Source organism: Cnephaeus nilssonii (genome assembly GCF_951640355.1).
Source record: "Cnephaeus nilssonii genome assembly, chromosome: 10".
NCBI classification, from domain to species: Eukaryota; Metazoa; Chordata; class Mammalia; order Chiroptera; family Vespertilionidae; genus Cnephaeus; species Cnephaeus nilssonii.
Genome location: NC_137081.1, coordinates 24915244 through 25059422, shown reverse-complemented (window position 1 = coordinate 25059422; position 144179 = coordinate 24915244). Strand labels below are relative to the sequence as shown.

At 42.3% G+C, this 144179-nt stretch overlaps 3 protein-coding genes across 4 annotated transcripts; all 3 read right to left on the bottom strand.

Annotated features, from left to right (window-relative positions):
• Positions 1 to 635: 635 nt before the first annotated feature.
• Positions 636 to 4132, bottom strand: KCNE4 (potassium voltage-gated channel subfamily E regulatory subunit 4). Of its 2 annotated transcripts, XM_079782986.1 has the most exons (3): positions 4051 to 4068; positions 3688 to 3794; positions 636 to 3139 (listed from the first exon to the last, which is right to left on the bottom strand). In XM_079782986.1, the coding sequence occupies exon 3, from the start codon at positions 3111 to 3113 to the stop codon at positions 2601 to 2603; it is 513 nt and encodes a 170-aa protein (XP_079639112.1). In that variant the 5' UTR covers positions 3114 to 3139; positions 3688 to 3794; positions 4051 to 4068; the 3' UTR covers positions 636 to 2600. The 2 variants fall into 2 exon arrangements, with proteins under 2 accessions (XP_079639112.1, XP_079639113.1); XM_079782987.1 differs by having other exon boundaries at positions 636 to 3206; positions 3688 to 4132.
• A 24283-nt stretch (positions 4133 to 28415) lies between these two features.
• On the bottom strand, positions 28416 to 28552 carry LOC307106424 (large ribosomal subunit protein eL39-like; the record flags this gene model as incomplete). The annotated part of the gene is made up of 1 exon (XM_079782967.1): positions 28416 to 28552. The coding sequence occupies exon 1, from the start codon at positions 28545 to 28547 to the stop codon at positions 28416 to 28418; it is 132 nt and encodes a 43-aa protein (XP_079639093.1). The 5' UTR covers positions 28548 to 28552.
• A 35891-nt stretch (positions 28553 to 64443) lies between these two features.
• Positions 64444 to 121912, bottom strand: ACSL3 (acyl-CoA synthetase long chain family member 3). The gene is made up of 15 exons (XM_079782802.1): positions 121650 to 121912; positions 101056 to 101473; positions 93048 to 93225; positions 91469 to 91578; positions 90495 to 90633; positions 88221 to 88371; positions 87885 to 88008; positions 87577 to 87648; positions 86266 to 86405; positions 81877 to 82049; positions 79521 to 79595; positions 77613 to 77804; positions 76273 to 76387; positions 73118 to 73275; positions 64444 to 69129 (listed from the first exon to the last, which is right to left on the bottom strand). Exons 2-15 carry the CDS (start codon positions 101431 to 101433, stop codon positions 68972 to 68974), a joined length of 2163 nt encoding a protein of 720 aa, XP_079638928.1. The 5' UTR covers positions 101434 to 101473; positions 121650 to 121912; the 3' UTR covers positions 64444 to 68971.
• Between the last annotated feature and the right edge of the window lie 22267 nt (positions 121913 to 144179).

Below are 144179 nucleotides of genomic sequence, written 5' to 3'. Positions count from 1 at the left end.
ATCCTCTGCTTGATTCAAAATGGGTCCCTGGCTTGGGTCATTTTTCTTTAGCACCTCTGGCTGTGTGAATAAAGTAATAAAATCTGTGGGCCAGAGCTACAGCCGGACCAGGTGGGAAGAGCTTAGAACATCAGTCTTCGTGCAGAGGTGACTGGGAATAAAAAGAGGTGCCATATAAATACCAGAGACTTTTTACTCCAGTATTTTCCTAAGTGTGTGTTGCTGTACATACAGGAACTCCCTGCCCATCAGACTTGGCTGCTGCGGTCCTATGTGGATAATATCTGCCAAGCCAACAATCAAAGCAAACGTGTTCTTGCAACCAAATTTGGGGCAACATCTTTGTAGCCGTTGCACGTTCCAGTTCAAAGGCCCCCATGGCCATCAAATTTAAAGAGAAATTGATGTAAAACTATCTGCAACTTGTTTTTCATTCATTGCAAAGCATGTCACAAGATGGAAACGCCTAGCCCTGTTCAGCCCATGATTCAGACAGAAATAAAATATGTCTTCGTGGGAGTCTAACTTGGAAAATGACCCGGATCCAGAGACAGCTGGGAGAATGTGCCTGGGATGTCTTAGGAACTAGGAATTATGTTGCAGAATCAAAGAAAGAACTCAGAACTTCCTCAGGGAAATGTGTTTGTTTATTTTAAATTAAAAAATATAGTGAAAATGACAAACTGTTAAATACAGAAGATAATTTTATACAACTTAATAGAATAAGAAGGAAGTATATACATCACTATTTTAATAGGCGCAGCTAGATTTGCACCAAACTTCAGGATGAAGCAATGGAAAATGTGACCACGCACATGTCCGTCGCAGTAAAGTTTCAGAATTCAAGTGATTCCAGGCAAGGGGCCAACTTAACTTGGCTTCTTTCACCTTAAACAGCCCCCTTTGGAGTAAATCCACATTCTGAATTTTAAAGTGAACAGAGGCCCCCTTCCCCCCCTAAACATAAATTTCCTCTAGCACTGTGTTAAGGCGAGCTGATAAAACAGCTCCTACACTGTTAACCCTTCCATGGGAACAGTAGTTATTGCTGTCTCCAACCCAGGGAGAGTATGTTTCTTTTAATTTAAAAAAAAAAAAGTTTTTTTTTATTTTTACTAGAATTAAATTTGACCTTTTGGTGTGTTTCTCTTCCTTCTCATATTCAAGCGCCCAGAGGGTCTGCTTGCAAAGCTACGGACCACAGGAATACGCGGAGATGTCGGCAAGCATTCCCGAGTGTTTCCTTTTGGGTTTCTCGTTCCCTCCGCTGGAGGGTTAACATTCCAGCACCCAGAGAACTTTGCAGACAGAGGAAAATGTGGCGTCTGCCTCTTTGGTTCACTGCTGGGAAAAACGACAGCCTGGATGAGTGGGTGATTCTCCCTGAACTTCCCAGTTCCTTGTCTTCCTAGTCTCCAACTGCTCCTTTAAATAAGCAAATCCTTTTGCAGACAACTGTCCAAGGGGCTAATATCTAGTCCAAGCTTCCTCACACCAGGCCATGCAGGATTTATCACAGAGTCTTAAAATCTAAAGACATCCTCCCAGCCCCCTGGGGATGCAGACCATCAGGAGTCTCATGCAGGCGGTAAGCCTCTTGATGACGTGCCCAGGACCACACAGCAAACCAGTGTCAGGGCGCGGGGGTCAGGGAACGGAACGTGGGCCCCAGCTTTGTGTGACTTCTGCCTGAGTATGCCCTTCTTGGTCTCGGCTACGTGACAAAAGGCCATATCACTGAGGCCCACCTTATGTCCTCTCCCAGCTCAGAAAATTAGGCTGAGAGTTGAGCAGCAGTAGAGCTAAGGGTTGGCTTCATTCAACCCCATCAGTACCCTTTCTGGAAAGATCAAGAGGAGTCCCCTGCACAGCCATTAGGAGTGCAGGTTAGATTCTGGAGAGCTCTTCCAACCGAAAAAACTTCATGCCAGCTGGATGGTCCCAGGTCAGAGTTCAAGGTTGTGGGTTACAGAAAGCGTCATGCCTTATAATCCCAGCCACTGTTAACAATTTTAAAGGTTGCCCTCTTTTACCCTTACGATATGCAAATGGGCCGAGTCCAGATCTCCAGCTTTCTCCCATGGAAAGTCCTCCTTTAAATGTCACCCTCCCAACCCAAAGGGCCAGCAGCACTGTCACTGGTGAATGAATGCCACAGGCACACCACAGAGGTACTTACAGCCAATCAGATCGAGAACGACAAAGCTCTAGGCAAACCAATAAATCAAAACTAGTTGTCCCAGCATGTCCTGGGCATTTGGCAGCCCTGGTAGTGGGCAGAGGCTGCCGGAGTTAGCCAGGGCATCCAGTGAGAAAACACGAGCAAGCACGTGGACCTGCCAGATTCTGACCAGGAACCCGAGCCCCAGGCCCCAAGTAAATGTGCACACGGCACGTCCTCGGGGCTTTGGCTGTGGCGGTTCGCACCACAGGCACGGCACGGACTCCTGGCTCCGGCTGCGCGTGGGCCCCCACCATCCCCGCGCAGGGGCCTGCCGAGGGTCTCTTCAAAGAGGCAGCCTCACTGCGAAAGTGAAACCAGACACGAAAAGCGCCCTTCCTCTCTGCTGACGCGGCCACCTCCGGCAGCCCTGGGGGTGCTAGGAATTCTGGTGGATGTTCTCCGAGGACCCCTCGCTGCTTTCGTTCAGGGGCGTCTCCGAGTTCTCCCCCAGCTCATCGTCGGCCCCCTCCTCCTGGATGGTGAGGTGCACGTCGGGCGAGGAGGACTCGGAGCTCACGCTGTCCCCCTCCATGGAGCAGAGGGTGCAGGACAGCGCGGGCGCCACGCTCTCCTGCAGCATGTTCAGCATCACGGGCACCTGCACCGACCGCAGCCCCGACATCATGGGCAGGGGCTTCATGGCCTCGCCCCACAGCCGCTCCTCGTCTTTGTACAGCAGCAGGAGGCTGGCCTTCTTCTCCCGCCGCTTGGATTTCATGTAGCCCAGCATGATTCCAATCAAGAAAATACCGTAGAAGGACATGACCACCAGGATGTAGAAGTATTCGTTCCCGTTGCCGCTGCCGCTGCCGGGGTCCTGGGACTCGAGGGGGGTGCCGGGGAGCGCGGTGCTGGGGTGCGTGCTGTTCAGAGGCTCCATCCTCAGCATCGAAGCGCTGCTCGCTGGGCCAGGGTCTGGGGAGAAACCTGCAGGTTAGCACTCTCCCACGGCCCGCGGGGCAGAGAGGAGGGCAGCAGAGGTCTGTGGGATTGCAATATCGAAACGGCTTAGACAGGCACGAAGGCGCAGCGGAAAGTAAGCGGTTACAGGGGCTGGAGTGCGTGGGGGAGAAGGCAGGGCGGTGGGGGGACATAAGAAGGACGTCCATGACTTAGTCTCTACGTGTCCATCAGATTTGCAATTGGTAGAGTGAGCGTCTAAAAAGCATCACTTTTACCATTTTAAAAACCCAAGGGGGGGGCAATCAGTGTAAGACAAGGGAGCACAGACAACATAACTAACATTGTAACCACTGGGAACGTGTTTTTTTTTTTCTTTTTTAACTGACCGAGCAGAAAATAAAAAGTTTACATTTTGCTTCTCCAACTTAAAACTACTTTTAATTCAAAACAAAGTTTCCTTGGGAACAAAACAAAAATAAAAGGCAAGGGAAACTTCACCTACTAACTGGTAGGAATAGCCTTTCAAAGGTGTCTGAAGCCCAGGAGCATCACGAACTTACCAAAGGCTGGCAAATCCGGCCGAAGTCCTGAGTTGCTAAATGGCCAAGTCCAAGAGCGTCCTCCTCGCAGCGGGCTGAGCCTCTGACAGCTCAGCTCCGCCGCTGCCCTGGGGATATATAGTCAAGAAATGCATCGTCACGTGTTCCGGGAGGGAAATTTACAACAGAGGTTGGTCTGGCAGAGAGAACAGTGAACTCCAAGCCCTGCAGCTCAGCTCGCTGTCTGTGCAGCTGTGAGGAGAGCCTGGAGCCGGCGGATGGCTCCTTGCTCCCAGCCCGGAGCCGGCGCGTTCAGGTGGCCACGAACAGGAGTCCGAAGAGGAGGAAAGAGTGTCCCCAAAGTCCACTCTCACTGACAATTACCTCGCGTCTCCTCTCCCTCTTGGGGAAGAGCGCCCCGTTGCCATCTGCAGGCTTTCAGACACAAAGACCATCATCTGGATAAAAGGCGGTTGGAAGCAAGTGCAGGATTTCCTGTCAGGAAACTAGGGCTTAAGTCTCTGTTCTTCCAGTAACTATGCAAATGTTTTAAATCGTCACTGAACCTTCCCACACCTCCCCTTCCTGGTGTGTAAAATGGTTGGACCTGGGGGGCTTCAACACATAGAATTATGTGACCTGTCAGCTTACCCATGCTGAGGTTTAAAGCTGGCTGGTGCAGGTTAGCCCTTTAAAAACACAGAGAGCTTCTACCTGTCTTCCGAAGCAAGCTAGTTAATCTATTTTTTTATACATTTATATATATATATGATGAGATTCTTTTCAATAGTCTGCGTGAAGTGCAAGCGGGTTACTGTGAAGAGACTGTGTAGGATTCCCTCCAGCTCTGCGGGCACAGCTGCTCTTGGCTGCCTCACACTGAGACCATTCACACATCTCTCTGCCTCTCCCACAGGTCACAGGAGCAGCAGGCATCCTTCTGGTGAGGAACTGAGCACAGTTCGAGCTTGGAAAACCTGTGTAGACCTGTGTGGAAAGGACTGCTGAGATCAAAACTGGAAAAGGAATTGAAGACTTTGATGTCAGTCCATCTGCTTCCCGGGATGTTTATTCTGAGAGCCTCTCATGCAAGTTGAAGTAAACTGGGAGGATGGCTCTGCCCCAGTTGCCGGTGGCCCATAAACTGCAGTCAGACGGTCTTGGGGAATCAGTTCTAGAAAAAGCATCTCACGTGGTTCGGCTGCTGTTACATGAAACTGAGTGGAAGCCTGGTGACGTCCCTCTGCCCCAGCTAGAACACAGGACTTCCAGGGCTGCTATCTGAACCCACCTGGGTCAGCACCTGGCCCGATTTTTTTAGGGCACCTGTGCAAAGAGCGGGATGATGAGCACATGCTGATCCACTCGCCTACGGTTTGGGCTGTGCTCACCCTCAAATCCCCAGCTGACTCTGAGGTATCAACTGCTGACAACGCAACACTGAGACCATCCACACACTGCAACGTTGCTCACCAATAAAGACATCCTCAGAGTTATATTAATATTTTTAAAACGCCACAGCTACCTTGGCAAAGGTAGACATGACCTTTCCGATCTGTATTCATCTTAAGTGTCTGAGGACCTCCAGCTTCAGCTATGCATACAGTGGTTTGTCAAGGAGAGCAGAAAAGCGAGATCTATGAGCAGGATGCCCATTGATCCCAATATTGTTGATTGTGTACCCGGGGACATATGAGATTCTTAATCACCCAGGGATGATCAAACACTGCAAATGGAAGCCTAGGGGAAGCAGAGGGAGGAGGTGGGGGAAGGGGTTACCAGAATTAAGGAGCAAGGAAGTACAAAGCTTGATGCCAGGAAGCCAAACAGAGGCTGAATTTTCAAAGATAAATCCCTTAAATTGAGCCAACAGTCCCAAGACAGTAAAACCAAGACAAGACATGGATGAATCCAGAATGAATTCCTAAGGACAAAGCACTTCAGAGACATGGGAAGAACAAAATCCATTGCAGGTATCGGAAGGAATGGCCCAAATGAAACTCTGCTGGCTGCCTGGATGGTGACCCTGCTTCCTCCCGGACTCTATGCTGACTCACCAACAGTTAAATGCAATGATGCAAGCACAGCACTTAGGGCCATATCTTGCAGTATGTGTATGTTCATCTGCGCTTCTTGTTGTCACTGTTGAGAGTGTCTTATTGCTACCAAGGACTTCAAGTTGCTTCCTGTTGGACATGTGCCTGTCTCCAGATTTTTCATTGTTGTTCTTTTTTCTTTTGCCAAGAATGGAATTGAAGGTGTGGGGCTTGAAATGTCATAACGCATACCCCAATCTTCTCTCCAGCCCTCAATCATAACAGTATTATGAGAAGTATGGTAGGGAACAGTGGCCTACATAGTGAGGGAGGAGGATGGGGGCACACAAGAATTATTAATTACATCTCTGTGCCACAGTTTCAGGAGACAGCAATGTTAAAGAAATAGATGCATTTTACAAATACTTTCTCCTAGTCTGTGGCTTGCATTTTCATTTTCTTAACAGTGTCTTTTGAAGAGCAAATGTTTCTTTATGCTATTGAAGTCCAATTTATCAAAAATTGTTATGGTTTGTGCTTTTGGTATCCTAAGAAATTTTTGTCTAACCCACGGTCACAAAGATTTTTGTCCCATTATTCTCCTAGAAATTTTATAGCTTCAGCTCATACAATTAGGTTTTTAATACATTTCAAGTTACTTTTGTATATGATGCAAGGCATGGGGTCAAGGTTCATTTATTTGTTGCATGTGGACACCCAATTGTTCCAGCACCTTTTGTTGAAAAGACTGTCCTTGTCTCATTGAATAATCTTGGAATATTTGCAAAATCAATTAACCACATATGTGCAGTTCTATTTCTGAGATTCTTATTCTGTTCTGTGGACATATCTGTCTATCTTTGCATCAGGGTCAGGCTTTTGAAAAGTCCATTTTGAACTGGCATTTTAAGGAAGTTAAGATATGCTGCAGTTCAGACCTAACTGGGTGTCTATTATGTAGCAAGAGGCTTTGCTTAGTTCAGTATTGCGAGGTCAGTATTAGAACCATTCTATAGATAAAGAAACTGAAGGCCAAAGAGGCTAAGCAAATGGCTCAAAGCCATGCCATTTGTGGTAGAGTAAGGATTTGACCTCAGGTCTGTACAATTCCAGGCCTCATTCTCATTCCACCACCTTTTGTCCCACTCAGTAGGAACCAGCGAACTGGGAAGGAATAGGAAATAAAAGATGAGTATTTTTCCAACTTCCTTTGAGTCTTCACAAAACTGTTTTTTAAGTACATTCATAAATAGCCAGTTACTCAAACATAAATGCAAACATGCAATTACAAATTGTTTCTTCTGAATTCGTGCTATCTTAAATATTGGAGGCTGCACCGACCTTAGTATGTTCTAGAAGGTATCAGTGAAGTAGTAATACTTTTGTCCTATATTCATATTCTTCATAGTAAATCAATTTCCTTTTGTTTATATACACAGCTGATTTCTGGTCCTGTTTTGATTTTATTTTTTTTCCCCTACTTAATCCTGACGCACAACTTTCTCCAGAACTTGGAGTGTTTTAGTTTCCTGGTAATGTCATTTTCACCAGATGACCCGGATTCCCTGGCCACACATTTCTGAAATTATGTTAGCAGCTTCTGTGACTAAACAAAATCCATGCTGGGATAACAGCACACTGGCGAATCTCATCAGATTAAACATAAATCTGGAGTCTGCAGATCTGACCCAGCTCGGCCTCACCCGTGCTACGTGACTGGCTGAGTTGCATAATCTCTCTGTGTTTCAGGCATGTCAAGAGTAGGATAATTAATTGTCTCAAGATACTCAGAGTGTCCCCTAATCCACGAGGTTATCCCTTCCCTGCAGAGATAGCAAGGAACAGAGCAAAACAAGATGTGGGAGAGCCAGGCTGCAGGGCTGGCAGAGGGTGTGAAATGTGCCCTCGATGCCCACCCGTGGCTTTGTTTTTCCCAGATACCCTTTCTGAAAAGTCGTGTCTGGGAACTCTTGCTGTGCTCATCCCTTCTAATACCCTGAGTCACCCTTCCTTGACTCATGCTTGCTAGCATTCCTAGCACTTGGAATAAAACAGGACTGGGTGTTTTGTACTGTGTAACAAGATCCGCAGACCCTCCTATGACACCGGCCATGTGGCTCTAGGTAGGTTCTGCCTGGACATCATCCAAAATTGGCTGGACTGGAAGGACCCAGAACTCCTGAAATTTAAAGTGCCTGGTAAAGTTGCCATTAACTGATCTTTGTTATTTACTATTCAAACATTTTTTTTCACCTGATATTTATTTAACAAATACTTCCGTGATGCCTAAAGTGTCTCGGGAACTGTTCTAAGCATTTTATACATTTTATCTTATTTAATCTTTCTAAAAATCCTATGCGGTAGCCTCTATTATCATCCCTATTATGCAAATAAGGAAACTGAGGTACAGAATACTTGGAGTACCCTGCCCTAGATCACTCAGCTAGCTCGTGGCTGAGCTGGCATTATCTGGGATTTTGATCCCAGAGTGTTTGTATCTGAGTACTACACCATGTGGTCTCTTCTAAGTATGGAATGTTTCTAGAGACTAAGTGTCCCCTGAAGCCTGCAACCTGCTAGACACTGAGGACTGAGGTCATACCCACACCTAGAAAAATCTGAAGGGTGAGAGACTGGGTCCAGCCCCAGCTCTCGAGAGAGGTTGCTGAGTTAGGGAAGCCCAGGCTCCCAGAGTTTGTCAGAAGAAAGTTTATTAGTTATTACCCTACTCTTGACATTGAAGTGTTTGTTTCCAATAGGCCAGAAGTAGGCCACACAGGAGGGGAGGAGCACACAGCCCTGGGATACATGCTAGTTCTCTCCCAGGATGGCGTCTAGGGCTGAGGAAGGAGTGCCTTCCCCATATCCAAAGGAAGTCATGGCCCTGCCCACCAGTCTTCCAGTCTGCCCAAGGTCCAAGGGAGGTGGGGGCAAATGAAGGAGGAAGGGGGGGGGGGGGTGGCAGAAGGAGCTTCAACTCTAAATGAACTTGAGAAGCTTTGACTATCACGTTGGAATGGACACTTTAATTGCTGAAGTGGGGCTGTTTGGGGATACTAGAGTAGCCAGGGGATTTTTATCTCCTCAGAGTGACCAGAAAAGTCATGGGATCTGCCATAAGATATCCACCACAGAGCAGGGGAGGAACCGGCCCTAGAGAATGAGTGTGAAGAAGTAGTGGGACTCATTGTGAATGTTTGCTTTATGGTGACACCCTGCAAGTTCTGCGAATGTATTATAAGATTACATGTGCAAAGTGCTGGAACAGTACCTAGAATTAGCAAGTGTTCATTTATCTTAAATATTAAACAACAGCCAAAACCGGTTTGGCTCAGTGGATAGAGTGTCGGTCTGCGGACTGAAGGGTCCCAGGTTCGATTCCGGTCAGGGGCATGTGCATTGGTTGTGGGCACGTCCCCAGTGGGGGGTGTGCAGGAGGCAGCTGGTCGATGTTCCTCTCTCATCGATGTTTCTGGCTCTCTATCCCTCTCCCTTCCTCTCTGTAAAAAATCAGTAAAATATTTTAAAATATATATATATATTAAACAACAAACAAAATGCAAAAAGACAATATTTGGGGAGCTCCATGGCATTGCCTATCTAAAACTAGAGTTAAGGAACCGTAAGTGATGGTGCACTATTTGTTCCCAGTGCCTAGAATGGTTTCTGGCCCCCAGGAGACCTTTGAGAAATATTTGTTGAATGAATAACAGAAAGAATGCAAAATGTTCTTCACAGACATACTTATTTAATCTTTTCAACTGTCGAATGAGAGCTGTTATGAGCAGAATTTTATAAATGTTGAGATAAGGGACTGAGTGAATAACTCATCCTGCTCACACAGCAGGACAGAGCCGACCAGGATCGACAGTCCTGCCTCCTACTGAAACCCCGCCAGACACGTACTCCATTCATGGGATGCGCACTTCTCAACGCTGGTCCCTTCCTCTGCTCCCTGCTATTCAAGGGGTCAGGACCAGCTTTGGAACCCCATGGGGAAAGGGTGCTAATAAAGGACAAAGTTGACTCTCTTTTTAAAAAAAAAAAAAAAGTTTTGAAGCCCTTAAAAGGTTTTCTTAAACCTTCTAAGTACCAGATTACCAGATTAGAACACAGAACCCAATAAGAACAAGAAGTGGACAATAGTTAATAATATGGTTTTGTGTAGAGAGCACCTGGGAAGGCACATGGGCATTTCTTTAATTATTGTCAGCTGAATCCAGTGGCATGGGCAAAGCCACGCCCTGGAAACGCATTCTGCCAAAAGGCAGAAGTGTTGTTGGCTTGACCTTCAGCCCAGGTGCCAGGGAGTGGGTTTTGTTATTTAAATCCAGCCAAGCACCAGGAATGAATACAACCGGGGCCCACCCTAGAATGCGCATGGTCTCCTTTGTCTTGACTTTTAGTAAAACTTCCTGTTTTTCTCGCTGTATAAAATAAACACGCTGTATGGGCTCGGAGTCACTGTTTCTGTCCCTGTCCATGTCAGAGGACAGTGGTCCCACCCGGCCCCAGCTTTTTCCTTCTATCTCTGTGTCTATCTCTTTCTTTCATTTTCTCAATCCCCAGCCGCCCCTACTCAGGAACTGGACCGCTCTCTAGCCACACTAAACATGAAAAAGAGAGAAATATATACAGTTTACAGTATATTTGAAAGTTATTGAGAGTAGATCTTAAGCATTCTCAGCACAAAAAAAATGTTAGCTAGGTTAACTATGTGAGTTGGGATGTGTTTATTATTTTGCTCTTGACAATCACTCTACAATGTACATATATATCAAATCATCATGTTGTATGCTTTAAATATCCTATATAATAAAGAGGTAATATGCAAATTGACCATTCCGCCCTCACAAGATGGCTGCCTACGACCAGGCCAGCAGGGGGGTTAGTGAGAGATGACCAAATGACTGAACAGCAGGCTGCATGGGACAACCAGGCCAGCGGGGGGGCCATGAGGGGTGACCAGGCCAGCGGGGGGAGGGGGGCAGTTGGGGGCAACCAGGCCAGCAGGGGGGGCAGTTGAGGGCAATTAGGTTGGCAGGGGGGCAGTAAGGGGCAACTAGGCCAGCGGGGGGGGGGGGGGGGGCAGTTGGGAGTGACCAGGCCAGCAGGGGGGGGGCAGTAAGGGGTGACCAGGCTGGTGGGGGGGGACAGTTAGGAGCAACCAGGCCGGCAGGGAGGGGGCAGTTGGGGGTAACCAGGCAGGCAGGCAGGTGAGTAGTTAGAAGCCAGCAGTCCAGGATTCTGAGAGGGATGTCCGAGGGGTCCCAGATTGGAGAAGGTGCAGCCTGGGCTGAGGGGACCCTCCTCCCCATGCACGAGTTTCGTACACCGGGCCTCTAGTATACAATTCTATTGGTCAATTATTCCTCAATAAAGTATAAAAAACTAAGAGATAGAGATAGAGTCTAAAGTACAGAGCATACCAGGGTCAACAGGCCATGAAAAGTGTATTTTGCCACATTCAAGCATTCAGGGTCAGCCCAGCTGGGCAGGAAGATGGACAGCTCATGAGGATAGCTTGCCCATTGACATCATTCAGGCAGGATTGGCCTATAGCATCAGTCACAGCTGGAACCCAAAGATACCAAAGCCAGCTCTTCATGCAAAGAGTGGAATGCCTCATCCCACAAGAAGCCAAGGAAAAGAAAGCCCAGATCCTGGAAGGTTGAACCTAACTTATTCCAGAACCACAATGTTTTAAATTTTATACCTTCGTAGTAAATTTTGAAATCAGGAAGTGTGAATTCTTTTTTAAAATTGAGGGAAGGCAAGGGGTAGGGGGGGAGGGGGAGGGGACAAGATGAACCAAAGAATTTATATGCATAAACTCTGGACACAGACAAATAGTGTGGTGAAGGCCTGAGGTAGGGGGGAGTGTGGACTAGAAGGGTCAATGGGGTGGGGGAACATCTGTAATACTTTCAACAATAAGAATAAATTTTAAAAATAAATAGATAAATTTAAATTAAAAAAAATAAATAAAAATAAAATTGTTTTTGACTATTCTGGATTCCTTGTAATTTCATATAGGTTTAGGATCAGCTTGTCTATTTCTGGAAAAGAAAAGAGTTAAAATTGTGATAGGATTGTATTGAATCTGTCAATCAATTTGGGGAATGTTGCCAACTTAATAATATCAAGTCTTCCAATCCATAAACACAGGATGACTTTTCATTTATTTAGGTCTTCTTTGATTTCTTACAACAACGTTTTGTGGTTTTCAGTGTACAAACCTTGTACTTTATTTGGGAAATTTACTATTCAGTATTTTATTATTTTTGATGCCATGGTAAATGAAATTTTTTTCTCATTCTATTTTCAAATTGTTCATTGCTAATGTATAGAAATGCAATTGGTTTTATATATTGTTCTTGTATCTTGCAACCATGTTAAATTTATTAGTTCTAATGGTTTTTTGTGAATCCTTAAAATTTTCTATACACAAGATTAAGTCAAATAAAGATATATTTATTTATTTATTTTCAATCTGGGTGATTTTAATTTTCTTTGTCTAAATGTTTGTTTTATGACTTTTCTGCACTAATTCTGCACCACCGTATTCTTTGTCACATGTGGCCACTGAGGTCTCTTCTCAGTTTAGTAATTAGCTAGTGAATGGACAGAGATTTCTTTTACTTAAACTCATAGAACCAATAATTTTCCTAGTCTTTACCATGGGTTTCTGTGTGCATGTTAGGGGACATTTCCAACACTCAGACAGTTTACAGCTCTGCCTTAGCCTTCAGTTCCCACTTGCACCGAGCCTCAACCCAAAGGTGACAATATAGATCTATTCAGGTCTTTCCTGAGAAGACCCCTCCCCCACCCCTACCCCCATGTATGTGGGACTGTCTAGATTCCCAGAAATATGTCAGAGCTTTACAAAGCCCCTATGAATATCACATCCCTCATTTTTTTTTTCTTTTAAGTTTTTACTGTTGCTTTCCTTGTAAGTTTCTTGTTTGCCCAACTATTATCCACTGCCTTGGGCAATTGCAAAGTTAATCAATTGCTTCTAATTGTTTCAACAAGTGCTCCTGGGTAAAAGGCTTTTCTCTTTGGACAAGCTCTGAGTCAAGCAAAGAAAGCCAGTCTTGCCAACATGTCTCCCAGGGCATAAGCAGGAAGGTAAAATAATGACAATTCTCTGTTAATGAGGCTTTACAGCAGCTCCCACCCCACTCTGCTCCCTCTGGTGGCTGCCAGACTGCTAGATTTCAGTGTCATTTCATTTCAGGCTGTTAATTTTCAAGGCTACTGCTGAGCTGAAGGGAAGGATGGAAATAGAGCAACTTAAAACACCTTAAGCTTTAAGGTTTAAAGCTTGCTGTACTTGCTGAGATTTTGGACATTTTTCTTGCATAAACACTTCCCAGATTGCTGTACACCCTTGGTTAATTTCCTGAGTTCTGAAAAAGTTGATTCTGACCACTTTTGCCAGTTTTCTTGTTTTTTGTGGAGGAGAGAATTTTCAGAGGTTCTTATTCTGCAGTTTTCACTGACATCACTTCTGCCTAGCATTTCATATGCATTATAGCATTGTGTTCAGAGCTTGGGCTCTAGTAGCCACTGCCTGGGTTTCAATCCCAACTCTACCAGTTACTAGTTTGCCACCTTGATCTAGTGTCTCAACTTCCCTGCGCCTTAGCTGCCTTTTCTAAAAAGTAGAGACATAATGATAGTATCTTCTCCATGGGATTGTTATAAGGATTAAGAGTGAATAGCTGGTTTGGCTCAGTGGATAGAGCATTGGCCTGTGGACCAAAGGGTCCTGGGTTTAATTCCGGTCAACGGCACATACCTCGGTTGCAGGCTCCTCCCCAGGCCGGCCCCTGGTCAGGGCTCATGCAGGAGGCAACCAATTGATGTGTTCCTCTCACATTGTTGTTTTTCTGTCTTTCCCTCTCTTCCACTCTTCCTAAAAATCAATGGGAAAACATCCTCTGGTGAGAATTTAAAAAAAAAGAAAAAGAAGAAAAGTGAATACCTGAAGAAAACCTAGTGTGCTGCCTAGCATGTAGTAACTACTCAATAAACATTGGTATTCTTGGTACTGCTATTATTGTTATTGTTATTATCTCATTCCTCTAAACATTGCTGGAGAAAGTGCTATTAATTCTATCTATTTGACGAATGAAGAAAGGGAAGCAGAGAGAGGTTCAGGAACTTGCCAGGGGTCACATAGTTGTAGTCCTGATTGAGCTGCTACACACCAACATGCCAGATGATCCCCAAGTTTACATCTTCATATGCCCCTCACCAGCCGTAAGAAAAGTCAAGGCCTGAAGACAAATATAACAAAGACTAAGCTCGGAGTCTGTGAACACTGATCCCCTGAGCCTGGAGGCTCCCACTGCACCTCCCCATCTCAGTATACACAACAGAGAAGGAAGAGAGAGACAGACTATGCATACAGGTGGCACAAAGTAAGACTAAAAGGATCTAACAAAGCGAAAGGTACAAATGGAGAAACGGCTCGAGGGAGTAAAAATCAATGAGATGAAGCATGTCATTTTCTCCATTTCTTGATTTTTACCCCTACTTACCATTGAGATGAAGAAGATTCCTTCATCTGTTCTAATTTATATTTATAGTTTATATCACCTACTTTCTGGAATCTGGTGGCATCCAGAAGACACGGCCAGCAACTCCAAACTTCTCATCTTGCCTTAGTGAACACTTAACTAGTAGGTACAAAACCCTTGCAGGCCAACTCCCCGCTGTTGTCTCCTCTGCCACCTGCCTTAAGCAGTTCCATTTAACAAACAAATACTGAGCACCATCTTTGAGCAAAGGACACCTTGCCCCTCCCCACCCATCCCCCAGAGGGGTTTTTTGTTGGTGGAGGAGAGTCCAAAGGTAAGGATCCATTTCCAGCTCTAAGAAGCCAAGAGTTAAGTATGAAAATAAGTAAGGACTCAAGCAACAGAGAGCCATTAGCTCCAGGGGCCACCACCCCATCTTCTTCCCAAGTGCTTTGCTATGGCTGACTTATGGTTCTAAAGATGGGTATCTAAGTTCTGTATTTTATGAAGCAGAATGTGATACATGTCCACCAGGCTGTAGACTCCTGACTATGAGGATGACATCCTATTCATATTTGTTTCCCCCATAGAACCCAGCCCAGGTCTCAACTACTAGTATATTTATATTATATATTTATTGACCTAATCTATTATTTAGCATTTGACACCTTTCTGGACAAAGAGCTTCCTCCCAGAATGGCTGGAATTGCCAGAAAGTTCTTGTATCAGCCTTAAATTGCATCCCTGTATCCTCTGAGCCTCAGTCTTACCTTTCCTCTTATGACTATCACTAGAAGCCTGGTGCACGAAATTCGTGCACGGCGGGGGTTGTCCCTCAGCCCAGCCTGTACCCTCTCCAATCTGGGACTCCTGGAGGGATGTCCGACTGCCCGTTTAGGCCCGATCCTACCAGGATCGGGCCTAAACGGGCAGTCGGACATCCCTCTCACAATCCAGGACTGCTGGCTCCCAACTGCTCGCCTGCCTGCCTTCCTGATTGCCCCTAACCGCTTCTGCCTGCCAGCCTGATCACCCCCTAACCACTCCACTGCCAGCCTGGTTGATGCTTAACTGCTCCCCTGCCAGCCTGTTTGCCCCCAACTTCCCTCCTCTGCCAGCCTGGTCACCCCTAACTGCCCTCTCCTGCAGGGTTGATCACCTCCAACTGCCCTCCCTTGCAAGCCTGGTCCCTCTCAACTGCCCTCCCTTGCAGGGCTGGTCCCTCACAACTGCCCTCCCTTGCAGGCCGGGTGCCTCCCAACTGCCCTCCCTTGCAGGCTATCTTGTAGTGGCCATCTTGTGTCCACATGGGGGCAGGATCTTTGACCACATGGAGGCAGCTATATTGTGTGTTGCAGTGATGATCAATCTGCATATTACTCTTTTATTAGATAGGATAGAGGCCTGGTACAGGGGTGGGGGCCAGCTGGTTTGCCCTGAAGGGTGTCCCTGATCAGGGTGGGGTTCCCTTGGGGCGTGGGGCGGCCTGAGCGAGGGGCCTGTGGTGGTTTGCAGGCTGGCCACGCCCCCTGGCAACCTAAGTGGAGGCCCTGGTATCTGGAATTTATTTTCCTTCTACGATTGAAACTTTGTAGCCTGGAGCGGAGCCAAGCCTGCTGCTCCCTCTGGGGCGGCAGCCATTTCTGTGGCAGTTAATTCACCTTCTACAACTGAAACTTTGTAGCCTTAAGCGGGTGAGCCCGGCCAGAGTGTGCGGAAAGCTTTGCTTCCCCTGTTGCCGCCGGCAACCCTGGCCTGCTCTCTCAAGCTCCATTCTGCCGCCATTTGTTTGAATTTGTTTACCTTCTATAATTGACACTTTGTAGCTTGAGTGGAGGCTTAGGCCTGCAACAGCTATGGAAAGCTTGGCTTGCTCTGTTACCTGGGAAACCTTGCTCTCTGTGGCTGTAGCCATCTTGGATGGGGTTAATTTGCATACTCGCCCTGATTGGCCGGTGGGTGTGGCTTGGCTGGTGGGCGTGGCTTATGTAGCGGAGTGATGGTTAATTTGCATATTACCATTTTATTAGAGAGGATAATTATAGAATATTCTCCTCCATCTCCAACATGACAGCCACCAAATATTTGAAGTCTTCATTCATCTGCTGCCCTGCCCCCTCAAAACTCTTCTTCTTAAACATACTCATAGTCTGAAAGGGGCTATAATCTTGACTCAGTAACTAGACACTGGGGCGAGGGGGGAGAGGGGAGGAAATCTTGAGTTCAAAGACAATGAATGGCTTGGATTGGTTTGAGGTTTGGATGAGATCCAGTGGGATGATTCTATGATTCATTCTCAGGGAAGAAAGACACAAGTTCCTGGAATGCTCAGGGAAAAGAGTGGACTTTGGTCACTCCCTCAAGGGCAGCCAAGGAGGGACATTCTGTAACTGGACACAGCAGCTTGTGATGCTTTCATCTGCCAAGCAGTTGAATGTAGGTTTTCTGCAGACTATTACTACCTTACTGGAGAACTAACAGGAGCATGTGTTTTATTCAACCCACAGAAGAGATCTCAGAGATCATCTCATGCAGCCCTTCCCATTTATAGACAAGATATCTGAGGTTCAAAGAGAAGAAATGAAGTAAACAGTCACCTAAATGTATCTTCACAGATAAAAATTTCCAGGGCTCAGGTCTGGTCCTCTGCAATTACAATTTTAGGCAAAAACAGAAGGGCTCTCTCTTCACCTTGTCAACAGTTGTGCATCATGAATCTTTCTCCTGCCCTAACCCATTTGGCTCAGTGGATAGACCATCAGCCTGAGGACTGAAGGGTCCCAGGTTCGATTCCGGTCAAGGGCATGTACCTTGGTTGCCTTGTACATCCCCAGTAGGGGGTGTGCAGGAGGCAGCTGATTGATGCTTCTCTCTCATTGATGTTTCTAACTCTCTATCCCTCTCCCTTCCTCTCTATAAAAAATAAATAAATAAATAAAATCAATGAATCTCTCTCCTGTTTTAACACACACAAGTTGACATTTCGGCACCAAAGCCTAGATGTTTTTCTGCATTTACAAACCCAAAGTCCTCGGATGAAGCAAGGCGGGAAGGCCTTTTTTTGATGAAGGGCTACTTTTCTGGTGCCAGAAGGAATGACGAACTGCATTGGCCCAACAGCTCAGGATCAAATGCCATTCTGCACAGTGACTCAGGAGGGAACCTCACCATCAATATGTGCCTTTTTTTAAAAATATTTTTATTGATTTCAGAGAGGGAGAAAGAGAGAGAAACATCAATGATGAGAGAGAATCATTGATCGGCTGCCTCCTGCACACCCCCTACTGGGGATTGAGCCCGCAATCCAGGCATGTACCCTTGACTAGAATCAAACTCGGGACCCTTCAGTCCGCAGGCCGACACTCTAGCCACTGAGCCAAACCTACAATGGGCAATATGTGCCTTTTTAAAAGCCAACAATGACATGAAGTAGAGGGAGAGAAAATTCATTCTTAGAAAAATTAGATCTGAGACTGATCAAATAATAATTCTTAAAATTCATATTTGTGGAAACTTAGCAGGCTTATTCTTATTTGAAAATTGCCTGTGTAGATTGTTTAGGACTAAAACGTTAAGATGCATGTCATTTAACCATCTGCTTCGTGTTTGCTCTTAGTATTGAAATTGTGGTTAAATGATACATACTTTACATTTAAATGTTTGGAAACACGGCCAAGACTCATTTTTGTATAAAGCAAACATTTAGCTCACCATTTCCTCTGAGTAATTTTCAGAACACGTTTGTCTATGCCTGTCCTGAAGGACCATGATTAATTCAAAGATAGATATGCTCATTTCAATGCTTTCAATAACATAAGAAATGAAACTCATATTGCCCGAATACAGGTATTAGGGTTACCTAATCCAATAACTTCATTCTATAGAAAATCTCCGAGGTACAGTTAAAGGAATTCCTTGGATCTACGGAAGAAACTGACCTTTGCTTGGGCACATTCTCCTGCACTGCTCAAAAAGACGAGTTTTTGCCCAAAGTAGTACCAGGTAGGATGGATGCGACATTTCTACAAGCCTCAGAAGGTGCCATTTCCTTAGGCATTTTCTTTCTTGCTTTGATTAGGGTCGAAAATGCCATCAGCTTGACTATTTGAGACTGAAGTATCAAAATGTCATGCTTAGTTGGTAATCATCCAACATCCCTTAGCTTTTTGTTGCCAGTTGTGGCCAAGATAACTAGCTGTCCACCGGAACTTATGCCCTCTTTCCATTGTATAGATTTTGCTGGGAAAGGGCTGCCAACCAGGATGATATTCTCAGTCTGTTTTACTCTTGGGAGGGTCGGTTCTCATCATTGGAGCATGAACAAAAGTGGTGAATGTCACAGCTAGATAGATGGGGAAGAAGCCAGTGCGCCTATCCACACGGTGAAAGGGGGCTGGATCCTCGAAACACTGCATGGAAAGCAGGATGCCAAACCCACTTTAAACGTTATGGGAGTGAGCAATAACTTTTGTTGTGTTAAGTCACTGAGGTTTAGGGGTTCAGCTGTTACAGAAGCTTGCTCTATTACTAACACATAAATCAAATGGGAAGCATCTCAAACACATAAAAATATATCCCAACCCAGTAAATTACACAGAAACGCCATCTGCATGCTCTGCTGATGAAGTGATGAGACTGCAGATCCCAAGGCTATGACATCAGTGCCCTCGCCTAAGAAACAGCAATGATCCAACTCAGGTCAGTCCCAGGAAAATCCACAATAGCCACTAGGGAGGGTTCTGCTGAGTTGCCCAAGATACAGCAGCCCAATTGTGTCAACATAAAAACCCAAAATGATTTCTACCCTTTCTTAAGTGGCATTAAAAAATTGCAAAGAATATTAAGATACAAAAATCATTCTGTTTTAAATTTCTAGAAGTCCCTTAAGCCCTCTGTTCTACCCCACTCAATAATAAGAGGCTTAGCTAAAAATGCCCTTTACAAAAAGGTTCCCCAGTTTTTTATGACTGGACTTTTTATTTGGTTTCATCAACTTAGTCAAAAAGGTCACAATTAAAATCAGAAAGGAAAGGGTAAAAAAAGACATTGAATTCATTTGGCACGTGCCCCCCTGAGGAAATGGCTACTGTAAATACAGCCCTAGTTTAAAGCCCTCTGTTTGCTCAGCTGTGCTTATTTAAATTAAATATTGGCCTTAACACAGTCCAATATTTACTGTCCAACCCCCTCTGCTCACCTGAACTTGGGGTTCTTAGTTGCAGAGAAGCAGAACCAATGAATTAAATGTTTATGATGTTTTTATTTGCATTTAAATTCAGGTGAATCACCAAAAGTTTGTTCCAATGGTTCCACAGACACTAGCCAACTAGCCTTAGAGACTTGAAACTTCAGCTTGCCTTGAAGCAAAGCCCTGAGCTTTTCAAGCACTTGTTTAGCACTGGAGCCCATATTTCTAAAGAGAACCCAAATAAAGCAAGTAGGCAAATTCTGAGCTGCTGCAATTAAGGCAGAGCTGGTGGCACCAGAGCCCCTTTACCACTGCCCCCCTTTCTCTATGACACCCCGTAGGGCTCCTTTGCCAAACCTTGATCATATTCTGAAAACTATCCATCTAGTCAATCCTTTTTGTTGCCAAGAAAGAAACTGAGGCACAGTGACATGCCTACATCCACTGAGCAAGTTCGTGGCTGGGCCAGGACTGGAAACGCGCCAGACTCTCAGCCCCGTGCTCTTGCCAGACAGTGGGTTGCTGCTGCCAGTGTTTCCTCTCTAGATGTGTTCATTCATCATTTTTTTTTGAAAACTGTAACTCCCATGACCACCCAACCTCCTACTCAGCTTGGTTGAAACTGAACTCTGGGTGAGGAAGAGATCATTGCACAGGACTACCCTTTGGAAAGGAAATACATGGAAGTTGACACGGGAAAGTGCTCTCCTAAAAGACACGATGCATCATCCATCACTAGAGTATTGGTTCATTCTGCCTTCTAGGCTGACTGTTCAAGAGCAGGCCACGTTATGTATTTATGACCTTTGGCGCCTTGCAGGATTCAGTCTACTTGTGAGCCAGGACTGTCCTTCTGTGTCACTTTACTGTATTGAGGACAATGGTGACCTGCCCGTTACCCTTCGCTGTGTCAAACCTGAGCAGCTTGCAGCAAAATCACTGTAGGAGACTTGAAATTTCAGTGCTGATGTGCCTAGAATTGGACTACTTGGCCTTTATCCAAATGTGCCAGAAATGTGTGGGAGAAGGAAAATGTTTAAAGAGCCCTTGGAAATGCAGAGTGTACAATACAAACTAATCAGGCAGCAAAGCAAATACAGGCTTCTCTACTCCTGTGTCCTTTTAACCGATGTTATCCTCCAGTGTATCCCTTCACACTAGGGTTGGTCGGAATTTTTCTGTATTGGACTGGCAACTGCCTCTCCTCTGATTCACATAATAAATAAGTGAGGCCTGATAAACAGAACTCCAAGGGCAGACATCAGTCTAGCAGACTCGGGTAGTCTTGCCAGAGTGAAGAGCAGATGCCTCTCACCCTAATAAGAGCTGGAGAACAAGGTGAGGGCACGGAACAAGTCTAATTCCATCAAAGAAAGTGCTTTGCAAATTCCAACAAAACCTGTTGCAGTTTTCTATTGCTACACAACAAACGACCCCAAACTGTGGCCTAATGTAATAACCATCACCTATTAGGGTTCCAGGGTTGACTGGGCTCCACCAGGCAGTCCTCCTCTGCTCAAGGTCTCTCCACGGTGGCAATCAGAGATCACCTTGAAGGTTTGTCCACTCACACAACTGGTGCCGGGTCTGGGAAGAACCAAAGAGCTGGGGGTGAACAGCTGGTACTCCTTAGACATCCCTCTCTACCCTCCGGGTGGTCTCTCCACATGATCCCTCCTTCATAGTGGCCTCAGTGTAGTTCTTCTCACATGGCTGCTCAGGGCTCTAAGGGCATGGGGAGAGGGGGAGAGAGGCAAAGAGAACAGAGAGAGACCAAGAGCCAGGTGGACACTGTATCACCTTTAATGAGCCAGCCTTGGAAGTTGTGTGGAGATACTTCCAGTACATTCTATTGGTTAGAAGTCAGTCATGAATCTGGTTCACATACAAAGGCAATTCGATCCATGTTTTGATGGAAGGAGTGTCAAAGAATTTGCAGATGGATTTTAAACCTTTGTACGCCATAAGCGTCTATAGATCCTTTAAAAAATCATTTTTCATCAGAATTTTCAACTGAAAATATTCAAGAACACCTGAATTGTGAGTAATATATTTATTTTTGTAATATTCATTGCAAATTGATTTTCTTAATTAAATTCAAAATATCATGGCGTGTGGGGATGGTTTCCATTTTGGATGCATGGCCGTTAACTTTAAGCCCCCACAGTGGTTTTCAATCCTGCTTACACATCAGAATCACCTCGGGAGCTTAGCAACTCCCAGGCCACACTCCAACCAAAGTAGAATCTCTCAGAGTGGAGTCCAAGCAACACAAAATTTAAAATGTGCTTCAAACTTAACTCTAATGATGCTCACATCTTAACCTGAGCAAACTCAATGCCAATTTCTTGTCATAAATATGTTTGATTGATATATAATTGACATATAGCATTATATTCATTTGAGATTCTAGACTCAGCTCATTAAAAACAGGTCTACATCTGAACGAATGTCCCGTTGGGCATTTGATAATCGGGAAGGTGGAGAGACCAGTCATTTGTGCAGGGCTCTTGGGCTCTGAGACAGCCAGGCACCACCAGTTCCCTACTAAATGCCAGTAACACTACTTCAATTATTGTCACACTCAGAATGCTCCCTAGAGGGCAGAACCGGCTCCACTGAGAATGTCTGATTTAAAGGAACCCAAGGTTAAATCATAATCTAAATATTTCTCTTGTCCGAGAAAATGACTACCCCCTATTTCATTTGCTTAGTACATTTTAATTTTGTTATTAGCTTTTCTAAAATTGGGGGCAAACTATTATTGCGTTCCATACTTGACCTTCACCATGGGGGGATATTATGTACTGGAAGTTAGCCAAGTCAAAGAGAATCCAAATAAAAGTTGTTTTAGTTTTATGCTGTTCCAAATTAGCCACACCAACCATTCTGTTAGTTGGTCTAATAAATATCCCAATGTTGATAGCCTGCAATGAGGGAGTAGAATTTTTCTCCTTGTTAGGCTCTTGGGGAAAAAAAAACCAAAAACAACTAAATTTGCCATCCATCAAATTCCCTTAAAATGTTTAAAGTTTGAATGTGTACCATTAATTTGAGTTGGTATATGTATACTGAAAAGAATAAAGAACAATATAAAGAAAAGGTTTTTGGAAGTTGTGTGACAATACTTCCAGTGCATTCTATCAGTTACAAAGCAGTCACCAAGCTAACCCACACTCAAGGGGAATTAGACCCACCTCTTGATGGAGAAATGTCATAGAATTTGCAGGCATATTTTAAACAAATAATATTATTGTGTCCAGAATTCCAGCATCTTCAGCTGAGGAAGCCGAATAAACAGCCCAGGTCTGTCTGATACCAGAGTCTGATCTCCACCTCAGCTCAACACCACATGGGATGGGATGTCTGGGAAAAGGGCAAAAACAAGGCAGGGACACACTATGGAAGCTGCAGCATTTCTCCAGCAAACCATGAGAGCTGTCCTGGCTGGGACGTTAGGGGACCATGTGGACAGTCCCTTCAAGTGCGCTTTCACCTTTAGAAGTTGATTTATATTTGGACAAGTCCCAAATTTCATTCATATTATTAATGTCTAAGTCTAGAGAAAAAAAGACGTACTAAAGCAAACATGCTTCAATTCCAAATCTGGGTATTTATCCAAAGAAAATAAGAACACTAATTCAAAAAGATATATGCACCCTTATGTTCATTGCAGCAATGTTTACAGTAGCCAAGATATGGAAGCAACCTACGTGTCCATCGAAAGGTGAATGGATAAAGAAGATGTGGTACATATGCAATGGAATATTATACAGCAATTAAAAATGAAATATTGCCATTTGTGACAACATAGATGGATCTAGAGGGTATTATGCTAAATGAAATAAGTCAGGCAGAGACAGACAAATACCATATGGTTTCACTTATAACTGGAATCCGAAAACAAAATAAATAAACAAACAAAACAGACTCATAGAAACGGAGACCAAAAGGATGGTTACCAGAAGGGAGGGGGGCAGGATGGGTGAAAAGGGGAAGGGGAACGTGGTCAATAACATTGTGATAATTTTACATGCTCATGGATGATTGCTGGATTCGTGATCACACTGTAAGATATGGAAATGTCAGATCACTATGTTGTATACTTGAAACTAATATAACCAAGATAAGATTGTACACCAACTACACTTAAATTAAAAAAATTTTAAGTACATGCTTAAATAATTTGGCTGAACCTAAACTTTTAATTTTTTAAATATTATTTACATTATTGCTTTAATTATTAGATTCAAAATGGCCTGAAAATTGACACTATTATTCCATGTTTGGTTATTCCCTTCCTCAGCACATGAAAGAGTTTGCTCTGTTAGGTCTTGAGATGTGCCAAGGTAATTATACGTTTGCATACCTGGAGGCAAGACTGTCTCACATGACTAGATATTGTCCACCAAGACCTTGTCTGTTCCAACTCTCAGTGTCCAGTTTCTTTTCCAGGAGAGAAGAGAGAAGGAAGCCAAAGTTCTAATGTCGTTGCCTCTTTTTAACTTACTTTCTTTTGACCACAGCTATTGATTCTCTTACAGCACTATTAAAATTGTTGCCAGTCATATCTATATGTTGAAAAACAACAGACACCATCCAAAATGTTATCTAGAATAGTTTTCATCATTTCCAAAGCCCATGTGAATCATAGTGCAAGTGATAACATTTATAGTTTGACACAAAATGAATCAATGACTGGATAAACATATTAAAACATAAAATCACTAGGAAAGTCAAAGTGGAATGGTGAATATGGTGACAGAAATGACAAGAGTGTCATCTGAATGTTATCTTTCTAGTGGTTAGAAATGAGATTTTATTTTAGCTAAGGCATGCAAAACCTTGTGTTTTGGATAATTATTTTAGATGCAATCATTATTTGTGTTTTAAGTCATTAAATAATTCTTAAGAATTCTATTCTGGAAGAAGAGATTTTGTTTATAATACATTAGATGCATGTTATAGTACTTTGTGTTGTGTAATTTCATCCCAAAATCCCAAGAGTCTCCACCACAGACTCTATCCCTCTGATACTGGGGAGGCTGTAACAGTGTAGGATTAAAGAACAGGCTGTTTGCCAATGGTGTGCAACCACTGCTCTCAGAGATTCCACAGGCTTTCCTGTGACCCTGTACCCACTGGATCATGGAATATACATGTTGCCTGGGAAGGCATGGGAGACCCACATGGGAAGAATCTTGTTTGTCATATTTGAACACAGAAATCTGGTCTTTGGTCCTGTTGACTAAGGAGTGTCATCAAAGGTCTCCAAACAGGTGATTGACATGACTGTGTCTTACTTATTCTGGGAGGAGAGAGGAGAGATTGAGAAGGGGAGAAAGCAGAAGAAGTGAGACCATAGAAAATTATGCCAGAAATAATGAGAGCTCAAATAAGATCCATGATGGTAAGAGCAGACAGCAGGGAGTCTAGGTAGATAATTCTCAAAGCACCAAAGGATACAGTGCTTGCCTTGAAGTCAGAGGGCAGATTTCACTCCCCAAGTATATGCTTATTTTCTCCCTGCTAAAATGCACTTATTCTTATTATCAACCAATCAGAGAGAATCAGATTGTTGAGGATCATATTCCTTTTCAGACAGATTCTCTTGAATTTGTATCATTTTAACTTTCTTTAGGGCTTTATTGCCTTTCATCCTGAGTCCACTAGGTCTGTGATAATAGCTACTGGCTCAGCCATTTCACATGGAACACTTCAGAGACAGGCCCTCCTTCTTTCTCATGCCGTGCTATTGTTGAAAAAGACTAGTCCATATGGCCAGCCCTGTACTCCAATTGCTCTTCTCCCTTTTGCTTTCCTTTTGCACAAAGGCCACAGAAATCTGTTCTATGATTTCTCTGTTGTTTATATAATAGCTACTTCAGTCTTCTGTCGTGTTTTTATTTTCCCTTGGGAGGGAAAAAATCCTATTCTCCCCATGATTCATGAGAAAAAATGAAGAGTGTAGTTCAATTAGCACTCATCAGAAGCAAACACTGCCGTGTTCCAAGTAAGTAAAGTAAGTAGCAATAAATGAAGCTAGTGGAGAAATTAGTGAGGGCTAAGAAAGGATGGGGAAGGCAACACCACAGCAAGAAGTTAAACTATAGCATTAAGAATCTTTTTTTTTTTTTTATCAGACTGTGTCTTTGTTCTCAAGAGTCTACAGGATGATTGGTTTTATCTTCACATATTCTCAGCAGTATTCTGAGTGGAAACCTTACGGGGTCATGGGCAGCAAAACGTAAAACTGAATCATAAAAAGGAACATTCGATTTCCAGACATCTCAGTCTATGACTAAAGTAGTGGTCTGCTCGTAAGGAAAGTGTAGGGAAATCTATTCTCTAAAATAAACATTCAAAATTATTCTGTGATCAGCTACTGACCAGTCAAGACATCCTAAAAAATCTGATGGGGCTGGGAAACTGGAAACTGCTTAAATCAGGGTTTGTTGGTTGCAAGCAACAGAAATTGACACTGGTTACAGTAAGTAATATCTATAGATATAGATATAGATATAGATATAGATATAGATATAGATATAGATATAGATATAGATATAGATGATATAGATATAGATATAGATATAGATATAGATATAGATATAGATATAGATATAGATATAGATATAGATATAGATATAGATATAGATATAGATATAGATATAGATATAGATATAGGTATAGATAGATATGACACAGACATGGACATGGACATGGACAAGGGCTATGGAATAACTCACAGAAATGAAAGTAAAGCAGTAGAGAGTGGTCAAAATTTCAGAAAAGCAAATATTCAGGGATGCTTTGGAGATCTAGGTAAGAGGAACCAAGGAACAGTCTGTTCAGGGCACTGCCATCAGGATTCATCAGTTCAACCATAACTCTCTCTGATTATTCCATGTGATATCCACATCCTAGGAAGCGAGCTTCTCACTAATGTAGCTTGGATTACCCACCTATTTCTTGTTCAGGAAAGACAGCAGGTCAGGAAATTTCTTGATTGGCAGTTCCTCCAAACCTGAAAGCAACAGAGGAAGTATAGTTGACCCTCCAAAGGAAAGAAAGGATGCTGGGCAGGCAGGAGCATCAGGTGTCCTCTAGGGGTCCCATGCTAGACACTATTCCATCCACTCATCTAAAACCCACCCACCCTCATGGTCTACCTTCAGCCCATTTTCTCCAAGAAGTCTCCTCTGGGTACTCCAACCCCTACTTACCTCTTTCTCTTCTGAATACATACAATACCAGCAGTCATTCACATAATTATGCATTCACAAACTTTTTGAACCTTCACTATGTGCCAGGTACTCTATAAGATTCCCATTCTTCTCCCAATAATCCTGCTTCTCCTCTCCATGGTGGTCGAGTAGGCCTGACCATGCCTTTGGCTATGTTACTGCCCTCTTACCTGCTCTCAGAACACCTCATACTCTCTCTGCAGAACTTATTATACTTGCATTGAATCAATAAATTACTTGATTAGTATTTAAGTTTCTACTTCCCACCTTGAAGACGTGGTGGAATAAATAGCCCATCACATTAATAGAAGAAAATAAAGTCTTAGATGTAGCAGCCCCAGAGTTACCAGATCAGATCATCCAAACATTTACTGGACTGGTTCTTATGTTTTTTGGGTTTTTTCTGCATCCAAGTCTATTCAGATTCCATGAGGTGAAGTCATTTTCTTCTTTATCCCTTGTTAATTAACTCCTTGGGTCAACAAGTACTATATATATATTCAAATAATTCTAAGGGTAAGTGTTTTTTTACCTCAATAAAGATACTAAATTTTTAAGTAAGGAAATAAATGTGAAAGTACCTAGCACTATTTGAGGCACATATGGGTCCTCAATAAATGCTTAGTAATCAGGAATCTGCTGAAATTTCTTTCTGAGGATCTCTCAGCTTTTTACATCAGGCACCAAGATAAACTTTCTCCTTACCCTATTATGGTATAAATACAACCAGAAAACAGAGCCCTTTTGAAGCCCTATTCCCTTGCGTAAGGATTTCTGACACGTCAAAATACCATTAAGTAGTTTGAAAGTCAAAACACTTCTTACCACAAACCCTGGAGAAATAAAACTACAAACGACTCATTAGAAAAGCTGAGAAAAAAGCCATCTTGAGGGCTGTCCAAAATATTGTATCACTATTGGAAATTTTCTCTGGGATGTTTTCTCTCTAAATATTGCAAGGAAAAAAAAATAGTGGTTTCACCCATGGCTGTGTCTAAGGCCATAGGCTCAGATTTCACACACAGACGCATTGACAAGCTCCCTTCTTTTGAAAAGAGAAAGGAAGACCAGACTGATGCTTCCTCATTTGCATTTGCCTCCCTGAGCTGTCTCTCAGCGTGAATGCCATAATTTTAAAACCAAGTCTGTTTTTTTTCCACATCCAAAATGTCTTTATTTGCACCCTGGAAATGCTGATGCCAATTGCCTTACAAATCTGGGAGGTGGGGGGGATCTTAATTAATTGTTGTTGACAAGACTGTGGCATTTCTGATAATGGTAGGCACAGAGCTTGTCAGCACCGAGTCTGTTGCCATGGTTACCTGTAAGGTATGACAACAAGTGTAGCGCCTGAAATTAGTGTCTCAGAACACAGAATGACTGCATATCGCTTAGCTAAATGACCCCACATGGAACCTTAGCTGATTATTAGAGAGGAACACTATCTATGTTCCTTCAGGTGACAGGGTTGTCTCTTCTAGATCCAACAGACTATGGTAAAATGATCCCCTTGAAAACTCTTTTTTTTTAAAAGGTCTCACACATTTATTACTGAACCAACCTACTATTGCAGGGGGAAAAAATCAACAGAGCAAAATCACAAGTCCATTAATTTTCCAATTAAAATGCCCCAACTGTCCAGACCGTAGCATCTTTTTAATCATTTAAAGGTGTAGGCAATCTGGATACCGCATAAATATGTGAGTCATCTCTCATGTGTGATTTCTCATAGGCCCAGCTTGGTTCTTCTCTAATGTCTCCTCTTCGAATTGTACCTGATTTTATTACCAGTTTCCATCCGAATCCATTGGGGAATGGGCTGATTCTGCTTTTGTTTCTTGGCCAGGAACCTCTTGATCCTGAAAGTCTTGTGGGAAGACATGGTGAAGGAGAAGCAAACTCGCGCACCTCGATGGTGGAGAAAGAGCCCCTTGAAAACTCTTAAAAGCAATCTTATTTTGTTGTTTGAACAGTTTAGAAATGCTATGCCACCATGATAGACCAATTGAATGACTTTAGGCTATACAATGCCAGCTGTGGCCACTACCCTGAAATGGTTGGTTTCGTTCCAGCCACCATAGTCATGGTGGGAATCAATCTAAGTGTATATTTTATTATCTCAGTGTATATTTTACTAACTTAAATCAATGGAACAAATTGACGAATGTTTTTGAACTGTTTATACATGTAGATGTGTTCACAATTTAAAGATTCTTGGCAATGTTTACTGAGCCCCCTGCCCTCTGTCTCCTTCCATCAAAGGAGAAAGTTGAGAATCAGAAATAAATCTATTTAAGGTTGGCCCCACTGGTTTTAGAGGCTCACACAGAGCCCTTCTCAGCACCTGGGAGGTCCTTTAAGGTAAATAAACACAAGAATCAAATTTCTCCATAGAGAAATAACGTTAACTTTATTACAATATTTACCAAAGAGAGGAAGAATTAAAGTCTTAATAATGAGAGAAATAATGCTCTCCCTAATTAAGACTAGATTGTCCTGTTAAAAAGAAACACACACACACACACAGGGGCTAGTAAATGCTGCCACACACACACACACACACACACACACACACACACACACACACACACACACACTGTTGTGAAATATACTAGAAGATTGAGGGATAGTGCATCAACCCACCTGTGAAGTGCTAGACATCCTAAACCCACTGCATTTTTCTAAGAGGAAGCATCCCCATGATAATTGGAATATAGGAACCTACAAAAAAAAAAGAAAGAAAGAAAGAAAGAAAGATGGGATGCCCAGATTGCCCACAAAACCCTGCCCCAGAAATATACAGGAGAGAAACTCTTTCTGGCCAAGAGCTGAATGCTGTTTTTGCTTTGCATCCAGAAAAATAAAGATAATACAAAGAGAGTATTATTCTTTCCCATCTGCTACAAACGCTGGTTGGAAGGGGGAGGGGGCGCGTGCACATGCACAAACATACTTGCACATCTGCATGGGCATAACACCTTCATAATCGTGAGTATGCCGTCACGATTCGGGTTCCGGGATTTAGTGAGTCTAATCTCCCTGTTTCTGTGACCTTTCTGAGCTGCCTGGGATAGCCTGAAAGTTTTTAGCCTCATTTCCCTGGTGGTTCCATGTCAGAGAAGGGGAAACCAAAAGCCCTTATTTCATCAGCTGACACTGGCGGGGACAGCAGAGGGCTGGCAGGCTGAGGCTGGCAACCAGCCCCTTTTGTCACAGAGGAAAATTACCAGAACTCTCTGCAGAGTGAGCTAAGAGCAGCCGGCAGGGCTGCCCGGCACTCTCCTCTCATCTGAGACTGAGCAGACAGAGCTTTGTAAACAAGGGACAGAGCGAAGCCAGGATTCCACCCTGAAGCAGAGCAGGCCACCTCTGACCAGGTGGTCCTCCCGCCACATCCAGGGACATTGGACAGAAGCATGAAACACCAAAGGGAAAACATTGCCGATGCTTTCTAGAACAGCAGCAGCACTGGGAGTAAACAGAATGGCCCTCACGGCTAGAGTGGGTGTCGGCTTTTTCTAAATACAGCTGTGGAAAGGGAAGGCCCTGAGACACCATTGGCTTCTCCGGTCACCTGGCAGACATGAGCCGGTGTCAAGGTATATATTAGTTATATTAGTTTTGAGCCTCATGAGGGTAAAGACCCTCTCGCTTATTCCCTGCTACATTCCAGCTCCTCATAGAGAAACTGGCCCACAATGTGCTCAAAAAAGATTATGTGAATGGATGAATATTACCTACTTTTCCACCAGAACCAACTGTAATCATTAAAAAAGTGGATATGTGCATGTGTAGAGGGTGCATATGCACGTGTGTGTGTGTGTGTGTGTGTGTGTGTGTGTGTGTGTGTGTGTTTCAGTGTTTCCATTGAGTTCTGGTATGTGAAGTACTAAAGCCCTCAGGAAAATGTAATCTTTGTCTATGGGTAGCAAGTTAGGTCATGCAAGTAGAATATGGTCTGGTCAAAATGTCTAACTAATTGGAGATTTTGAGTCTAGCAACCCCTTAGATAAATCATACATTTGAATATTTTAATATTCCATTCTTATCTTCCCTTTGTGGGTAGGAGCCTAGGAAAGGGCAAACAGGGACAATTGCACCAAGATCAGCACTCTGGGGGAGTGGATAGAGAAGCAGGCAACTGGCAGCTGGCAGTTAAATAGAACTGCTGCCTGTTAGTCCCTGAAACGCAACTACAGATACCTTACCATTGTCTTCACCCAGGGCGAGGAGGGGCTTATGCTCTGTGGTGAGAGGTCTCCTTGTCAACCCTCAGGTACTCGTTATCTCTCCCTGGTACCTATGTTCAGAAACACTTCTTCCCACCAGCTGTACTTCCTATTGTTAATGCTTTTGTTCTACTGATCACATCTACTCTGCACATTCTCATTAACCAGTTCTGTCTATATGCCAGTTTCAGGAGCGGGATTAGTCTCTTTCCTCTCCTCTGGCCCTTCAGAGCTATGGCCCTGAATGGAGGACAATTGGTCTGGCTATTCCAGAACAGAAAAGAAGAACCACTCTAAGTCTTTGACCCCTTTCCAGCAGAATCTGCTGTGCGTGAGGTAGCTTCTGCTTTCAGAGCTAAACACGGTAGCACAACTTCCTGGAAAGATCGCTGCCAATGATATGGGCAGCCAGGCTCCAGGTGCTCTTATCTCTACCACAACTTCTCTTCTTTAAACTAGAAAAATGTTCTTAGAGTACCTTTTCCTGGCTGTATTCACACGTACAGGGTAAAAAGGCACAGCACTAAATATTATTCATCTAAACCTGCTTCCCCAGTTTAGGCCAGCCAATAGTGCCACCCACATGGATGCCCACCCAGTCATTCCATTGGAGGGGCCAACATATTTTCATATAGCTACTGAGCACAGCCAAGGCATTGGACACTGAGTTCTTAAGCAAAATGAGCCGTCAGTGGAAGACAATTGATATCTAGCTCTTGGATTGGAAATAAAGGAAGCCTGAATGGGCCCCATAGGCCCTTTGGGGTTGCAAAGGTCATGTTTTCCAGTGAACTGCAGCTAAATAGGCTGAAAGGGAAGGTCTCTAAGTGCTGGAAGAGAGTATAGAAAGGAAAACAAACAGAACAGAGAGACAGCTGGAGTGTGGAAGCCCGAGTTCCTTCTGAACTTTCTCCAGGGAGACCTCACATGTTCTCTTCTCTTCTCTCGGAAGCAGGAATAGACGGACACTGCTCTGCCACATGTTCAGACTGGGAACCCCAGCACACTTTCTGGAAATCCATGGGGGGTTGTTCTCTCTGGCCCTGAACTTGATATACTAACATAAAGAGCTACAGCCTTGTTTTTACTTCCCTCTTGTCTCTAATTCCCTCTCCACGTGTTAATCTCTTCTAATTTCCTCCCTCTCTGTATCCTACATAGCTCTGTCCTTAGTCTCCATCCCATTCTCACCAAAGTAAATGGGAAAAGAATTCTCAGGAGGGGGAAAAAAAAGTATAACTTTCTCATCACAAAAATAAACTTTTAGTGTTTATCCTTAGAGATTTTCTTAAATAACATGTGTTTTCACTCTGTGCACAGCTATTAAACACCAACTCTGTACACCCAGCTCTGTGAGGAAGATATCAAGGTGACTAGAGTACAAATCCTGCTACTCTAGGACTCTCGGTATTAGAATAATTTGTGTATGTGCCTTAAGGTTTTTATACAGAGAGGAGCAAGGCATTGTGGGAATTCAGTGAAATAAACTTTTTAATTGTCCCCAGAGATATTGAGGAAAGCTTTTTGGAAGGGACAACATTTGAGCTGACTCTTAAGAAATAAATACTAATTTTCTATGCAATCAAAAAAAAAAAGAAAGAGCTATCAGGATCAAGAAAAATCATCTTAAAACATGAGAAGATGAAAATAACTTTCGTATTCAGGAGATTGTATTCAACAGCAACATTAGAGATGAAATCTCACAAGTAGGTAGAAGCCAGGGCGAGGAGGGGCTTATGCTCTGTGGTTAGAGGTTTGGACATTGTCTCATGGGAATTAGAGAAATTTGAGTGTTTTAAGCTACAAAGCATCATGATCAAATTTGCATATTCAAAAGATCCCTCTGGCTATGGTGCTGGGGATAACCCATCCAGGGCTAGAGCAGAGGCAGGAAAGCTAGTCAGGAGGTACTGAGAAATCCAAGTCAGAGATGATGAGGGTCTGGAGTAAGGCGGTACCATGGGTTTGGAGAAGAGGGCTTCATGTTATTTGTCATTCAGTTCTCAAGGCAACATTTTTTTCCATATATTGTAATGTGGAATCAGACCAGAGACTATCTGCATCCTAAGGCAAGAATTGTGTGTTTTCTTTGCTTCTCTTTATTCAAAATTATCTTATCCTGAGCCTAAACTAAGCTCTTCCACACAAAATCAGTGTTGGTGGTGGCGGTGGATTGTCATCGATGATGACGATGATGATAACAACCCATGTAGAATGTGAAATTAAACTTCAAGCTATCCTGAATTAAGATTTCCACAAAAGGTTTGAGGCTGTATCTTCAAAGAGAAAGTAACCATTATTGGTTGAGGCCATTGTTGCCTTCAACCAGGGCACCCCCAGGCACTGAAGAATCAAAGAACAGAAATATCTACTGATTTAATGATTCTGGAACTTAAATATAGAATGAGAGGCCTTGTTATATGCCTTGTTGATATTGTAACCACACCCCCAAAATCTTCCACTACCCTACCTCTTCACGCCAAACTTTCACCAAATTTCCCATATCAATTGCCTTTGTACATGATGTTCTATATAACTAGGAGCTTTTTCCTCCACCCAGTCTGCCTGGGAAACAACTCCTCTCTGTTTTCAGCTCCAAGGTCATCGCTGCCTCTTCTCAACCTTCTCTTATCCTAGAGTGGACTTGGTTGTTTAGTACTGCATGTGCCCGTGACACTGTGCTCAAACTGTTATAGTCCTTAAATATCACATTGAAAAAAAGAAAAACTGGCTGAGAGAATGAACAAATTAATGAGAAACTGTAATCATTGGAAGATAGCAATACAATCAACAGTGAAATACAGATTAAAAATTAATATGATCCAGCCCTAAATGGTTTGGCTCAGTGAATAGAGCATCAGCCTATGGACCAAAGGGTCCCAGGTTTAAGTCAAGGGCATTAACTTGGTTTCAGGCTCCTCCCTGGTCCAGGCCCTGGTCAGGGCTTGTGCAGGAGGGCTACCCTCAATGTGTTCCTCTCACATTGATGTTTCTCTCTGTCTTTCCCTCTCCCTTCCACTCTCCCTAAAAATCAATGGAAAAATATCCTCAGGTGAGGATTAACAACAACAAAAAAAAAACTTTTTTTTACGTGATCCAGTAATAACCAATGATTAAGAACCAGGACAAAATGGCATGTATGTGTAGATTTTTCTAGAGAAAGGGTCAGCAGCATATCAGATTCTCAAAGAGGTCTGAGAAACAAAGTGTGTAGAAAGATACTTGTTATACACAACATGAGAAAAAATTAACATAAAACATTCTGAAAGAAGTAAAATACTCCAATGTCTTTCTGTTGAGTCTTAATTATGTTTATGTAATTGATTCAACAAAGAACAGAAATTGTAAATGTAAATACATCAGTTAAAAGGCAGTTTTTAACTCAAAGAGGGATAATAATAGAGTGATCCAAAGAGTTCTGGTCTCAAATCAGACAAAGCCTTAGAAAATATGCAAAGTCCAATAGAATATAACTTTAGGTATCTTTACCTAAAAATGGGATATATGTTGTATGATCCTAAAAATATAAAAAGATATAAGGGTTTTAAAGTGTATGAAGTTACATTTCTTAAGATCCTATCAAATTCAAAGATTTAGACTTAGAAGGGGAAAGTCATGTACATACCAAAAGAGCTTATCAGCTTAGTGGGAGCCATGAGCTTTTCCCAGAAAACAGAAAAATTAGGTAACATGTATAACTTGCATTCAGGGAAATTGACTAAGGGAACGTTCCCCTCATAAGTCAAGGAATCATTGACATTACAACATAAATAAGGTTAGCACATACCCTCAAGTTCTCAAACAAGAATCCAGATACCCTCCTGGCCTACGGCTCTTGTAGTAATAATATAAATTGCAATAAAGCTTCACATGCCAAGGTCTTTCCACTTGTCCTCACATGGTCTGCAGGGTCAGGGACTGAGGGTTCATCCAGAGTCAAAAGAACTTTTTATCATGTATTCCTAAAACTTAAAAATGGGGGCAGGGGAAACTGACCTTTTTTTTTTTTTTAATGCATATCTGAATCATTCTTCAGGAATATATTTTACTTGCACTTACTGAGACTGCCTTTGCTTTCAAAATGCATATTTGAGTCCCTTTTTAGATGTTTACTGTAACTCCCACATATATACATATGAATCTTTAAAATAAAATGAAAGGACTGAGGCAAAATAAGATGATCTTGGCCACAGGAAGTATGTAATAGCCATTTCAGGACCTCCCAGTAAGAGTCAATCTTCCTATCTCTGGAGAAGAAAGCGTGGGAGCCTGAAACACCACACCAAACCAGAACAGCTGACCCCCTGGCCTTCCTTTCCACCCAATATTCTGGATGGGTTCCCTCCTCCATGTCAGATCATCGTATAGGTTCTTGCTATTCAAAATGTGGTCCCCAGGCCAGAAGCAGCAGCAGCACCTACTTGTGAGAGAAATTCAGAGTCTCAGGCCCCACCCGAGACCTATGTGGTCATAATCTGTATTTTCCTAAGACTTGCAAAAGAATCCTGTGCACGTGAAGATTTGAGGAGTCCTGATGTTGCATATACTGCCTATCCTGCCATGGGCACCTGGAGGAAAGGAGAGGGAGAAGGCACTCACATGTCTACTTCACAGATAGAGGAAGGCAGGACAGAGCTCTGGGTTCTTACCTGGTGGGGTAAGAGTGAGATTTGGACGATGATGACAGCATGCCTCTCTAAGATGGACTGGGAGTTTGCAAACTTGAGTGATTTCTTTAATGTAATTAAGTCTCCTTCTACTTTTATTTTGACTACCAGCTAACAATTTTTGACCATTTACTATATGCCATGGACTGTTTTAGCTCTTCATGTGTACTATCTCGAATAAGCCTTTCAATGATCTATAAGGAGCTTCTACTGTTACTCCCATTTTGCAGAGGAGGAAGGTGAGGCGCAGAGCCACTAATTAACATGCTCCAAGTCACACAGCTAGTAATCCCCGATTCCTTCAGGCAGGCACCCCGGAGCTCTCACTCTTTCTCAACACCGTTATCGCTGCTCCTATGTGGGGTAAAGGTGGGCTGCAGGGCAATGAGCAGAACCTTTGTACACATCCATATTCAGCTGCTCAAGCTGCAGGCTGGCCAACAAGGGAAGTTCAAGGTTGCAGAGAGTCAGAGGCACACATTTGCTTCAAAGAGAAGGTCATCGCTCCATGGGGAGGGGCCTTCTTCTGGCCACTCAGAAAGAGCTCCCAAGCTGAGACACATGGTGGCCGGTGCCCTGTGGAAAGGCTGTTGGGTAAAGCATTTTGCTGAAAGAGGGAAAATTAAAACTGATGTCCTCCTTGAATGTAGCACTCAGAGCTACTGGGAGTCACCCCAAGATGCATGACTGAGATGAGTGTTTCTCCACCTCTGCTCTTCTCCCTAAAGAGGAGATTAGGCAAGGGGTCAAGTTATGAAGAGAGCAGGTGGAGAGAGAGGAAGTAGTGGGGACAGTGGCGGCTGGCGGGAGCACTATACAAGGGCGGCTGGGAAGACGGCAACTAGCAGGAGACAGGGGCAGACGTCCAGAGGAAGTGGTTTTCATTAAGGCTTGCTAAGAGCAACAAAGGTTCTGGGAAAACTCAGGACGCCGTGGGAAGGTGAGTGACCCAGAACTTACAATATGTGCTTCTGGAGATCAGAAGATGTCTACTGACTGTGACATTTTAAAATCCGAGTCCCAGTAGATACACAAGGCTTCAAAGCCTTAAAAATCTTCATGTTAGTCAAAATCCAGCCTGATTCCCTTGAAGGCCACCTGGTCATGTTCTCAAGGCTCCTTTGCTCTCCTGGATTTCCAAGTATAGATGCCAGGTTTCTAAACAGGGCAGTCTACCTTCAAGGATCAGAGGAAAAAGCAAGAGCGGGACGAAATGAAAAGCACAGCTGGTCTGTTGCAAAGGGAGTTGTTTGTGGAAGGCACTGGGGCTGCGTCAGTTCTGCCGGATCTTGTGCGAAAATCAAAGTGATTATACCCAGGGCAGGAGGCTGCCGTGCCCTCACTGCAGAAGCAGGACTTGAGAAGATGAGTTTTCAGAAGTTCCATCTAAGATCCTGAGGCGTGAAGATTTCGGTGGTGTGGCCAATGGGAGAAACCGAGCTGGTAATGTTACTTTCTTTAATCTGAGCCTTTTATTTTATTTTATATGGGAAATTCTCTCTTTCAAAAAAAAAATATGTCTTTATTGATTTCAGAGAGGAAGGGAAAAGGGAGAGAGAGAGAGAAACATCAATGATGAGAGAGAATCATGCATGTCCCCTACTGGGGATCAAGTCCACAATCTGGGCATGTGCCCTTGACCGAAATCAAACCTGGAACCCTTCAGTCCTCAGGTTGATGCTCTATCCACTGAGCCAAACCGGGTAGGGCAGGGAAATTCTCTTTACTCTTACAACAAAGAGATTCATTTTTTTAATCTCTAAAATTAATGTTTGAGCCATAGACCAGAAATAAAAACATGCTTCATTCAAGAAACAACCACAGATTTGTCTTGTCTTGTTTTCTGTTGTTTATTTTGTTTTGTGTGGTCCCCATTTCTGAATCTTTTTTTCAGCATCTTGTATTTGTAATCTGCTTAGGAAAAGGTGAAGGCAGCCCAGTTCTGCAGATGAAGCTGAGAGAAGGTTCTTTTCCTGCAGGGCGAGTGTGTTCCACTCTGTGAACAATGGCTTAGCAGACCTGAGTGACAAAGGAGAGGGTAATTGATGCCAAAATTTACAGCTTTTGATAATGTCTATCCACTAACCGATTTTTGAAGTTATAGGTGTTCTTAATTCATTTGTCTTTTAACTTTTATATTACATTAAGAGAGATTAACATGCAACCTTTACACTATCCAGTATTCTCTGTGTTTGTATTTACCTTTATAAAGCGAGTTTTAGACTTTTGTATGCATGTGTCCAAACTCATCAAATTGCATACATTAAATCTGTGCAATCTTTGTATGTCAATAAAGCTGTTAAAAATAGCTAGTATTTTTTTAAGAGGGATAGCAGGGTCTCAGGCTACTTCACCACAAAGGGAGGAAGGTGGGGAGAGTCTTAGTGCAGGAGAGACAGGGGACATTTTCCTCACTACTCCAGGTGGGACCCGGAACACTCTTCAGACTGCATTTGAGAAAGGGGTTAGACCTGGGTTGGGGTTTGTCCCAGAAGCCTTTGAGCACAGTAGAAGCTGAAACAGAGCCTCCCTAGTGAGAACGACATCTCCTGGGACTAGCTTCACAGATGGGGAGGAGCAGCCTCCAGCAGGATACAAACATTGCAGTGGCTGGGGAGCAGGTCAGTTGGGTCCGGCTGCCCACAGAGCCTTCACAGCATGACTGAGATGGAGACAAGGCTGCTAGGAGCTACAAATTAAGCTGTTTGTGCACAAATAACCTTCCAACCATCTCAAATCAAATCATTAAAAGCAATCATGCTATTCTACTTAAACATAGCACTTGCTCCTAAATTCTTCCTTCTGCACTATCACAAAATGGTGTATTGTTTTCCATTTTAGGCCTAAAATCCTCAGTGGTGTTTTTGGAGAATTCGATGGAATCCAAGGGATAGAGCCTAATTACAGAGACTTAGACACATAATGAGGTTGGGTTTGTTCACCAGGAACTACTACCAAGGAAGAACCTTAGGGGTAAAACTAAGATCTTCCTGGTGTCATAAGATGGGTGTCCACCATGGTTTTCTCACTCGTTGAAATGAGACCTTCCCCTAGTCACAAACTCTCCCAGGATCACCATCGCCTCTTCTGTTCAACATCCCACAAGCACATCTTGAGCCCTAAACATTCTCCATGTTCACCAAACCGAGATGGTTGTTATAAAGGACCAACCTTAGCACCAGAAATTTTCCAAAACCCTTCCACAAGAAAGTGGTTGTGCATTTCCTATTGCTTCATTCTAAAAACTATCTAAATGGTAGAAAGCAATGGATTCAGTGATACTCTTAATACATGTCTATTTACTAATTAGAAAAGCATCAAAAAAAAATAAAAGAACATCTATGCCCATCAGAAAAGTAGTGGTAAATACATTTGCAAGATGCAATATTCACAAGTCTGATGCTTGATGCACAAACTGATCATTGGTTCCTCACGGGAATTTATATTTCCCAGGACCACAAGGACCCCTCTCTGCTCAAAATGTGCCTTGTCAGTCTAGGTGTCCAAAGGTTAAACCACATCACACCAAATACCCGGGCTCTGGAAACAGTGCTGTGGACATGGTCCCCCTCCAGGGAAACCACCTCCCTCAACTTTAAGTACCATTGGACTCAAAAGAGCCATGTCTGGAAATAGTCCTGGCTATATTTTAACCCCCAAAGGTCCATCATTGCCTGAGATCATCTCAAAATCCTCAAAATATCTTTTTGAATTCCCAAGCCATTATAGTCAGCAAATTTGGTGTTATTTATACTTTTATCTCAGTGCAACTGCACATTCTGGAATTCCCCTCATGCCCTCTACTGTAGACCTCATGCTCTGCCATCAATGGAGAATAGCCGAAGTGGTTTCTGGGATTTTTTATTATAGCTTGGCTGGGCAATAAGAGAAGGACAGGCTGGTTGTTTAGAAAAAGTACCTAAATGTTTATCAGTAGTACAGTGGACCAGAGAGAACAACAAATGCAAACATCCCGAGGCAGGAAGTGCTGTAGAAAAAGGTCGGAGAGGATAGGGAGCCAAAAGGGAGAGAAAATGGTGCAAGACCTGGCTGAAGTCATAGGCAATACTTGAAGAACATTTTGGTGATTCTGGATTTTATTTAAAAAGCAATAGGACCCTCATATCCAAAATATGTATTAAAGAAAAATTCCTACAACTCAAATAGAAATAACTCAATTAAAAAGCAGGTAAAAGGTGTGAACAGGCATGCCACAAAGGATATCAAAATGGCCAACAAATATTATGAGTGTTCAACACCATTAGTCATCTGAAAGATACAGGTTAAAGCAAATGAAACATCACTACATAGCCACCAGAATGGCTAAAATTAAAATGTGACAATACTTAGTGTTGGCGAGAATAAGAGGTACCTGGAATACTCTTACACTCCTGGAGAGTGTGTAAATATTTGTACAATCACTTTGAGGAAATGTGTGGTGATACCTACAAAAGCTAGACATATGTGTGATCCATGACCCACCCCTGGTCACATGCCCAAGGATTCTTATGTCCACCAGAAGAAAGTTCATGGCAGCTCTATTTGGAACAGGCCCAAAATGAGACAAGCCTAAGTGTCCATCAACAGTAGAATCACTAAATGCATTTTGAAATATTATAACAGAATTCTGCACTTCAATGAAAAAGAACAAGCTACTAATGCAGACAACATGAATAAATCTCACAGCCATAATGTTGAGTGAAAGAAATTAAATATAAAAAAGAGTACATACTGTATGATTCCACTCACATGAAGTTTAAAACTAGACAAAGGTAATCTATGGTGATAGAGGTGAGCCGTTTGGATGAGAGGGTCGTGCAGGAGCTTTCCTGATGGCTGGAAAGTTCTTCCATTGGTCTAAGTGGCAGTTACATGAATGTACACACACATAAGTAAAATTCATCAAACTGCATGTTAAGAGTTGTGCACTTTACTGCAAGTAAGTTATGCCTTAGTTTTTACAAATGAGGGGGAGAGCAATGGAGGATGAATCCAGGGAAATTGCTGGAAGAGACGGGTGGGTTCAGGGACAGAGGCAGAGAGTCTAGGAGCAAGTCCTGAGGACCCAGCACTGAAGGCTGGGTGGAAGGGGAGGGGTGAGGCAACCAGCAAAGAATGGCGAGAAATCAGAGGAAAGCAGCATGGGGAGGGGCAGGAGGTGGCTGAGAGTAGTTCTTACTGATGAGATAAAGAAGGGTGGAAATAGGGTGATGGGTGAGAAAGACCCTCCAGCCTCATTTGTAGACATAACATACACAGAAAAGTCATAACTTTCTGTGAGATTTAGAAGTTATTTGGGTGACTCAGAGATACAGAGAACAGAGTGACAATTGTCAGAGGGTGGGGATTGGGCAGGGCGAAAAAGGTAAAGGTATTAAGTGGCACAAATTGGTAGTTACTAAAGGTCATGGAGATGTAGATTACAGCATAGGGAATATAGTCAATAATATCATGATAGTTGTATATGGGGCCAGGAGGGTGCTTGAAACATTGGGGACCACTCTGTAAAGTACATGATTTCCTAAACACTTTGCTGTACACCTGAAACTAATCAGAATAATATTGAATATAAACTGTAATTGAAAAAAATTTTAAATGCATTTTTAAAAAAAAGAAGTTACCTGAGTGATTTAAAAACTTACTGGAGACGCCTGTCTCCATTCAAGGTAAGTGAGAGTCACGTGCCATCGTCAGAATCCAGGCCCTGCAGAAATGGCCACGAGATGGCCTGGTTCCCCAGGAGAAGGCATGCTGCCACCCTGACCCGGACATCTGCGTGACCTTCAGGGACACCCAGACAAATGCAGGGAAGAAGGGACCTGGATGAAGAATAAGCTATACTGATAAACGGCTTCAGTTTTTCAACTTAGGGTCACTCACAGGAAAGCATTAGAATCAGGTAGGGTTTAGGGTTATGGGGTATCAACATGTACTGAAGCCAACTTTGCAAAATGAAGGATTTCTGTGATGCACCTGAAGGACACGCCTTGTGTGCAAATACCATTTCTAAAGAATTTTTGGTGAAAAGCTTTCTTAAGACACCATTCATATGCTTTCCTGTATTGTGTTTATTTATATATTTTTTTCTCTTCATATTAGACTGTTAACTCCCTGACGACAGAAACTGAGTCTTTTCACCTTGTATCTTCCCACTCCCCCAGGGCTGCCCCCTGGGCCTCGCTGACCTTGGATGCAGCAGATGTGGGACACATGAGCAGTCCAATGTGAAGACAGACCCTGGAGGGTGAGTCCGCCTTGCAGGCATCCAGTTATATTGAATCGCACCACCTTGAGCCTGAGTCATTGCTGTTTTTCTGAAAGAAGTAAAAATACATTGTTTAAAATTCAAGAAGGCATTTCAGAGAAACACAGATGGCCTTGTGGCAACATAAATAGCAGGCAGAAGAATGGAGACTACGTTCTGAAGGAAAAAGACAAGGTCACCTTGCCCTCCAGTCTCATTAGTGGAAATAACACTTACAGGAAAGTAACATGTTTTTAAAGATGCTTGGAAGTTTCCTAGGTGATCATGAAATTGCTGGTGGCACTATGAGTTTTTCAAAATACACAGAGCATGCCCTCTGAGATCAACTCAACTGGCAATTAGGACAAAACAGGGTCATGGAGCTTTTCTTCCCTTCTTTGGCTGCTAATTAGGAGATCTGTGACTTATTGGGGGTTTTTATGTTACCTAATGCGCTAAAACTCTTGATGGTGGTGACTATTAACATTGATGTATTCGACTTTAATCTTTAACTTGATTTCCTAGGGTGATTAGATGATTAGATGATGCTCAGAGAGACTGGTCATGTTATTCTTTGATAGATTCTTTATATGGTATGGTAAATGCAATAAAGCAAGAGGAATAAATAATTTTACCCTCATGCATTCTCCCTGTCCCCCACGTGCATCAGCAGGCCTGTTGAGGTCATCAGTCTTCACACACAAATGGGTGTTCCCAGTAGGATGTGCAGGAATCCACACTGGCCAGTCTGCCTGTGGACCCAATGCCTTACTGTACAGAGTTCATGTCAAAAGCTCATAAAGAGTAGTGTAGCCCAGCCAGCATGGCTCAGTGGTTAAGCATTGACCTAAGAACCAGGAGGTAAGCATTCGATTCCCGATCAGGGCACATGTCCGGGGTTGCAGGCTCAATCCCCAGTGTGGAGCATGCTGGAGGCAGCCGATCAACGATTCTCTATCATCATTGATGTTTCTAGGTATCTCTTTCTCCCTTTCCCTTCCTCTCTGAAATCAATAAAAATATTTTTTTTAAAAAAGAGTAGTGTATCAGAGAAACCAAGATGGAGGCATAGGTAAACACCTAAACTGCTGCCTCGCACAACAATTTCAAAACTACAACTAAAAGACAAAACGGACATCATCCAGAACCACAGGAAGGCTGGCTGAGTTGAAATTCTACAACTAGAAGGAAAGAGAAAAGCACACTGAGACTTACAGGAGCTGAGGAAGGTAGAGGCACGGAGAGGGCTGGCAACTGAGTACACTGCGGACTTTCTCAATCAGGAGGGATACAAAAGCTCCCGACTGCTCTGAACTCCAGTTTCGGGTGAGACTCTGGGGACCCAGACTCATACAGGGAGAAACTGGACTGTCTGGCAGTGGGCAAAACTCGAAGGTGGCTTTCTCTCAGAGGTGCTTACAGTGATTACCAAGGGACACTGAGACCCAGGGGCCTCTTAGGGCAGGGCTGACGGGAAGCCATTGCCGTTTGCCCCACCCTGTGATCCTGCCCCACGAAGCCATAGCTGTTTGCTCCGTGATGAGACTCTGCCCCATCCAAGCTGAGCGCAGAGGTTTTGCATATGAATGACCTGGTCATTTGAATTCTAAACTTACCTACAGCTGAGTCAGTGAGACCCAGAACATCCAAAAGAAGGCCCAAGGCTCCGCAGCAGCTTGCATTGCTTCACAGCTGGGCCTCATCTGGGCACCTCCAAACCCAAACAAAGAAGAGAAATCTGCAGATCTCTCTATAGCTCCTGCTGGGTGGCCTCAGGCAGAGGCTAAATTAGCACCTACTTGGAGATCCAAGAGCCAGTGTACCCAGGGATCAGAGTGGAACCATAGAGATTACAACTCCTCAGACCCATAAGGGACCCACTCAGGGGGCAGACTCAGTGAGCACCAAAGCCCCACTGAAGCAAGTCTTGCCTCATAAGGGTGTCAGAAGAAGAGAGAGAGCAAAATATTGAAAACTTATTAGAAGAAATAATGACAGAAAACTTTCCCTACCTGGTGAAAGAAATAGACTTACAAGTTCAGGAAGTGCAGAGAACCCCAAACAAGAGGAATCCAAAGAGGACCACACCAAGACACATCATAATTAAAATGCCAAGGGCAAAAGACAAAGAGAGAATCTTGAAAGCAGCAAGAGAAAAACAGTTAGTTACCTACAAGGGAGTACCCATACAACTGTCAGCTGATTTCTCAACAGAAACTATGCAGGCCAGAAGGGAGTGGCAAGAAATATTCAAAGTGATGAACAGCAAGAACCTACAACCAAGATTACTCTACCCAGCAAAGCTATCATTCAGAATTGAAGGTCAGATAAAGAGCTTCACAGGTAAGAAAAAGCTAAAGGAGTTCATCACCACCAAACCAGGATTACATGAAATGCTGAAGGGTATTCTTTAAGAAGAGGAAGAAGAAGAAAAAGGTAAAGATAAAAATTATGAACAACAAAATGACATCAAATACATACCTACCAACAAGTGAATCTAAAAATCAAGTGAATAAAAAATATGATGAACAGAATGGACTGATGAATATAATAGAATTAGGGACATAGAAAGAGAGTGGACTGACAATTCTCAGGGAGAAGGGGGTGTGAGGGGTGCGGGAAGAGATTGGACAAAAACCCTACACCTATGGATGAAGACAGTGGCGGGGGGTAAGGGCATGGGGTGGGGTGGGGAATCAGGTGGAGGGGAGCTATGGGGGGATAAAAAAAGAGGAACACCTGTAATAATCTGAACAATAAAGATTTATTTAAAAAAATTATGAACAACAAGTACATATCTATCAACAAGTGAATCTAAAAATCTAGTGAATAAAAAATCTGATGAACAGAATAAACTGGTGAATATAATAGAATCAGGGGCATAGAAAGGGAGTGGACTGACAATACTCAAGGGGAAAGGGGTGTGTGGGGTGCGGGAAGAGACTGGACAAAAATTGTACACCTATGGATGAGGACAGTGGGGGAGCGGTAAGGGCAGAGGGTGGGGTGGGAACTGGATGGAGGGGAGCTATGGGGGGAAAAAAGAGGAACAATTGTAATAATCTGAACAATAAAGATTTATTTAAAGAAAATAAATAATAAAAAATAAAAAAATAAAAAGAGTAGTGTATCAAAAATGTTTTAAAAACATGAACCCAGAATCAAGTCAAGTAGACCTGGTTTGCTCCTCGCTCTGTCCTTCACCCGCCTCAAGAAAGCTTCTTAACCCCTCTGAGCCTGTTTTACTCATCAGTAGAATGGCAATAATGATGGTACCCACCCCATGATTGTTTTTAGAATTAAATGAAATAGGACATGTAAAAAACTTAGTGGAGTGCCTAATTCCTGATAAATGCTTACAGAACTATTATCATTATTTTATTAATCTCTGAATGTCTTATAACTTAATCATTCTTTACAAGATCTGATCCACTTTGCAATCATTACTCCATCCAGGGAGAGAAGAAGTGATCCCTTCTGGTGGAGGAAAATCACAAGGCAGCTAATTATATGTATAGAATTCCACCTTCATGCTTAGAAGACAACTCTTTAATCAAGGTTAGTTAGGACCTCACAGGGAGCCTTTGGATTCTACAGAGGTGACACTGCTAAAATATTGCACATCCTTGTATGTTTATGGCTCCAATGTAAACCAAGATCTTTAAAGAGTGGTCCTCTATCATCTTGTTTTTTCTACTGCCGGTGGAGAAGGATATCTTGGATTGATGCTGAGATGTTGCCATAAAAATAGGGATGGCAAGCACAAGCTAGTCAAGGAATACCCTGCGAGCTGAGTGGAACTTACAGAGTTTGCATTATTGTTCATGAAAGGGGGATGGTTGGACAGTGACCATTCATTGGGAAACTCTTGGCTTTTCCCATGGCTGATAAATGGAGATTTTCAACTTTGTTTACCAAGGACACTCTGAAGAGGACACTATGAGAAATGGGCATTTCTTTGAGGCTGATTGACCTCAAAAGAGAGAAGGCATAAAGTCACTTCACTTCAGGTAGATGACAAATACACATCAATATATATAAACTAGAGCCCTGGTGCACAAAATTTGTGCACAGGTGGGGTCCCTAGGCCTGGCCAGCCGGCGATCAGGACTGATCAGGTTCCCACCTCCCTGCCTCCCTCCTTCCCTCCCTGCCTGTGCCCGCACACTGCCACCTCAAAATTCTCTGCCTCCCCACCTCCTCCTTCCCTTGCCACCTGCACACCGCCACTGCGAGGTTCCCTGCCTTCTCACCTTCCCCCCTCCTCCTTCTCTCGCCACTTATGTCTTCCGCCACCCATTCCCAGTTCCCTGTCCCAGCCCAGGGCCTGGCCCCGATTGGGCAATTGGGACCTGCCATCTGGGGGGAGGACCGGGAGATTGGCTGGCAGGCCTCAATTGGGTGATTGGGGCCTGTCAGGTGGGGGGAGGAACAGAGGAAGGGACCCGGGAGGTTGACCACTGGCCCCGAGGAGGGAGCTGGCCCTCAGCCCCCTGGGAAAGGGGCTGCGTCCACTGCCACCCACCCCCGGTTCCCCATCCCAGCCCGGGGCCCAACCCTGATTGGGGCCTGCCAGCCAGGGGGAGGAACTGAGAGATTGGCCTTCAGGCCCCATTGGTGATTGGGGCCTGCAGGCTGGGGGCAGTTTCTGCATTGAGTGTCTGCCCCCTGGTGGTCAGTGTGAATCATAGTGAATAGTCATTCTGGTCGTTCTAGCATAATGGTCGCTTAGGTTTTTATATATATAGACTGGTGGCCTGGTGCATGAAATTCGTGCACAGGGGAGGTGTCCCTCAGCCCAGCCTGCACCCTCTCCAATCTGGGACCCCTTGGGGGATGCCCGACTTCCTGTGGGATTGGGCCTAAACTGGCAGTCGGACATCCCTCTCACAATCCGGGACTGATGGCTTCTAACTGCTCACCTGCCTGCCTGCCTGATTGCCCCTAAACACTCTGCCTGCTGTCCTGATCACCCCCAAATGCCGCCCTTCCGGCCTGATCACCCCCAACTGCCCCCCTCACCAGCCAAATCGCCCCCAACTGCTCCCCACTGCCGGCCTGCTCACCCCCAACTGCCCCCCTGCCAGCCTGATCGCTCCCAACTGCCACCCCCTGCCGACCTGCTCACCCCCAACTCCCGCCCCTGCCGACCTGCTTGCCCCCAACTGCCCCCCCCTCCCTGTGCTGACCTGCTCGCCCCCAACTGCCCCCCATGCCGGCCTGCTTGTCCCCAACTGCCCCCTCCCCCTACTGCCAGCCTGCTCTCCCCTAACTGCCTCTACCTCAGCACTGCCACCATGGCTTTGTCTGGAAGGACGTCTGGAAGGTCTCCCAGAAGGTCTCCCGGGCTAATTAGCATATTACCCTTTTATTAGTATAGATACCTTTGGCTAGCAAGTCTCAGTGAGAGGTCTGACCTGGGCACCAAGGTCATTGAATCAAAGTGCAAACAGAGGGTAGTGTTCATGGCCAAGATGAAGTGGAAGAATTAAAAAGAGGAAGGAAAAAGTTTGCAATATGCTCAACAGAAGTATTCTTAAAATAAAAAATAAAAAATAAAATTTTTCTCAGCTGTATGTCCGCTCTGATCTTATCTCCATTTAAATACCAACTTGTTAACATTTTTGAAATGAGAAGTCAGCTTCATTAAGTTACAAAACCTCTTCCTGTCTAGACCTACAGCTCCTTAATTTCTAATAAAATTGAGTAAATAATACCCCAAATGCCAGTGTGAAGTCCAGGACTGCTCAGAATCATCTGGGGTATGTTTACACATGACAGATGTCATGAGCTTGCCCCACAGGGACTGACCTAGAATCTCTAGGGGTGGGCCCCATTAGTTAAGCACCTCTAATGACTGTGATGGTGACCAACTTTGGGAACCCCTGAAATAGACCATTTCCATGCCCAGCTTTATAAAGCCTTCACTTGAACATCACTAATGGTCCTAATTAATGACCCTCCTTAAACTACCCATCAGGAAGCTTACCCATTAAGTTCCAAGAAGATAACTTGATGCCAATAGCCGGTCTACTGGATAAGTCTACTTATCCAGGAGTTTTCTTTTCTCCTTCCAAAGTCCTAACACTTTCCACTTAAATTGGCCTTTTCCTTGAGCCATGTCAGAACTTCCCCTGTCTCAAAGTAGAATCCAATTACCTCTTCACACCCTGAGGATGTTTTCAGGTGAGTCTTGTAAATGCCACATCAGTTTGCCTTCTGAACATATTGGCTAAATGTCCAAAATAATAATTACTCCAGTAGGGACTGGGTAAAATTCCTAATGAGCCCATGAAGTGAGTATCTGCTTTAAAAAAAAAAAAAAGGCATTACATTTCAAGTGTGTGTGTGTGTGTGTGTGTGTGTGTGTGTGTGTGTGTGTGTGTTGCAGGGGAGGAATTAATCTTGTATTCCAATGGGAGGTAAACAATCTGACCTTGTATCTGGAAACTGGAAGACAAGTTTCTCCTTTATCATTTTGGAAAAAAATGCCAGGAGTGAGGAGGCAGGAAAGGTGATGAGGGTGAGAGAGTAGTGTTGTGGGTTTTTTTTATTAATAATAGTTTTTAAATGGTATAACATGTATTGTTGTGCCTAATCCACCATAAATCATATTTCAGAGAAAAAATCTTTTAACCTTCAGTCTTCCTTTGTGGGGAAGAAAGATGTCATGGAAACCATGTCTGTGCCTAAAGCAAGCGACAGTGAAAACAACTGTTTCCATGACTCCACAAGGAGATGTCAGCCTCTACACAGAGACATGTGTTGAGCATCAGGAATTCTCCCCTGGCTTAGATGCATTCCTTCACTCTGCCCAGTTACTCTCCGTCAATAGTCTATCCTCTCGCATTCTCCTTCCAGTTTGACTTGAATTTGTAAAGTCAAGTTCAAACCTGACAGCTTCTCCAGAAGCTTCCTCTCCCCTCAGTTAGAAGAGATTTCCTACCCCTGAATGTTAGCTCCCCAGACCTTTCATTAGAGCTGTAGCTCTCAATCGGGATGATTTTGTCCATCAGGGGACTTGTGGCCACTTCTGGAGAAGACACTGTGGATTGTTTGCACTGGGAGGGCACTACTGGCATCTAGTGGGCGGAGGCCAGGGGTGCTGGGAAACATGCTACAGTGCACAGGACAGTCCCCACAACAAGGGATTATCAGCCCCAAACGTCTGCAGTGCTAAGATTGGGAAATCTTACTTGGGAGTGATTTGTGTGCTGGCTCTGAGGCAGCCGGTGACACAGCTGAGCTCTCCCTCCTCTTGGCCTTTTCCCTCCTTGGCTTCCAGGACACCACACTCATTGAGCTTCCTCCGACCTCACTGGTCTAACCTCTTGTCGCCTCTGCTAAACTAAACCACCACCCCCCTCAATTTCCCACTTCTGAACACTTGAGTGTGCCTAAGTTCAGTCCTTGGACTTCATTTCTCTACCCATTCTCCTTCCCGTCTATCACTTTAAATATCTATAGACCCACTGGCCCCCTTCCCTGAATCTAGATCTCAGCCCAGACCTTGTCCCTAAATTCCAGGTTCATAGATGTTAAACATCTCTCCCTTGGACATCTCCAGAGCTTCTCAAACTCAGCATATCCAAAACTGAGCTCCTGGTCTTTCCTCAAAAACATGCTCCTTCAATTCATCTCAGTGAATGGTAATTCCATCTGCCCAGTTGTGCATGGAAATAACTTTGCAGGCATCCTTGAGGCCTCTCTTTCTCTCTAGCACTCATTCAATCTACCATCAAGTCCTATTGACTCAAAACATATCCAGCCCTAACCGGTTTGGCTCAGTGGATAGAGCGTCGGCCTGCGGACTCAAGGGTCCCAGGTTCGATTCTGGTCAAAGGCATGTACCTTGGTTGCGGGCACATCCCCAGTGGGGAGTGTGCAGGAGGCAGCTGATCGATGTTTGTCTCTCATCAATGTTTCTAGCTTTCTATCCTTCTCCCTTCCTCTCTGTAAAAAATCAATAAAATATATATTTTTAAAAAAACATATCCAAAATCTCACCACTTCTCTTCACTTCCACAATTGCCTCCTTGGCCAAGCCACCACCATCTCTTCACCTAGAACATTGCAATCGCCCCTGAGTGGTCTCCTTGCTTTACCTCTCTCCCCTTCACAATACAGGAGCCAGAGTGTTCCTTTTAAACTGTAAGTCACCATACTATTGTCTGGATCTATGAGTTTTTGTTTGTTTTTCTTGTTTGTTCATTTGTTGCTTTCAGTTTTATATCCCACACACATGAGTAAAATCATATTATTCTTAACTTATTTCTGACTTATTTTGCTTAGCATGATATTCTCAAGATCCATCCATGCTGTCACAAATGGCAGTATTTCATCTTTTCTTATGGCTGAGGAGTATTCCATTGTATATATGTACCACATCTTCTTTATCCAATCATCTATCAAAGGACATTTTGGCTGTTTCCATGTCTTAGCCACCATGAATAATGCTACAATGAGCATAGGGGTGCATATATCATAGGGATGGATATGAATAAATATTTTCTAATTTTGGGGTAAATACCCAGAAGACAATTTTCTGGGTCATATGGTAACTTTATCCTTAATTTTTTGAGGAGCCTCCATACTGTTTTTCATAGAGGCTAGGGAGCTGGAGGTAGCAAAGGGTAAAGGGGTCAAATATACGGTGAAAGAAGAAGATTTGACTTGGGGTGGTGGGCACACAATGCAATATGCAGATGGTGTATCATAGAATTGTACACTTGAAACCTATATAATCTTATTAACCCATGTTGCCCCAATAAATTTAATTTAAAATAATAATAAAATAAAATGTAGGTAAGTCAGACCATGTCCCTTCTCTATTCAGAATGTTCAATGGCTCCTATCATTCCAAAGTAAAAGCCAAAGTTCTGAGAGTATTTTATAGAATTTTATATGACCATCTGCTTCAAAATCCCCTGATCTACCCCGACAGCATCTCACCGACTCCTATCCCACACTCCCCTCCTTCACTCTGCATCCACACCGGCCTCCTCACTCCTCCTGGGTCTGCCTGACACATTTCTGTCTCAGAGCCTGTGCCTTTGCTGTGCCCTCTGCCTAGACTCATCTTCCCCAAAATCCCCAGGGCTTGCCCCATCAGTCCCTTAGGCCTTATTGAAGCTTCACCTTTCCAGGGAGCCTTCCATGGCCACACGATTTAAAAGTGTAGCCCTCCTCCTCCACTTGTCAGTTTTAATCTGTTTTCCATAGTGCACATCACATTCTTATCTGACTTGTTGTCTAATCATCTCAGTAGGCTGCAGCTCTCAGAAGGCTGGGAACTGTGTCCATTGCACCCAGACTAGCGCTGTCCACAGTAAATGCCCAGTGAGATGAATGAACGCAGCCTCAGTGAGACTTCAGATCCTCCAGGAACAGGAGCTGCTGCGCATCACCGCACACAGCATCTTGATCGCTGCTCATTTTTCTTCTCCCTGTCTGACACTGCGTTCTTGTATAGGCAGTCACTGTGCAGGGCGCTCTGGTACACATCAGCAAGTAATTTCATTTAATTTATTAGGAACTCAATCCATTTTTAATTGAATATTCTATCTGAATGCTTAAGATGTCAAAAGGTATCCTGGCCACAGTGAAGGCTTCATCACGCTGTCTTAACCAGCCCTACCAGGAGTAGGCAGAAGCTCCAGTCCCGTCTGCCTCAAAGGGCAGGTGTGGGCGGAGTTCCTACACCATCTGGTGGGCATTCTGGGAACTACACTTGCTGAAAGTGTGCCTCCTGGTATATGTGAAATGTTTGTCTCCTCCCCACCCCAAAAGCAAAGCCATTCCTCTTCTCCTCCCCAGTCCTTGACTTCCCAAACTTTCCTTGACTATGTGTGCTTTAGGTTGGTGACTCTCACTGTTTTTTAGGAAAAAATTAATTCCCTCCTAGGCCCAACAAGGAGAGAACCGAGGCTGCTTGAGGCTTTGAATTCTCTCAAGCGTATTCCTCTCTTAGTAGCTCCATCCAATCAATTCCCTAAGTCAGGAAACCCTGTAGGGAACATCACTCTTTAATCTTCTGATGGCTGTCCCATGAGACATGTTTTCAATGCATTGTGGGAGGCCGTCCCACTGTCCGTTCCCAAAACTTAATACCCACCAATCTGGTGGGAATTCTTCACTGTGCCTTTTATTCCACTATCAGAAATAGGTTTTAGATGTAAATACCCCAGGGAGAGGTAACAGCAAGATTTCAAATCTTACCAACCTAAATGACCCATAGCCAACCTACAGGCAAGTGTTAAAGAGTGAGGGCAGAGGAGAGCGGCTACTTGCCACTCAGAAGGAGGGTCTAAAGGTGGACACTAAAGGCCAGGGCCTGTGACAAAGAAAGGCCAACAGAGCCTCCAAATTCAACTTCACACACCTCATAGCCTCCCTCCTGCTCAGCCTGCCTAGCCAGGGTCATGCGGCGATCACTATCATGTATTGGGGATTGGGGAGAGAAAAAGGCAGATCAACCTTTTGGAAAATTCTACATTCAGACGTATAAAGCAATTCTTTGACTCTCGAGAACCCCAAACAATACCAACTACAGCCACCAGAGTGTGCCTTGGAAAAGATTGTAGACACCAATCCAGGATTTGTAATCAGCACATGAATTGTTTGAAAGGAATTTGCATTTCTGAGGTATAGAGGGTTCTTGAATCACTTTAGTCAAGATGAGGAGAGTTTGGTTTTGTGATATCTGTAAAGAAAATGAATGAGTGTGTAACCTTAACTAAACTTAAACTTCAGGCCAGTATATCTGAATTTCATCAGAAGCAGAAGGGAAGAAAATAAACATTTATTAAGTGCCTATTTATGGAAAGCACTAAGTAGGCTTATTCCACTTGTTTATCTAAATTTAATGACTCTCTTTGAGGCCAGCTATATGACCTGGAGTTAGTAGCTTAACATCTCTGAGCCTCATTTTCCTCATCTGTGAAATCATGCCAAACAGTTCCTCAAAAAGTTAAGCATAAAATTACCATATGATCCATCAACTCCACTTCTGGGGATAGACCCCAAAGAGGTAAAAACAGGAACTCAAACATAGTTGTACACCAATGTTCAAAGCAGCATTAGTCATTATAACCAAAAGGTAGAAACAACCCAAATATCCATCAATGGATGAATGAATAAACATGCAGTACATGCATACAATGGATTAAACCATGAAAACAAAATGAAATTCTGACATGTGCTACAACATGGATGAATCTTGGAAGCATTATGCTGAGTGAAATAAGGCTGACATGAAAGGACAAATATTGTATAATTCTACTTATATGTGGTACCAAGAATAGGCAAATTCAATTCATAGAGACAAAAAATAGAATAGAGGTTACTAGGAGCTGGCGGGGGGGGGGGGGGAGAGGAATGAGTAGTTGGTGTTAATGAGCAGATTTTCAATTGGGGATGATGAAAAGTTTTATAAATGGATAGTGGTAATGGTAGCACAACATTGTGAATTGATTAGTCCTACTGACTTGTATTCTTAAACATAGTCAAAATGGTAAATTTTATATTACATATACTTTACTGCAATAATAGATATGTATATAGATGGATAACAGTGCTTAGTTATTATTCAGAGTTATGTCTTTCTCAGTCCCCAAATCAATCATCCTACTATATTGTCTAATTCCAAATGTATTGAATTGTGGTTTTGATATATTTTACTACATGCAAAGAGTATGTTAATAGATGTTGTGAATTAATTGGGATAGTTTTAGTTACTGAAGCACAAAAAGGAAAAACGTTAATGAATTTTTCCAAGTACAAAATACAAAGTAGAGAGGGATCTCCCAGCTCCCCCCTGAGCAGATTCCTTCCTGGACTAGCTCTCTCCCCAGGGAGACCCCGGCAGGGCAGGCAGTTTCTCATCTTCTATAGTTTGATGAGAAAAGGCCCCACGGTGCACTTTTTTTCCATTTACAGTGCAGAAGAATGACTTTTCCTCCAAATTTAATTGAGATGGAGCATTCCAAGACCAGACAAATGTCATGCATCAGATGATGAGTAAGCCGGACATCATGGGAATGACAGTTACAGGACACAGCTATTTGCCAAAAATGTGGCCTATGGGATTTAAGGACCATGTCATGCTGCCCCGATTGATGGTTTTTATTTGGATGACATGAAACCACTAATTGAGTTTTCTTTTGAGGGGAAAAATGTCCAGAGAATGTCGGAGGGAGAGAGGGCTGCACATGCAGGTGCACACGTCCACGTGCTCACGGCCACAGGGAGGAGGGGAGGTGCCCCGAATTCGGGGAACTCTGGACCTTATAAAAGGAAGTAGTCTACTCTTCCCAGTGAACCAAAAGCAGCAAGGGATAAAGGATCATAAAATACCTGAGTGATGCTTTTACCTACAAGAAAAGTAAGCCAAGAGGACTATAAGACAAGTTATAGAGTATGAACCTGTCCACATACGGCATTTGCCATATTTTCTCATCTCTTTCAAATCCGGCAGAAGTGCATGGTCAAAACTGAAAACATAAAAGGCCGTAAAATGGGGATCTAAATGGCTCTCCAGGGGGTGCGGCCATGCTCAGAAATCATACTTGTGAAGGCAGGTAAACATGTGACACAGGAACAAAAGCAGTGAAGCTTAAATGTTAAAGCAACTCGGTGGACAGACATTAACTGAGCACCTGCCCCATAAAAGGTATTGGGCTAGGCTCCAAGAAATAAAGAATAAAACATGATCTCTTCCCCATTCTATAATCTAGTTGTGCATTTTTTAAAATATATTTTTATTGAGTTCAGAGAGGAAGAGAGAGGGAGAGAGAGATAGAAACATCAATGATGAGAGAGAATCACTGATCGGCTGCCTTCTGAATGCCCCACATTGGGGATCGAGCCCGCAACCCGGGCATGTGCCCTGACTGGGAATCGAACCATGACCTCCAGGTTCATAGGTCAGTGCTCAACCACTGAGCCACGCTGGCTGGCTGGTGGTGTGTTTTTTTCAAAATCTAGTTCCATAAACAGAAAACTATCCCAATTTGAATAGTTCATAAAATAAGTAGTATAGGGAGTAGGAATTCCAATCCTAGATAGAAGGGGGAATCTGTGGGTTTAACTCCTCCCTGTCCTGAGTTCTAAAGGATATAAACCCAACACAGTGAAAAAAATAGAAGGGGGCTATTGTTGATGAAAATTCAACCAATGTCTGGAAGAAGGAGGAGGATGAAGGCACGTTAAAGTCCAGAGGAAATCACAGCCTGCAATCTACATGGAAAGGAATATATTCCAGTAAAAAGGCTCCTCTATTCTGCCAGACCCTGGTGAAGTCTTGAACTCAGGCTCAGCAGGAATGATGGAGGCAGCGAGACGAAGGTGCATATGAGAAGGCTCTGCCCCACTGCCCTCACCCAAATCACCTAGAAGCCAGACATCATCCCCACCCACCCCAGCCCGTCTAATCCTCAGAGAGCTCTCCAGAAAACAAATCAAATGGCACTTACGGGAGGGGAGGGGAGGCTTACATTCTGATCTAGTGCAGTTAGATCATTGGACAAAGTCAGTCAAGGTGTGTGTCTCAGAAACATACTAGGTACTCTGACCCTGAGAAATACACATCTTTTACCCTGGAGGAAGTTAGTTGAGTGGTAGTTTTGGGGTTTCTTGCTCCATGGGAAATGATATTCTCATCCCTGGTGAGTTCAATTTCCAATCAGCCTCCTGAGTTTATCTCTGTTGAGAAGTCACCTCCCACCAGTGAAATTCCATTTGGCTCCTGGTGTGGTCTTTGGGAAGACTGCCATTTCACTGTTGATATTCATGTCATGTTTGTTTAGCTGGAACAGTGCTAACAATCATTGGGCTGATTCATATTGTTCTCATGACATAAAGATCAGAAAAGCCTTAGTCAACTAGGTTAGTGATTTTCAACCTTTTCATCTCATGGCACACATAAACTAATCACTAAAATTCTGCGGCACACCAAAAAATATATTTTGCCAATCTGACCAAAAAAATAATAATAAGTATAATTTTGAGTCATTCACACTGGATGGCTATTGTTGTGTTGGCTGTTGTCATTTTTCTATTTGACAATCTAATGGAAAAGAAGTCTATGCACCTGACTAAATGGTCAAGTATTACATGTATTAAAAATTCTTGTGGCACACAAGTTGAAAATCGCTGAACTAGATAATGCCATCATGAAGTTGGTGGGTGATGGCATTTCCAGTCATGTAGCAATTCACTGGACAAATACAAGCCAGGTGCTGTGTGGATGCTGCAGATATAGAGAAGGGACAGAAAATTTAAGTGGCCTAGGTTACAGAACCATTAGGAGAGAAGGACATTAGGTTAAAAACCCTAAACAAAATGTAAAATTGTGACAAGTGCTAAGAAGGAGGAATATATATGCGGTGCAATTACAGTGTGGGAAGGGGAGCCTCACCTCATCAGGGAGCTCAGAAAAGGCTTCCCTTGAGGAAATGCCTATTAACCTTTTGCACTCGGATGTCGAGTGTGACTCGACACGGTTAGCATTAGAATAAAGGAATCGAGAAAAAAGCAAGCGAGTGCAAAGGGTTAATTAAACTAGGATTTGAAGAAAAGGGGACTAAGTCAAGGAGGAATAAATGGACGTCCAGTGAGGTTTCCAGACCTACCGCTGAGTGAAGACCAGGGACCAAAGTACAGCCCACTGTGGCCAAGTCCTAGAGCACAGAGAGGCTGGCAAGGCAGGTGAGAACTGGGGCATCGGGAGAAGAGGGGCTACATTCACGTAAGGGCCCTGGAATGTCACGGAAAAGTTTGTAAAAGATGTATGATTGATTGTATGATCCAGTGTCATTGCTGGGTATATATCCAAGAGAACTGAAAACATAAATAAGCACAGATGGCCATACCAGCATCATTCACCGTTGCCAAAATGTGGAATCAGCCCACAGGTTCAAGTGATGAAGGGATTAACCAAATGGTATATCCATGCAATGGAATATTATTCAGCACCCCCAAAAAAGAAATGAGGTACTGCTATAAGCTACAAAATGGAAGATTCTTGAAAACATTATGCTAAGTAAAAGAAGCTTGTCCCAAAAGGCCACATACTGTATATTTATATTTATAGAAAATGTCCAGAATACACAAATGCATAGTCAAAAAGGAGATTAGTGATTGCCTAGGGCTAGGAAAATGGGTTAATGAGAGGTGACTGCTAATGGGAATGGGATTTCTTTAGGGGAATGATGGAAATATTCTTCAAATTAGATTGTGATGATGTTTGTACAACTCTGTAAATATATTTAAAATTACAAATTTTATACTTTAAATGGGTAAATTGTATGGTATGTGAATTATATGTCAATAATACTTTTAAGGTATGATTAGATTTCTGTTTTGGGAAAATCAGCCTGGTAGCAGTGTGGGAAAAATTAAAGGAGTGTACCAAATCAACACAGTGAAGGAGCTACTTTCACAATCCAGGAGGGTGCTGATTACAAGACTGGACTACAGTGGTCATGGTGGAGACGGAGGAAAGTGGACCATATAAGAGGGATTAGGCGGCATGATACACAGGGGATGGTACCCGGTTGGCTACTGGGAATAGGGTGAGGGAGGATTTCAGGTTGGCACCCAGGTCATGGCCAGATGGATAACCTTTTGCACTCGGATGTCGAGTGTGACTCGACACAGTTAGCATCGGTAGCAGCTCTTTTTATACTCTTTGAATGTATCAATAATTTGAAATTAAAAAATCCAAATAAATAAGTTTGTATGAAAAGAAACTCCAGTTTTTTATTCTACTGCCACGCTTTGTAAAATCTGGGGTATTTAAAAAATTAAATCCTGAGTAGAATAAAGGAATCGAGAAAAAAGCAAGCGAGTGCAAAGGGATAAGTGGTTGCATTCACTAAGCTAGAGCATGCTGAAGGAGGACCGAGCTTGCTTTATGGACAGGGTTATCGGTGGATTTAGTTTAGAGGGGCTTTTGAGACATTTCAGTAAAGATGTTCAGCAAAGAGATACTGGATTAGTACTCAGAGAAGACAGAGCTGAGGACAGTGATGTGTGGGTTACCAGCATGTTGTGGCAATGAAGCTGGGCTTAAGCAAGGTCACCTGGGAGAGAAGAGGCTCTTGTTTTAATGGCTTGCCAAGAGGAGGATACGCCCACACAAGGGAAGTCAAAGAAAGGTCTAGAAACATAAGGGGAAAGGCAGGGGAGTGGTGGCAGAGAGGAGTAGTGCTTTAAGATGAGTCCGTGACGTCAGGTGATGCTGTGAAGTCAACGAAGGTGAGAGCCAGTCTGTGTGCATTGGGGTGAGCAGCATAGTGTCATAGGGGCTGTAATGCATTGGAGTGATGAGGCAGAGCCAGACTGCCATGGGCTGAGAGTGAAGCAGCGAATGAGAGGGGAGGAAATGGAGGTCAGGTGCCTTGGTTAGGTCACCAGAAGCAGACTCTGGGACAAGAAGGCGAGTGCAAGGCATCGATTAAAATGCTCCAAGAAAATATTAGAGGTGGGTAGATGAATGCATGGATGGATGGGGGCAGGGAGAGAGCAATAAATGGGGGAAGGAAGGAAGGAAGGAAGGAAGGAAGGAAGGAAGGAAGGAAGGAAGGAAGGAAGGAAGGAAGGAAGGAAATAAGGAGATAGATGATTAGATAGATAGATAGATAGATAGATAGATAGATAGATAGATAGATAGATAGGTGATAGATAGGAATGTCTCTGTGTAGCTGCAGAACAGTCCATCATAGGACTATATCATCATTCAAATCTGACTAGTTCCCTGATGTTGGATACCAGCTTTCTTCCTTATACCTTGTTACTGCCCAGTCTAGGGTCAGACCTAGTTTATGTGTATCTATGCTGTGTGACCATGTCCAGTTTACTTAATGTCTCTGAGCCTCAATTTTCCTCACCATCAGGGTTGTACATGGACATGTATCACTGGTGTGTGAAGTACCCACACAAAAGGGGAAGGCTTCCTGTGGATGGAGTGCTCGGGAGCAAGGGCTCTGTCCTACACAGCTCAGTTCAAGGAGGCCAGTTCCTCGGGGGAGGAGCTCAGTCCACACTGCAGTTCATCTTCTGCAAACAAGCAAAGACATAAATCTAGACAGAGAGCAAGGCTCTGGAGCTTAGGAGCATGGCACGCTGTGGAGGTGAGGTACGGGGTGTGCTTACATCCCGTCAGCATCCCTGCTCAACAACGGGACTGGCAAGCCACTCCAGTGTCACCTGAAGAAGGACCTTGGGAAGATAACGGTGCGCCTGAGAGGCAGAAGCCATGAAGCAGCTCTACCCAACCCCCACTGTCTCCCCAAGCAGAGGGGGCATGCTGGGGAGACCTCGGCTAACCATGGCCCCGAGACACTGCCAGTGGCAACTAAGGACATGCCATCTCTCCATTCCTCCCCACAATCTCTCCATCAAGGTGAAAGGGCCCCATAGAAAGGTGAGGGGAATCCTGATGGGGCTACACAGGGTGTCCGTGTCCCCATAGAAGTCCCAAATAGGCTCTGGGTGAAGTTGCCAGGAGAGAGACTATAGGTGTCTGAGGTTCCCCTGAAGGAGCCAGCATTGGCCCTGGCAGGGTGACTCAGTCGGTTAGAGCGTCTTCTCAATACACCAAGGTTGCTGGTTCAATCCCCAATGAGGGCACATATAGGAATCAACCAATGAATGCCTAAATAAGTGGAACAACGAATCAATGTCTCTCTCTCTCTTCCTCTCTCTAAAATCAATAAATTGTTTAATTGATTTTTTAAAAAGCCACCCAGATGTACAGAACCAACAGCCAGGCTGTTAGCACTGGAGCTGGACACCACGGCTAGAAGAAAAGAGAAGGAAGGGAGGCCCAGAGAATCTACCGTGCCAATGCCCCACCACCCCCATCCCTGAGAAAGTATCGAACAGCCCAAGGCAGGGGCCGGAGGGAGCACAAGAAGCCCCCAGAGTGACTGTAAATGAGCAACTTTTTGAGGCCAGGAAAATGTTCTAAAATTGGATTGTGGTGATGGTTGCCCAACTCTATAAGTTTATTAAATCTCATTGAATTACACACTTAACAGGGGTGAATTTTATGGTATATAAATGATACCTCAATAATGCTGTTAATTTAAAAAAAGGAAACCAGTGGATGCAAAATTCAAATGGAAAATGTGGCTCACTGTCATATGCAAACCAAAATAGAAATTGCCAGGATGACTGATATGTCAGGAGCCGGACAGCTGGTATCCAACTGAGCTATGTAGAACAGAGCCCTTGCTGTCCCCTTGCCTACCCTAAGCTAAGGTTAACCAAACTCTGTTCTAAAGAATATAGCGATCTTCCTGCCCATACATAGCCATGCGTTCATTTATCCCTGCTCATATTTAAGGCACCTGGCACAGTGCTGGGCACACATAAGCCATCAGCTGAGTGGTGTTTCACTGACTGCTCAGGGCAGATGGTCGGTGCCAGGCTTGGACACCGGGCAGGGCCCGAGAAGCAGGAATGTGCCGAGAACCATGGGTCAGCCCGGCCGGGCAGCAGAGAGGAGAGGTTTGCAGATCTGACAGCCAGTCAACAAGTCAGGACCAGAGGACGGCTCTGCGGGGCCTGGCAGCATTGACCACAAGAGTCTGGAGTCTGAGATCCTAGCCCACCAAATCGGTCTGCAATGTGCTTCAATTGCCTGGGCTCCTCCCCAGCTCTGCCACGTGGTCATTTAACCTCCGCGTGCCTCAGTTTCCTTGTCTGTAAAGCAGTGCTATTTTTATGGCACCGACACTGGGATCTATGGAGGTAACACCCATCAAATACTTGGAAAATTCTCAGTGTTAACAATTATAATTATGATTATTCCATAACTCACAAGCCTGAGAAGTGTTAGTGTCTTAGAGAGCATGGCTGCTCACGAGGGTGTTTTTTTTTTCAATCAAACTGAAGCAAAAGAAAAAGCAGGAAGAACTTGGAGAAAAAGGGAGAGAGACCAATCATAAAATTCAAAAAGCAGTTCTTGTTACCAATACTCCAAGGCAAAACTGTCCTTTTTTCATGATCCAAAATCAGTTTCAGCATCAAGAGCATGCAGGTGATGGATGATCCTGGTGTCCTGCTACGGCGAGTCTGTGTTCGTCACCCTCTCTGCCTGCTCCCCAGACTGTCCTGATCCTGTAGGAGAGATTGTCTGTGCCACTCCAGGAAGACGCTGCTGGTGAGGCAGCAGCGCGGGGCTGGTGAGTCACACAGGGGAATGGGTGGCAGACAACATCAATTATCCTCACAGTCCCTGCTGCTTCCTGTAAGCGCTGTGGAGGAGGGCATCCATACACACACAGACACACAAAGGCCAGCTGTCTCCGATTCTACGTCAAATGCTCGCAAAGGCCCCCGTGTGATTAATGGCACTGTATTCCTTTTTATTTTACTCATATTTGTATATTCCTGGCAAAGGGTAGAACAAAACAATTCCACAAATGACTTAAAGGCATATGGCATTGTCATTTAGAATCAGAGAGAAAAGGAGGTAGGTGGGGAAATACAGAGGAAACAACCTAACCTGACACAGGATCCACGGAGCTCCCAGGACGGGTCTGTCTAGGTCACATGGCACACCATCCTTCCCTGGTTCCCTGTATTTTAGCCTGGGTCAAAGGCTGAAATGATTGATTGACAAGCGATGATTAACGAAAATGATACTATAGCAAACACTCTGGATCTTAAAATATTATACTAAACTAGGGGCCCAGTGCACGAATTCGTGCACCTTGAAAGGAGCTGTGGGCTGCGAGGCTGCGGTAGGCACAGGGACAGGTCTCAGGGCCGCCAGCTGCCGCTCGCACCCGCTGGCCCCTCCTGTCACAGCCCCCAGTCCCGTCTACCAGAAGCCCCACTCCCACTGCTGCTGCTCCCACGCGCTGATAGCGCCAGCCCCACTTGCACCACTGATGGCACAGAGCAATTGGGGCTGGTGTCATCAGTGGGTGCAAGCAGCAGCTGCTGCCCTGATCACCCCTCAGGAGCAGGAAGTGGTGGAGAAACCCTGAGGGGCAATTGGGGCTGACAGCTGCCGCTCGCACCCACTGATGGCGCCAAGAGATCGGGACCAGCGCCAGGTGCCGGCAGCAGGTGCGAGCAGCGGCTGTCGGCCCCAATTGCCCCTCAGGAGCAGGGGGAGGTAGAGAAGCCCACTGACAGCACCGAGCAATCGGGGCCAGCAGTGGGTGCAAGAGGTAGCTCCGGCACTGGCAGCAGATGCAAGCACCTGGTGGGACCGCAGCATGTGGGAGCAAAGAATTTTCAGTAACCACCAGAGGCTTGCCCCAATGACAGCGACTGGCGCCCCGCCTTGGTCTGGCACCCCCGCTACCTGCTCCACCATCCCGCCGCAGCCAGTGCCCGCCATGTTCCGTGCTCTGCCTCCTGCTGCTGACGCCCACCATGTTCCATGCACGCCCCCTGGTGGTCAGCATACGTCATAGTGACCGGTTGTTCAGTTGTTCCGCCATTTGGTCTATTTGCATATTAGGGTTTTATATATAGAGATTTGGGGGATACAAAGAATCACAAAAGCACCCACATCCTCGGGAATTTAAATATACCGAAGAGTCAAGTTATATGCATTCAAAACAAAATACCAATTGGCTAGCTTGACAATTGTTTAAGGTGTGATCTAGCCAGGCCACTATTAGGGAAATACCCCATAGATGTTTGAGTTTCCACTTATGTACAAGAATGTTACTAAGGGCTGTTTGTTGTCACCGATTCTAGTAGTAAAAATTGGAATAACCTAAATGCCCAGCAATAAAAGAATGATTATATACATTCTAATAAACCCTTGCTATGGAATAGTATGTAGCCGTTAAAAAGATCACTTTATTGCTTAATCAGATCAACTTATGCATACTGACACAGGAAATGCCCAATGTACACTCTTCGTGAAGAAGGCAAGTCACAGAACAATAGCCATAACCCAATTATGTTCTGCAATGGTTTACCGGGGCTGCTGTAACCAATACCACAGACTGGCAGGCTTAAACACGTCTATTTTCTCACAGATCTGGAGGCTGGAAGTCTGAGATCGAGGTGTCAGTCGGCCTCTCTCCTTGGCTTGTCTTCTCATTGTTGTACCTGAGTGTCTGTCTGTCCTACTCTCCTCTTCCTATCAGGACTCCAGTCATATTGTACTACAATGACCTCACTTGAATACCTCTGAAAGGTCCTATCTCCAAATGCAGTCACGTTCTGAGGTTAGAACTTCAATATATGAATTTGGGTGTATATAATTCAGCCCATAATATGCTCTCTAAATATTCTGTATGATTTTCATTGTTAGTTTATATTTCTGAATTGCTAGAAAATTTAAAATAAATTCATGTATTACATTAAATTAGCAATTCATAAAAAACTAATGTATTTTTCCTTTTGTCTAAAAATACTTTCAAATAAGGTTTTTTTTCTTTTTTAAGTGCATCACTGTAGGGAAAGCCACAGCAAGGGTGGGCAGCTGAGGGATCACGAGGCTCACCTCTCAGCACCAGACAGCACATTGCTGGGTGTTAGAACTGGGTATTTTACACATGAGCACCTTGGCACCCCACCCCTCCTTTCCAAGCCAGCCTCAGCCCCCTGCCCGGCCAGGCCTCTGGTTCAAGCCATTCTCTAATCTCAACCAGGCCTTTAATAGTCAACATTCTCCTGCTGTCAGGCACGGTGTTTCTGTGGGATGACAATGTCCAGAATACAGCCATGAGGACTGACAAGCACAATGGCAAGGAAGGGCTTTGGCACCACAGGTGTTTATAAATGAAATTTGGAAAGTTGGGCATCAACATATTTGGGCAACATAGGGGTAGGTTTTTCACTGTTTTGATGAATATGGAACTTACAGTAACACAGAACGTATCTTTCACAGCTGTTCTTCTAACAGCTACATTTTTTCTCAATGGGAAGAAAGTTGGGAGTCCATGGCAATACAGACCTGCCTCGTCCTAAAATTATATATTATGTGTTTGGTAGTCGAAATATTAACCTACCAATGTTTAAAAGAATAACCTGAGGAAAGTTAGAGAAAGGAGGCACAATTAAAAAAAAGAAAAACACATCAAAGCTGCTAGATGCTTAGTTTTGTTAGTTACATGATTACAAAGACCTACTTTTATTGGAAGTGTTAGTATACAGGGACATATGCCCAATTTTGTCAGAAACAAACATTAAATGACAGTTGAAGGCAGGGGGAGATTTGTTTCTGAGATATCACACCGAACTTTCTCCCACAATCAAAGGATTAAAGTTCGGCACACAATATGCCACATTGCCTCTAAACCCACACACATTTTAGTGCCAAATTTTAACTTTCCTATTATCTGTATTCACGACTTTATGCTGTGGGAAAGTGTAGGAAACACTTCATCAGCGCTGACTTTGAATGCAGAGCTTCTGTGCAGTCAGAACCAGAAAAAACGCAAAGGAGGAACTCCAGCCGGGTTGGGGCAACGTAAGAAGGAAAGACTGCGGAGAAGTGAAGATTAAGAACAGAACTTCTAGAATAAAAACTTCCCTTCAAATGGATTGCTAGGCCAAGAAAGAAAATTCCCCCAAACTCCCTTTTCAACAAGGATTTCAAGAATGGATGGAGCTTTTCCTTTTTTTAGGACCAAATTTTGAGTTTTAATATCAGAAATGTTTTTACACATCTTTATTCTTCAAAATTCATGTCAAATTACAAATAGTTTACACAATGTAGCTTCTTCATCATGTACACTTCTTCAGGGAGAAAACCGCAATCACCAAGAAAACACTGCAAATGAACTCATAGTAAGTCACCACTGGTAAGTACAGAGAAAGTGTTACATTTCACTGTGGTCCCACGTGACAGTTTAAAATGGAGGCCCCTTTAAAACATTACAGATGTACATAACTTTCTAACAAATGAACCCACACATCAGTGTTGTTGTTTTTTTATTTTAACATTGTATCACAGGGACTAATTGTTTAAAACTATAAAATCTTGTGAATTTTAGCAGCAAAGTTATGCCAAGTTCATCTATTTTTAAACATTGCTGAAAATAGTGCAAACTTTAGAGAACATCACAGATAGCAAATCCATTACTTAAAAACAAAGTACTTAGAAAGTAGATTCCACTTTGTTTTGTCCTATTGATTGGTAAAAACCTTTAAATGAAGTTTAAGCTAAAAGTTCCAGTGGGGGAGTGGAGCTGTAGGGAAGAGGAGGTAGCCAACAATCTATGTGCGATAAACTGCTACTTACTGTCACAGCAACAGTTATCTCCAGAAGTATAGAAAACAGGAGTTCTTAGGGAACCATTCTTTTAGGATCTACTCTATAGTCACATGTGTATTAGATTTAGCAATTGACTTTGGAATTCCAAGTTTTCCTCCTCAAGTACCTTGTGGTTAAAGCAGTATTTCTTATAACAGAATTATAGTAGTTAGAGTTTTTTTTACTAGGTGTACCGGACTGGTTAATAATGCGGATTTTTTTCAATAGATGGAGTTACACATATGTTGATATATATATGCGATTTGATATGTATGCTATTTTGTTGTATTGACAAGCTTCAAAGCTTCATATGTCAAATTTGCTGAAGGTGTTAACATATTTTTACACTTAATGTCGAATTTTGTGCCCCCCCCAAAAAAGCATTTGCAGGAAAGTTATAATTCATTACTTTATTTTGAAGAGAAGTGCTGCTGAATACTTCGGGAAGCTTATGATGAACATGCTCCATCTCAAGATACTTGTGAATGCTGGTTTAAACACTTTAAAAGTGATGATTTCGATGTGAAAGACAAAGAACGTCCAGGTCAACCGGAAAAGTTTGAAGACCAACAATTACAAGCATTATTGGATGAAGATGTGTGTCAAACTCAAAAACAACTCGATCCTTTACAAACAATGGGAACGATTTTAAAGAAAGGAAAATGGGTGCCACATCAACTGAACGAAAGACAAATGGGAAACCGAAAAGTCATCAGTAAAATGTTGCTTCAACTGCATGACAGACTTTTTTGCATCGAATTGTAACTGGCGATGAAAAGTAATTTGAGAATCCCAAACACACAAAATCATGCGTTGATCCAGGTCAACCATCAACATCGACTGCAAGGTCAAATCGCTTCAGAAAGAAGACAATGCTCTGCGTTTGGTGGGATCAGGGAGGTGTGGTGTATTATGAGCTTCTATAACCAGGTGAAACTGTTAATACTTATCGCTACCAACAACAAATAATCAATTTGAACCACGCTTTGATCGTGAAACAGAATGTTCCAGAAGACACAGCAAAGTAATGTTGCTTCATGATGACGCACCATCACACACTTCAAAACCAGTTAAAGACACATTAAAAGATCTTGCCTGGGAAGTATTAACCCACCTGCTGTATTCACCAGACCTTGCTCCTTCAGATTACCACTTGTTCCAATCGATGGCACACGCACTTTCTAAGCAGCACTTCAAAATGTACGAAGAAGTGGAAAATTGGATCTCTGAATGGTTTGCCTCAAAACAAGCAAAGTTTTATTGGGACGGTATGCACAAATTACCTGAAAGATGGGGAAATGTGTAGCTAGCGATGGACATTACTTTGAATAAAGCACTTCTGATGTTTCTCTTGAAATAACCGTGTTTTCTTTGATTATAAAATCTGTCATTATTAACCGGTACACCTAGTAAATCAACCAACTTTTTTTCTTTCTGAAAGTGTAGTATTAAAAGATACCGTTTTACAAGTCACTTAAGATGGTTTGGGTTAGAGCCCCAGCCAACATGACTCAGTGATTGAGCATTGACCTAGGAACCAGATCACAGTTCGAATCCCGGTCAGGACACACATGCCTGTGTTGCAGGCTCGATCCCCAGTGTGGGGCGTGCAGGAGGCTGCCGATCAATGTTTCTCTCTCCACACCCCCCTCTCTCTTCCTCTCTAAAATCAACAAAAATGTATTTAAAAACAAGTTTTTTAAAAAAAGATGGTTTGGGTTAGAGAGTAATTTGTCTGAAAAGAGATTTTACATACTTAATTTCATATTCTGCTGTGACATCTGACATTTTAGGACTGAAAGAAATTATTTAAAATTTATTAAAATGGAATCAGCCTTTAGATTTTTCTGAAAAGAAATGTTTATTCCAAATCAATGATAAGCTACATATTCATCTGACACTATTTCAAGTCACAATTATCAACATCTCTCCTTTGAAGAACTGAGCCTTCTTTTTCTAAGTACAACTTTTTAAAACCACTGAAAAGCAAACAATTATTCTGAAGCTAAAGCATCAGAAACAAATTCCACCCACTCTGTTTTAATTTTTGGATCACAACATCCGATAGAGAGGTTCCATTTAATGTCTTTCATAGTTTTATTTCTTGGCAGCTTTTCCTAACTATGATAAACTATAATGAAGACAGAAGCATTCAAAACATAATATAAATATAGAAGACCGCTAGTAAAAGTTCAAAACCAAACAAAATACCATATTGCAATATCTTCAAATGTAATGTTTGTGATATGACCAAAAACTGTGAGCCCATCCTCAACATGCCCACTGCCCACACAGACCCCTGTTCATGTTTTTTTTGTCTTTTGATGCTTACAGTGAGAAACCAAGAAAATAACTAATATGACATATAAAAAACATGGTACCTATGTTTTCTTAAAGTCTTGAGTTGAACATATCTTAATCGGTGCAATATTACTTTTAATAATGCTCAAATAACAAGAGACAAGCAATACATATGAAAAGACTGTATTACACAATCAATGTTTTTAGTATCACAAATAAGTTGCACACAAGCATAAAAACCTACAAGTGTTAACTCACCTCATTAAGTTCTCATGTAATTTGTTGAGAATACTATTATCTTAAGCATTCTAAGTTTTTTCATTTTTCTAATATAGACAACTTATGACAGGAAGGGTTAGTCCTTTTCAATAAGCTACACACACACACACACACACACACACACACACACCAGTGCAAGCCATCAAAACAAAGAATCCTAATTTGGAAGTGAAACAGATTAAACATGTAGATGAAAACTAGGGGAGTGGGACATAGTACATTTCCATTATTAATGTAGCATATATACTAGTATAGACAATTCAATGTACATATGATCGATGAAATAAAGAATAACTTTCCATCCTTTGTTTTTTAAGTTCTACCATCTTACTTTTAGAATTGCTTCCTCATTTCAACAGCTAACTAAAAGACGAAATACTTTGAGGGCTAGCTACCCAAGACGAGTTACCCACTGGTGCTGCACTTGCTGTGTTTTCTTCTTTACTATTAAATCAGAACCCTCTACTGCTATTTTGTTCCACGCAGCACCAACCAAACTTCATTTTTATCTAATAAAAAATAAATGAATAGCCCAGCCAGTGTGGCTCAGCGACTGAGCGTCAACCCATGAACCAGGAGATAAGGGTTCGATTCTGGGTCAGGGCACATACCTGGGTTGCAGGCTCAATCCCCAGTAGGGGGCGTGCAGAAGGCAGCTGATCAATGACTCTCTCCATCGTTGACCTCTCTTTCTCTCCCTCTCCCTTCCTCTCTCTGAAATCAATATATATATATGATATAAAAGAAGACACTGTCAGGCATATATTCACGAAGTCTTAATTTCTTAAAACGTAAGTATGAGTATATTTATTTCTCTCAAATGCATACAAGACAATAATTACACAGCAACAAAGCTTTTGTTCAACAATGATTTGATTCATAAGCATTTGAAATTTACATAATTTCACATTCATAACCTTACATTTTTTAAATACTGTAAGTAAAAAAGACCCCCAAAATAACCAATTCATATATTTCCTATTTATCCCTCTATACATCCAAACTTTATAAAGTTACAAACTGAACATTATACAGAACATATAAATCATGTTTAAAAACTTGAGGTTTTAAAATCACTGTTCCCCGTATGATTCAGGAGACTCCTCATGCCGACAAGTGCAGTCCTAGGGGTAAAGGAAACTGCAGGAGGGGAAGAAAGAAGAGACAGACACAGGTTTGCTGTCTTAATATTTTACTCGTCCTGTCAGTTAAAAATGGTGATGTCATGAGAAGTAACAGTTTAGGTTTAGTATGAGGAATGGAGTTTGCCTCACAGTTTGAGACGTGCATTTCAAGTATTTTCCTATTTGATCTGAGCTCCCTGCAGCAACCTGATGCCCAAGAGAATAATTATTTCCTTCCATACATTCGCTCAATGTCCGCCTGGTAATGTGTTTTAAGCTCTTTGCGTTTCAGCTTGAAGGCATCTGTCACCAGACCAGTTTCTGGGGTCCACGGTTCAGGGCTCAAACGAATTTTCATTGGAATTTCAAACTTTTCCAGACTTGCTGAGATGGTGTGGGAAAAAATACAAATGCAAAGTCATGAAAAATGTACCACTGAAATTCTTAGCAAAGAGTCATTGAGCACCCATCAAAATGCATAAGCAACCACCCACGAATCTCACTTCCAATCAAGTTATCCCTCAGAAATGCTAGCATAAGTAAAAAAAAAAAAAAAAGATATCTATTAGAATAGCAATAAGAAATTAAATACATGTCCATCAATATAATGAGATAAATTATGATTTAGGCATAAAAAATAATGCAATTCAGTCATCAAAAATGAGTTAGATCTATATGGTATGGGCGTATTGCTAGGCTTAAAAAGGCAAGGTTTTGTTTTTTAAATATTAGATAAACTTATATGCATCTAGATGCTAGGACAAAAAGGATACATAGTAAACTATAAACTGTATACACCTCTAGGGGAGGGATCCAGGATTAAGAATAAAGAAATGTCCCTTTTTACTTTACACCTATTTGTTTTCTCTGAATTTATTATAAAGAGCATAATCACATCAGAAATTAAAATGTAATAAAGTTAAAAGAGACTCCTGTCACTGAACCAGGATATTCACTGATAAGCTATAAAGGCAGAATGTTTGCTCACGATGGTGTTCCTAACACACTAATACCCAGTAGATTCTCAATAGCAGAGCCAGGGAAGGGGGGAGGGGAGATTTAGTTTTGAAGAAATGCACTTCCTTAGTAAGAATGACTTATTTTTCTAACATTCATTCAACAAATAGTTACTGAAAAATATTGTATAAAGTACTTCACTAAACACTCTCTAAAAAATACAAAACTAAGGTTTCTACCCTCTAGTAGTATATAATCTAATAAGGGTAAACACCTAGCAATAATAATTTACATATGGATAAAGTACTAAATAAAAGGTACAAGTGTCTTGGAAACAAGAGAGATATGTTAATTTTAACTTATAAAATAAATACAGAGATAACCAACAGGCTTTATTCTTCAATGATTAAAAGAATTTCAGGAATGGTGTCAAGAGGAAAACCTCCATGAGCAAAGAAATCAGTAAGGCTGGGACCACAGGATTTAAGGGACCAGGAGTCTGACACCTCGGAGACATGGGGGAGGTTGAAAAGCCAGTGCTGAGATTGCTCAGCTCAGCCTCGCACTCTATGGCCTTACTCAGTGACATGATTTAAACCAGTGTTTTAGAAAAATAAACAGAAATGAGGGCTCAAATAACTGAATATTTCTTCTTTATTTTGTTGTGAATATATATGTTAAGCAAATATTTTTTCTTCCCTTTTCTTATAATATGTATTAATAAGTTGATTTTATATCACAGTATTTAATACAGGATAGCAAAGGAGAAGGGTAAACATCACTCAGGGGTTTGCATCCTCTCTGGGGAAAGGTATTTTCAGTTGTAGGCAGGATAGTTGTATCATGCTAGGCATAAGTCTGACTCAATTACTGTCTTTACTTGGAAATTAACTGTTGTTTAAGGAGTTGTACAAGGGTGCCAAGGTGACAAGGGGTGGACTGTGACGGTCAGTTTTATGCATCACCTGGGCTAGGCTAGAGTCCCCAGTTATTAAATTAAACACTAACCTACATGCTGCTCTGAAGGTGTTTTGTGGGTGTGATTAAGTCTATAATCGTTTTATTTTACACTAGAGGCCTGGTGCATTAAATTCGTGCACGGGGGAGGGGGAGGTTCCCCTCAGCCCAGCCTGCACCCTCTCCAATCCAGGACCCCTCGGGGGATGTCAGACCGGCAGTCTGACATCCCTCTCACAATCCGGGACCACTGGCTCCTAACTACTCATCTGCCTGCCTGCCTGATCACATCTAAATGACACCCCTGCTGGCCTGGTCATCCCCAACTGCCCCCCCTGCAGACATAGTCACCCCCCAACTGCCCACCCCGCCAGCCTGGTTGCCCCCAACTGCCCCCCCCTGCCAGCCTTGTCGCCCTTAGTGCCCCGCCCCCACCAGCCTGGTCACTCCTTACTGCACCCCCTGCCGGCGTGGTTGCCCCCAACTGCCCCCCCCTCCGCCCACCAACCTGGTCGCCCCTCACTGCCTCCCTCTGCCGACCTGGTCGCCCCTGCCACCCCCTGCCGGTCTGGTCACCCCCAACTGCCCTCCCCTCCCCCCCGTGGGCCTGGTAGCCCCATGCAGCCTGCTGCTCAGTCATTTGGTCGCCCCTCACTAACCCCCCTGCCAGCCTGGTCGCCTCACACAGCCTGTTTGGTCGTCCGTTTGGTTGTTTCGGATGAGATGGATGCTTAGCCTTTTACATATATATATGAATGATATAAGTTATCCTAGATCATCTTAGTGGGTCTGGTCCGTCAGTTAAAGGCCTTAGAGCTGAGGCAGCCCCCACAGAAGTAATTCGTCGTGGACCCTTCAACAGTCTGCCCTCCAGAGTCCCAACCCTGCCCACCAGACCCAATAACCATGTACACCAACTCCTTACAGTAAGTCTCTTAATCTATATAACCCACTGGATCTGTGCTGTAAACTTGACCCCTGTGGATTTGGATTAGGAATGAAGTTGAATGCCTTTTTCACATCACATATAAAAATTAACTCCAAATGAATTAAGACCTGAATGTAAGAGTGAAAACTAGAAAACACTGGGGGTAGCTTTGTGACCTGGATTAGGCGATAGATTCTCAGACGTGATACCAAAAGTATAAGCAACAACAAAAAAAATTTAAATAAACTGTATCTTATCAAAATTTAGAACTGTTGTGCTTTAAAGGATGCCATCAAGAAAGTAAAAAACAATCAATAGAATAGGAGAAAATATTTATAAATCACACTAGAGGCCCGTTGCATGAAGAGATTCATGCAATAGGCCTTCCTTCCCTTGGCTTCCAGCACCGGTTTTCCTCTGGCACCCAGGACCCAGGCCTTCACTCCGGCCAGAGTCTGCCGCCTTTGCTGCAGACTCCGAAGTCTGCAGTTTTCATCTTCACTGTGGCCAGAGTGCCACTCCTATAGATCCCTTTGCACCCCGCCCTCCCTCTCATAGCAGGCATCCTGCCCTGCCCAGCCACTCCATGCCAGGAGCAGCTGGGCAGCTGCCATCTTTCTCCTTCTAATTTGCATATTCCCTTCTGATTGGCTGGTGGGCGTAGCGGAGTGATGGTTAATTTGCATGTTTCTCTTTTATTAGTGTAGATATCTGATAATGGACTTGTAACTACAATAGATAAATAACTGATAAGACTCAATAATAAAAAGACAAATAACTTCATTAAAAATGGGCAAAGGACCTGAATAGATATTTCCCCAGAGAAGCTATACAACGGCCAACAAATACATGAAAAGATGCTCCATATCATGAGCCATAAATCAAAACCACAATGAAATACCACTCCACACCCCTAGGATGGCTATCAAAAGGATGGACAATAACAAGTGTTGGCAAGGATGCAGGGAAACTGGAAGCCTCATACAACATTAGTGGGAATGTAAAACGGTGCTACCATTTTAGAAAATAATTTGGAAAAAATATTCTATAAAATAGTCTGATAGATCCTCAAAAGGTCCAACAAAGTTAACACAGGCTCAGCAATTCGACTCCTAGGTATTTACCCAAGAGAAATAAATGTATCCACACAAAAACTTGTATACAAATGTTCATAGCAGCATTATTCAGAACAGCCAAAAGTGGAAACAACCAACTCCCAGTACAGAAAGTGTAGAGAAGAATATCAGACAATTCCCTGGGGGCTGTGGTGGCCAGGACACTGAGCAGGGCCTTGGATACAGTGGAGAAAAACCGAGAAAATGAAGCTGCACGATGAGAAAATTCTGAGGCATGTGCATCATGGGATGGATGACCTTTGTGTTGCAGGGCCTGAAAGGGGAACTGAGAAGTCTATTCTACTAATGGTAGGAAACTATGATTGGTTTCCTAGGCCTTGTAATATAACAGGATAAATAATTTAAGTGCTCTCATCCCACCTCAGTTCGCAGATTCACGGTAAGAATCACTCACCTGAAATAGCAGCTTCAGACAGCACTCTGAGTACCTCATTTTCCATCTCACAGCTGTTGCACAGCTCTTCCCACGTCCCTTTAAGTCCTTTCTTTCGAGCAAGTTCTGTTAGTTCCTTTTGATTTGGCACAACAAATCCAATGACGTAAGAATGGTAACTGAAACAGACAAAGGATAACTTAGCAAGGTCATTGAATGGCACACCATTTAACTGATTATGATTATGCTGACATTTTAGTAGCCAATCCTTCACTGCTTTACAGAAGATGCATGAGGCATACCGGGCACTGGCATACTGAGTTCACACAACAGCCACCTTTTCTGTCTGACTCACAGCACGTTCCAATGCTTTGGCAGAGTTCATTGCTAAATAAACCTTATTATAACATTTCATGGTCATTTTCAAATATGCACAGGAATAGTGCCATGTATACATTTTAAAAAGAAAATAACAAGTATTAGAAAATTCATCTTTTAAAAAATCAGTAATTCACATCAACAGGTTAAACAAAAATAAAAGCTAATGTAAATAAGAAGTTTTATCTAAAGAAAGTTGGCAATAAATCAAAGTAATGTGATTATACTGATTTTCATTTGTTATCATGAGAATTTATGTTGAAAGAGGAACCAAGCCCAGCTGGCGTGGCTCAATGGTTAAGTGTCAACCTATAAACCAGGAGGTCATGGTTCGATCCCTGGTCAGGGCACATGCACAGGTTGCTGGCTCTGTCCCCGGTGGGGGCATGCTGATCAATGATTGTCTCTCGTCATTGATGTTTCTCTCTCTCTCTCCCTCTCCCTCTCCCTCTCCCTTCCTCTCTGAAATCAATAAAAATGTATTTTTTTTAAAAAAAAAGAAAAGAAAGAGGAGCCAAGTTGCCTGCTAAAGGCAGGAACGTCATAACATAGCAGCAACAGCAGGAAGAGAAGGGCAATTCTGGTTAATAACACACAAGTAGAACACAGAACCGTGGCTTCATTAACAAAAATACTTCATGAAAGGGCCAAATCATCATACCTAATAAAATGGTAATATGCAAATTACCATCACTCCGCTACACCCACGATTGGGCCAGCTGGAGGTGCGGGGGGCGGGACTCAGGGTGGCCGATTGGCTGGCGGTAGGAGTGGGCGGGCCAAATCATCATACCTAATAAAATGGTAATATGCAAATTACCATCACTCCGCTACGCCCACGATTGGGCCGGCTGGAGGCGCGGGGGGCGGGACTCAGGGTAGCCGATTGGCTGGCGGTAGGAGTGGGAGGCGGGGACTCGTGAGTCCCCGACCCCCACTCCTCCCACCGGCTTCAACGGCCAGCGCTGCTTAGGCCGGCGCTGTGGAAGACGCTGGTGGCAGAACTCGGGGTGGCCGATTGCGTGGCTGCTGGCACCAGTTTTCCGCCAGCAGCAGTTTTCCTCTGGCCACCCGCCCGATCGGAGCACCTCCCGATTGGAGTTCCTCTCAGGGTGGCCGATCGTGCTGGCGGGAGGCGCTCTGATCGGCGGGTGGCCAGAGGAAAACTGCTGCTGGCAGATAACTGGTGCCGACAGCCAGGTGAAGGAAAAGTCTATTGCACGAAACTTCGTGCAACGGGCTCCTAGTTTATATATAAATGTAATAAATCTAACTGGGGTTGTACCTCAAAAGTCTGTTTCAAAAATGGCTTTTCTGATACCAGAGCTTATTTTTTCATAATCCTATATAGTAAAAGCATAATATGCAAATCAACCAAACGGCGGAATGACCGGTCGCTATGATGCACACTGACCACTAGGAGGCAGACGCTCAATGCAGGAGCTACCCCCTGGTGGTCAGTGCCTCAGCCAGAAGCTGGGCTCACGGCTAACAAGTGCAGCAGCAGTGGCGGGAGCCTCTCCCACCTCTGCTGTAGGCGGACATCCCCCGAGGAGTCCCGGACTGTAAGAGGTGCAGGCTGGGCTGAGGGACAACCCCCCCATTCAGGGCATGAATCTTGTGCACCAGGCCTCTAGTCTTACCTAATAATAGAAAACATGTAAATTGACCATATCTCTGCTACGCCACCAGCCAATCAGGAGTGATATCCAAATTAACCCAACAAATATGGCGGTTAATTTGCATACACAGGCACCGAGTGACGGGGGTGGGACGTATGCGTCATCGCAGGCGTTCTGCCCCACCCCCCCGGTCTCTCAGGGCCTCTGGGCAGTGTGGGAAGGCGGGGCTGGAGCGGAAAGAGGTGGTTCCGGGGCCTGAGCGGAAAGGCGGTGCCGGCAGCCAGGGAAAGGAAAGCCCATTCTAGCACGAATCTTCGTGCATCAGGCTTCTAGTTATTATATAAACTGCTGTAGTCAGATTTCTAGGCTGGCCACACAACACTTGGTCATTACACTGGAGAATAATTACATCACATACTACTGCCAGGGAAAGTGTAATCAGAGCACCAATCTAAAATCCAACACATTTTCACCTTGGTTGCAGGCTCCTCCCTGGCCTGGGCCCTGGTCAGGCTCATGCAGGAGGCAACCAATCAATGTGTTTCTTTCACGTCAATGTTTCTCTCTGTCTTTCCCTCTCTATTCCACTATTCCACTCTTCCTAAAAATCAATGGAAAAAATATCCTTGGGTGAGGATTAAATAAATAAGTAAGTAAGTAAATAAAATCCAACACATTTTCCGAGAATGCACTTCTAGGATTTTAACTTTAAACTCCCCTTCCCAGCTGCCTCTAAGTCATCATGGGCTTTAATACAGCCTAAGAAAGAAGCCCTCAACCCTGATCAAGATCCCAAGCAGGCTCACACCTCCCAATTCCTTTCTTTACTCCCTTTCCTCTGGACTGGCTCTGGGAAGCCTCCCTGTGCAGAGGGACAGGTAGCTAGGGGTCCCAAGGCGGCAGGAAGGAGGACTTGCTCTTCTTCACTTCCCTACCACAGAAGACACTGCAGTGAGATATAAAGCAGAAAACAGACACAGAGGAAGATGAGGATGGAAGCATGAAAAGGGAAGAATCGGTGGGTGAATGGCTGTAATGAGAAGAGGCTGTTCCCAGAGACAACAGATCAGAAAACAGTTCTTGGTACAATTTTACAAAGAAGACCCATATACGAAGGAAATGCCAATAGCACACCAAATGTTCTAAGTAAACGTTGCATGAATTCTACTTTCTTACCTGTTTGCATATGCACAAATGTTATCTATTAGTGGAAGATTCTTCAAAGCTGCCTCTACTTTCCCAAGAGAAACATATTCTCCTGCCTGGAGTTTTACAAGGTCCTTTTTACGATCTGTGCAAGACAAGGCCGGGAGGGGGATACATGGCAGGATAACATTAATAACACCTTTAAGACACATAAATATTGGCCATTCTCTAAGCAGTTTGCTACCAATTAAGTTCATTATAATACTTATGCTAAAATTAAAAGTATGTAATAAAATTAAGTCCTAATTTTGACATTATTAAATATATTCTTTTTTTTAAATTAGCTTCTAAATAAGGGCCTCCCCTCATCAGGGCTTTAGTCATATTCCACTGAACAGGTATGTTCCTGGTATACATTAATAACAGGGAGGTAAAGAATATACTCAGTGCCACCTGAACAATCACTCTACCTGGAGAGATACATGTTGCAAAAACATCTCTCTCCAATGTGCTATGGTAGTGCTAAGTGTTAAGACTCTCCAACCTGCTGCTTTGGAAAAAATTCCTGCCAGCGAGACCTGAGCTGAGTCTTGTGGAAAGACTGAGCAACAGTCAAGTGGACCAGTGCTGGCAGAGAAAAGAGATGTGCCAGCTCAAAATTACCGCAGTAGAGAAGGAAGAAACCACCGGAAGTGGAGATGAAAGTGGAGAGGTGAACCAGGCCACACAACAGGAGAACCTTGAACTGAGCCTCTAGGAGCCACTAACAGGTTTCAGGAGGAAGTGGCCCAGTGGGGTCAGCATTTATATGATCACAGAAGGGGCAGCCTAACATACTACCAGGATAAGAGAGACAGAGAGAGAATGCTCTTGAGGCCTATGTCAATCAATGGGCTGTGGGTTAGATATGAGGAGCTGACTAAGCATCTTCTCCTGGGCCTCCAGTCATGACTGGGCGAGAAATGCCAGTGACTGAGGAAGAGAACCTCAGGGAAGAGCAGGGGAAGGTATCTGTCACCCCATCGAGCTTTCAGGCCTTCCTTTGTTCTCACAGGTGAGGCAAGGTCATGTCCCGACAGGAGAGAACATGTCCAATAACCTCTAGACATCAAAGAAGTCACAAAAAACAATGTTCCCTATTACAAATCTGACTCTTTAAGGGTTAACTAATAAGATACCACTGCTGCTGACAGATTCTGAGACCTCTTTATCTGTCTCACCTTATAATTCCACACACCCCTAACTGTAAACTTTTATATTCTATGGATGATGCAACAGGCCATACCAACATTTCTTAAAAATACATTCTTACATTATTAAGCAGCTTCTCTAAATACACCCACATTCACAAAAAAGTACGAGACACTCACCAATAATCTTTAAACAACCATCAGGATCGAACTCCCCAATGTCTCCAGTACAGAGCCACCTCTGCCCGTTTTCATCTTCAAAGAAATCAGCCTTTGTTTTTGCTTCATTTTTGTAGTATCCCATTGTCACATTCTGGCCACCAATAAGAATTTCACCCCTGGGATGTGGTTTATCGGTATTAAAGTATCCACCTAATAAGCAGAATAATTTAGAGTTAATTCGGTATTTTTATCCCTATATGCATCATGTGAAAATGTGAAACTGTTAGTTTCTAAACAGGGACATCTGATTTCAATGTAATTAGAATTTCCCAAAGGAAATAAGGCAGATACTATGAATTAACAAAATTCATCAATGTAAAACTGAGTTTTAGGTACAAAACTTCAGTTGCTTAAACATAAGCACTTATGCTTTTAAACTACTATTCTGAGGAGAAAATTATTCAAAAATCTAACATCTATTGTATAAAATAATTACATCACTACACAGGTAAACTTTAAAAATTCTGTAGAGATTCTTAAATATCATACTAATAGAAGTATTAAATCATGCATTTAATAAGAGAATAATAAATATCTGTATCAAATCAAATTCCTATATATTTAGAAGACGTTTTCTTACAGATAATTTCAGAATACTCCATGTTTAAATTTATTAAACATATTCACTAAAAAATTACATCTCAGCCTTAGAATCTTTATCTTTACTTTGTATAAAAGAAAAGAAAGCATTCAAACAAATCATAAATAATATTTACATGTTAACAGGATCAAATAAAAACTTTTTAAAGTAATTAGTATTTGCCCTGACCGGGTGGTTCAAATGATTGGAGCATCATCCCATACACCAAAAAAATGTTGCACATACCTAGGTTGTGGGTTCAATCCCTGATTGGGGTGCAACTAATCAATTTTTCTCTCTCTCCTCCGTCCTCTCTCTCAAAAATCAATTAAGAAACATGGCCTCAGGTGAGGATTTTTTAAAAAGTAATTAATATTTAAGTGCATATAACAACAGATTTTTATGAAATTACAGTAAAAATTTCCTTCTGATAATTCTGGGTTGAAGACCTCGTGGAAAAGATGACAAAAGAAAAAATATGTCAAATTTTCTTAATAAAAAATAAATTTTATTAATTTTTTTTTAAATATATTTTATTGACCTTCTACAGAGAGGAAGGGAGAGGGACAGAGAGCCAGAAACATCGATGAGAGAGAGACATCGATCAGCTGCCTCCTGCACACTCCCTATTGGGTATGTGCCCGCAACCAAGGTACATGCCCTTGACCAGAATCAAATCCAGGACCCTTGAGTCCGCAGGCTGACGCTCTATCCACTGAGCCAAACCAATTAGGGCTAAATTTTATTAATTTGCTTCTATAAAATAAAAGTTATGATTATGCCTAATAAACTGGCATATTTATTTAGTACATTTTTTGCCATAATTGTTACTTGTATTTACTAATAATAAGCAAAATAAAAAATTACAATTCTTCAGAATCATCTTTTAATCAAGCAAAGTAAATGCATCCATATAGCTGTAGATAATATCTACTAATAAGGGACAAAAATGAGCAGTTTGAGTACTTTTATATTCTAAATAAGGAAGAAAATGAAGCACAATACTAATTTTTTAAAATACATTTTCATTTATTTCAGAGAGGATGGGGAGGGAGAGATAGAAACACCAATGATGAGAATCACTGACTGGCTGCTTCCTGCACGCCCCACACTGGGAATCGAGCCCACAACCCAGGCATGTGCCCTGACCAGGAATCGAATCGTGACCTCCTGGTTCATAGGTCGACACTCAAACACTGAGCTACACTGGCTGCCAGGCAGCACAATACTAATTTTAAAGTTAATACTATACACATTAATGTTTTGTGGTTAAAATATGTTATTACCTTCCTCCCAGTTCTTTAATTTGATTTCACAGCAAACTAATGGTGCTCCCACTCTGCCGGTATTGTAGTCCCACACTAAAAGGCAAATGAAAAAAGTCTTTGGTTACAGTAGTTAATAAATGGCTTCATTTTTTTTAAATTACCAAAAACAATGATTTATCCCAAAGCTTAGATATCCCCAGAAAATCCTTAAAAGCAGGTCACAAATTGGTGAACCACAGGCTGGGTGGCCCACACTGAGTTTTTCTTTTGTTTTGCTTTGTTTTTAATCTAAATTGATTCTTGACACTTAAAAAATCAAGACATTTTACATGTAAGGGTGGAATCTCCAGGAACAATGGGCCCACCTTCCCAGCACATCAGTAATTATAATCCCCATTAGAGGGCACATAGCCTGCTCCAGGTCCCCAGATTCCTCACCTACCACGTTTTTTTACATCAGGGCCTGTTTCTCTCATTTAAGAAGCTGCCTGGTTCATGATTTTATAGCACCCCCTCTTAAGAAATGAAGACCTCGGAAGCCTCCCTCACATATCAGTTATGCCACCACACCCTATTTAAATTCACGCAGTGAGAGTTCATAGACCAGGTTGGAGATTAAGACGGCTAATTTTCAAGAATTTGAGAAAAGAACCTACCATTTATCAGAAATAAAATGCCAATATTTAATACTTTACAGAGTTTCATTTACAACAAACTGTAACTGATTAAACATACATTCAATGTGAATCTTAAAAAAAGAAATTAAGATCCTCAAGAAAAGAAACCATATATGCATGTACTTAAGAGTGCTTGTTGCCCTAACCGGTTTGGCTCAGTGGATAGAGCATCAGCCTGCGGACTCAAGGGTCCCAGGTTTGATTCCATCAAGGGCATGTACCTTGGTTGCGGGTACATCCCCAGTAGGGGGTGTGCAAGAGGCAGCTGATCGATGTTTCTCACTCATCGATGTTTCTAACTCTATCCCTCTCCCTTCCTCTTTGTAAAAAAATCAATAAAATATATTTTTTTAAAAAAAGAGTGCTTGTTTATTTCCCACAAAACAAAAAATATAAAATACAGAGAATATAATTGAAAACAGGAAAATACAGGAGTAATGCAAGATAAACCTGGCATATGAAGAGTACACAGAAGTACTCACGGTAAGAAAAAATCAGCCCTAGCTGGTTAGGCTCTGTGGATAGAGCGTCGGCCTGCAAACTGGAAGGTCCCAGGTTCGATTATGGTCAAGGGCACATGCCCAGGTTGTGGGCTCTGTCCCCAGTGGGAAGGCTTGCAGGAGGCAGCTGATCAATGATTCTCTCTCATCATTGATGTTTCTATCTCTCTCTCCCTCTCCCTTCGTCTCTGAAATCAATAAAAATATATATTTTTTTAAAAATCAGCAGTGAAGAGGTTCAATATCTATCAGTATCCAGAAAATACAAAGTAGAAACACAGCTTTCTCTAACAGGGGAAGCAAAGTAACTTCCTCCCATAAAAGGGATACATGAGGCCCTATGGGGTTCACCTGGGAACCACCTGGGGAGCAAGAGGATCTCCTCCTCAACCATGTCATCATGGGAAGGATGAAAACTATATTCTCTAGACCTTTCTCTCTATACTTACACACACACCCCCCGCAAGAAACATTTCTGAATTTGAGCCTTAATACACATACCTAAACAACTAGACAAAACACATTAATTTTCTACATAAACGAAACTTAAGAACTGATGTAATAAATGTACAGAATACAGCCAATGATTTTTACTAAAACTTCTTTTCCAGAATGCTAATGTTATATAATAAAAGGCTAATATGCAAATTGTCCCCTAGAGTGGGAGTTTGACCAGGGGGCGGGGCCAGCTGGCCAACGGCCTGTGGCCCCTCCCCTCGGCCGGCTCGGCCCCCCTACATCGATTGGGGGTGAAGCCGGCCCACCAACTGCCTGCGGCCCCTATCCCTGGCTGGCCCTGCCCCCAATCAGCCCCCCACCCCTATTGGGTGCGGGGCCAGCCTGCCAACCTCCTGCGTCCCCTCCCCCGAGCTGGCCTGGCCCGATTGGCCCCGATCAGGCCAGGCCGGCTGGACCCCACCAATGCACGAATTCGTGCACCAGGCCTCTAGTTAGTTTATAATATTCCCTAGTTTATAATTTAGCATGAGAAACTCCTCTAGCTGAATTGCTATTAGATATACCTATTACATTCTAAACCCTTATGTCAATAATCACAAAACATGGACTTTAACACTACAGTGCCAGAAAGATACCGTAAACCCTCTTCTACATATTTGTAGAAAACAACCCATATCCAAAAATGGGAGTCAGAGTACCCAGCCTCTGCTGGACACTCCACTCTGTGGTAGCACTAACCTTCTGTAATTGTTCCAGCCCCAGCAGACTCAGTGAGCCCATAGCCCTGACCAACGGAACAGCAAAAGCAGATATTCATGAATCGCTGCGTGGTTGCAGAAAGTGGAGCACCTCCACACAACAAAAGCTGAATATTTCCACCTAGCAAGCTCCGAACTTTCTGGAAAATAAACCTAGAAAAATTAATCAGAGAAATTACAGAATTTTAAAGCTGAATGGAATCTCCCAAATCATTTAGACTTATCTCCCAATTCTGATAGTAAATGCCTTATCCACGGCCACACACCCAATTCAAGAGATGCTCTTAACCCACTACTTAAATCTTAATTTTTAAAAGTTCAACTAAATAAAAAAGATATGATCTTTTCTTAAAATTTTTTCAACTAATATTTGAATTCAAAACTGTCAGGTTTAATTTTGTATAATAATGGAAAACCCTTGCTAATGGACAGAGCAATTTGTTTTATATTATTCTAGACTACACATTATACTAATACTGAATAATCCTATTTTATTTTTAAAATTTAGTATTAAAAGCAAATTATTTTTCTGCTTTAGCTTACTTCATTAGAAATGTCTACATATTTATATACAGCAATCTAACTTTTAAAAAAAATTCACTAATTCAAGTTCCAATAAGTTTATTGTTTAAAAATATCTGGTAAATTAAAAAAAGAAAATAATTCAAATATTTAATTGAAATGTTTCTGAAAATACACTAATAAATACAACCTTGGTCAAAAGAAGGGTTTATTGTTGTTTTTTAAGTAACTTTGAAAAAGGCAAAGACCAAGTGGCAATCATCTATACTAATAAAAGAGTAATAGGCAAATTGGTCAGGACGCCCTCATAGTAATGACCGAACATCAGGCTGCACAGGGCAATAAGGCTGGCAGGGGGGTTAGTGAGGGACGACCAAATGACTGAACAGCAGGCTTCATGGGGCAACCAGGCCGGCAGGGGGGTTAGTGAGGGACAACCTAACGACTGAACAGCAGGCTGTGTGGGGCGACCAGGCCAGCAGGGGCGGCAGTTGGGGGCAACCAGGCTGGCTGGGGGGGCCGTGAGGGGCAACTAGGCCGGTGGGGGGGGGGGAGGTTGGGGGCAACCAGGCCGGCAGGGAGGGGCTGTTGGGGGTGACCAGGCTGGCAGGGGCGGGAGGGCAGTTAGAGATGATCAGGCAGGCAGGCAGGCGAGTGGTTAGGAGCCAGCTATCCCGGATTGTGAGAGGGATGTCCGACTGCTGGTTTAGGTCCAATCCCCGGGATCAGGCCTAAACTGGCAGTTGGACATCCCCCAAGGAGTCCTGGATTGGAGAGGGTGCAGGCTGGGCTGAGGGGGACCCCTCCCCCCCCGTGCACGAATTTCGTGCACCAGGCCTCTAGTTTAATAATAATATTAATAGGCTTTACAAAGTAGGTTATATATCTCACTAAAGAGATAACTAAAAGTAAGGCAGGTAAAAGCTTATAAAGTTTTAAATAAAGTAAAACATTTGAAAAACATATTAACCCATATCTATCTATCTATCATATACATACATATATATATATATGGCTAATATGCAAAGTGTCCCCTTGGGAATTCGACCAGGAGACCGGGAGTTCAAGTGCTTGCTATGACATGCGCTGACCACCAGGGGTGGCGCAGAACAAAGGGAGGCCCTGGCCAGCGGCCGGCAGCCAGGGAAGGGAAGGGAGTTCCTAATTGCCGTCGAGGCCTAGGGACCCTACCTGTGCACATATTTCGTGCACCGGGCCTTTAGTATTCCCATAAAAAATAATCTTGAAAATAATTAGAAAATAATACTTTCATTTCTAAATTCTACAATATTGCATAATTAAATCTTACTCTATTAGCACTACAAAAACAAAAAATTAGTAGATCTGTGGTAAAACTGGTCAGTTAACACTTTAAGCACAAAAAAATTAGTCACATTTTATTGCCCTTTTATATTCATACTAGAGGCCCGGTGGATGAAATTCGTGCACGGAGGGGGGTTGTCCCTCAGCCCAGCCTGTACCCTCTCCAATCTGGGACCCCTCAAGGGATGTCCGACTGCCGGTTTAGGCCCGATCCCTGGGATCGGGCCTAAACGGGCAGTCAGACATCCCTCTCACAATCCAGGACTGCTGGCTCCCAACTGCTCGCCTGACTGCCTTCCTGATTGCCCCTAACCGCTTCTGCCTGCCAGCCTGATCACCCCCTAACCACTCTGCTGCCAGCCTGTTTGCCCCCAACTTCCCTCCTCTGCCGGCCTGGTTACCCCTAACTGCCCTCTCCTGCAGGGTTGATCACCTCCAAATGCACTCCCTTGCAGGCCAGGTGCCTCCCAACTGCCCTCTCCTGCTGGCCATCTTGTGGTGGCCATCTTGTGTCCACATGGGGGCAGGATCTTTGACCACATGGGGGCAGCTATATTGTGTGTTGCAGTGATGATCAATCTGCATAGTACTCTTTTATTAGATAGGATAGAGGCCTGGTACAGCGGTGGGGGCCAGCTGGTTTGCCCTGAAGGGTGTCCCGGATCAGGGTGGGGTTCCCTTGGGGCGTGTGGCGGCCTGAGTGAGGGGCCTGTGGTGGTTTGCAGGCGGGCAACGCCCCCTGGCAACGCAAGTGGAGGCCCTGGTATCTGGAATTTATTTTCCTTCTACAATTGAAACTTTGTAGCCTGGAGCAGAGCCAAGCCTGGGACTCCCTCCGAGGCTGGCAGCCATTTGTGTTGGGGTTATAATTGAAACTTTGTTGCCTTAAGCGGGTGGGCCCAGCCAGGGTGTGTGGAAAGCTTTGCTTCCCCTGTTGCCGGCAGCAACCCTGGCCTGCTCTCTCAAGCTCCATTCTGTCGCCATTTGTTTGAATTTGTTTACCTTCTATAATTGAAACTTTATAGCTTGAGTGGAGGCTTAGGCCTGCAATGGCTGGCAGAAAGCTTGGCTTCCTCTGTTACCTAGGAAACCTTGCTCTCTGTGGCTGTAGCCATCTTGGTTTGGGTTAATTTGCATACTCGCTCTGATTGGATGGTGGGCGTGGCTTGTGGGTGTGTCAGAGGTATGGTCAATTTGCATATTTGTCTATTATTAGATAAGACTAGAGGCCCGGTGCCCAAAATTCGTGCACGGGGGTTGGGGGATGTCCCTCAGCCCAGCCTGCATCCTCTCCAATCTGGGACCCCTTGAGGGATGTCCAACCGCCCGTTTAGGCCCGATCTCAATCAGGCCTAAACGGGCGGTTGGACATCCCTCTCACAATCCAGGACTGCTGGCTCCCAACTGCTCACCTGCCTCTGCCTGATTGCCCCTAACTGCTTCTACCTGCCAGCCTGATCACCCCTTAACCACTCCACTGCCAGCCTGATTGATGCCTAACTGCTCCCTGGCCGGCCCGATTGCCCCTAACTGCCCTCCCCTGCTGGCGTGGTCACCCCTAACTGCCCTCCCCTGCTAGCCTGGTCACCCCTAACTGCCTTCCCCTGCAGGCCTGGCCCCCCCCAACTTCTCTCCCCTGCAGGCCTGGTCCCCCCCAACTGCCCTCCCCTACAGGCCTGGGTCCCCCCCAACTATCCTCCCATGCAAGCCTGGTACTCCCACAACTGACCTCCGCTGCTGGCCTGGTCTCCCCCAACCTCCTCTGCTGGCCTGGTCAACTGCCCTCCCTGCTGGCCTGATCGCCAACAACTGCCCTCCCCTGCAGGCCTGGTCCCCCCCAACTGCTCTCCTCTGCCAGCCTGGTCACCCCCAACTGCCCCCAACTGCCCTCCCCTGCCAGCCATCTTGTGGTGGCCATCTTGTGTCCACATGGGGGCATCCATCTTTGACCACATGGGGGTGGCCATCTTGTGTCTTGGACTGATGGTCAATTTGCATATTACTCTTTTATTAGATAGGATTGAAATAAATTTAAAAGCAAAGAGAAATAATTAAAATAATTCAAATCACACAAGAGTCCATATAAAATATAAGCACATTATTAAATCGAGTAAGTGGAAATTTTTGTCAAATAAAATGGCAATTTTTTAATTGCTCATATTCGTATGCAAGATGGAATTTTTAAAGAGTCCCTCTTATTTTTTTAAATATGTTTTTATTTATTTAGGAAAGGAAGGGAGAGGGAGAAAGAGATAAGAAACATCAATGATAAGAGAGAATATCATTGATCAGCTGCCTCCTGCACGTCCCACACTTAGGATTCAGCCCGCAACCCGGGCATGTGCCCAGACCAGGAATTGAACCATGACCTCCTAGTTCATAGGTCAACACTCAACCACTGAGCCACGCCAGAAGTATCTCTTTACTTTTTAAAATAAGTTTATTTCTTACCACTACTTCAATTAACAGGGCTACTGATCTGAACAAAGCACCTCAATTATCCAGAGAGAGAACCTTTCCTTACCTGTCACACAAGGGAGTACTTCGCCCTTTGGAAATCTGTTCCATTTTATAATTATAGGCCAGAATAAACAGATTACGTTGAAAACTACTCATTTCATTTACTTTATTCATGACATTTTTGTAGATTCGATCCATGATTTCCTATACGTATAAAAATTAGTTAATACAGTTAATGATGTTATCGGGTGCCTTACATATTAAAATCTTCACATCAAATTAATAGTTCTATCAATATTGAGACATTTCAAAAGATATATCCCATCAGGAACATATTTTTAAGATACAGCCAAAATTAGTTTAAAAATGAGGTTTCTGTGAAAATAACTTTTAATAGCAAACATATAAGTAGATGTTCATTAGTAGTAAAAAGAGAAAAGCATTTGGGCAGTAATATATCATTACTGATTTTTTATATTGCTTTTTTTCATCTTATTTATTCTGAACTAAAAACTGAACTCATTAAGTAAATAAACAACTATATGAAATGATTTTAGTTATAGAGTACCACATTCTTCGCTATCAAGAGGACCTTGGGTTATTTTGGCTGGTTTTGTCTTTCAATGCTGCACCCAGAAAATTTTCCTTGTCTGCACTATATTTTGCTTGCTAGGCCTATTACTACTATGAAATATACTTTAATGACTTCAAATAGTTTTTCCTCTACAATTTCAAATTATATTGAATTTTTACATGAACTGAAAATTTAAAGCAAGATAGCACTAAGAAAACGATATACCTATAGAAATTCCAAAAGCGCCAGTCATTTATGTTTGATTTTGGAATAACTATGTAATTATACTTAGACATGAGCACTCAGATATCTGATAATTCCCAACACTTTCAAATAAAATCAGAAAGCCACATAAGACTTACATATGGAGAGAAAATCAATGTGTCTCAGTTCCATTAACCTTACTCTCAGGCCCCTCCCATTCAAAGTGGCACCAAGTTCTCGGCCACTTTTTTTGGTGTCTAGGCCAGACTTTCCTGAGGACTCAGGAGGTAATTACACTACTTGCTTAGAAGGAGGTGATCTTAACTCTTCTCTCCTATCTCCTGCTGAGTTTCAGGTTTCTACTAATAGCAAACAAACCTCATGAAAAGAATTTGAACAAGAAGCTATCTAGAAAAAGGCACTGATGATATGATAATAAAGACGGACTATATCCATAGAGCTTCAAGTAATACAGAAAATCAATGAGGATAAACCCTACATGACCTCCTCAACCACAGTATCTTTCCCACTAGCATGTATGTCTGTAGAAGATGACACTTCTTGAGAACTCAATATTAATTAGTGGCCAGTTCTTACCGGAACCGCTGCCATCAGTGTTGGCTTCAACATGGTGGTATCCCCTTTGCTTCCTTTTTTTATTTTTGAAGACTATAGAGAGAAAAAGTGATCTATATGTAGTGATTCTTATTTTAAAATTCAATGAAATTCTTAGATTAAAAAAATGTATTATAAATTCATCATTTTAACTTACTTATAATCTAAAAATCAAGTGCTTATTTTAAAATGAACTGTCATCTTCACAATATAGTGCCAAACTGTCAGGGAAAATGTGTTAAAAATGACTATGATTTTTTTGTATCTCATGTCATAGACACTTAATTTACCTGATCTGCTAACGTCTGTGGTGAAGAGTAACCAATGCGGCATCCGTGAGAAAGACAGACAAGCTCCGCACTCAATTCTAACACGTGGGCCAGAGGCAAATAGCCAATGTAAACATCTTCCTCTCTGAAAGAAAAGGGAGATGTGAGAAGAAATGGTCAGGTGCGCGCTCTCTGAAAGTGACTACAGTGGGAGCAAGCTTGAGAAGGCACATGGGAAGGCCCTCAGGGCATCAATTTGACTCCACGTGTGGTGTTGTGTGAGAGAAGAGCCAGGGAGGCTTACTATATAATAGATATAAACACTGGCCTCCCCCGCATTTACTCACTAAGACATACCCCAGGCGTGGAATCCTTTCCGCCATCCCCGTGATGCCAGCAATGATGTTGCTGTGGGAGATCATGACCCCCTTGGGAAGTCCTGTGGACCCGCTTGTGTACATGATTACTGCAATATCTGAGGGTGCCGGTGTGCTCTGAGGTTTGTTTTCTGTATTGGAGAAAAACACATACACAATACACTTCTAAGAAATCTAGCCAAAGCACTGATTTTTTTCATAATAATGTTTATTAACTCAATTCAAAAATTGTTCATTGTAATCACACAGATCAAGTCCCGGCACATAAAGAACATATAGTCTGTTGGGATAGACTAACATATAAATCTATCATATAATAAAAGCTATGAAGAAAAATAAAGTAAGACAAGTAAAGCCATTTAGATGAAAAAGTCAGGAGAGGCCTTTCTGGAATTGATATTGTAATAAAGACCTGAAGAAAGTGAGAAAGAGCCAGGAAAACGCTGAGAGTGGGAGATTGTGTCAAGTAGAAAATAAGCAGGTACAAAGGCCCCGAGATACGAATGTGCTTGGCATAAATACAGAGCAGCAGGAAGTGTGGTGGGGAGGAGCAAGCAAGAGAAAAGCAGCAGGAAGGAAGGGGAGGCAGCAGCCGGGCCCACACCATGTAGAGCCTTCGAGGCTATGCTAGGACTTAGGATTTCACTTGGGGGAAAGCAATGTTGCTTTGTCATCATCCTGGACAAGGATCGCTTTAGCTGCTGTGTGGCTACCTAATTTAGAAAGGCAAGGAAGGAGGTAGGAAGATAAAAGGCTATTCCAGATATGCAACTAAAAATTAGGGTGGATGAACAAGGGTACCTAGACATTTGCTAAAAATGTTCTCTGCTTCGCAATGGTAAGTTAACTTTGCTACACTCGGAATTCTGTATTAAGGACAACGTCCTCCATTTGACAAGCCTAAGGACAGCAGCCAACATCCTACAGAGGAGACAGGGTAGACAAAGAGAAGTGGATCGTGGGTGGCACTGATGATCTGCCTGAATTAATCCGGGAACTACCCTAAATGTGGACTTCCTAAGCAAGCAGGGGAAAATTTTCAACATGTTCCCAAGTGAACCCTTCCTCTCCTGCCTACAGACATATTTTTCAACAATTGTTCTCATTCAGGTCCTCACTCCCTAATCTACATCCACGCCTTCATCCCACTTCTTGGAACTTGTTCTCTGAGGTGACATCTGCTAAGTCAATGGTCCCCTTGCTCTCCTTGTGTCATCTGACTCACTCTGTGCACCTGGTCCTGCTGACTCCTGCCTCACTGAGACATGATTTCTCCCTTCCTCTCTGGCCAATCCTGGGTGGCATCTGAATGCACCAATCTCCATGGGTGACCTCACCTACTCCACAGCTAATTAAAACTTAACTGCCAGGCACCTAAGCTGTTTGTTATAGCAGCACTTTAAACAGGAGGTGCTGGCAGCAAGCAATCTCATCGCCTTTGGGGGCTAGGACTGTGCCCCTCAAAGTGAATTGGGAGGTTCTCCATCCATGGTAGAAGAAAACAAACAAAAAAACAAACTGCTTCTGGCTTCTAAATCTCCTAACTCCACACTTCACTGCAGAGTACGAGACTTGTACAGTCACTGCCCACTAGACAGCGACATCTGAATGCCCCACCAGCACCTAAAATTCAATCTGCCCAAAATTAATGGGGTTAATGTCAGCATAACCCCATTCCAGAGTTCAGCCAATGCTTACACTGAATTAGTCACGAAGTGTCCAACTAGAAAGGAAATATACCCCAGCATCTAAGCAGCTTTCTATGATATCCTTAAATACCAATATACTTGTTAACATTTTCTGACACCTATTTGAGAGAAGGAAATCCTGGAGTCACCGTGCCTAGGTGTGCTAGTTGGAGGATAAAAAGATGTCCCTTTTGGAAGAGGTACAGTTGGAACAGAGAGTAAAAGGAGGGATCTGGGTTTAGCTATCTTTTAATACTCACAAATAATTATTCCACAGAGGACAAGTTTAATGTCATTAGTTATAAAACTAACTTTAAACCATCTAAAATTACCAGAAAAAAAACGAAAAGTTATATAAAGTAAAACATGTTTAAAACTAAATTCAAATAAATACTATTTTTAGAACGTTCGTAGATTACTGCTTGAATTTTTCCTTATACCTTTCTTGAAAGGGTAGATGGAAGTATACCCAGAGTGATCTTACTCCCAGAGAGATGGTCTAGAAATTATTCTGGAAAGCAGGGTCCCTGCAGAGCACACAGAAGGGTCAGGGAGCTGCGACATACCCGTGCTCGCCTTGGCTCCCAGAGCCTGCACTGCGGCCATGGTGTGCACGATGACGCCCTTGGGGAACTCGGACCAGGTAGGTGGCTTACCATCGACAGTGATGATGTGCCGCAGGCGTGGAGCTAAAGAAACTATATCCTGGAAACACACAAGCATTCACCACATTCATTATTCTTCATGAAGTAGCTTAGCAAATGGTCTAGATCACAAGGAAAGCAGTTTACCATATTCAATGAATTATTAACTTCTTGCCTCAAAATAAAGGGGGGGTAGGAATACCCCTTTTTAGATGGAGAAATATTGGTCTGAAATTTAAATTACTATTCTTTAGCACCAGATTTACTGGTATCTCTCGCTCTTTGGTAAAACCTTGATCAACAAAGTTACTTCCTCACAAAACGGGCATGTAAACATAGGCTGCCTAAACTGCAGGAGAGCCAATCCCCTTATGTAATAAGAGGCTAATAGATGCAGAGGAAGGGGAAAGAATGGCACTCACTTATAAACTTGTGTATTTTTTTAATCAGAAATTATTTTTTAATGGGGAGTTATCTAGAAATTAAAGAAGCCCATTTTTCCTGTAGTTTCATAAAATCTCTCTTTTCTCTTTAAAAAATTCTCAAAACTCATGACTCAATGCTTCAGAAATAAAAGTATCAGCTTAAAAATAACCCTTCAAAATTAAAATTTAATTTAAAATAGACTAGAAAATAGATGAGCACAATAAAGAAAAGGTTTATAAACTCTACCTTAGATATGGGAATATTAATAATTTTTTAACTCTCTTGCACTAGTTATATGTATATATGAAATCCACTTTTTCTTTACTAAAGGAATAAAATTATATTCCTATAAGTTTATAAAGATAATAAGGATTTTAAAGATCATAAAAGAACTAAGCATCAACAATAAAGCTCATGACACTGAAAATTCAAAAGTATCGGACAGTTATTAAAACAACTCCAGTCCTCACCTTCAACTTTGTTTGCAAGAGTTCTTTACTAGTAATGATGTTGGTCACCTCTGTTTCATTTAGTCCATGAACAATTGCCGGACCTCCTAGTGTCGCATACAACGTAACAACTATAGGGAACAGAAGGGCAAGTCAATACTTGAACATTGCAAGGGCATACTAAACATAGGTAAAACCTTTGCAAGTGTATATGAATCAGAAGGGAGCATACTGAACCCTCCATCATTAGATCCATAGTTTATGATCTAACTGTACTGTTTTCCCAAATCCTTAATATGCTAATTAACATTTTGCCTACTTACCCTATCCTGGTTTCCCCCAAGGTTTTCAATACTTTAAAATTTAAAAATATTTAATTTTATTTTTTTTCACCTATAGATGTTACTATGGGACTGTCATATTGGAAGTAATCATATCTGACTTCTAAAATGTCAAATCTCAGATGTTAACTACTTGGTACTAAAATATGAAAAAAATATATATACCAATTAAAATAACACATTGTCAGATTTAAGTTATTACATGTTACAGTAATAGCATGAACAAGTGTCAGTACTGCTTATCCCAAAGCAGAAAAATCTACAGAAAAACATTCTTTAAAATGTTGAAATTAAATAATATGGTGGATTTTTAATTGCTTTCTGCTTAACTCAATAGAGTAAGACTTAACGTGACTTTAAGAAAAATGATTATTTTCAAGCTTCTCAAAAGAAACACTTTATAAACCTAAACCTGTGAAAATAAAAAGGTGTAACAATTTAAAGGGGAAAAAAAATAGTGAAGGCATTTACAGCAAGAAATCTGGTAAAAGGACCTTTTCTGTTTCATCTAGAACAGGGGTGGGGAATCTTTTTCCTGCCAAGGGCCATTTGGATAGTTTTAACATCATTCTCAGGGCCATACAAAATTATCAACTTAAAAATTAATCTGCTATATTTGTTCAGCCATTTAATTAACTCACCCCTAATACCTTGGCAGGACCAGACCAAAAGATTTCTCAGGCCTGATATGGCCAGCAGGCCGGACATTCCCCAATCCTGATCTCAAGGATAAGATAATGTCCATACTTAATATCACATTTTGGCACCAAGAACTCTCAACTAAGCTTCCAAGACTACCTCACAGACTGAGGCATCATGAATACTACTCAAATAAACACAACATAAAAATTCTCTATCGTTTAGCCTAGCACCTGGATTTGAGTATTGGAAGTATTTTAAAGGGCAACTGCTACCTCTGATAGAAGTGGCCTAACAAAATGATGCCACCTTCAAAGGGGAAATCCTGAGAGATGATAGCAGTGTATAGACATGGCTCCTTATACCCAGATAGTCCCCTATTAGTAGATTCAAGTCCACTTACTACAGTGACTGTACCAATTGCTCCACAACTAGTTTCTTTTCCCAAAAACAGATCAGTAATTTTAAGTAATAACAAATTCTCCACTGAATGCAAGGTGAAAAATAACATCAGAATTTTACTCGTAAGAGTGAAATATTTATAATAAAAGTCAGTATATCTCTCCCACAATAACATAGGTCCACTCTTCCAGAAGACAAGAAAAAGAAAGCCCACGTACGCTGAAAGTTATACATAAAGCACGCCTGTGCAGCAATCATCCACTCGGCCCTGGTTTCACAGAAGATAGCAATGTTGGTCTTTGGTTTCTGACCCAACACCTGTAAGCCATTTCCAAAATTCAAAGCTCTAACGTAGACATCTTCATAGGAGAGCCAATGATAGTGTCCAAGAATAACCTGGTAAAACAAACAAAAACCATACAAATAGCTTTCAATATAACCAAAATATTAGTTTCTAAAAAGCCAGGATGTGTTCCAAATTTTGACAAATAAGAAAGTTATGTTTGCATGTAATTAAGCTATTTTTTAACAAAAAGTGGGTTTAAAGTGAAAAATCTGTTTTGAAAATTAGCTGTTTTTGTGCTATCTTCTATGACAATTCAAATTTTATGCTAAATCTTTAACTTTTGTGTGGGGGAGGAGGTGTTTTTTTGTTGTTGTTTTTTTCAAAAATATTCAGGGTTTGACAGGATCTTAAAGGTCACATTTCTGGCGCAAGGGTCATATACTAATAATTCACTTATAGATTTTATTTACTTAAAGGATTTGGCTAATAATTGAAAATTTAGCCTAGTATTAAACATTACTGACACCAAAATTTTACTTTCTGTTTACTTATGAATTCCTGGATTCAATATCAGATGGTAAAATACAATGCACACACACACAAAAAAAAAAAACTGGCCAGACCCAGGCTAAGAAAAATGTTTATGACGGTTCAATTTGAATGGCTGTATCTGACACTGGATAAGCAAAGTGAACAAGTCTCTTTCCGTGACCAGGTTTGGACCAGAATACTCACTGGCACCGCCAGACATTCAATATTTCATCTGTGCTTTCCAGAAGTTCAGGTAACATTGAGTCTACATTAGTTACAATCTCCTTTTAAAGCTGGTTAACGTATTTTTATCTTTAGGTTAGATCAGACTATAAATCCCCAACTACATACAAGCTGATTTAAAAGCTCCTTTCACTACAAAAATATATAGTTCTCAAATATGGCTTTGTCATCAATATATGTCACACACCTTAGAACCATCAAATCATATTCATTTTTAAAAATGCATACAACATTTAAGAAATTTTCAGAAATAAGATGGAGATAAAAATTGAAAAAAGATAAATGCTGCCCTCTAGTGTACTATTCAATAATGAACTTAAGAAATACTTATTTTGATGGATAACACGACTGTATTTAAAATACTTATTTAATGTTAGTGGTCCCAAACTCTCACCTTGCTCTTCACCCCCACAACATGTTCAGCATGGGGAGCTCCAAAACTTCAAAAGGAGCTCTGTGGGGGTGAGAAGACAGATGAGAATTGGGCCAAAACATGCAGGAACTGGATTGCAATTAAGAATTTTATACTCTAAAGATAAGCATGAGCTACCTCCTAGCTACTCCCAGATTCAAGAATCTAAATGTCTAGCTTTTAAGTGTCAGAGAATATATGTATTCCGAAAAGGCATCCTATCTAATAAAAGAGTAATATGCAGATTGACCATCACTCCAACACACAATATGGCTGCCCCCATGTGGTCAAAGATCCTGCCCACATGTGGACACAAGATGGCCACCACAAGATGGCCAGCAGGGGAGGGCAGTTGGGAGGCACCAGGCCTGCAAGGGAGGGCAGTTGGAGGCGATCAACCCTGCAGGGGAGGGCAGTTAGGGGTGACCAGGCCAGCAGAGGAGGGAAGTTGGGGGCAAACAGGCTGGCAGAGGAGCAGTTAGGCATCAATCAGGCTGGCAGCGGAGTGGTTAAGGGGTGATCAGGCTGGCAGGCAGAAGCGGTTAGGAGCAATCAGGAAGGCAGGCAGGCGAGCAGTTGGGAGACAGCAGTCCTGGATTGTGAGAGGGATGTCCGACTGCCCGTTTAGGCCTGATCCCACTGGGGATCTCCAATCTTCGAGGGGTAACAGATTGGAGAGGGTGCAGGCTGGGCTGAGGGACAACCCCCCCTCTCCGTGCACAAATTTCGCGCACCGGGCCTCTAGTCCTATATAATAAAAGCCTAATATGCTAAGTGTCCAGTCAAATGCTCAACCAATCAAAGTATAACATGCTAATGATATGCTAAGGCTGCTCAACCGCTCGCTATGATGTGCACTGACCACCAGGGGGCTGTCAGTCAACTGGTAGAGCAGTCGCTATGATCACCAGGGGGCAGATACTCCAACTGGTAGGTTAGCTTGCTGCTGGGGTCCAGCCAATCAGGACTGAGCGAGACGGGCCAGACATGCCCTGGAGCCATCCCACGGTCCCGCCCTGGCTGACTAACCTCCCACGTCCCTCCCCGGCCCCAGTCATGCACTGGTGGGGTCCCTCAACCTGGCCTGTGCCCTCTCTCAATCCGGGACCCCGCAGGGGGTGTTGGAGAGCCAGTTTCAGCCCGATCCCGCAAGCCAGGCTGAGGGATCCCACCGGTGCACAAATTCGTGCACCAGGCCTCTAGTCACATATATAGTCCAAATATGTAAAGCCATATGATGGCGCCACGTTGTGGCAAAGAAATCAAATCATGAGTTTAACGCAAGTATAACCAAAATCTGACTTTCATTTAATTCTTTAACCTTTTGCACTCGGATGTCGAGTGTGACTCGACACGGTTAGCATTAGAATAAAGGAATCGAGAAAAAAGCAAGCAAGTGCAAAGGGTTAAAACACTGAATCTTCCAGTAGTCATCTTTCCCATAAATGTTACATTTAGAGGACCTCATAATTTTATCTGACTTGTGCTGGAACAGTTTCTAACCCTAATTTTGTCCCTATAGTGAGCCCAGCCTGAGATTAAATTTATTTATTCCCTGCCTATACTTCTGACAACTGCTAATCCAGAATCATAGATCTCACCACTTTCCTAGCATCTTCATTTTCTCACCCTCTGCCACCCTTCTCCACTTCCAGGTGATGATACTTCACTGAGAAATTAAAAATTAAACAGAAACTCCCTTAACTACCTACCACCAAGTTCAATAACCTTCACCCATCTGTACCAACACTCTTCGCAGCAGAGTCCCTCAGGTGTTACAATGGCTGAAGTGTCCCTGACAAAAGCCAAATTCACAACGACTGTGCTTCGAAGAGCTTCCCAAATTTCTATGTCCATTCCTGACCACCCCTAGTCCATCTCTCCCCCTGAACTAATGAATCCCAACTTGGCAACCCGCTTCCATTCTTATTCCTCTACAACCCATTCTTGCTATAGTAACTAGTGTTGTTGTTTTTTTAATACATAAGTCAGCTAATTGCTCTGTCAATACTCCAGTATTTCCCCTGTCTGGTAGAAATGTAGTCCAAAAACCTTACCTGGCCTAAAGGCCCTAAGGGACCTAGCAGTGCAGGTTTCCCTGTGCTCATTTCCAGCCCTCCTCCCAGACTCCCTTCCTGTAAATACAACTTTGTTCTTTCTGTCCTTCAAACTGGCTGGGCTGGGCCAGGGCAGGAACGAGGATAAGGCAAGGCGCCTGGGGCACAGAATTCAAGGAGCATGCACTCCCTGGGTCTGTCCCTCTTCTCTGTAAACCTAAGGGGAGGATTAAGATTATCCCTATAGTAACTTCCCTCCCTCACATTTAATTGGCTGGATTTTTATTCCATGACAGGTATGATATACACATGTGTAAATATCAATGTTATCATTCACACTAGCACTGCCTGGAACACGAGAACTTAATTTACTTTGTTCAGGAACATATGAGATTAGATGTTTGATAATGCTAATAATGAGCTTCCCTTATCTCAAAAGAAAACAATAAAAATAAATGAAGGTAACATACAGAACATTCTATAAAAGCACATAAATAACCATTCAGGACCCTGAAGAATGAGACAGTCTATTAAGATCAAGTTCCAGGTCACTGAGCCTAACCCCTATAGGCACCAGGACTTTTTTTTACTATAACCATTTACAAGAGAAATATTTCAAAATTATGTACTTTCCTGCCTCCTTAGCAAAGTACAGCTGGCTTCATTTAACCTTTCTCTCTGCAAATAAAGATCATTATAAACAAACTAGAGGCCTGGTGCACAATTTCATGCACATTAAAAGGAAATTAATTAGAAGAAATATTTTAATATCGCTATTCACCCTTTCTCTATAATAGAAGTGCCAACCAAATTCACGATCAACAATGACAGATTGAAACACACATGTGCAATTGGCGCCAGCAAGAGCTTTATATGTATTGCACATGTGCGAGTCAACTTAGCCTTTTATATATATAAAATAAACTTGCTTAATTAGACCTGCTTTCTGATTTAGCTAAACTTTTTCCAGTCTAGTGAAGCACCCCAACTTCTCTTTCAGGTAATTGTCAGCAACACAGCAGTAAATATCAACACGAAGCAAGTTATTATTGTAGATCACACAGAGAGAACAAAGGGTAAAATATTTAACTGCATGAGTGTTTGACTATATTCTGCGTGAGAAAACCTGAAATCATTTTCAAGGTCCACCATTTCTTACTTCTTTTCAGTCGGGTCCAGTTTCTAAACTTTTTAAATCTCCGTTTTCCGGCTAATGAAAATAGGATTCTACCGAGTCTCCTATCTACCTACTCCAGGGCTTCTGTGAGGATCAAATGTGATGAGGCACTGGAAAATGCTTCATAGACATTTGGTTAAAGTGTAAAATGTTTGCACCTGGCTATAAAGCAAATCATGTTCCTGGGCTGAAGAAATTGCAAGGAAGCTAGTTGGTAGGGGGAGGAAGCCAGGCGTTGCTACGTGATGTCATTACCCGGCGCCCAGAGCCACCGTTTCTGGGCTGGGCTGTGAGTCACATTTTGTGCCATGGGGTCTTGGCAATGTCGGCTGCGATTGGGTGAGCTGTCACTCCAAGGTGGTGGCGGGGCCTGTGTCTCACTTGGGGGAAGCCAAGTGTTGCTTTGTTGGTGCCAGGTCCACGGTGCCAATTCTTTGTAAATGGCCAGTGTGCATCACGGCAGCTCCTGCATTGAGTGTCTGCCCTCTGGTGGTCAGTGTGTGCCATAGCAACCAGTCGGACGGTCGGAGGGACACTTAGCCTATTAGCCTTTTATATATATAGATTGTGGGGAGGGAGGCAGAGAAAGTGCAAATATTCAAGCAATGTGGACGGTTGGTAATCATCACTGTGATGGTCATGAGGAAGGCAGCCAACTTTTACTACCGTTTGCTAGGTGCTAAGTGTGCTGCAAGAATTAGCTTACTCAACTCTTACAGTAACTCTAGACATAGTTACTATTATTATTGCTATTGTACATATGAGAACTGAGGCACAGAGATAATATAACTTCCTCAAACTCACACAGCTATTAGTAACAGGATGAGAATCTGACCCAGGCAGCCTCATCCCAGGACCCAAGTACTAAATCACACTGCTTTGCCTGCACTAGAGAAGGGAGCTGGGATGTGACTGGGTAGAGAAAAGGTGAGCTGCTCACAGAAGACTGCCTCAGCTGCTGTGTGAGTGGATCAGAATAGGGATTAGAATAATTTATTTTTGTTTTCTTTTGAGATAAGAGAGTCTCATTATTAGCATTATCAAATATCTAATCTCATGTGTTCCTGAACAAAGCACAAGGCCAGTTTTAAAGAGGGAGGAAGGCTATAAAGGGGGGAGGGGGGATCAGACTCCTGCTTTTTTCCCTTGGGCCATTTGGTTCGGGTGGTACCTTGTTAACAAAGGGGCTGACAGAGGGGAACAAGTATGAAAAGATGAGCCAAGAGTTCTGGTCTGGGAGAGTAATGTACTAGTAATAACCAAACCACAAACTCTGGCCAAGAGACAAACCACTGCATAAATTAATTACGATGTTAATGTCCTATAACTCAGAAAATGAGTATCATGCACTATGTAAACAGGGTAAAAAATGTGACTGCAGCAAGAAATGAGACAAAAGTAGGCATTGAGGATGAGGAAAGGAAAGCAAAGTCAACCCCCAAGAACAAAAATAAGGACTTCTATTATCTTTTTGGAAAATTTAGAGGGAATGTCATAGTGAAATCTCTCTGTAAGCACACTGATTATATAATTCCTTATTTTCTTCTCTCTAATGTGTATAAAATACTAGAAAAAAATGTAGTGTTGTTGGTGGTTAGATCACCATGTCTGAACCAGCCTTGTGCTCTTTTCTGTTATTCTTTGCGACTTTGTTCTATTTCAGGTACATGTACTTTAGAGATGTTCTGGAGATCCAACAGTTTCACTGTTCATTTCAAAAGATGCTGGAACAATGCACTTGGTGCTGGGGAGTCTGCGGTCAGGAGATGCTGACACATCCCAGATGCTTAGCTCTGTGACAGTCTCATAAAACCATACGACATTTAAAATGTAAGACAACAGTCCTGAAAGAGCTTGCCAAGCCTCTGCTTCTTTGCTTCTGTCTTTCTACTTGTGCCCCCTAGAAAGAGGCCTGTCTTGATGACGCTGATGCCCACCTTATTGTGGGCAAAGTTAGAGCAAAATCATCACACTGCCTATTTTCTTCCCTTACCTCCCCACTTGTAGCTCAAATACTTTTAGGATAAGATGGAAACAAAGCTTCAGATCATTAACTGAAAATAAAGGTTTGAGTATCTTTGCTTCAAACATATCAGATACACTCTAGGGTTAATTCCCAAAGCTCAACCCCTCAAAACAAGAGGAAACATTTAGATATTGCTACTTCATTAGCTCTCTTCTCCTAATTAAAGATTGTCTTCAAATATGGAAACTATGAAATGAAGACACACTTCGTCAAAAGATACGTCTGCACTCCCAGCTGGCAAACGCTCCGAGTAGAAGCCACATGGCCTGCACAACCCCACTCTTACATCAGCTGTGAACGGTCCCCTTTTCTCTGTTCCTGCTGCAATACAATGGGTGTATATAAGAGACCAAGAGGGAGAAAAAAGCCTACCTTGTTTAACGTGCAGTGGAAACACCCACTGTCCAGTCTGCAGACCTGCCCACAGCTGCCACTCAAACCAACAGAAAGCAGCCTTAGCACAGCACCCTTTCCCACTGAGGAAGGCTAACAGAAAATATCTGCCTCATCTTTATCCACAAAACCCAAAAATTAATGCACTTTCTAATGAGCCTAATTTCAAACAAGGAAATATAATAGGATTTCTGTACCAGAGTTTATTTCAAGACTTCTGAAAAAGTTTGATGAATCGCAAATAAAGCAAGACAGCCTGGGTTCCAGTTCTGGCTTCACCCCTTGCTAGCTGTAATGTCCTTGGGTAGGTTACTCAACCTATCTGTGCCTCCCTGTTGTCATCTAAAGTAAGTCTGATAACACTAACTCATAGAGCTATTGTTTTACCTAGGTTGATATATGTAAAGCTCTTACAACAGCCTTGCTTCAAAGAAATGCTAATAAATACCAGCCATGATCATTATCTCCATATTAAAAATAAAGAAACTGAGGCAAATTTGCTAAATAACTCTTTCAAAGTCATAAAGCTAGCTAGTAAGTGAAAAAGCTGAGATTTAAACCTGTACTCTGGATCTAGAGTCCAGATTCTTAACCCCTATGTTATACTGCCTCTAGGATGTCTTATCCCCTGCTTCAAGTCAATAATGGCAGGTTCTTCTGTATTTGTGAAAAGAAATTCTTAAAATCCATGCGACTGCCACAACCCAAGGACAAGACATGATACATTCAAATCACAGACAGCAGGTGCTACCCTAAAACCTAGAGCAATCTCAAGCACACAGAGGTGCTTCTGGAACTGCCAAGAGTTTGCGGTTTCATACCAAAAACTGCCCTAGACATTCTATCCTAAACCTTGGTAGACATGCAGGTGCAGAAGTGCCCCACACCAGCAAGAGTTCTTAATGTCTTTGTGAAAATTCAGGACAAATCGGTGCTGGCGACTACAAAGAGGTTAGAACACAGTCTAGCCCCCTTCCTACCCTATTTCTCCTGCCATGTCAGCAAATTCTGATAGAAGTAGGCCAGGCTTGTCCCTTGCCACCACTTCTAAAAGTTCATCTTATGCATAGAAAATTCAAAGGCAACGAAAGATCACCTTACCTTTTTAAAAATTTTTCCATTTGGTTGTATTTCATCTTCCTCATTTAAAACTTCACGTGTTCCCAAGAGTCTTTTGTCCTTAAATTTGTTTTTGGCGTACATAAAAACTTTATCTAGTGTATCACAGCCAGGGTATAATACTGAGGCCAAGCCATTCACACTGTTAACAGATCTGTATGCAGAATCGGGTTTTGAATTTACAGGCTTTGCTTTAATTTGGTTTGATTTTTCTTGTCTTGACTCAGACAAAAAATAATATGGAATGTATGTTAAAATAGTATAAAGTGATATGATAAAATGTATTAAACATAAAAGAATGGGGTGGATGGTCTGTTTTAGCTTCATGGTTGATGGTTTTGAAGATACGTGGTTATTCATAAGTGCTCAAAATGTAGAAGTAACAGATTTCCGTAAGAATCTAGAAGGAAGAGAAAGAAATTAGTTCAAATCATTTTAAATAACTTTAAAAAAAATTATTCATATTAGATAGGCAAATGAAGATTTTTTCCCCCCATCAAGCAGCAACTAGTGCACTGGCCGCAGTCAAGTTCTACCCATGTTTGATATCTGTATTGTATCTACTAACAATGGAGTTACCACAGAAAAGTTTTCACACCATCCTGTAAAAAGGCAGCTTTTCCAAACTAACCCCAAGTATCCACAAACACTTCCCAGTGGCCAGGAGGGAGCAAGCCAGAAGACGTACAAATGAATTGGAGACCAAAACTGTACCCATTTCCTGTTCTTCAGTGTCATTACATTAAGGATGGCAGCACTTTGCATATTCACCATAGCCTCCTCTCCTGGCCCAGAGGAACTCCTGCTAGTCTCTGCATTCTTTCCCAGCGAGCTCCCACTCTCTCACTCTAGACAGCAAAAAGCAACTGGAGTTAGCAAATATGAAATTCACTTCCCATAGTGGTTGGTTCTAGATACTTTTCAATTAGGACAGTTTAAACTGTGAAGCAAGAAGGCAGTAAACTTTGGTCATTTTATACACTGCATTCATCCGATTTATTGAGATACTACTCTAAGTACAAGAAATGCAACAGTGAACAAAAGTCTTAGTCCCTTTCCTCATGAATCCTACACAGTCATTAGGAGAGGTAGATAAATACACTGTATGTAGCACCCAGGATCGGCTGTGTCCTCTGCGGAGCAACAGGATGCACACTATCGAAAAGATCAACTTCTCTGAAATAGGCCAGCCAAGTTATTAAACAAATAAACAAGCAAACACCACCACAACAAGAAGCTGTAGAAAAGGAGAGGGAATCAGAATTCAGAATCAGAATTCAAAATTGCTATAAAGCACGTAATATAGCCAGTTTAAGTCAAGGCATGCAAATAAAATAAAGTGTGATCCATATACACATATGGGAAAAGCAGGCAACAAATCGTTCTTCAGAGGGCCCAAATGTCTGATTTTTGCAGACAAAACATCAGAACAGCTATTATAATAAATATGTTCAAAGAACGAAAGGACATGATGCTTAAAAAATTAAAAGTCTAACTCTGCAGTTTTACAAGACAAGGACACCTCCAAATCTGCCCACGCACAGCTGGTAAGAAGCCAAGACTCCCAACTGCCCAAAGCTCTGCTCACCATGCGGAGCTGTTTCCTGACAATGCACTGAGTAGTACTTTGGAGAATGAGTCCAGAGAACCTGGGGTTTTGCCATGGGCATGGGGAACCACTGAAGGTTTCTGTAAAGGAAAATGGCACAATGAAAACAAAGGTCCTGCCACTTCCAGGCATCAGAGCTGCAAAGAACAGATGCACTTTAGGAATCCAGGAGAATGATGTTATCTCATGAAATTTAATTTTGTATGTTTGCATTTTGAATTATAAAATAATCTTGTGATAAAAAACCCATTTTTATCTACAGATGACATGATTGTAATGTACAGAAAATTCTAGGGGACTTCTGGTCAAGATGGCAAAGTAGAGATGTATAATGAACTACCTTCAGGGTAAAACGCTTATGTCTGTAATTTTATATCACAACATTTCAGTTAAAAAACGTAAATCAAATATGGCAAAAGATTAATACTTATTTAACTTAAGTGGTGAGTATATGGAGACTCAATACATTATTCTCTCTACTTTCCTGTATGGTTTTCTTTATAATAAAAAAGGTTTTAAAATGCCCCCCCCCCAAAAAAAAAAAAGAAAATCCTAAGTAACCCACTAAAAAACTAATACAACAAAGATTTTAGCAAAGGTTGCAAGATATGAGTATACAAAAATCAATTGTATTTCTGTGCACTAGCAATGAACATTCAGAATATGAAGTTAAGAAAAGAATTACATTTGCGATATTTAGGATTAGATATAACAAAAAGCACAAAATTTGTGCTGTGAAAACCACAAAAATTGTTTAAAGATTCTAAAGACGTAAATAAATAGAAAAACATCCTGTTTAAGGATTGTAAGACAATATTGTTAAAAGGGCTACATTCCTCACATTGTTGTAGATTCAACACAATCCTTATCAAAATCTTTGCTTAGCCTTTATACAGAAATCTGTAAGCTAATCCTGAAATTCACATGGAAATTCAAAATAGCCTGAATAGCCAAAATTTAATCTTGAAAAAGAACAAAGCTGAATTCAAAACTTACTATAAAGCAGTAATAATCAAGACAGTCTGGCACCAGCAAAAGAACAGACAATATAGGTCAACGGAATAGAACTGAGGGTCCAAAATAAACCCTTATATCATGAACAACTGATTTGCAACAACATGACAAGATAATTCAATAGTGAAAGAACAGTCTTTTCAACATATGGTGCTGAAACAACTGGATAGCTGGATGTAAAACAACAAAGATAGACCCCTATCTTCTACCATACTGAAAATTAACTCAAAACAGATCATATAAGACCTATAACTATAACACTAAGTACTGATCACTAACTACTAAGGGTAAACATCTCAGGAAGAGTATAGTGAAAGGTAGAAGCTACTTCTGGAATTTTCTGGGTTTTCTTAAACCAAATAGCAACTTATGATCTTAAAGGCTGAGGGGGGAAGGAAGAGAGAAAATGGAGATTTTGAAGAGCTAACACTACAAAATTTGGAAGAGCACCCAAAGCAGGAGGTGCTCAAAAAACAATCAGCCACTCCAGTAGAGCAGGGTGGGGATGAGGAGGAAATGAGAGCAGGTGTTTAAGGCCCCGAATTGTAAAGTTCAAATTGTTATGGCCTCTGAGGCTGGGGAAGAAACTTAGTTTGTATTCCAGTGTACACAAACGCATAGTTTAGAAAGTAAGTGTATACAGAGGATAGCTAACCTGAAGGTAGCAGAAACTGGAGGCAAGAAAATTAGATTTTAAAATAGCTGAGATAATCCTTTACTCCTAGATCAGGAGGCTAGGGTGGTGTGACATGGAGCCAGCAGCTGTGATCGATGCCCACTGCCTGAAGGCCCAGAAGATGGCAATGGTGGCAAGCTGTTCCTCCAGCCCTTCCCAACAACTGAAATCTTTCTGCTTAATATAGTGAAGATCTTCTGTTCTGAACGAAATAGTCACGAATTAGCACAGCAGCAGTGAAAGACTGGAAAATCTGTTCATCTTTTCCTTCATGTTCCCAATCTAGTTAAGAAGGCCTCCTCCATCCCAGGCTAAACGTATGGTCACCTATATTTTTCATAGTATTTGCAAAATTTTTACATTTAGATATTCAATCAATATAGTTTACTTATCTACATTGTGTAAGGGAGAAAGCTAACCTTTTCTTTCAGATGAACTGCCTGAAGCCATTTATTCAATAAGCCACCCTTTTCTCAGTTAGCCAAAATGTCACCTTCAGTAAATTCCCACTTACACTTGGATCTGTTTCTGGACACTATTCCACTTCTTGGATCTCCGTCAACTGCTTTGCTAACACCATACTATTCCAAATGTAGCACATTTGCAGCTGTGTGTCAACCCATCGTATCAGAAGAGAATCTTTAAAATGATGATCCTCAGATATGTCTCTCTCCTTCCTCCCCTTACAAAACTCTAGTGGTGGCACATTTTTAAATGACATCTGTGTGGTTTTTATGTACACTAATGCTTGAGAACGTACTGCTTTAAATATCTGGTAAGACCCTCATTATCATTATTCTTCAAAATGTTCCTATTAATTCTTACAGACTTATTCTTCCACAAAAATTTTAAAGATTTAACATTTCTGCAATGAAACCATTTGAAAAATCGAAAGGAAAACAAGATTCAGAAAAAAATAACACATGATGAAATATGTGGAGCTCCTAAAAATTTAAAAAAAAAAAAAATCAAGCAACAAACAGAAAGGAAAACTGGGCAAAGAATTATGTACAGAGAAGCCAAAAAAGAAGAAATGCAGATGGCTAATACATATAGACAATATGTTCTCCTTAACTTGCAACTGAGATTAAAATGAAGCCATACCAATTTTCATCCACCAGTTTCACAAGTATGCAAAAGACTGCAGTATCCAGAGTCCACTGAAGCAACCTAGCAGTATTTAAAACACACACAGCCCTGGCAGGTGTAGCTCAGTTGGTTGAGCGTCAACTCATGCACCAAAAGGTCACCAGTTCGATTCTGGTCAGGGCACTTGCCCAGTTTGCATGCTAGATCCCTGGTAAGGGGTATGCAGGAGGCAGTCGATTGATGTTTCTCTCTCACATTGTATTTCTCTCTCTCTCTCTCTCTCTCTCTCTCTCTCTCTCTCTCTCTCTCCCTCTCTCTCTCTCTCTCTCTGACCCTCTCCCTTCCTCTCTTTCTTAAAAAAAGAAACACAATAAAAACATTTTAAGTGTATTCATAAACTTAACAATACAAAGAATGCTATTGCTTACTTTTTAGTTGTCATTAGAAATTAAAATTTCTAAGGGTTGAGAATTCTAATTAATACAGAATGTGTTTTCAGTCAAAGTTTTAATACAAACAAATGCATTTTTAAGAAAATTAAAATGGTTTGTCCTTAAAAAAAAAAAAGTACTTCTGAATAAGATGAAACAAACTAAAAGGAACAAGTTGTAGAAGGTTTGTGGAAAGGAAATCTTGGGGGGGAAATTTTATGGATGGTCAATAAGATTTAAATGAATTTAATTAAATAAGTGAATTTAAATATCAAAAATAGCTGATACATAATTGGAGTTTAGTTTTTTTTCTCTGTTAAAAGGACAAAGTTTTCCTGTACTATTGGTATGCTTTTAATAAGAGATCATAAAGAAAAAGCAAAGATTTTGTCTTATTAAAATCATTTCCTATGCTCTATTATCATCAGGTTTTTTATTGTTTATGTAAACCAAGTCTTAATATTAAAAGAACTAAATTTTACTTACAAATATTTAACTTTCCGTATTTGCCTGTGAAGTCTTTGTCACCATGATTAAGTAGATAACTAAATATTGTTTCACAGTGACCTGTGATCCTATTTGACCGAGTGTTTTAAAACACCTGGTGTGTTTGGTAAACTTCCTATACATACAAAATTAAACTGTCTTTTTCTTTTTGTTAATCCTAACTCGAAGATATCTTTCTTCCATTGATTTTTAGAGAAAGTGGAAGGGAGGGGGAGAGACAGAAACATCAATATGAGAGAGACACATCCCTTGGATGCCTCCCACATGCACCCTGACAAAGGCTGAAACCGAGGATTTGCCCTTGACCACTAGAATTGAACCAGTGACCCTTTAGTCTGTGGGACGATGCTCTAACCACTGAGCAACCGGGTAGGGCTAAAATGTCTTTTTTTCTTTAATTTAAGTTCTTTATTTTTTAATGTATTACATAAGTCTCCTTTCCCCCTATTGACCTCTCCCTGGCCGCCCCCAACCCACAACACATGCCCTCACCACCCCCACCCCATCTCCCCTCTGTGTCCACTGGTTATGCTCATATGCATGCATTCAAGTCCTTTGGTTGATCTCTTACCCCCCTCACCACGCCCCGCTCCCGCCTTCCCACATTAAACTGTCTTTTTCTTAACCTGAAAATAACTTTGAAAATTTTTCAGAAAGATCCCTGAGAAATTTCAAGGGACATCTCTCTCTTTATAAAAAAAAGAAATAAAATTAATTAGACCTATTTGATATGCTAAAATTACACAAAAACTTTACTCTAATAAGAAATAATTATATTGTACTTATATGCACATATTGTTAAAATGAATTTTCCAGAAATTATATAAAATTCTAAAGAATCTACAATATCCTGATATGTTTCCACTTGTAATTCTAGTTGTTATCTGAAAATACTGTGTTGTAGAAAAAAGCAAATTTCTTTGCCAACTGCAATGTAATCAGAGATCTTTAACCATGTCATCTTAAGCCTGTCATTTACAGAGTCATCATATTACTCATACTTTTTTGCAGAGATTCATGAAGAGGACTCTGATACTCTAAAATACAGGTTTCTGATAAGTTTTAAGATCATACCTTTGAACTGGGTGAAAATTTACAGAACTCAATGAAAAACTAGATTCATAAAGCTTCTAACAGAAAGATTAAAACCAATAAGGCTTAATAACAAGACAATGAATTTCTGAGGATTATAATTTTATGAGTTTTTATTTGAAATAGTACTGGTTCTTTAATCTTTCATTTTCCAGATATAAGGAAACCTTTTCTCTTAGGCTACCTATGACTTGGAGCAATCTGGTAAATTATATCTTTGTAAGCAGAACTGAAACATTTATCTTTTTCTCCCCCACTGATCCCTCCAGAATTTGGAAGCTCTGAGTGAGTATTATTTTCATTGCAATATTATTATTTGCCTAAGTTCAATAAGAACTCAGTACTACATAATACAGTGGGTCTCACTCTCCCTTTTACTAAAGGAAAAACAAAGGATTTTTTCCTTCCTAAAACCCTATTAACACAATCTTTAACAGCCTTGAAGATTTCAACTCTGACCACTCAACAGTCACTTCTCTAAGAATGAAATTAGACTCTACAGGTAAAAATCAAGATCATTAATGCATGTAATTACTTTCTCTACACAACAAATAACAAGGTCAAAAAATTCTGGACCAGAACGTCAGTTAAAGACATTATTAGAGGATTGAGTCATAGCACCATCTGGATTAGATAAATTTTCAGTTCACAACTAGAAAATTTGATGAAAAAGTAATAGTTTGGTCTTTTTCTTTTTAAGAAAGCTATTAAACTTGTATTTATTCTAACTTCAGAAAATAAAATTTGGCCCTAAGGAGATATACTGGGAGGGAGAAAGGGAAGAAAAGAAAACCAGAAAGTCTTTGCCATGGATATATTTAGATTAAGAATTGAAAAGCAGCTGAATAGAACCAACTATCTTTCCACAATCTTCAGTTATCTACTGTAAACTTTTTTAGTCCTTTTATTATAATAACAATAAGATGCTTGAAAAGTTTTCTTGAACCACAAATACAGACCTCAGGACTTCATAACCCTGATCCTTTTTCTTATTTTTTTTAAACCCCACCCGAAGATATGTCCATTGATTTTTAGAGAGAGAGAAAGAAACATAGATGTGAGAGAGCAACATCAATAGGCCACCGCTTATGAACGTCCCTACCCAAATGGAACCCACATCCTAGGTATGTGCCCTGACTGTGCATTGAACTTGCAATCTTTGGGTGCATGAGATGACACTCCGACCAACTGAGCCACCCGGCCAGGAGCAGACACTGTTGTTTTTTTAATCTACATTTATTCCATCTTCCTTTTCCAGATCAAGTCTAAGCCAGATGTTCTTAAAACAACAACAAAAAAACTCTAGGTCTTGGCATAGAATCAAATAGGAAACAGAAAATTGGTCAAGAAAACTTATACCATTTCAGGTTGACACAGAATAGGAATTACAACACATACAATGAGAAGCATACATGCATACACAGACCCTAGTCTCTGCTACTAATTACTGTGAGACCTTGTACAAGTAACTAAATCTTAATTTGCTCACCATTAAAGTTGATGGAATTCAACTAAATCTCTTTTTAAGACTATATTTTACTGATGCCTAGGACTCCCAAATCAATTTGTAGTAGTGGCAATCATCAACAATGAAGATTTAAATAACCCTAAGAACCCATTTCTTTCTTCTATAGAAGATATTTTTACACACACACACACATTTTGAGGGAGGTAAGTTCCCTGCTTTAAAAAAAAAAAAAAGCAAAAACCACTCTATGAGATTTCTAAGGTGCATTTCAAAAGTTCATTTTCCAACAGACCAGATAGGTGCAAGAGGTTGGGTGAAGCCTTGACTTCCTTTCCATTTTGAGTCATTGTCAATGTACTATCTCAACAACAACAAACATACTTTTTAACATACAATATAAAAACACTATGGGTGATCCATGATAATGTGCTACTCCTTCACAGACTTTTCCAACAAAGATGAAATGGGCTCAAATCTGGGTTGGGTTTCCTGACAAATAAAGAAGAACTGCTTCAAACACACGCACGCACATACATACACGCACAGACGTTTTAATGCAGTAGGCAAATCTAGTTTCATATCTTCATCCTGACCTCTGACATCTATCCTGCCCACACAACTGAAAGGACAAGAGTTGTACCCCAGAAAAAGAAACTGCCAGATGGTGCTTCCTCAAGTAGACAAATGTGTGGAGACTAAGGTCCATTAAAAAGCATCTAGGTCCACTTTTACACACCAAAATTTTCCTTCGCTCTTAGGACTACAAGACTTAACAAATAAAAATACAAGATGCCTAAATTTGAATTTCAGATAAACAATGAACAAATGTTAAAGTACATGTATCCCATGCAGTATTTGACATTTACTCATATACTGAAAAATTACTTCATGTTCACTGGAATTCAGATTTAAATGAATGCCTTGTATTTTATATATGGTAAACCTATCCCCATGTCCAGTCCACCTCCACATGTGACACGTAATTAGGATGACCAACCATTCCAATTTGCCTGGGACTGAGGAGTTTCCCCAGGACACAAAACTTTCAGCATTAAAACGAGAAAATTCCCAGGCAAACAGGGATGAGCTGGTCACCCTACAATCAATAATCTCATGGTGTAAGCCAACAAATTGTAGCCCGAGTCCCACCACTAGTTAAGTTTGATCTTTGTCTTTGAAAAAGCATTCCTGTACTTGATTTCCACATATGTCACCATTGATCTAATACACAAAATTTACAGTGAGGATAAAAATGAAATGCAGTAGATATAAAGGACTTTAGGAAAACACAAATTCATTGTGAATGCTAGTTATCAGTATAGCTGGATGGGTACAAAGTTCTGTTTCATGCAGTTTCAAAGCCGACAGGTACTTGTTTTATTTAAATGCTTTATATGATCTACTGAAGGTACTATTAGTTGCAACACTGGTTTAACTGCATATAAAAAAATGTTCAATAAACTTGCTCCTTTTAGAACTCTGGCAATAAGTTCTGGGTCTGCTGCTGCCCCACCTCCACTTACTCATCATGTAATAAGGAACAAAGTCCCTGAACACCCCAGCTTCAGGTTCACTGTAAAACTGGGGTTATAATAAATACCAAATAAAGCTCCCTTTAGGAGCAAACAAGGAAAGCAGGTGAAAGCACTCTACATAAACTATAATATACAATGTTATGTTTTAATAGTACCTAAAATTTTGTTGTTCATACAAAACGTATACTAATATTTTTCTTTTCTCTTACTTGTTACACCCGGCCAATAAATACCGAAGTCAATTCAACTGTACTCTGAGAGGTCAGGTTCTAGAGACAAACAGACTGGGTATCTGTTCAAATCAAGGGAAATTATGAGAAAGTTACCTGTGTCACTTTGCCATAATACCTGATTCCCATGTCAAAGGCTACTGGAGAAGTACATAGACTATATTAAGAAAAGATAGGCAAATGCAGTCCTCTGTCTGGGGGGGGGAGGAAAAAGTCACAAAAGGTTGACCATGGTGAGTTGACTGGATCCATATATTTCTGGCCAAGGAATCAAGGAGAGGGAACTATAGGCAGTAATAACAGTATCTCTAAAAATCAGAGATATTCAAGAAGAGGGCAATTCAAGACAACACTAAGTACTATAATAGGTTGATAAATGACCCCAACGGTATCATGACCCCAATCCTTAGAACCTAGAAATGTTGCCTTTTTTGGGAAAAGGATCTTTGCAGGTGTGATTCAATTAAGGATTTCGAGATGAGGAAGCAATTTTGGATTATCTGGTGGGCCCTAAATGTCATCACAAGTGTCCTTACAAGATGGAGGCAAAGGGAGATTTGACACACACAGAGGAGAAGGCGATATGAAGACCCAGCAGAGGGATTTGAAGATGCTGGCCTGGAAGGCTACAGTGTACCACCGATGCAGCAGTCACAGAAGCCAATGCAATGATGAGAAAAAAATATGAGGGGTATGAATATTGGAAAAAAAGACATAAAATCATCATTGTTTACAGATAATTGGCTGACAGGAAAAGAAAAATTCAAAAGAACCATCTGAAAACTATCCAACTAGAGGGAAAATTCACTAAGATATCTTGATATTAAGTACATGATAAAAATTTGTAATTGGAAAACGAAAAGGAAAAATTTCTTAGTCACAATAACAAAAGGAACTTTAAACATTCAATGTTTAAATTTACTGTTTAACATTTAACATTTACTGTTTAACATTTAATGTTTAAATTTACTGTTAAACATTTAATGTACACATCTTAAACATATGTGTATTATACACACACACATACAATCATACATGCATACATATATACATTGCTACAGAAAGAAACTAAAAGACCTGCAAATATGGAAAGACAGACTAGTTCCTGGGTAGAAAGGATAAATATAATTCCACCAAAATTAACCTCTAAACCAAATACAATCCCAATCACAAAATCTTACTAGGAATTGGTTACCTGTTTGTTTTATATGAGTAATTTGTTTTGTATGAATAACTGATACATGAACCCCAAAGTCTATCTGGAAGAAAACATCTTTAAGACTAGCTAATAAAATTTGGAACAAGAATTAGTGCATACTTGCCCAGCAGCAACACAGATTGTCAAAGTAACCTTGAACTTCAAGACTCAGCTGCAGCCTCTACAAGAAGTACTCCTTGGTCCCACAGACAGAGCTAAATGGATCCCCATGTGCTCTGATTCCTCCCTCCACTCCTGCCTCACACACCAAATACACAGAGCCATGAAAGAGCACAGAAGAAGAAATCGCAAGTACTTTGACATAGTTGAAAGACAGGAAATATGGGGGGATTTAGAAATGCAAATGGAATATAGAAACATGTTGTAGATAGAATGAGATAGGTTTTTAAGCAAGGCATTTGACCAAATTTATTTTTTCAGAATGATTACTTGGGTCACCACAGAAAAGAAACTAGAAAGGATTCCAGGTATGTCGTTATTACAAGAAACCAAGAGAAGAATTAAAAGGTCCAGAGTTTACGGCAGTAGTTACAGAAGCAGAAGGACCAACTGTAGACTTTTCTGAGGTAAGACAATAGGATATAGGAGGTGTGAATATTAATCTTTGAAGGTTAATGTCAACATTTCTGACAAGAGATATAAGAAATACAGGAGAAAGAACAGAAACCTATGAGAGTGCATGTGTAGAGGGGTTGGCTATTAAGTGTATAGCTCTGACAAGAATAGAGTTAGGATACTGTCAGAAATACAGGACTAAAGATGTAGACAGAGCTAAAGATCTAGATTTTAGAGTCATCACTGATTCTCTCCATAATAGAGTCAAAACCCGAAAAATCTCTCAAAATTAATAAGAGTATGAACTGTGTGGGTCCATTTACACATGGATTTTTCAATAAATACATGGGTTTTTCAAAGATACAGTATTGTAAATTTATTTTCTCTTCCTATGACTTTCTTAATAGCATTTTCTTTTCTCTAGCCTCCTTTTTGTAAAAATACATTATATAATACATATAACATACAAAACGTATGTTAATCAACTGTTTATATTACTGGTAAGACTTCTGGTTAATGGTAGGCTACCGGTAGTTGTTTTGGGGAAGTCAAAAGTTTTCTGAGGATTTTCAACTATACCCTTAACCCACCCCCTGCCAAGTTGTTCAAGAGTCAACTGCATATCCTATATAATAAAAGCCTAATATGCTAAGTGTCTGGTCATCTAGTTGGCCGTTCAACCAATCAAAGCATAATATGCTAATGATATGCTAAGGCCCTCAACTGCTCACAATGTCATGCACTGACCACCAGGGGGCAGACGCTCCGACCAGTAGGTTAGCTTGCTGTTGGGGTCCGGCCTATCACGACTGAGCGAGATGGGCTGGACACACCCTGGAGCCCTCCCGTGGTCCCTCCCGGGCTGGCCAACCTCCCACATCCCTCCCTGGCCTGCACCCTCGCAATCTGGGACCCCTCGGGGGATGTCGGAGAGCCGGTTGCGGCCTGACAGCAGAACAACCAGTCACTATGACACGCACTGACCACCAGGGAGCAAATGCTCAACCAGAGGAGCTTCCCCTTGGTGGTCAATGCACTGCCACAGGGGGAGCGCTGCTCAGCCAGAAGCCGGGCTCACAGCTGGCGAGCGACGCAGGAGCCTCTCCCACCTCCACAGCAGCGCTAAGGATATCCCCCGCTCCTGGACTGCAAGAGGGCGCAGGCCAGGCTGAGGGGCACCCTCCCCAACTGCATGAATTTCATGCACTGGGCCTCTGGTTCACTTATAAAATACTAGAGGCCCAGTGCACAGACTCGTGCACATTTAAAGGAAATTAATTAGAAGAAATATTTTAGAGACGAAGAGGGACCAAGGGAGATTTCCCAGCCAAAGAGGGACTGCGGGAGGGCTTCAGGGCGTGTCTGGCCTGTCTCACCCAGTCCCAATCGGCCGGACCCCAGCAGCAAGCTAACCCACCGGTGGGAGCGTCTGCCCCCTGGTGATCAGTGCACATCATAGCTACTGGTCAAATGAACGGTCGGACACTTAGTATATTAGGCTTTTCATATATAGATAAGGATTAAGGACAGACTACAAAAGCCAGCTAAGAAATGTAAAGAAGCCAAGAGAAGTGTCCTATAAGCCATGAGGACATTGTCAGGAGGCTACAGAGAAAGGAACAAGTAGTTATGATATTAAAGTACAACAAGCAGTTGTACTGAAATAATCCATCATATTTTTTTGCCTTCTTGATCACATAATTTTTAAATTATATCTGTACATATTGCTCAACCTGCTAGCTATTCAAATACATACTTTATCAACAGTGAGTCTGCTCTTAGAGAATTCCTGTGCTCCCACTAATAAGTGCATACTGGACATTTCAATGTCACGTTGTTGGCCTTCCAAACTTTTCTAGTATTGTGCTCACATCTTTCAACTCAATTTAACAAACATTTACTGAGTATCTCACATCTATTGTTGTGCTAGGTGACAGAGATGCACAGATTGAGTCATTTAGCAAACATAGTATCTTCTATGTGCTAGGCACTGGGTGACTAAAGCACAAATATCCTGTCCTCATAGAGCTGTCTTTGCCATGGAGGGATGCATTACACACAGCTACTCTCCCCCAAAAAAGCCCAAAAGGAACACATTATGTTTTAGACTTATCTAAAAAGAAAAGACAGCAAATACAATTATCACTTTATAAAGCAATTTGAAATTAATAAGAAATACAAAACTAATTAATTACCTATAGTTAACATGCCTGTCCTCTGGCTTCATACAATACAAATAAATATTATTAACTTAAACATGCATACAGTCAGCTCTCAGTTATCTGTGGGTAAACTATCCATGCACCAAGAGCAATTCTCTAACACTGACTCATGTTTCTGGGTTTTATCCCTTGCAAACTTCTACCATGTAATCTTCTAACACATGATATAGTGTAAGAACATACGGTTTAGGACTTTCACAAAGTAATTCAAATATTACACATGCCAGTTTTACTATGCCCACCATTTTTCAAATGAACTCCCAGAGACACATCCCTAAATCCAATACATTTCAATTAATTTCCCAGAGCCAAGTCACCAAAAGCTCTTCAACCCCATCCCAAAATTAATTCATCTCTAAAGCTGCCTCCAAGCATGAGCCTAGCTTTTATCTACTAACTTACCTTCTCAAAATTCTAAGGATCACAACAAGACACTTCGGTAAAAACTGTTGGCATTCCAAACATGTGTTCCTTCAATACTGTGTATATATACTATTGTCCTAGCATTTTGTAAATATCACATTTCATGCATAAAATATAGAGATTTCTTAAAATAAGAAGTAAAACTTCTAACATTTTCTCCCAGCACCCAGAGATGGGTTGCATGCACACCTAAGAGCACATGTACCCTATAAGACAGACATCATCCTTATCCTAAAGAAACTGAAACTCGGAGGTTAATTTGCCGTGGTCACAAAACTAGAATGAGAGAACCAGATTTTCGGATTCAAGCAATAATGTTGCACCAAGCTCAAGCCCGCAGTCACTCCTCTGGACCACACCAATTTCTCCTTATACTGCCTTCCCTGACCTCACTCCCAGCCAGCTACTGCTTCCCACAACTCCCCACCTCCCTCAAAATGCTGTTAGAAAGAACATATTCTTTTTATGCCTCAGAAAGTGATATACAGACTAAATATTTTTAATTTCTAAGGAAGGCACTATGTTGTCTAAACAGGCATCAACCTATATAAGTCAGACCGAGTTTCAGAATAAATGATGAATACAAATTCTTAGATTCTAGCACATAAGCAATATGGGAAGTTATATAATGCAAATGGAAAATGACTTAGGAAAACATTAATTGTGAATATGTAAAAAATGATTCCATGATTATGGTCCACATGATATAGTTTCAATTAATGTTAATTCTGTTTACATTAAAATTATGTCAAGTAAAGTGCTCAGATTAATTCATTCTCGTTTCCTTTGGAACTAAAATAAATTCCTCACCTCACCCTTCCCTAAAACAGGAGGTATAAGTCCAGAGATCAAGTCAGTCTCCAAGAGGAAGAGAAGGTTTCTGGCTGTTTTAGTCTTACAGTAAAAATAAAAGCCAAAGTAAAAGTCCAGAATGAGGATCACTGCAGTCCCAATAAAAGTAAAGTAAGTACAAATAAGAAACTTCTGTGGTTGAAGTAGGAACTTTTTACAAGTTTGACCAAAATGATAATGAATATATTAAAACTCAAAAATCAATGCAGAAAAATGAACAATTATATACCTACAAAATCAACTTAGAACTAAAATAATATTTAAAAGGTTAAGGCTATGCAGCAGGGTAGTTATTATTTAATAAAACCCATGCAAGTAATTCCAGTGAATTCCAAGTAGTAAACACATCAATGAACACACAGAGGGAAGTGCACAAAACTAACCAATAAAATTTCAAAGAAACCTAAAACAGAAATAAAGCATAGGTAACAAAAAGTCTGAGCCAAGTAAAATAAAGAGATGGAAGGGAGGTAAAAGAAAAATAACCCTGATGGAGAAGCAGATCATAACTCTGGTGAACAAGAAAGTATTACAGACAAGGAAACCGAGCTCCAGACAGGCTAAATGGCAGGGACAATGCCATTTGCAGTGCCACCAGCAGCAGGATTAGAAACAACCTGGGCCAGAACCCAAATGCCCTTCCTGTATCAACTCAGAGCCCACATGGCTCTCTTCACCTGCTGGCTGCTCAGTCTAGGGCCTTCCATTCCTAGGACCTTCAATCCATTCAGTAGTTACTTTCTAAGTTGAAGGAAGCAATAAATAAATGAATTTATGCCAGGACTTACCTGTGTCCTCCCAACCTTTTTTTTTTTTTTTGCTTCTCTCCTGGGATGATTTATCCTCACAGCTTCCCTGGTCCCTCAAAACATTGATGCCTCAATTTTACCTGTCAATCCTGCTTTTGGATATCCCCATTTGAGTACCTTCCTCAGATTCAACTCTTCCTTCAAATCCGGCCTATTTCCCCCTTTTGCTCAGCTGACCTTTCTCTGGATATTCTGCCCTCTGTATTGCTCACTCAACATTAACCACATGCTGTACCCACCTTCATACAGCTTGAATACTCTTGTCCTTAGGTGATTAATGTTTCCCAGTCCCCTCTAAATGATGTATGCTTTTATTTATATAACTAAAGGCCCGGTGCACAAAATTCGTGCATTGGGGGAGGGGGGGGGAATCCCTCAGCCCGGCCTGTGCTCTCTCACAGTCTGGGAGCTCTCAATGGATGTCCGACTGATGGCTTAGGCCCGCTCCCCACGGGAGAGGATCCTGCCACTCACTTGCCAGTAGTGAGCCTGGCTCAGGGCTTCTGGCTGAGCGATGTTCTCCCTATGGGAGTGCACTGACCACCATGGGGCAGCTCCTGCATTGAGCATCTGCCCCCTAGTGGTCAGTGCATGTCATAGCAACCAGTCGTTCTGCTGTTTGATCGATTTGCATATTAGCCTTTTATTATATAGGAAGGATGGCTTTGCTCACTCACCAGATTCAAAATACCAGAAAAACAAAACCAGAGGCACAGGGAAACTTAGAAGTGGTGATTGCTGCACAGATGTATGCTTGTCCAAATTCATCAAATTATATAAGTACAGACTTCATTATATCAATTAAAGGATAGAGAGAGGAGGAAGGAAGGGAGAGAAGAAATGCTTCTGTAGTATGGTATTCTAAAAAGACTATCACGAGTGAACTAAAACTGGGCTGATTTTTATAGGAATTGAACAGCTCTTGGCAATTTTTTGGAAATTGCTCAGTGCTCCAAGATAAGGTACTGATTTGTATCAGGTCAGTCACAGGCCTGTCTCCTCTATTACTACAGAAGAGGTGGCCCTCGGCCCTCCTGCTAGCCTGTGGAACTTTGTACTAACAAGTAACACTTTCCTCAACTGAATTCAACCTCTCCCTCTCAACTCACACTTTCCCAGTTACTAAATCCAATGGATGGTACTCAATTTTCCTCTCACATGCGCACTCCACAGTATTAACCGCTTCCTCACCACTTCCTCCCCGTGGCTGCAGGGACACCTGCTTCTGGCTGTCCTCACTTCCCTGGCCACTCATCAGGTCTCCTTTGCAAAGGCAGCCTCCTCTCGCCAGCTCCATCCCAGGCCTCCTCCTGTTATTAGTCTAGTCCAGGCGTCCTCAAACTACAGCCCGCGTGCCACATGCGGGTGTTTTTGCCGTTTTGTTTTTTTACTTCAAAATAAGCTATGTGCAGTGTGCATAGGAATTTGTTCATAGTTTTTTTAAACTATAGTCCGACCCTCCAACCGTCTGAGGGACAGTGAACTGGCCCCCTGTTTAAAAAGTTTGAGGACCCCTGGTAGTCTCTTGCAAAGGCAATCTCACTCATGCCAGGTTTCAGCCATCACCTCTACACTGATGGCTCCAAAATGATAAACTAGTAATCACAAGAAATCTCCATCTCCTTCTCCCTCCCCTATACCATTAATCGCTATGTCTGAGATTTTACCTCTCCATCTCCATTTTCTCAATATTTGTACTCATGATATAAGACTCTTAAGAATCAAATGGGCTAACATGATAGTACCTTGAAAAAGGGGAGAAAAACAACACTTAAATCTGAGTATTCGTATTCATTAAATTGAAACCTTGAAAGCAAGGACTTTCTCAAATTCATCTTCTTATTCCCCACGGCACACCTAGCACAATGCTTTGCATGCAGATGGCCTTTAGTAAATGTATTGCAATAAATTATTTGTATTGGCTTAATACATGTTCAATTGAAATATTCACATATTAAACAGCTTACATTTCCCAAATCATGTCATCATTTTTATCTCCTAAGAGGTGAGAATCACTCTGTAAAGTGTAAACTATACTGGATACTTTTGATGATAATGATGTAGCTTATCTAAAGTTAGAAAATCCTGTCACCTTTTTGGGCCTGGCTTCCCTGAAAACATCCAAATCCCATCCTCAAGTCCAAATCTCACATAAAGATTCTTGCTTCCCAACAGTTCACTTTAAGAGGGGAAAACTTAAGCATTACAGAAATATTTAAGCTTTAAGTACCCTGAAGGTAGGCAGAATGACTACTTGAAATAGTTCCCTATCTGATTTTCATATCTTTCAATGTGAGTGACATTCTGATTAGGAACAAATACTGCTCAAAGGTTCTCAAACTCATTAGGGACCTTTAATTATAGCCTCAGAATGCAAGATTATCATTCCAGTAAAATCTCACCACATCAGTTCAAATAACTGCCTAGATTTCCATCTAAGTCGCAATCCTCATTATAATCTTCATTCACACACTATTTTTCCTTCACTGCACATCATAACTTGTACTTATATATTTATTCATATGATGATTTGCTTCATGTCGGTTTTCTGGTTTCCTTCGTGATGTCAAGGAGCACACCAATCCTACTCACTACTGTATCCCAGCACCTTACATGGGGCCTGACACACAACAGGAGTCAAAAGGCTCTTACTGATTAATTGAATGAGGAATGAACTAATCATTTAAGCAGAACCAGACCGCAGGGAAGCACATAAACAATGAGAAAGAACTTGAGGCTTTGAGATCTGACTCCCCCAAACCAAACATGGCATGATTTTCCCCATAATTTGCCATCTTCATTTCTGCCATCTTTCTTTCCTTCAAGGACATTTTACTCACAGAATAGCTCAGCTTTAAATCATCCAGTCCAAATGTCTTACCAATCCAGTAACTGAGACCCAAAGACACTAGGTGACTTGTCACATCAACCCTTATATACAATGGACCTCTCTGCCCTACACCCAACAACACTGCCATCCCACAAAATGAACTCTTTTTGTACAAGAGAGAAACCAGGAAAAGCCTGACAGAAAAAGGCCAGAGTGACTACAGAAGCCTTACTAATCCACAGGATCAGAACTGCACAGGAAGATGCCAGAAAACAAAAGAATAAAGTCTGTGAAACACACTCCCATGTCACAACACCTCTTCCTAGTAATAACCCTCTGAAACACTTCAGGAGCAACTCAGCAGCACCCTTCAACTCTGGGGACTAATCTGGGGAGACGAAAAAGGTTGTCATGATCATGAAACCTAGTTCTCTTGACCACCCAAACAAAAATCCTGCTGTGGCAACTATTCAGGCAGCCCCAAGGAAGAGACAGGCTAGTCCTATCCTAGCCTATCCTATTCTATCCTATAGCTTATCCTGTATAATAAACCCTATATAATAAAACCCTAATATGCAAATGACCAAACGACAGAACCAGTCGCTATGCAGGAGCTGCCCCCTGGTGGTCAGTGCGCTTGGGGGGGGGGGGGGGGGGGGGGAACAGCTCTGCCAGAAGCTGGGTTCTCAGCTGGGGCTGTGGCAGGAGCCTCTCCCGCCTATGCGGCAGGTGCCAGTAAGGAGCGAGGGGTCCTGGACTGCCGGCTTAGGCCTGATTTCCCCCTCCCCGCCCCCTGGTGGGGAGGGGGGTGACATCCCCCATGGGTCCCGGACTGCGCAGCTGAGGGACCCCCCCTCTCTCCAGGGCACGAATCTCTAGTATAGTGATAAGAGGTGAGAGCTCTGGATGTTTAGACAGGATACTCTGAATCCTTACTTCTCTTCTCACTTGCTGTGATCTGGGGCAAGTTAACCTGTCCAGACTGCAGTTTCTCCAGCTGTAAAATGGGAATAACCACCATGCATAAAGCTCTTAGTACAGTGCCCGGCAGGTTACAAAGGCTCCATAAATGTCAGCTGCTTGACATTTTAATTCAGCTGCAATCACTTTCACAAGGCCTATTCCCTCTCTAGCTTCCATATAATTTTAAAGACGTTGTTCCGACCATGCTATTTTTGAGGGGTCGTAGATACAAGTAGAGTACTTTTTTTTTTTTAAGCCAAACTGGGCAAACCAGTTCAATGACTCACTGCCTGGGTTCCTCATCTATGAAACGGGCCTGATAATAACACCTACCCCGAGAATTTCTGGCAGTGAGCTCGCCCTCGGTACTACCCCTTCTATTGCTGGTATGGAATTAAAACGCACTTAGGGGATGGAAAGTAAACCAACTCTCTCTCTCGACCCCAAAACATCGATCCGTCTTCATTCCAGTCCCATCACACAGAGCGTGGCCAGAACAAATACTAAGGTCGATCCACCTCACACACCCAATTTCTCCTCACACCCCGCAGCAAGGCACCCCCACCCACCCCTCCAGCAAGGTTTTCCGAAATTGCGGACTCAGTTTCCTCCCAGGGACCGCGTCAGAGCCCATCAAATCCAAGTTAACAGCCCCCACCCCACCACGCCCCACCCCCAAAGCGCCGGGAGACCCCGTGCATCCTTCCGCCACCGGACAGCGCTGCGTCTCCGGCCGCGGTCCCCGCCCCCCAACCCGCTCACGTGGGCGCTTTGGCCGAGGCCCCACGTCACCCGCTGCCCGGATCCCACCGAGGTGCCTCCCACTCTGCCCCGCAGCGGGTCCCCACGCCGCGGGCCGGCTCGGGACCCGGCGGCCGCCTGCGCGCACTCCCCCCCGGAGCCGGGCTCGGCGGCCACGTCGGGGCCCCGGGGACCCCAGGCCGGCCGCGCTCCTCCTCCGCGCGGGGGCCGCCCTCGGGCGCAGCCCGACCGCACGCCGAGGCCGCACCGCCCACCGGCCCCGCCGCTCCCACAACGGGCGCCGCACTCACCGCGACGCCGGGCTCCGGTCCCTGCGGCCTCGGGCCCGCGCAGGCCTGGCTGCGCCCCAGAGCAGTCACGTCCCGCGCCGCCTCCTGGAGACCCGGGCGCAGCCGCCGCGGCCGCAATGCGAGGGGGCGACCGTCCGCTGCCCCGTCCGCCGTCGCCGCCTCGTCCCGGCCCGGCCGCGGCGACCACTGCAGCGCCGCTCCCGGCGCCGGCACACCAGCGTCTGTTGAGCCGAACCGCCCGGGACGCGCTCCCCAGGCCGGCGCTCGTTGCATATGCAGAAAGGCCGCCGCCCATTGGCCCGCGGGCGGTGGCGCGTGCGGGGCTGGGCCTATCGAATTCCGGCGGGGAGCGCGAGGCGGGCGGCCCGGGGCGGAGCGGGGTTACTACGGGTCAGTCGGCGGAGCCGTGGCGGACGGGACCCAGCCGCAGCCGCTGCCGCAGCCGCCGCGGGGCGGGAACGGGAACGGGGTCGACCGAGAAGGAAGGGGCCGCGGCGGCGGGAGGAGGGGCGCCAGGCTCTGCGGCCGCGACTAGAGCCGAGGAGAGGTGGGTCCCTCAGGATCTGCAGCAAGGGCCGTCCCTCCTGGGGGGAAAAGGCCACCCCCAAAAAGAGAACTGAAAACGCAGTTATTGCTGTCAAGTCTTCATCTTCTAGATCATGACAGAATATGCATATTATTTTCATTCTTAACTGGATTCGTTATCCTGTTCTTGCATAAATTTCTGTCACTTTTGTCAAAATGATTTTTGGAAACGCCAGCAGCGAGGGGGGCCTCAAAAATTCAAGGCATGTTCCTTTATTATTTCTTTTGTTTTGGCTTCAACCAACCCAGCAAATAGCCCATCTCCCCTCAATGCACTCACTGTTTATGCAAGATTGGCACTTGTTTTCAAAGGATAAAGTTTACTCCAGATGATTGTTTTTGGACATTCTTATTAATTTAAAAATGTTTCTGTATGGAGTTTGCCATTATATCTCATTTTAGACACTTCGGAAAGGAAAAAAAGACATTGAGGGCAGGTAGACTGCTTCCCCACAAGCAAACAAAAACCCCCACAAATGACAACTAAGTAGTAGTAGTTTGGGCTTTTTTTTTTTTTTATCTTTATTGTAGAAAGTATTACAGATGTCCCCTTTTTCCCCCCCATTGACTTCTTCTAGCCCGCCCTCCGCCCCAGGCCTTCATCACCCTATTGTCTGTGTCCAAGGGTTAGGTATATATGCATACAAGTTCTTTGGTTGATCTCTTCCCACCCACACAGGGGCTTTTTTGTTGTTGTTGTTAATCCAACATATTATTTAGTTATAACATTAAATCCTATTTGATAACACAGGAAATAAAACTGACTTGAAGAGTTTTGATTTTTTTAAGTAGTGATGGGGCTAGATATAGCCATTTGAATAGTGTATCTCACTGCTACGATGCAAAACATTTCGTTAAATAGGTGAAAGGTGGCCTTCCTGAGCCAGCCTCAGGCTAAAGCAAGGGCTCATTTCCCAGGAGAATCTCAAAATCTGGGAAGCCGCCTGAACTTGAACTAGGTGGAGTGATGATTCACAGAGCAAAGCAAGCTCGCTTACCTTGGGCCCAGGTCACTTTAGCTACAAACAATGGATACCTGACTCGGGCAACCTGTTCTTCCACTAGAAAATACTGTATGTTCCATTCTGTGGAAACGCTATCAAAGGATAGACCCTGACATAAATGGAATAGAGAATTTCTTACCTGAAAAGACTACCACCATTCTGCATGCAGAGGGAAGTATATTTTAGAAGTAGTAGCTCCAAGACCAGGAAAAGCCTCTAGAAAAATAATTTCCAAGGGAGGAAAAACAATATTGAACCTTAATTTTCTGTCAATAAATGTAAAGCAGACTAGTCAAATTCCAGTAACATCTTAGCATCTTTCTTCATTACCTTTGTGGGTTTTTTTATTATGTATTCCTATTACAAAATAAATATGTAAGTGCATGTATGTATTTATGTGTACACATACACCTATATATTATATGTACATGCACATATATGTATATATATGTGATATATTTTTAAAAGAAAATAGTTCTTGAAATTATAATTATAAATTCTCATCTTGATTGCTTAGGCTAAACAGAAATGCAGTATTTCTAATCTTTAGAGGTTTTGTTTTTTTAAATAAAATAATTATGAGCAGTTGCTTTTCTTTTAGAAAGGTTTCAGTATATTTTTATTTAGAGCTTTTGAGGATTATGGAATTTGGCTTCATTTTCCTTCTATTTAGAAAAAATTCAATTCAAAAACTATAATGGCAACTGAATGAAAACATCCAGCAGGTTCCTTGTATCATTTGGTTATTTCTCCAAATTATAGAAGCATTGAGGAGGAAATGATTTTTTACTTCTCATGAATACCTAATGATCTATTTCATTAAGGGTCCAAGAAATAGTCTGTGACTATATAGCAAACTACTACTAGCATTTCCCAGAATCATCCCAATGTAAAACCAGGAGAACCTCACGTTTGGAAGTTTAACAGAAACTCTTTGTTCTTTAATTTCTAGTGGATTAGGAAAGTCAGAAAAGATGACTCTGAGAAGTGACGTCTAACTCCTAATGAGCAACTGGCTATTTTTTTTTTTTTTTTTGGTGTGTGTGTGTGTGTGTGTGTGTGTGTGTGTTTTGTTTTCTGTTTTTGTTTGTTTTGTTTTGTTTTTGTGCGAGTTTTTTGTTTTTTGTTTTTGTAGGTAGAGCCTCTCCCAGAGACTAGGAACATATTCTTGTATTACCTGGCTTTGACCTGGCATCTTTAGTAATCCCGCCCAATTTCCAGAATCCATAAATATAACAAGGAACACAGCCCTACTATCTAAAGCTCCATTAGATCTCGCTTTATCATTTAAGGCATTTCACTCAAATGTCAAATGCTCTGAGAAGCTCCCATGAAAAAATCACTTGTCCCATTCTCTGTGTTTGTTCATGCTATTGGTTTACTGGTTAGACCTTTTAGGTTACAGAGAATAGAAAATGCAAATTACACTTGCTTGAGCAAATGGGAGTTTGAGAATTAAAGGGAGTTTATGCATTAGATCCAAAAGAGCTGTTTGACTCTCCATTGCACCACTTAGCTTTCTTAGTATCAGTGTTTGCTTCACTGAGTACTTCCATTCCATCCCCCTTGTCAGCAAGATAGCCAGGGGATCTGCAGACTCCTATCCCACTGGAAACTCAGATTCTCTTCCCAGAAACCTTGTTCCTTCCTTACCCAATCTGTGCGTTTAGAACACTACATATATTCTGTCTATCCCAGTTGACCCACTGACTCCACCCTGGGACCCTAGGTTGGAGTTCAGCAGTCTACATCCCAAAAGTACTAAGGAAATGCGTTGGGAGGCAGGTGTAGATTTCCCACAGGGAAATCCCAGTGCAGTTATGCATAGAGAGGCAACAGAAAGGCTGGCACCACTCAAACTTAGTGCTTCTTGTGCTGTATCAAGTTTATCTCTTTCTCTAACTCCATGATGAGCTGTCTGAGAAGCAACAGCATGTATCCTTCATCTTATTTTCAATCGGATCTACCCAATGTGTGGGAGGTACAATGCCTGCATCAATTCAACTCAAGAAACCTTTGAGGAATTCACCTACTGAATACTGTTCATGCATGCATAGAGGTACACACACCAATGTTGGTACTTAGAGTACACTTAATCTCGCCCAAGAAATCAAAGCGTTTCTTAAAAGTTTGACAGAAAGACTGTCCTCACCATACATTTACTTCAGTTATTTCTTCTGTGGTATCTTTATTTTATCTTAATATTCCTTCTTCATACAATGAATACATCCCTATATTTTGAAATACAAAGAAGCAAAACACACCCAACCGGAAAAGCAAAAAGAAAAAAGAATCCAAAAATATGAAGATAGTGTAAGCAGCCTCTGGGACAACTTCAAGCGTACCAACATCTGAATTATGGGGGTGCCAGAAGAAGAGAGAGAGCAAGATACTGAAAACCTATTTGAAGAAATAATGACAGAAAACTTCCCCCACCTGGTGAAGAGAACCCCAAAGAGGACCACACCAAGACACATCATAATTAAAATGCCAAGGGAAAAAGACAAAGAAAGAATCTTAAAAGCAGCAAGAGAAAAACAGTTAGTTACCTACAAGGGAGTACCCATACAACTGTCAGCTGATTTCTCAACAGAAACTATGCAGGCCAGAAGGGAGTGGCAAGAAATATTCAAAGTGATGAATAGCAAGAACCTACAACCAAGATTACTCTACCTAGCAAAGCTATCATTTAGAATTGAAGGTCAGATAAAGAGCTTCACAGATAAGAACAAGCTAAAGGAGTTCACCACCACCACACCAGTATTATATGAAATGCTGAAGGGTATTCTTTAAGAGGAAGAAGAAGAAAAAGGTAAAGATAAAAATTATGAACAACAAAGTGACAACAAATACATATCTATCAACAAGTGAATCTAAAAATCGAGTGAATAAAATGCCGAAACCGGTTTGGCTCAATGGATAGAGCGTCGGCCTGCGGACTGAAGGTCCCGGGTTCGATTCCGGTCAAGGGCATGTACCTTGGTTGCGGGCACATCCCCGGTAGGGGTTGTGCAAGAGGCAGCTGATCGATGTTTCTCTATCATCGATGTTTCTAACTCTCTATCCCTCTCTCTTCCTCTCTGTGAAAAATCAATAAAATATATTTTTTAAAAAATCAAAACAAAAATAAAAATCGAGTGAATAAAAAATATGATGAACAGAATAAACTGGTGAATATAATAGAATCAGGGGCATAGAAAGGGAGTGGACTGACAATTCTCAGGGGAAGGGGGTGTGGTGGGTGCGGGAAGAGACGACATAAATCGAACACCTATAGACAAAGACAATGGGGGGGGGTTAAAGGTATGGGGTGGGGTGGGAACCGGGTGGAGGGGAGCTATGTGGAGAAAAAAAGAGGAACAACTGTAATAATCTGAACAATAAAGACTTATTTTAAAAAAAATCACCAAATCAAGCCCAAGAAAAAATGGCTATCTTTTCCAGATTTTCTGGGGAACATCTCCTTGCATTGTGTTGGCCACATAAGGATTAATCTGCTATCATTACCTCAACAGCTCTGGTCTGCAAGGAAATAAAACATACCGGTTAAAGTTATCCAGGACCCATCCCCAGAGCCGAGAGTAGGGTCAACAATGGTAGGCAGCATGTAGGCTTAAGTGAGGAGGAAGAACTTTGAGTAAAATTATCTTGGATCGGGGAAAGAGTGCTGGTGTTTAAAACACAATTCAGGACCTGTGTTTTTTAAATTTGCTATTCCACTATTGAGAAGGTACAAACCAATCTGAAATATCCCTCCTCTTCACTCTTTTTTCTCTCCCCTTCTCTCCTCCTCCCCCATTTCTTCTTCTCTTTCCATCCCCTTAAAGATAGAAGCACAAGGTGGACAGAATTGAGAATTATGGTCCATTTCAAAGCAAAATAGTCATTTTATTTTTATTGATATCAGAGAGGAAGGGAGAGTGAGAGAGATAAAATAATGATGAGAGAGAATCATCGATCGGCTGTCTCCTGCACACCCCACACTGGGGATTGAGCCTGCAACCCAGGCATGTGCCCTTGACTGGAATCGAACCTGCGACCCTTCGGTCTGCAGGCTGATGCTCTATCCACTGAGCCACACCAGCTAGGGCCAAAATAGTCATTTTAGTTTTTTTCTTTTGCTCCTTCAAATCTTGATTATTGAAAACCTTTATTATGTGTGTTTTTCTTACTAGATAAAGACAGTTTTTAGTCCAGAAATTTTAATAAATAAGAGCATGTCATAATGTCCAATTTAAAAAAATAAAATACAGGTGAAAATAGTTTCTTTTCATCTTGCCAATTTATTCCTATTTATACTGATTCTCTAATGATTTTATAAATATTTCCAGGGTTCATATAGATAAAAAGCATTTTATATGTTTTATGTTAGCTGTTTCATATACTTTCCATGTAATTTCTAAATCATGATACTCTAGTATTCATTATATCATCACATCTTGCTTAGAGCATATTTCTCAAACTAGTATAAAATGTGGGAGTATCAAAGTAGTAACTAAAAGTCTAGTGAGAGTCCTTACTTTATCTCACCTGGGTACAAAACAGCTTTCATTAGGACTGGGGAACACCTACCTGTGACTTTAGTACCTTGTTACATAAAATGGGTTTTCATGGATCAGCAGCAGCCGCTGTACCTGGGAGTTTGTTAGAAATGTGGACTCTCACGCCCCTCCTAGATATACTGAATACGGATCCACATTTATCAAAATGTGAGTCCTGTGCACCCTAATGTTTGAGAAGCCCTGATTCAACATTATTGTCAATAAATCTACCACCAGATGTATTTACTTGCCACAGAGATGGAAGCCAGGCATGAAAGGAAACAGCTGGCCCAGAGAACAGATGGGGAGCATCTCTGATTTCTAGTGCCCTGCTAACCTGACCAGGGACATAATGGAGCTTCCCATGGATGGAGGGAAAGCTGGGTGAAGGACAGACTGACGTTTACTGTAGTTGTTTGTTACTCCTCCAAAAGGCAGAAGCTCCTGCCACCCCCTGAGCTGTGCTAAGGAAAGAAAGAAAGGAAGGATGGAAAGAAGGAAAGAGGAGGGAGGGAGGGAGGGAGACAGGGAGGGAGAGAGAGAAAGTGTGTCATTGTAAAAGAACCAAGTTTCTCCAATAATGGCTCCTAGTCTTCTTAAGGACAACCTTCCCCACTCCCACCCCTCAGCAACCTGAGTGATGCCAGAGTGTACCTACAATGTCAGAACATGCTTCCCAACCTCATTTTATACCAGTGGTGGTAATTCAAGAAAACCAAAGTAATCCAGCACACAGCACACATTGGTTTTAACTACAAAATTACAAATTCTCATTTACCTACTTTTCAATCAGCCACTTTTAGCAAGGGCAGAAAGAAGTAAACCACCAAATGAACAACGAGTGATAATTTGTTAATTTTGGTGAGATACTCCAATATAGTCGTTCTTATTACCACGATTAGAGCTTAATACTTTAGGATATGTTTACCAGAAGTAATGATGGGACACACATACTCTGAAAGGGGATAAAGAATGTGATATGTAAAATTTTAAAGCTCGATATTAATCTACACAATCACAGTAAAATTCTAGCTAGAAGTTTATTTGTAAAAGATTATCTCTAGCATGAACACCTGTTAGATTGTCTTCCCAGCAACCCTCCCCCAACTTCTTCTATTAAAAACCACCCATTTCCTTTGGGAAAAGATCCTTCCTCATTCTGTGTGTTTCTGGCATAACTGCTGGTCACCAAACCCTGTCCACATTAGCCACAGAAGTGAGTATAGGACCCAACCTACCAATCAGAACATCCTATCCCCTTAGCCACAGGTGTTGGTTCAGGGCAGTCACATGACCCAAGGAGGACCAATCAGAGTCCATCCTAGATTTTTTACCTTTTTATCCTGAGAAAGAAGCTGAGTTGGGATCCTCTAAGCCTACAGTTTCCTGAGTACAGGTCAACTCTCTCTCAGAAGCCATCAGGCCAACACAGGATGAGTCCCTAAGGGAGCCCAGGAAAGAGAGGGGGGCAAGAAACCCCAAATCTAGTGATGCTGAGGTCAGGAAGCATCCCTATTTTGACCAGTAAAATGAGTCAGATCATGTGTGTTTGTTTAAGCTAGTTTGGGATTGCTCGTAAATCAAACTTCCTGATATATAAATAGGAAAATGAAAGTAGGGCTTCAAAATAAAATTTATTGAAGCTTAGGAAGTTAGCTTGTTACTATAAAGAAACTGCAGTTATGTCTTTAGAAAACAAAGTCATTTACACCTTCCTGGGTGCCTGCTTATATTCTATCATCCCGTCTCTGTTAAGCAGGAATCGTATTTCCAGGGCTTCCTTTTCTTCCTGCACTAGGTCAGGCAAGCTCAGGTTTCTGAGTAAATACAGCAAAAGAGAAGCATAAAGCAGTGAGTGTTTCCTTTTGGACACATTTGCCTGAATCACTCTCTTCTCTCTTTGGTTGACTGGATGGGTGGTGTGAATTTTCATTTAAGATTCTCTAAATCAAAATGTTAGGATGGAAAAAGAATGCTCATGTACTGAACCAGTGTTTACATGTATATTATTTTATTTAGCCTGATAAATACCCAAGTAAAGCATTTTCCTGTTTTAGTGAAGAAAACAATGAGACTTTGTTAGGAACCTCCTTGAAACTAGTGAGTGGTGGAGCCTGGACCCACACACTGCTCTGACTCCCAGGTCATGATTTTCTCTGAGGCACCACATTGCTCCCCAGGCAAACAGTGTCTGTCATCCTAGTGGTATGGTTGTATCACACCAAATGTCCATGTGCTCAAATATTTTGGATGCCTAATTGGCATTCTCTAAGCCTCAGTGTAAAATAGTTAACATGTTACATAAGTAATCATAATATTGAGCCTAAGTTGAATGAAAGTCCAAAATGAAAAGAAGAGGCCTTCCTCCTCCCCGCAAAAATGTAGAATACTGGAAAAGAATAAAGAGTAATGAATAAAGAGAAGGAAAGAGAGAAGAAGGTAAAAGAGGACAAGGGTATTTCTGCCAGTTAAAAAGAGAACTCAAAACAAGAATCATTCATCAAAGATCATCCATCTCACATTATGAAACTGGTACATAAGGGGGGAAAAGATATCTAGCTTAATTATCTGAAAAAGGAAAGAATAAACATAGTGTTGTTTTCTAAAAAAAAAAACAACTGAGCTTTAAGTAACGATTCAGAATGGAAAAAATTGGAGAGTTCCATTACTGCCACTAACACACCTTCTTTCTAGTCTCAGGATTTGAGAAGCAGGGATGGAAAAGTTGGGAAGTCATTAAGGTTTGCTTTTGACATGGTCCCACTGAGTGCTTTGCCCCATACAAACTCTCATTACCCGGGGCCCAACCCTCCCTATTCAGCCTTGTGTACAAAGATGCCCTGCCCCGCCCAGCCCTTCAAAACTTGCCGATCCTTATCTCATGGCCTAAAGATATATTCTCTGTTTTTTTACAACATAATTGTTTAGTCTTATGACACTAACATGGAAAAGCTTCTAAAATATATTGCTGCCTGGCAGGTTTGGCTCAGTAGCTGAGTGTCAACCTATGAACCAGGAGGTCACGATTCAATTCCTTGGTCAGGGCACAAGCCCAGGTTGCAGGCAAGATCCCCAGTGGGGGGTGTGAAAGAGGCAGCCAATGGATGATTCTCTCTCATCATTGATGTTTCTCTCTCCCTATCCCTTCCTGTATGAAATTAATAAAAATATATTTTTTAAAATGCATTAATAAAATAAAATATATTGCTGCTTTACATATGTGTATGTAAAAAATGCAGAGAAAAGGTCTGTAAAGTACACAATATGAGGGGGTAATGGTAAGGTGAGATTGTGAGATAAGGTCAATTTTTACCTTTTGTCTCATGTAGTTCTGTATTTTTTTTTAAATCTTTTATAGTAAGTACCTGTTCATATATTACTTACATAATTTTTTAATGAGTAAAGAAAAAAAATGAAAAAAATTATAGTTTAGCTCATCCCAGGACACTTTTAAACAGCAAACTTTTAGAGAAGGTTTCTAAATACATAGAAGAATTTAAAGGAAGGGGCAGTTTCTGATATCCCTGGGTTTGAATGAAAGAGTGAAAAGGGATATTTGCAGTGGGGAGAATGGTACCAGGTGTTAGACCAGTGGGGTTAGACAGGACCTTGGTTCAGCAACCTTGGTACTTGAATTCTATATAGGAAAGAATGCAGAAGCAAGACTCAAACTATAAGAAAAGGTTTATTTAGAAAGTCACAGAGGTACAAGAAGTGAGCTGTAAAAGAAATGGGCTCAGGAAACAAGTTACAGGGGGGGAAAGAAGGGTCCTTGGAGCTTAGGAGAAAAGAGAAAGGCAAAGATAATGTGCCTGGTTGGGGCGGGGGCGGGGGGCGGGGGAGGAGAAAAGAGAGAAGGGAGGGGAAAGGTGCTATGGTGTTCCTGGAAGGAGTGCTAGCTGGGTCCTCCATCCTAAGGGCTTTTAAGGGTGGAGATTTTATGGGAGAGTCCCAGGGAAAGATCTCAGTAGAATATTCAGAAGCTTTCTAGGTGTGTTCTTTTGGAGTTGTGGTCTCCACAGATTGGTAGATGCCAGGGCAAGGGGTCACTAATCAATGCAGCTGGTCCTGAGGTCAGCCATGGTGTTGCTTGTGTGGTTTTGCTGCTTTTCTGGGCCTGAAGCTGAAATACAACTGAGGCCTAGATGTTATCTCTAGGTAGGAAAGGTAAGAGGTTAAAAACTGAATATGCTAGGGGAAGAAAGTTTACCCTGGGGGCAAGGTCCTTAATTTCCGAGTTTTGCCCATTGCTGAGCACCTAGGGCTTTCCACCCTGGTGACCTTCTGTACCTGGCCTTCCATCCTTGCTCTGCTCATGTCTATCTAACTGCCTACCACAGAATTTTATTCTTACTGCACATGTAGGCAGAACCTACATAATCACAGTCAGCATCCCCTACATCTGTGGTTCTCAACCTTTCTAATGCCGCGACGCTTTAATACAGTTCTTCATGTTGTGGTGATCCCCAACCATAAAATTATTTTCGTTGCTACTTCATAACTGTAGTTTTGCTACTGTCATGAATCGTAATGTAAATATCTGTGTTTTCCAATGGTCTTAGGTGACCCTGCTAGCGGTTCTCAACCTGTGGGTCGAGACCCACAGGTTGAGAACTGCTGCTGTAGAGCCCAAGACCATTGGAAAACACAGATATTTACATTATGATTCATTAACAGTAGCAAAATTACAGTTATGAAGTAGCAATGAAAATAATTTTATGGTCGGTGGTCACCACAACATGAGGAACTGTATTAAAGGGTCGCGGCATTAGAAAGGTTGAGAACCACTGCCATAGTCACCGTGTAAAACAAACAACTGTTTCTATGTGTGTTTATACTGAATTATAGGGTTTAAAAAATTCAAGCTGAATATTCTGTGAGAGAATGATCAAGTAAAAGTTGAGACTTTCTAAATGTTCTATAATATTTCCATTTTTACAAAAAGATGTATTCATGTTTGTTTCATGATTAAAAAATAAGTATACAACAAAATAACTTTGAAAGCATCTTTTGGCAAGTGCAAATGGGGTGGGGAACAAGTGTGGCCCATCTAAGTGGACCATAGTTAAAGCAGTTTGTGAACCGTAGCCCCTTCTAGGACCCTCTTTCCTCTGCTACTTGCCCAGAGGGTCAATGACCCTAAGCCTAACAGGTTACTGGGTGAAATGACCTGGATGAAAAGAAACACATGCTTATCACATGACCACAGAGCCAGGGTCCTCTGTTATTCGCACTTTCTAGATTTGCTGATTTCAGTATTAATAAATCCTCTTTTGTTTTTTTTAAATATATTTTTATTGATTTCCGAGAAGGAGAGGGAGAAAGAGATAGAAACATCAATAGTGAGAGAGATCATTGATCGGCTGCCTCCTATATGCCCTTCACCAGGGATCGAGCCCACAACCTGGGCATGTGCCCTTGACCGGAGTCAAACCCGGGGCCCTTCAGTCCACAGGCCGATGCTCTATCCACTGAGCCAAACCAGCTAGGGCAATAAAGCCTCTTTTGGTTGCAAGTGACAGAGACCCAAATTCAATTACCTTATTCAAAAAGGAGAATTTCTTTTACCATGTAACTAGAACAAAAAACAAAACAGGCTGGCTTCATGTAAAATTGCATTCAGCACTTGAACGTTATCCTCAGCAATTTGTTTTTCTGCTTCTCAGTACTTCCTTCCTTGTGCATGGGCTTCTTTCCCAAGTCTTTTTCTATAAGGAGCCCAAGCTGGCAACAAGTCACAGGAAGTTTTTAATTCTACCTTATATTTCCACCAAGCAACCCCAGTAAAAACAGAAAATCTCTAGCTCCAGAGGAATTCCTATTGTACAGTGTCCATTGGTCTGGCTTGGGTCATGTGCCTATCTCTGAACCCATTGCTGAGAGAAAGAGGATGGAATATTTTGATTGAACAGACCGAAGTTGTGAGCAAATGGGATGGGAACTGGGGATCAACCCCATTTGAACCACAGGATTGGGTTGGTGCCGGCCGGAGTGTTGGAATCCCAAGGTGCTATTATTAAAAGAAAGAGAAAATGTTGCTGAAACACAAAAACAAGCGATGTCCACCTCTTTCCCTGATAGGCAGCCACACTGAATAGTCCATCATCATTATCATTACCGTCCTTTTTATATCTCTAATGTCTATGTAACATGCTCTGAATTTCATGTCTCAACCAACATGTCTTTTCTCTCCCAATCTGGAGTCTCAAGGAGCCCTCAGGAGATTACTATCAATGCTGGGAGAGGTTGTCTATGAACCACCTATTTTGGGCTGAGAAGGAATAGTTTTCCAGATGGGGAGCATTCATTCAACATATGTTTCATCTCTTCTATGTATTAAACCTGTGTGTGACCCAGTGCCTGCCTACAATAATTAGCCTAGTAAGGATACTGCACAACAGTATCAATATTAAGACAACATAATAAGGAGTAGAACAGAGTTCTGCACATTCTGATAAGGAAAAACTATGGAGGAGAAGGCTCCAAATCGGCTCAGGACAGTCAGAACACACTTCTACAGGGAGCATGTCCCTAAGGATGTGTAAGGGTTAGGCAGAGAGGTGGAGGATTACCAGGAGCCAATTCCAGCATGTCATAATTATAAGAGTTTTATGAAAAGGCTGATGAAACTTGGGGTCTCAACAAGGGCTGAGTCACATATGTGGCTAGAGGGCACTTCCCCCAAACCTGAATAGGATGATTGTCTGCTGCCAGACAGCTCAGGGCATCTTAATCTACATGTTATTGCCTCCTGTTGGCCAAACACTTGAACAGCTGTAGGCTATCCCCCAATCTGACAATGTTTCTGTAAACCCTACCCTTTGAAGTGTATTTCTCCACCTTGCCTTAGGACAATTTGTGTTAATAAAAAGCACGGGTCCTGAGACAAGGAGAAACCTTTAGCTCCTTTAGCTGAAGCTCCTCTGACCCCCAATGCCTTTCAAAATTATCTTTCGTCTTTGGACTCGTACTGCACAGCCTTTCTCCAGAATGCTGAACCCTTCTTAATGCTAGGACAAGAACCCTGGCAGAGGATGAGGGGTGGATAGACATTCCAGGTGGAGAAAACAAAATGTACCAAGCACAAAGGCAAGATGGACCATGGCCCATTTTTGTAATTAATTAGGCCTGGGTAACTATAGTTCAGGGTGTGTGTAGAAAAGTGACCTAAGACAAGGTTGTAAAGAACATGAATGAACTTGTCAGCCATGTTGACTCTGGTTGTTTGAAATTTATCTTGAAAGCTTTTAGGTGGAAGAAAAGTATGACTAAATGTGGTTTTGTTTGTTTGTCTAATGACTTCCTGGAGAACAGGTTTCAGAGGAATATGGCTGGAGGTAGGGAATCTACTTCAATGTAGTCTACTTCAGTGGTCTGGTAGGTTATGCTAAGGAGAAATTAAACAAAACACAATGGGGATGGAATGGAGAAGGAATGGATTAGCAACTTATAGGAGATAGAACTGGCAGGACTGAAAAACTAAGGAGAGTGAAGGAAAAGAAGAGAGAGGGGTGTAAGAGGGTTCCCAGGTTTCTGGGTTGGGTAACTGGTTGGTTGATGCTGTCATTCCAACAGAAACTAGGGTTTTAGAAGAAGGTGATGAATATGGTTGGGGATATCCAGTTGGAGATATGTAATGGATACAACGGTCCCATCAGGGCTAGAAATGTAGATGTCATCAGGGACCAGGGGTAGGTGAAGCCATGTTTGTGGATGAGTAGGTCAAGGGGAGAGTATAATATGTAAAGAGAAGTGAGAAGGAGAGAACCCTGGGTATCATCAACATTTAAAAGTCCAACAGATAAAGAGGAGTCAAGAAAGTGACAAAAATGAAAAGACCAGACATTGGAGGGTGAATAAGGATGTCTGCCTCACCAGGAAGGGTAGATTTTCCTCTTCGTTGTCTTCTCCTCCTCCTCTTCCTCCTCCTCCTCCTCCTCCTCCTCCTCCTCCTCCTCCTTCTTTTTTTTTTTTTTTTTTTAATATATTTTATTGATTTTTTACAGAGAGGAAGAGAGAGTTAGAAACATCAATCAGCTGCCTCTTGCACACCCCCTACTGGGGATGTGCCCGCAACCAAGGTACATACCCTTGACCGGAATCGAACCCGGGACATTTGAGTCCGCAGGCCGACGCTCTATCCACTGAGCCAAACCGGTTTCGGCTTCTTCTTCTTCTTGTTAATCCTCACCCAAGGCTATTTTTTCCCATTGATTTTTAGAGAGAGTGCAAGGGAGGGGGAGAGACAGAGAGAAACATTGATGTAAGAGAGACACAGCTATTCATTGCCTCCCGCACACATCCCAACCTGGGCAGGGGATCGAGCCTGCAACCGAGGTATGTGCCCTTTACTGTAATTAAACCCATGGCCCTTCAGTCCTCTGGCTGATGCTCTAACCACAGAGCAAAACTGGCTAGGGCTTCATAGACATTTTCAATATTCTTGGAAAAATGCTCTTATTCCCCTCTACCCTCTAACCCCACCCTCCTAAAGCTGCAGATTGGGAGTGGGGATAGGAAAAGGCTTTTCAAAAATATGCAAAAAGGCTGCAGCCTTCACACCATAGCCAGCTCTGGTACTTGAGCAGGTGATCTTTGCTCATTTCTGGCTCCTTGGATATCTTCTAGACAATGACAGTCCCAAATACATGACACATTCCAGGGGTACTTTCAAGGCAAATGTTATTTTTACAAATAATCAACTAGACTTGAGAAAGCAGAATCAGGAAATTCTCTCTAGGAGACCCATGGGGGTCTTCTTCACTACCAGCCTGCATCTGCTACTGTAAATAAGGAATGAATATTTATGTTGGAGCCATCTTGGTAGATTGTAGATAGACAGAAAAATTTATGTTATTTCTAGTTCACGCTGAGGAAGGACTAGGATGCGACTCCAATCCCAGTTCAGTCCGTTAGTAGCTCCTTGGCCATGAGCCTCTCTCTAAGCCTCTAATTTTCTTAGTTGTCAAATTGAGACAATGATCCTTACCTTATAGCACTGTGAGGATGATATGAGATCATCAATGTGTGTAGACGCCTTGGTTTCACATGAAACGTATAGAATGATTATGTAATTGCTTTTCTTTCTTTTTTATTTTATGGTAGTAAAAATACACATAAGACTCGCCATTTTAAGTGTACAATTCAGCGGCACTAATCACATGCATGATGTTGTGCTGCCATCACCACAATTAATGCCCACTCTACCCTACCTCCAGCCCCTGGTAACCTCTAATCATCTTTTTGAGGTGATGCATTTGCCTATTCTAGATATTTCATATAAGTGGAATCACACGTATTTGTCCTTTTGGGTATAGCATATTTCACTTAATGTTTTCACAGTTTATCCATGTTGTAATATGTATCAAAAGTTCATTCCTTTTTTATGGCCGAATAATATTTCATTGTGTGTATACAGCCCTTTATTTATTCATTCATCTGTTGATAGACAGTTTTGGGGTTGTTGTTTTTCTGCCACCATTTGGCTACTGTGAATGATGCTGCAGTGAATATTGATGCACAATGTTCTGTTTGAGTCCTTGTTTTCAGTATTTTGGGTATATACTTAGAAGTGAAATTTCTGGGTCACACAGGAATTCTATGTTAAACTTTTTTGAGGAACCACCAAACTGTTTTCCATGCAAATGCACCTGTACATTTCTACCAGCAATGTACAAGGGTTCCAATTTCTCCATGTTCTCACCATCACTTGTTATTTTTGTCTATTATTATTATAGCCATCTTAGTATGTGTGAAGTGGTTCACCACTGTGGCTTAACCCATGTTTAATTATCTCTGTCAAGAAAGAAAACAGTTCAGATGATCCAATCTAACCAAAAGTTCAAAGACTATCTATATGAAGTTTTATAATATTGGGTATTACTTAAAAGAGTCTGTGCCACACAAACCAAGGGTGATTATCTGTGTGTTTTTTAAAAAAAAAAATTAAAAAATAAATCTCCAAATACATATCTGCCTCAAAATAGACTGGAGTCTGGTCCCTGGCTGGGTGACTCCTTGACTGTGAACTATTCAGCTAATTAATCTGCGGTGTCCCCAGACCAGTTCATGATGGCATGCTGCCAAAGGCAGGGTGCTTATTCTAAGGTTGGGTTGTCATTCTGGTTTATGATTTCCTCTATACATAAAGATAATTTATTATTTTGTCTCAGGAGACTTAATGGCTTTGACCGTTGCAGGTTGATAAGAAGTAACATTAAAAAAAGAAAAAAAAAAAAACAAATAACAATGATATTGTAATGGGTACTAAAGGACAGAGGAAGGGATACTGAACTTGACTCTTTAAAGGGCATAAAAATTACAAGGATCAGACTACCCACCATTTGATTTATCAGTATTTGTGTTAGAGAAGATAGTCAATTTGCCATATGCTACACTCTTGAATTTATAAGTACCTAGAAAGGAAGAATCTTATCTATTTTAGCTTGCTCAATATTCAACAGAACCCTATAATTGGTATTTTTAATGTTCTTCTTTTACATATGAGGAAACAGTCTTGGAGAAATTAAATAACTGGCCAAAATGATGGAACTAAGTTCAACTTCATCTGACTTCTGAGATGCCTTCCTGGAAGATGACAATCTGAGCTGAGTGAAGTAGTTGCTGTCAGAGTAGCTATATTGGTTTCCTGGGGCTGCAGCGCCAAAGTACTACCAACAGCATGGCTTTAACAGCAAAAAAGACATTGTGCCACAGTTCTGGGGTCTAGAAGTCCAAAACTGAGCAGCGTTGGTTCCCTCTGAGGGCTGGGAGGGGGGGAATCGGTACTGTGTCCTCTCTCCTAGCTCCTGAGAGCCTCGGACATTCCTTGGCCTATAGGTGGCATTTTCCCTATGTCTTATTGTCTTCCCTCTATGTGTGCCTTTCTCTATGTCCCCAAATCCCCTTTTTTACAAGGACACCAAGCCTATTGGATGAGGCCTGCCATAATGACCTCATTTTAATCTGATTACCTCTGGAAAAAATCCTACCTCCAAATAAAGTCACATTCTGAGGAACTGTGGCTTCAACATATCTTATTTGGTGGTGATGGTGGGCAGGAAGTGGGGAGGGAAGGGCTGGCACACAACTCAACCCATAACAGCAACTTACTATTAAGTTGTTTGTACCTCCAAATGGGCTTGATTCATAATGTCTAAAGGACCTTTGAATGTATTTTACATTCAGAAAAAAAAAGTACAAATTTCTAACTGGGACCCTCTTAGTATTCCCTAAGCTACTCTATTTTTTTATTTTTTTTAAAATAGGTTTTATTGATTTTTTACAGAGAGGAAGGGAGAGGGATAGAGAGCTAGAAACCCTGCACACCCCCCACTGGGGATGTGCCCTTGACCGGAATCGAACCTGGGACCTTTCAGTCTGCAGGCCAATGCTCTATCGACCGAGCCAAACCGGTTTCGGCTCCCTAAGCTACTTTAAAATTCTGCCACATACTCTGGGACGTCTGCTATTGCAATCTTTTCAAATTTTGAACTCTTAAGGAGTTTGGTTCACCGTGCTTGTGGGCCTACTTCACTTTTATCGTCAGTTCAAAAGGAAGGTCCTCTTTATTTTCAAATTGCTTTAAGGTTTATTTTTGAAATAAAGTTTCCATTTCTTACAGAGTTCACTAAGTCCAGTGCATCTGGAAAAGAATTGAGAAATGTATTTTGGAACATAGATCTTCACTTACAAAAATAAAGAAGACTTTACAGTTCGGTCTTAGTTTTGTGAGAATATGGGCCTCCTTGCACCACAATGTGTATAGGTTCTGCTGTTTGCTTTTTAAGATGTTGCTAGGTCTTTGCCTTTCCCCCGGAAGATCTCTGGACAGAGCTCAGGGTGAGAAGTTGAGAATGCCTGCCTACTGGAAGACTAAGGAGTGGGAAGGTCTGAAGGATGTGACCAGGCTCCGAGTTACCCAGACTCCTCCTCCACGCCTCCAGGGCTGAAGGATTCATTTCCTCAGCTGCGGGGGGAATGTTGGCAGCTGACAGCTCTCAGCTGTCAGCCCTTTAAGAATTGCCTAGACTGGGTCAACCCAGCACGCCCAAGGTCACAGTCTCCTCCCAGAGCAACCTGCAGGCAATGACTGGTCAGTGGAGGTACCCAAGACCTGCTTTTTGCACCACCTCCGGATGAACTTTCCCAGCTTCCAAAGTCACCCTGGGATGAAGCCTTGTGTGTCTGCTGCAGCCCATCCCCCTCTGACTAATTCTGCTAACATTCCCTCACTCCACCTAGTTGTTGATCTCGAGGACATTCCCAAAAAGCTTATCATATGACAATCTTGGTGTGTGCTTCTGAGGAACCCAACCTGCAATATGACCCCAAATACGGAGACTCCAAGAGAAACAGTCAACAATGGGGGTAAACGTGGAGCGGGATTCTAGGCTGTGGCTGCAGTGAGAAAGGAAAGATTGTGTGGGAAGCCGCTTCCAAAGTAACTGTTTCATCCAGCATCTCAAAGAATAGCCCTGGGACCTAAAGGGGAAAAAATCATATTCCTCCAAAAACCCCAAGAGGAACTCAATAACAATAACCGAAACAAAAGAATGAGGAGTGAGGAGGAAGGTGATCTAGAAAAAAAGTGTCGGGATCTAAACGAAAAGGCTAAAATGAGGAAAGGATAACAGTGAGTGTCAGGAGGTGTCTTTTCATGGTTCAAAGCTGAGACAAGCCAGCAGAGGAACTTGAAACCGTATTTGTAATTTGGCTCAACTAAGACCTTGACATTTTCTCCCATTGTTATAAGATGTTGTCTTGCACTTGAACCAGTTGCTTGATTGTAGTGAAGAGGACAAGTCCAGAATGTTATTGCTGGATAAGCCCAGGCTGTGAGAAAAGGCCAGAATTCAGGGACATGGTTTTGATGGAGAGATGGCATTTCTTTTTAATAATTTTTAAAATATGTTTTTATTGATTTCAGAGAGGAAGGGAGAGGGAGAGAGAAACATCAATGAAGAAAGAGAATTATCAATCGGCTGTCTCCAGCACACCCCCTACTGGGGATCAAGCCCACAACCCCGGCTTGTGCCCTGCCCCAGAATCAAACTGTGGTTCATAGGTCAACACTCTGGCTCATAGGTCAACACTCAACCACTGAGCAACACCAGCCAGACAAGATGGTGTTTCTTTATACCCTTATATGGTGGCAGCAAAACCTGATAGGAGACAATGACCTGAAGCCTGTGCTGTGTATGTATTTGTGTGTATATGTGTTGGTGTCTGCTTGTATGTGTGTGTGTGTCTGTCTCTGTGTGTGAGTGTAAGGGGATGGTATGTGTCTTGTGTGTTGGGATAGGTTGGGATGGGCGGAGGAGTCTGCTCCTGCTGAATGGATTATGTCCTCTTTAGTCATTGCCTTATTTTGGGTCTCCTCAAAGGCAGAGGCAGGGTTTAAGTGCAGGTAGTTTAATTAAGAGGTGATCTCTGAAAACAGGAGATAGAGAGAGAGAGCGGAGGCAGGAAAGGAGGCCAGGGGCCCAGGAAAGGCAGTCACATGTTCCATCAAGGTGGATCTCAGAAAACTCTTGTTGAGCATTTATAATGCAATTAAAATATTAATAAAGAAGTTTTATGTTGAAGTGTTTTTTTGTTTTGTTTTGTTTTGTTTTGTTTTGTTTTGTTTTTACTCAGTAATAAGCCATGATGGTTGCTGGGTTTTAAATAAAGAAGAAAGTGGATGCTTTCTATTTGGGGAGTTTTAAGAAGTCAATAAATAATTACCCCTTGTTCCCTGGAATTCTGAAGCAACTGAGAAATAAGACACAGAAGACTAACAGGTGGTAATGACAGTGGCAGCTGATTGGAGAACATGGGTTTATACCTACAGCCCAAAGGGCCGAACTGGCTAATGTTCTGTGCCCTCACTGTCTGAACTATGTGACCGAGCACTGGGCTCACTGTCTTGCATTGGTCCACCAGAGGGGGAAGAGAATGAATCTCCAAAGATTGTAGAATTGCTAACTTTAAACAAATCAATTTTACCCAATCCAGGGATGTGCACCATTGCCACCCACCAATCATATAACCCAGGTGCCCTGATCAGGAATTGAGCTGGCAACCTTTTGGTACCCAGGACATTGCTCAACCAACTGAACCACTCGGACTGGGCAAATAACTCACCTCTAATGCAGGCCTGTTATGCTGGTGGGAGTTCCTCCAGATGAAACAATGAGTCAAAGCGAAAGAAGATTTCTCCCAATTGTGAACAGCAAATCAGAGGAGCAGTGCACACACCAAGTCCATCCTGCAGTTCTGACTGTTGATAGCATTTCATTTGATATGCACCTGGATTTGTACAATTTGCTTTGACAACCAAGCGTAGCATTGTCTTCTGTTAAGTCTTATTTCCTAACTACAGTGAAAGCTCAGGAAGGGTCTGTATCCCATTTTCTTCTGTGGAATCCAGAAGAAAACTCTGGCTTAGGAATCAGGAAACCCAAGCTATCCTCCTAGGCCCCAGTAAAATGCAATTCCATCACACGGCCCTGTATATACATTTCGGGTCCAGATATTAGTTTCTAAATTAAATAAACACTGATATGATAGATGGGATTAAGTGCAACCTAAGGCATAATGAAAATAATGCATTTACTAACAGGATGTAGTGTACCTGTGGGGGAGAGAAACCCATGGAATAATTACTGGCTTTAGCCTTGGGCAGATCTGGGTTTACATTCTGGTTCCATCACTAACTTGAGAAATTTACTTGGCCTCTCCATGCCTCCAGTCATGGGTAAAATAATAGTTCCTTCCTTGGAGGTTTGTTGTCAAGGTTTAATAAAAGAATGTAAGTAAAATGAATAAGTATTGCCTAGTAGGCATTCAATAAATGGCAGTGATTACCTTTGTTACCTAAGGAGAGAATTTAAAAATACCATGAAAAGATACTTGGTTTGAAAATAGGAGCTTTCCAAGGATTATCTTTGAATAGCTAATTAATGACCTTGGAAATCTCCAGGCATTTCTAGGTGAGAGTGGGTGTGGAGTTATAAGCCCATAATGAAAAGGTTTTGGCAGTCCTGAATATCAGCAAGGAAAATTACTCAGACATGGTCCCCTCTACTCTCATCCCCTCCAAGCACACTGGCTTTACCTGCGTTCAGCTTCTCCAACTGGGCCCAGCACCTGCACTCAGTCCTAAAAGGAGACATGGGGAGAAAAGCATGAGATTGGCACATAAATAGACACTGAATGAGCACATAAGTGAACAGGGTAATGAACTGATGACTATTTGAATGAATTCCTTCCCCAAGAAGGAGTACAATTATTCTTTTTGCCCTGTGGAAACAGCCAGAGACCACAGGCTATGCTGGAGAACAGTCACCTGAAAGCTGTCAAATAGGGCGCCAACACTTGGGTAGCTGATTACTACATTCATCCATCTCCTACTAAAAGGCAATGGGAATGAAAAGAGCGTGGAGAGGAAGGGTGTCCTGAGTATCTGAAGGTTGCCTCTTCTACATCCATCACCCATCTCCTGCCATCAGGACACAGCAGGAATTTCACCCTTGCCCAAGGGATCAATCTCATCTCTGGGAAGAGGTCAGGGTGGCTGATTAATGTAATATTATGGATGCTTCCCATCCTGTTGCCACAGAAATAGACTCAGGGATGGGCAAGTTACCCAGTTTGGGTCAGAAACGGTGAATCCCAAGGCTTGTGAAGGAGGCAGCTACCCTGGAAGGTAAGATGTGAAGATGGGAGGTCTTAGAATGCTGCCACCGTCTTGCCACCTGGAGCTCTGGAGTTAGAGTGTAGGATGGTGAGGCACTGACCTAAAGAAGCAGCAGATGACATTGAATGGTGACATTGAATTGTGAGTTCAAACCTTGTTTGAAGCGTATCTACCTTGGGACTTTATGGGCCAATAAATCCCCTTCATTATCTAAATTAGTTAAAGTTTTTCTGTCACTTGCAAAGCCCTAATTAATGTAACGGATATCCTCTTTCTTCCATGACAGAGAGAGTGTTGCTAATGTGCTGACTCTGACACAGAGTCCAACTGAAGTCAGTGTCTGAGAGTACCATATACATGGGGCACTGACCTTGAAAATTAGCTTCTAAAACATTTCAGAAGACCTTGGTCGGGATCAACTTAGTTTATCAGTGGCAGAATTTCTACTCTGTGGTTTTCTGTCAAGTCTGAATGAGAAGGAAAATCAAGGGGCAATTTTGGGGGCTTACCGTTTAGATCAGTATCTAGTTAAACAGTAATCTTACTTCCCCATTCTAACTGACTTGGGTGGAGCTGCAAAGCCCACCCCGAGGGGCCGCCACAAGAAGATATATATATCAAAACCTCCCCACATTGTCAGTTCAGACTTTGGATCAAAGTCCCCTGACCTAGCAGGACTGCGTAATAAAGGACCTTTCCTGATTTCTCTGGGTGCCAG

Bases quoted from the DNA above. Each gene is read 5' to 3' on its own strand.
- KCNE4 (XM_079782987.1), bottom strand. From the start codon at position 3,113: ATGCTGAGGATGGAGCCTCTGAACAGCACGCACCCCAGCACCGCGCTC.
- ACSL3 (XM_079782802.1), bottom strand. From the start codon at position 101,433: ATGAATAACCACGTATCTTCAAAACCATCAACCATGAAGCTAAAACAG. The intron at 86,406-87,576 runs GTAAGAACTGGC...TTATACGTATAG, and splicing joins CACTGATGGCAGCGGTTCCG to GAAATCATGGATCGAATCTA. The intron at 79,596-81,876 runs GTTAGTGCTACC...TTTGCCTTTTAG, and splicing joins GGCTGGAACAATTACAGAAG to TGTGGGACTACAATACCGGC.